Source organism: Myodes glareolus, chromosome X (genome assembly GCF_982192425.1).
Source record: "Myodes glareolus chromosome X, mMyoGla1.1, whole genome shotgun sequence".
NCBI classification, from domain to species: domain Eukaryota; kingdom Metazoa; phylum Chordata; class Mammalia; order Rodentia; family Cricetidae; genus Myodes; species Myodes glareolus.
This window is the reverse complement of record NC_142053.1, coordinates 10,743,256-10,887,434: the sequence shown is the minus strand read 5'-3', so window position 1 is coordinate 10,887,434 and position 144,179 is coordinate 10,743,256.

Sequence of the window (144,179 nt, the reverse complement as noted above, 5' to 3'; positions counted from 1 at the left end):
TCTCCTCTACTGTCAAAGGACCTAGCTGGGGACATCCCCGTGAACACCTGGGATCCCATCTGGAGCCAAGCCTCTTGAAAACCCTTAAATAGCTCCCTTAATTAAGATATCTTCTTCCCTGCTCCTATGTCTGCCCTTCTTCCATCTCAACTATCCCACTCCCCCAAGCTCTCCCAAATCCTTCCCTTCTCTCTTCTCTCTTCCCCTCTCTGTTCCCTCACCCCACCCCCACTACCACCCCATGTTCCCTACTTTTGCCCAGTGATCTTGTCTGCTTCCAATATCCAGGAGAATCTATATATGTTATTCTTTGGATTCACCTTATTATTTGGCTTCTCTAGGCTTGTAAACTATAGGCTCAATGTCCTTTGTGTATGGCTAGAGTTCACTAATGAGTTAGTACATACCATATTCATCTTTTTGGATCTGGGTTATCGCACTCAGGATAGTGTTTTCTATTTCTATCCATTTGCATGCAAAATTCAAGTTGTCATTGTTTTTTACCGCAGAGTAAAACTCTAATGTGTATGTGTTCCACACCTTCTTTAACCATTCTTCTATTGATTAGCATCTAGATTGTTTACAGGTTGTGGCTATTACAAATAATGTTGCTATGAACATAGTTGAACAAATCCTTTTGTACTATGATAGGGTATCTTTTGGGTAGATTCTCAAGAGTGGTATTGATGGATCTGAAGTTAGGTTGACTCCCAATATCCTGAGAAACCAGCACACTGATTTCCTAGGTGGTTGCATAAGTTTGTATTCCCACCAACAATGGATGAGTGTTCCCATTACTCGACATACTCTCCAGCTTAGGCTGTCACTGGTGTTTTTAAGTTTAGCTATTCTGACAAGTGTAAGATGGTATCTCAAAGTTGTTTTGATTTGTATTTCCCTGAACGCTAAGGAAGTTGAACGTGACCTTATGTATCTTTTGGCCATTTGAACGTCTTCTGTTGAGAATTCTCTGTTCAATTCAGTACTCCATTTTTAATTAGGTTATTTAGGAGTTCTTATTATATTTTGTAGATCATACCTTTGTCTGATGCGGGGTTGGTGAAAATCTTCTCCCATTTAATAGGATGCCTTTTTGTCTTAATGACAGTGTCCTTTGCTTTACAATAGCTTCTCAGATTCTGGATGTCCTATTTATTCATTGTTGCTCTTATTTTCTGTGCTACTGGGGTTAAACATAGGAAGTAGTCTCCTGATCCCATGTGTTGCAGTCTACTTACCACTTTTTCTTATATCAGGTTCAGTGTGGTCAGATTAATATTGAGGTCTTTAATCTATATGGACTTTAGATTTGTGCATGGTGATAGCATGGATCTATTTTTATTCTTCTACAGGTTGACATTCAGTTATGCCAGCACCATTTGTTAAAGATGCTTTCTTTCTTCCATTGTATAATTTTAGCATCTTTGTCCAAATTTAGGTGTTCATAGGTTTTTGGGATAATATCCGGGTCTTCGATTTGATTCCATTGATCAACGTCTCTGTTTTTATGCCAATACCAATCTGTTTTCATTACTGTACCTCTGTAGTAGATTTTGAAGTCAGAGATGGTAAGTACTTTTTTTGTATAAGATTGTTTTGGCTCTCCTGGTTTTTTTTGTTTGTTTTTCCATATAAAGTTAATTATTGTTCTCTCAAGGTCTGTGAAGAATTTTGTTGTGATTTTGATGGGGATTGCATTGAATGTATACATTTCCTTTGATAGAATTGCCATTTTTACGATGTTTATCCTACCAATAGAAGAGAATGGGAGATCCTTCCATTTTCTGGTGTCCCCTTTGATTTCTTTCTTCAAAGCCTTAAAGTTTTTTTCAAATAGATCTTTCACTTCCTTGACTTTTGCTACCCCAAGATACTTTATGCTATTAGTGTTTATAGTGAAAGTTGAAGTTTCTCTAATTTCCCTCTCTGCTTCTTTATCCTTTGTGTATAGGAGGGCTACTGATTTTTTTTTTTTTTGATTTGATCTTGTATCCTGCCACATTACTGAAGGTATTTATCAGCTGTTGGAGTTCTTTGTAGAGTTTTTGGGATCTCTGATATACACTATCATATCATTTGAAAATAACAAAAATAAAAAAAATGATATCATATCATTTGAAAATTAACTTCTTTCTTTCCAATTCAAATAAGACTTATGCTGTCTTATTGCTATTGCTAGAACTTCACACACTATGCTGAAGAGATATGGTGAGATTTGACACCCTTGTTTTGGTCCTGATTTTAGTGGAATGGCTTTGAGTTTCTCACCATTTAATTTGATGTTAGTTGTTGACTTACTGTATATTGCTTTTATTATATTTAGGTATGATCCTAATTATATTAGGTATCCCTAATCTCTCCAAGACCTTTATCATAAAGTGGTGTTGAATTTTTTCAAATTATTTTTCAACAACTAATGAAAGGATCATATGTTTATTTTCTTTCTGTATATTTATATGATGGATTACATGGATAGACTTTTGTATGTTGAACCAGCCCTGCCTCTCTGGGATGAAGCCTACTTGACCATAATGGATATTTTTTGATCTGTTCTTGGATTCTTTTTGTCAGAATTTTATTGAGAATTTTGCATCGATGTTCACGAGCAAGATTGGTCTGTAATTCTCTATTTTGGTTGAGTCTTTGTGTGGTTTTGTTATCAGAGTAACTGTACTTCATAAAAAGAGTTTGGCAATGACTCCTCTGTTTCTATTATGTGAAACACCTTAAGGAGTATAGGTATCAGCTCTTCTTGGAAGTTCAGGGAGAATTCTGCATTAAAACCATCTGGTCCTGTGCTTTTTTTGGTTGGGAGGTTTTTTTATGACAGCTTCTATTTCCTCATGACTTATAGGTCTATTTAAATTGTTCACCTGTTCTTTATTTAATTGTGGTATATAGTACCAAAAATTAGTATATAAAAATTATCCATTTCTTTTATATTTTCCAACTTTATGGCATACAGGCCTTTGCATTAAGACCTAATGATTCTCTGTTAACTCAGTGTCTGTTGTTATGTCCCCTTTTAATTTCTGATCTTGTTAATTTGCATGTTCACTCTCTGCCTTTTAATTATTTTGGAGAGGGGTTTGTCAATTTTGTTGCCTTTCTCAAAGAAACAGCTCTTTGTTTCATTGAGTCTTTGAATTGTTTTCTGTGTTTCTATTTTGTTGTTTTCAGCCCTCAGTTTGATTATTCCCAATCTTCTACTCCTGCTGTGTGAGGCTGCTTCTTTTTTTCTAGAGCCTTTATCTGTGCTGTTAAGTCTCTAATGTGAGCTTTCTCCTTTTTTTTCCTAATGTGGGCAGTTAGTTCTATGAACTTTCTTCTTAGCGCAGCTTTCATATTGTCTTCATAGGTTTGGGTATGTTGTGTCTTTATTTTTGTTGAATTCAAGAAAATCTTTAATTTCTTTCTTTATTTGTTCCTTGACAGAGTGGTGGTTCAGTAGTTGACTATTCAGTTTACATGCATTTGTAGGGTTTCTGGGGGTAGAAGTTTTGTTTAATTCAATCTTTCTTCCATGGTAATCCGATAAGACACAGGTGGTTACTAATTTTTTTTGTATCTGTGGAAGTTTGCTTTGTTTTTGAGTATGTGATCAATTTTCAAGAAGGTTCCATGAGATGCTGAGAAGAAGGTATATTCTTTCCTATTTGGGTGGAATGTTCTATATATGTCTGTTGTGTCCATTTTATTTATTACCTTACTTAGTTCCCTTATTTCTCTGTTAAGTTTCTGTCTGGTTGACCTGTCCATTGGTGAGAGAGGAGATTTGAAGTCTCCTACTATTAGTGTGTGGGGTTTGAGGTGTGCTTTGAGTTCTAGTAATGTTTCTTTTACATAAGTGGGTGTTTTTATATTAGGGGCATAGATATTAAGGATTGAGACTTCCTCCTGATGAATTGTTCCTGTTATGAGTATAAAGTGTCCTTCTCCATCTCTTCTGATTGATTTTCATTTGAAGTTAATTTTGTTAGATATTAGCATAGCCACACCTGCTTGTTTCTTAGGTCTGTTTGATTGTAAAACCTTTTCCCAACCCTTTATTCTGAGGTAGTTTCTGTCTTTGTGTTTGAGGTGTGTTTCTTGTAAATAGTAGAATGTTGGAGCCCATTTTCATATCCATTCTCTTAACCTGTGCTTTTTCATAGGTGTATTGAGTCTATTGATATTAAGTGATGTTAATGACCAGTGTTTGTTAACTCTGACTATTTTTTTTTCTTAGTGGTAGAGTTTGTGTGTTTCCCTTCTTTGAGTTGTGCTGGTGGAGGGTTGTTAGATGATTGTGTTATTATGGGTGTTGTTGGATTCCTTGGGTTGTGGTTTTCCTTCAAGTATTTTCTGTATGGCTGAGTTTGTGGCTACATATTGTTTAAATTTTGTTTTACCCTGGAATATCTTGTTTTCTTCACCGATGTTGAAAGAAAGCTTTGCTGGGTCTAGTAGTCTGTGCTTGCATCCATGGTCTCTTAGTGTTTGCAGCACATCTACCCAAGACCTTCTGGCTTTCATGGTGTCTATTGAGAAGTCAGGTACAATCTCATAGGTTTACTTTTATATGTTACTTGACCTTTTTCCTTTGCAGTTCTTAATATTCTTTCTTTATTCTGTATGTTTTGGGTTTTGATTATGATATTGTGAGGGTATTTTTTTAAACCAGTCTATTTCGTGTTCTGTATGCTTCTTGTACCTTCAAAGGAATATCCATCTTTAGGTCAGGAAAGTTTTCTTCTATAATTTTGTTGAAGATAATTTCTGTGCCTTTGAGCTGTAATTCTCCTTCTTCTACCCTTATTATTCTTAGCTTTGGTCTTTTCATGGTGTCCCAGATTTCCTCGAAGTTTCTTGTTAAGAATTTGTTGGATTTGCTGTTTTCTATGATCAATGAGGTTATGTCCTCTATAGTATCTTCAGCATCTAAGATTGTTTCTTCTATTTCTTGTATTCTGTTGGTTATTCCTGTTTCTGTAGTTCCTGTTCATTTACCCAGATTTTCCACATCCTGCTATTTGTTGGTTTGTGTTTTCTTCATTGTTGCAATTTCAGTTTTCAAGTTTCCAAATGTTTCCCTTACCTGTTTGATTGCTTTTTCTTGGTTTTCTTGGGTATCTTTGAGGGATTTATTCATTTCTTCTAACCTTTTTTAGTATTCTTATCCATTTCTTTAAGGGAATTTTTCACATTCTGTTTAAAGGTCTCTATCACTGTCATAATGTTAATTTAAAGTCGATTTCTTCTACTTCATCTTGATTAGGATGTTCAAGTCATCGTATTGCATGTTCACTGGATTCTGGTGTTGTCATGATGCTTTTCAGGTTGTTAGAGGAATTCTTGCATTGGTGCCTGCTCATCTCTTCCTTCAATTGCGATCAGGAGAGTCTTGGTGTCTTGTTCGAATCTTTACTGTGGCTAATTGTGTACTTGGAGGTTTTTCTTGATCTGGCCTCTCTTAGGTCCCCTCAGCACTGGAGTTGGCTCTCAGATCCCCTCCACCCTGAAGTAGGCTGTGGTAGTGGATCTAAGGACCCTGAAGATGGAATAGAGTGTTTGGGGGCAAGCTGGAATGGGGTAACTAGAGAAAGCCAGTAGCCAGGGAGACACCCTGCTGAATGGCCAGAAATGTTTTTAGGAAATTGGAGGGGTCCTGCAATCCATTACACACACTTATCCTTCTGGATGGATCTCCTGTTACAGGAGCAGGGCCTCTTGCTGGTCAAGGACCTTACAGACAAACTATGGGCTTTGTAGGTGCAGAATTGTGTGGAACAAAGAAACATCTGCAGCTGTAACACTCACCACTATGTCCCCAGACACTCAGTCCCAAAGCAGACTGAGTTGGGGGATTCTAGAACCCCGCAGATGCAAAGGGGTGCTTGGGAGCAAGCTGGGATGAGATTAACAGAGAAAGCCAGCAGCAGGGGAGAAGCCCTGCTGAATGTCCTGAAAGTCTAGGGGACTGGAGGGTGCCTGCATTCTGCTCCCAGGGCATTTGTTCGCAGGGTGGCACACACATACCCCTCTGGATGGATCTCCTGGTCTGTTTGGATATCTATTTTTTCCTAGCTGTACTTCTAGGTATAGAATTCCTGTGTTTCCACACCATCTTTATACAAAAGCTTAATAATAGAATTTGAAACAATTTTTACAGAAATGAATTAAATCAGGGAACAATATATTTCAACTAAGGGAGCCATTTTAGGGTTTACAGGAGACTTGATTATATATGGGATCCCAGGTCCAAGGAGAAATCCCCCAGATTGCTCTCTGGACAGAGGAGAGGGTGCCTGAATCGGCCGTGGCCCATGACCATACTGATGTATATTTTGCTTATCACCATAGATCCTTCGTCTGGCGAAGGACGGCTATGCAGTCGGAGGCCCACATTGGAGCACCGGATTGAGCCCCCCGAGGTCCGGAGGGGGAGCGGAAGGAGGAGGAACATGAAAAACGAAATCAGTACTGCGAGGGATGCTATCACCCACTGATACAAGGGAACGGATCTGATGAGAGTTTACCAGGGCCAGCCGGACTGGGACTGAACGAGGACGTGATCTAGCCAGATTCTCGGAATTTGGCCGGATTCTCTGACTGTGGCTGGCTCGGGGTCTTTCTGAAAAGCCATTGACTATGACACTGGGACCTGTTTCCTCTGCATATGCTGGATTTTGGGGATCCAGTCTGTTTGGACGCTCGCCTTCCTGGACCTGGAGGGAGGGGGAGGGAGCTGGAGCTTCCCACAGGGCAGGAAACCCTGACTGCCCTGGGGGACGGAGGGGAAGGAGGGGGGGAGTGGTGGGGGGAGTGGGAGGGTGTTGGGAGGGGGGGCGGAAATGGAAACTTTTATAATTTAATAAAATTTACTAAAAAAAAAAAAAAAGAAATCTTATTAAACTACTGTGGAGAGGTAAGAACTAGAGTTAAAATATTAATTTAAAAGCTAAAAGTAATGAATTATTATTTCTCAAATATATTAATTTGCAATTAAGTTATCAGCCAGAAAGTCTAAAAATTTTCTAATTGTAGCTAGCCATTATAACTTAAATATTTACTGCCTTTTTTAGCACTGCTATTACTTTGCATTAATTTTATTATTGTCGAATTTTAAATTACACTATGAAAGATTATTATGTCAGATCACAAGTTTTAGGCAATTTATATTTGTAAAATGCAAGGCTTAAAATAACTATTGTTTTCTTTGTGAATAATTAAATGATCAGACACTCTGATGGGAAATATAAACACAGACAGACACAAAATGAGCCTGAAATTTCTTTCATCTACTAGAAACAATAAATGCAGCTTTTCTTTAAAAAAATGAACACAAATAACTGCTGGTTTTTCTAATACGTTACTAGTTTCATAGGATGTTCTTAAGTCAAGCACATTAAATGTATATAATTTAAGTGATTCATGTTTTTAAATAACCACTTACCGAAAAGGCCAAGAATAATCAAGAGAAGTTGAAATTCTAGAACCAAAAGCACAGTATGGTAGGCTTCACTCCTACACTCCAGCCCACTTGAGTCAGCAGTCTTCTCACAATGTACCCAGTAGGTTCTCAGGAATGAATTAGGCCTCTAGCTAAATTTTCTAAGTCTAGACTCTTCTTCGTCAAATACTACCAGGAGGAATTTCAGAATAGACCATGTGGTAAAACTCTCAAGAAGATTTTAGTGCTATGATTATATAATAGATTTACAAACATGTTCATTAGAATATCTAACAGATCTTTTTGCTGTTGATGAAATAATCTTCATCCTACAGGAAGCCAGTCATCCCACATGTTCAATAAATCTCCTCCCTTCTTACTTACAAAGGACACTAATGCAGAAGGGCTCCCTTTTCTCTCTTGCATTTTCACCTTCAACTTTACTATTCACATTATTGCAAAGATAGACATCTTACAATCTCTCTGATTTTATAAAATAAAGAACTGGAACTATCTTGGCCCTCAAATATTCTTCCATGTATCTCAAATTCTTCCACTTTTATTTTCAATAAACTTTATTGAAACATTTTTCAATGTCTAGAATTCATGTCTCAATTATTTTTCTTTATTCACCTCAATCAAGCTTTCACTTTTATATATAACCAAGCTTATATTTTAAAGCTCCAAATTGACAGTCATGTTAAGAATACCTGGGTTTATTTCCATCCCTCACTTTATATGGTAACTTGAAGCATTAGCTGGAACATATAACCATTCTTCCTCTTTTAAATATGTTTCACTTCTTTACTTAGGGTCCAATTAAGACACTGAAATCATTTTTTTCTAGTTCACTACTTATTACACATTAACAGTGGTAGCTCCATGTCTTAGTTCTCCATGTTTGCTTTTCCATCTATAGTTTTTCTTTAAATATCTTACCCACTCACTTGACTTTAACACCATTTACAAATTCAAATCCATCTTCTCTGTGCTGACGTCTATACTAGTATGTTTCATTGCTTAGTTGACTCAACTATCTCTTTAACACATATATTGAAATGACTGTGTTAACTTACAAGATCCTATTTTCTTTTAGTAATATTGTTTTTTGGGATTTTTATTTCTTATGTTATTTTTTTATCTTGTTGGTGAAATCACTTTAAATGTTCACTTTAAAGTAGTATACCATGATATTCTCATTCATTTTAAACAAACTTTTTCTCAGTCACAAATAATTTTTTCAGTTATGTCTTTGGTTTTTGATATATATAATCCATAATTGATGACACCTTAAAATTGACATTCTACTACATTGTATTCTATTATTCTGAGTCTTTCTCAATCAATAAACAGAAACACCAACTTTATCATGGCTCAAAAGCTCTTGTCAGCTTTTTTTCTCTTTCCTTCTTTCTTATAAACCACATTTAATTTTTAAATATCTCACAATATTTTTCCAAATCACCACCCTTTCTTTCACAGTTCATACCACTTTTCTTTGCTTTCATCTTTTTCTCCATTTGGTTCTTCACCAAAAAGAACACAGAAATAATCTTGTTATTGAATAAATCAAATCGTGTTATCCTTTTATTCTTTTACTTAATAGTTGCCTCCAAAACTATATCACTAAATAAAATTGAAATTCATTCATAGCTATAACATGCGGGCCAGCTTGCTGGGGTTTCTATCCCGCCCACAGCTGGCATACATATATGATCCAATTCAGTTGAATCTATGACTTTATGCCATAATCCCCTTTTCCTAATGACTTGCTTGAAACAGCATAGCATTTATAATTGTTATTTGTCAACATGACAGAATAAGGAATCAGCCTTTAGTTGTACTATTTGGGATGCCTGTGGAGGATTATCTTTATTGAATTACTTGGTGAAGGAAGATCCATGTTGATTGTTGGTGTGATTATTTCCTGAGCAGGAGATCATGAACTGTATAAAATGGAGAAAGGTTAGCATAATACTAGCAAACATTCATTGTTCTCTGCTTTTTGGATGCTATTGCAAATTGATCATATGATTCAAGTTAAGTAGCCTTAACTTCCTTGCTGTGATAGATTGTACCTTGAAGTATAAGAAACAAGCCCTTTCTACCCTAAATTGTTTCTATGCTGATATTTTATCATAGCAACAGGAAAGGAAACTAATATATCATTACTTCTCAAAGACTAATTAGGTCCTACACAATTTTGTACATGTGTTTGGTGCATTCTGTTTACTCTCTTTATACCAGTCTTTTTATTCCTCTTCTACTTGTATCATACCTCTCTAAAATGTATCTATTATATTTTCATATGCATGCCTTTATATTTTATGCCTCACTGATTTTACCTAAGGTCTTTTTGAGGCCAAGGATTTGGAACTGATGGATTCTTGAGAAGGGATAGGCATTGCCTTCACTTGTGTAGCCATTACCTTTTCTTGTGTATCAAAAAGTGAATCCATTGGGATCTAGTAGATCCAAATATTTTTCAAAATGAGAAATTTTTGGTGTGGCTGACAGTAGACACATTTTTTACCTTAAGCAATTATTTGTTTATAGTTAGTTCCTTGTGATTCTTATTACTCATTGGTTATCTTTTATAATCAGAATTAAGAATTTACAAAAGCAAGGACGTTTCAGTATTGTTTTAATATATACTTCACAAGATTTTTAACTAAAACTTAACTAATTACATTTTTGCTGAATCTTTATATCAACTCACCAAATATCATAGCTATTTTTAAATTAGTTCTTTGAGAATTTCTTTCAATGTGATTTTATTATTTTCATAGACAACCCTATTCTTCCTTTAACAACTTCCCTTCTATAACCATTCAACTTTCTTTTTTTTAAAACTGCCTATGAAATCCAATTTGTACAGGGCCTATATTCTCCCGTGAGGGATCTTCTACTATAGCATGGTCAACTTACCACATAGAATAATCTTTAAAAAAATTGATGTTCTCTCTTGCACCAGTTACTTTCTAATCTTAACTCTTCATCTAGAAATGAGATTTCACTCCCAAGCCCCTGCTACATACTGAGACTTTAATCTGACTTGAGCTTGTACAAATTTTGCTCCAGCTGAAGGAATCATTCTGAATTAACATTAAACTGCCCAGTTGTTCCCAGAAAACTATGCTTCTTTTTAATCACCTACAGCTTCTGTCTGCTATAGATTTTCTACCCTCACACCTCAAATGATATCTGAGACTTGAGAGGAAGTGTAGGATAGAGTTATACCATTTAGGGTTGAGCATTCTTCAGTCTCTTATTCTCTGCACCATGGACGGTAATGAGTTTCTGTGATAATTACCATCTACTGCAAATACAAGCTTCTCTATTGAGAGTTGACAGATGAATTATTCTACAGGTGTATCAGTAACTCATTGGAAGTTGTTTCAATACCTTGTCCTTTTAACAGAGAATAGTGATAATTTTCTCACTTAGGGCCAATGACCTGTCTATCCATTGGTCCTTTAATTGGGAAATGGTGTCAAGTATGGGTTTCATTTGTTAATCTGGTCTTAAATATAGTCAAAAAGTTGTTGGTTACTCTCATGACATCTGTGTGTGATTAAACCAGACGGCAAATCTTCCTTTAAGAAGGATAATATGGTCACTCCTCCAGAAAAACAACTAAGTCCTTCTCAGGTGCTTTCCAAGGGTAGAGGAAGTAGAGAAAGGTAATAGAAGACAATAGTTAAAAATATTATCTAAGAATACATGGCCAGCTCCTAAAAGAAAGATTGAATTGTCATTAATTTTTCTGTGCAACCTTGTTAAGAATGTTTTTACTGACATAAACATATGTTAAATAGATATTTGTAAGAAATTAACTTTTTCCTCTTTAATCAAGTAATAAGTTTTCACAGATAGCTGATAAATTTTACGATGAGAAAGTTAAAAAGAAGCATGTCCTAGTATTTGCTACAGCACAAAACATGTAATGAGAATTCAAAATCATAAGTGGTATTTGGTCCTAAAGAGGATTAATTTTCTCTAAGGTGAATGATTCAATATTAACAAATTTTAAAAGTTTTTTCATAAAATACTTGGGAATGTAACTAAATATGTTAATGTTAATATTTTTCCCAGTTAAATGGTCCAAAATTATCCCATAAGTTTCATTAAGATAATTGATTATAAATGGTTGATAGTTATTAATTTTCAAGACCAAGGGCAATAATAAAGCTTTTCTTTAGCTACCCAAATACATTTTTAATGTTTAAAAATATCCAAGTAAATCAGCATATACAAACTGAGTTTAAAGAGTTTTGAGTTTCATAAGCTTATAAAGACTTACAAGAGAAATATTAATGTGTTGAATAGCACATTGAACTATTTTTTAATTTCTATTTTATAGTGTTATTACTAAAATCTCAATATAAAATACAAAGGTAGAGGCTATGTAACTCATATAGAAAAAAAGTTAGCTTTTTAAATTTTGGTTTTTCCTGATTTTATGAGCATTACATAGGCTTCACTGAGCTCTGTGAACCATGGCTTCCAATTAATAATTTTATTATATGTATAGCTGCTATTTATATCACCAATGATTTCATCTTTTCTTTTCTCTTTCTTCTACTGTTTAGATGGCAGTGACTTTTTACCTATCATTTGTGACCCCTTTGGGGTCTAGTGATCTTATCACAGGGTTTATCCAAGACCATAGAGAAACATAGATATTATATTACTATATTACACTAACAAAATTACAGTTTCAAATTAGAAATGAAAGTAATTTCATGGTTGGTGTCACTGCAACATAAGGAACTGTATTAAATGGATAAAAGGGCACAGAATCTAGATGTTAAGATCTACTAATTTAGACAATATTGGTGATAGTGCAAAACCTTTGTCATTAGTCATGGTGAGTCTTTGCTTTCTGCCAATGCTTTTGTCTGTGTATGCAATTACCCTGAGCATATCAACATTAGTGCGCAAAAGATTATTTATGTCTAGAGAATTCTGTGAGTAAAACAAGAATCCCAAAGTTTCAGTTTCAACTCATTCAGCAGTTTTTTTTTTTATGTTTCAATTTTGGCTATAGGTTTTTCTCATTCTAACTAAAAGAGTAGTTTTATTGTTAATGAAATTTATGAATAGTTGAGTTTGCTTTATAATAATGATGACAATTTTGTTTATAATAGAATACCTAAATCCTCTAGTTGTTTCAGTGGAAGGGGGAGGGGTATTGTTATTTACTCTAGATGGGCTTAAAACTCAGTATGTAACTCAGGCAGACTTTGAAGTCCAGCAATGGAAAAAAAAACAACACTGATACTGTTTTAAGATTTTGTTTATTTCTATGTGAATAGAGATTTTTCATCTCTTTGGTCTCTGTAACCTTAAAAGTGTAGCTCCATATATACACATAACTTTTTTAAAGGCTCCTCTATTATTCTATTTCCTTATCCTTAAACCTTTTGTTGCACAAAATTCCACAAGGATGCATATAATTTTTATAGTATTAACAAAACCATCTACTATAACAGTTTGGCAATTGAGTATAATGTATTGAAAGGATAACTAAGAATTTGACAGTGAATGGAACTCAGAAATGTGGTTCACTCCATCCCTAAATATATCACTTGCTAGGTACCAGTAAAAATATTTTTATGAGGGAAGGGTATTTAATGATGGGAACCATGGCACATTCCCTACTAGGTAAGCGCTTAGTTTGGTAAAGTAGAATGTAAATATGTGGCTATGTCCTCAGGTTATAAGACTCTGACTTGAAAACAACAATAAAAACAACAACAACAAACTAGGAATATTCTATTTGGTTATACCAGTTGTTAATAAATACTTTCCACCATTTTACATTCCTAAAGTATTTCTTTATTTTGTTTTTTTTTTCCCTCTTGCTACTAGGCATACCTACTTCCCACAGTGGTATTTAATTTGTAATTTAATAAATGAAGCTTGCCAGAAGATAAGAGAGTGAAACAACCACACTGATCAGCCTTACAGACCAGGCAGTGGTGACACACACCATTAATCCCAGTAATCAAACTAATTTGACATAGAAACCCTGTGTTAGTGGTGCATAACTTTTATCCCAGCCCTGGAGAGGAATATAAGAAAGGAGGAGACAGCTCTCAGACACATTCTCACTCTGAGATTTCTGGAGGCAAAGGATCAACATTTCAGGCTGAAGCTAAGGTAAGAGCCAGTTGCTGGTTGTTTTGCATTTTAAACCTGTAGTTTGAACCCCAATTTCTGTCTCTGGGTTTTTATTAATCATGCTACAGCCCCCCAGTCCACCCACAAATCTATTTTATTTCCCGTCTCAGGGAGATCTATGTAAACCCCAGACTCCTCCTCTTTTTTTCCTAACCTGTCTGGGTCATTGGATTAAAGCTTGATTATAATTTACTTAACAGCTAATAAATTCTTATAAATCAACACATACTATATTTCTTTTTCTGGATCTGGATTATCTCACTCAGGATGATTTTCTTTAAGTTTTATCAATTTACCTTCAAATATTATTTTATCATTTTTTATCAGCTGAGTAACACTCCATTGTGTAAATGTACCACATTTTCTTTATCTCTTCTTTGGTGAAGGTGCATCTAGGTTGTGAAATACAGATCACTGACAAAGCCTCAAATGAAAGAGAAGGTGGTAAGTTATACTTAAATTGATGGCAATGGAGAGTAGAAGGAAGGAAAACTTTTCCATTTGGGAGACTATTTCTTTATGCATAGTCAAAACACACAAATGTCTGTACTCACAGCCAGTGTAAGTATAGTGTTTTCAAAAAAAATTATTACACTGCTATTTTAAATTAAAATTTAATGTTATATTAAATATCACTTGAAAATATCCATAGATTTAATGAATTATCTAATTAAATATTATACATGTAGCAACATAGAGTAGACTGGAAGCAAATATTTAGTTATTTTTGTGCTTAAATACAATTAGCAAATAATGTTTTAAAGACAAAACCCGTAAGGAATTTTATGAAACTTTCTTGCAAAAACATAAATTACTTTATAAAATATTCATAATTTTTGAATAAATATGATTAGTTTTGTTTACTATGATAGGTAGTCTGTAGAACCACAATTTTATACAAGACACAATGTTCTCAATTTATATTTAGTCAAACTCCATTTTTATAAATAATAACTATATGTATAGTTAAGAGCTTTGTTGTGTAATGACCAAAATATAACTATGTTAGCAAGTATAATTAACAAAGTATGATCATTTTTCATGCATAATTTTTCATCATATGTGTTCTGAAACTGTGTGTTGAACTTACCATTTACTCACTTTGGACAACTATTAATGAGATACAACCTAAAGTAATTTTTCAACAATTTCAAGACCATTATTAACAGGTAATTTGCCATATGAGTTTATGAACAACACATTTGGAAAGTAGAAGTATGAATTGCAATTTTTAGTCCTTTAAAGTACTTAGCCTTTTAGTTATTTTAGATATTTGATAGTCTGTAGAACATTGAATCACCATATTTCCAAATGGAATACGAACCATCATAACACAAAATGTAAGTTTTCTAGACCTCACTGAAAGGGATTATAGATCAAATTTTGAATGTACTTTAGAAAATTGTAAATCATAGAGATGATGAGTTAGAAGATTACATAGTGTGTAATATAATGGCCTGCTTGTTGGGTTTCTATCCTGCGCAGTTCCCACAGTCGTTAGGACCCAATGAAAATTACATAGAGGTCTAATTAAGTTATAAACTGATTGGCACATTAGCTCAGGCTTCTTATTAACTCTTATAACTTATATTAACCCATTATTCTTATCTATGTTAGCCACATGGCTCAGTACCTTTTCCAGCGGGTAGGTCACGTCTTCCTTCTTTGGTGTCTGGACAGGTCTGTGGAAAGAGCTTTCTTCTTCTCACAATACTCCTGTTCTCATTGCTGCACCTCTACTTTCTGTCTGGTTGTCCCACCTACATTTCCTGGCTGGCTACTGGCCAATCAAAGTTTATTTAAACCATAATTAAAAGAATATAGAATTGTTACATACCAATAGCACAATAATGGGTTATTTCTGACAAAGAAGCAAAAAGTATCAAATGGAAAAGAAGAAAGCATACTTAACAAATGGTGCTGGTATAACTGGATATCAACATGTAGAAGAATGAAAACAGACCCATATCTATCACCATGCACAAAACTCAAGTCCAAATGGATAAAAGACCTCAACATAAAGCCAGCCACACTGAACTTTAAAGAAGAGAAAGTGGGAAGTACACTTGAACACAATGGTACAAGGAACCACTTCCTAAATATAATCCCAGCAGCAGAGACGCTGAGAGAAACAATTAATAAATGGGACCTCCTGAAATTGAAAAGCTTCTGTAAAGCAAGGAACATGATCAACAAGACAAAACGACAGCCTACAGAATGGGACAAAGTTTTCAATAACCCCACATCAGACAAAGGTCTGATCTCCAAAATATACAAAGAACTCAAGAAATTGGACACCAAAAATCCACATAATCCTATAAAAAAATTGAGTAAGACCTAAACAAAGAACTCTCAACAGAGGAATCTAAAATAGGTGAAAGACATTTAAGAAATGCAAAGACAGAGAAATGCAAATCAAAACAACTCTGAGATTCCATCTTACACATAGAAGAATGGTCAAGATCAAAAGCACCAATGAAAACTTATGCTAAAGAGATTATGGGGTGAAGGGGACACTCCTGCATTGATGGTGGGAATGCAAGCTGGTGTAGTGTGGTGATTTCTCAGAAAATTAGGACAACCTTCCTCAAATCCCAGTAATATCACTTTTAGGTATATATCCAAAGAATGCTCAATTGTGCCACAAGAACATGTGCTCAATTATGCCCATAAAAGCATTGTTTGTCATAGTCAGAATCTAAAGACAACCTAAATGCCCCTCGACCAAAGAATTGATAAGGAAAATGTGGTATATTTACACAATGGAGTATTACACAGCAGAATAAAATAATGACATCATTAATTTTGCAGGAAAATGGATGGAGCTAGAAAACATTATTTTCAGTGAGGTAACCCAGAAACAGAAAGAAAATTATCACATGTACTCACTCATAGGTGGTTTTTAAACATAAAACAAAGAAAGCCAGCCTGCAAAACACAATCCCACAGAACTTAGAAAGTAATGAGGACACTAAAAGATACTTACATAGATCTAATCTACTTGGAAATAGAAAGTAGAAAAAGACAAGATCTCCTGAGTAAATTGTGAGGATGGGGACCTTGAGGGAGGGTTGAAGGGGGGAAGGGAGAGGCAGGGAAGGTAACAGAGAAAAATATAGAGCTCAATAAATATCAATATTTAAAAAAAGAGCTAGTTCTGGGACAGGCTCCAAAGATACAGAGAAACCTTTTCTCTAAAATAAAATAAAATAAAATAAAATAAAATAAAAATGGGCTATTTCTTCATTAAATTGATGTATGCATACATTATTACTTAACTATTCCTTTCCCACTTGTTATTTATTAGCAGACTTGCCATTTTGATGGTCATCACTTCAATGAATCTGTTTCAAAGGAATAGTTTATAAAAGTATTATATAACTTAGTCTAAGGAATTCAGGTAACCAAAATAGATTGTCTGCATGCTTTTTGTCCAGCATGACTCATTTCCAACATATTATAAAGGACCTACATAACTTTGTTAATGTAACCATAAAGTTTGGTCACTTTTTCCCTATAATACCCTGAGAATATCATTTAACGTTATCCATTATTTACATTTTTATCTCATTTGCCATCTAGACATTAGTAACCATTTACATTTTTTCTAAGTCATTTTTTCTTTAACCCTCTCTACATTCCTCTAAGACCACATATTTGTTTATTTATTTACTTACTTATTTATTGAGGCTGAGTCTCTCTATGTTACCGTGGCTCTCCAGGAACTTGCTATATATACTGTGATTTTAAGTATAAAATAATGGTTCATTTTTAAGAAGAAAATTGATAAAAATTTTCTAAACATGATAAATTCCATTGGAAAATGGGAGTACTGATTGTTAGGAACTGTCATCAACAAAAACCACCTCTTACCAGGGTAGGGGAAAGGGGATTTAGAAATATTAGTATAGAATATGGAGATACATGAGAAAAATAATAGGACAGAAGTCATAGAATAGTACTAAGTGGGCATTACAGTGAATAATAAATATGCCAGCATTTATTCTTTCATATGCTTTTATACATAATATAAAAGGGGGAGAATGAAACAAAATAGCCACCTAAAAATGGAAAATACAAAGAGAGTCTGGATTATGCATATTATTGTGTTATCTTTTAATTTTTTGACTGTAAAGGAGCTAAGTACAGAGAGACAATTCATTGTATGGGCTGCTAAGCTAAGCCAGCATGTATATTATAAAGCTATCATGTTTTACAAATTTGGGTCTAATAATATATTTCTTTGGAAAAGAGATTCTTTTCTTGTTTCCAGAGAGGATGAGGACCTGTGGATTGCTTCCAGACCGGTGTGATTTTATTGAACAAGACTCCCTGAAGGTTGCTGTTCAAACCCCAAAAATTACTATGTCCAACAATCAAAAGTAAGCAGTATTGAGAAAACTGCACCCATATTTCCAAATATTGTCTATAAATGTTTATTTATATTTAAAGGAGGATATGATAAATATATGAATAATTTACATTTGTCTAGATCTTGGTTTATTGATACACATTTAAGGTCAATCTTGGTATACTGTGTATACATGTATTTCTTCTCTTGATTAAAGTATTGGGTTTGTGTTTGTGTTTGGGTTTATACAATGAAAAATATAATGTATAATTAAGAATTATAGGTTAATAGAGAGGCATCTTTAATAGTCAAGCTTGTATTCATGTTAGATTTTCTAGATGTACAGAGATGTATTTGAGATGGATAAGCATTCTTCATAACTTTCAAAGACTACAGAATATGACATTTAAAATTTTTTAATAAATTTGGACTTTACAGGACAGTGAGACACATTTGTTCCTGGCAGCACCAGGCTACTCCAAGAGAAAGATGGGCATCAAAAAAGCTCTTTATGGAGTTTGTTAGCTTTTGGGCGAGAAATTGCTCTTGTCTATACTGCTTCATGGTATGCTGTAAAAACTGGATATACAGAACTCACAGAGAAATGACTGCTGAACTTGCCTAAAGGTAAGACAACCTTTGGGGTTCAGGCTACATGAAAGAGTCTGCCAGATGTTCTACAGGACACATAGAATTGACTGACAAACTGACAATATAGGCAGAACTGTCTGTCAAATATTCTGTTTCATGGAAAAATCTGATTGATACTATGCTGAAGATGGATGCCCCAATGGTACAGAAGAATTTTGTGTGACTGTCCAGGCAGCAAGATATCTCTATCAATTCTAGAGTTTTGAAAGTTATTTACAATGTACTTCCTGTTTACTTAGGTAATATTATATCTTTCTGGAGTCTTTGATGGAGTTGCAGAATTTAAAGTTATAGTTGGAGTTTTCCTTAGTCATGAGAAATGATAAAATATAAATATTGTAACTGTAATTTTTCCTTGATAGCTGGTTTGTTATGTGTAATTTTATTTAATGTTAAGTTTAGTTTAAGTATAAGTTAAAGTTTAGTTGTAGTTAAAGCCTTTATTTTTGTTTAAACAGAAAAGGAGAAATGATGTGGGAAGTCCTTCTGTCTATATCTTGCTTTTATTGATTAATAAATAAACAAATAAATTTGCTTGACCTGATAGGGTAGAACAGATTTAGGCAGGGAGAACTAAACTGAATGCTGGGAGGAAGAAGGAAGGCAAAATTAGGGCGAATCCATGGAGCCATCTGAGTCAGACATGCAGAAATTTTGGCTAGTAAACCACAGTCACATAGTGACATATAGATTGATAGAAATGGGTTTAATTAATATTAGAGTTAGTCAAAAAGAAGATAGAACTAATCTTTGTGATTATTTTCGTTGTGGGCAGGTGAGATGAACAAGTAGCCTCCTTCTACCATACTTTATTAGCATGATACAAAGGACAACTCACATATTTAATTACTTTAACACTTTAAAATATCAAATAATTAGCCTTCTGTTGTTTAGGTAATGAAGCTACCCTAGATTAAGTATTCTAAATGTAGCCACACTCCAGGTAACTTCATAATTTCAGAAGAAGAAGGAAAACTACATTTGTACATCCTGTCCATCTGTCAGGATGGAATGCATCTACTTGTATGACCTATCTTAATGTAAAAAAAAAAATAAATAAACCCGTCCTGACTTGGGACAGGCAGCTATACTTGTCAACCATTTTGAGCAACCTCCTAACTCTCTGATTGTCATAAAAAGTGGAAATGGGCTCACATTTATGGGATTATAGGAAATATCTAAGAATGCAGCATGTATCAAAATGTACTTGTGCACATTGATGGAATATTGATTACAACACAAAAGAATAATAATACTGTATTGCTTCAAATTAATGCCTATTCAGAAATAAGAAGTTAGAAACAGTATTTCCTAGTGGAGTACAGAGGTTATATATGAGAAAATCTCTGAGCAGATAGCTTGCACTATTTAGACATACACATGTATACATAATCAAATGTTTTGTAGTTTGACAATCCAGAGCACAAGTTTCATTTGATAATGGAGATGTCTTTCAAAATTTTTGAACTTTCTTTACGTATATAATTAATATTCTTATGGATAGACTTCTGCAATATTAATTAAGTGCATATTTGTACATACACATATATTTATAGATTTATGTAAAGACACACGCATGTATAATTACATATCTATATCACAACTCTATGGTTTTTCAATGTCCCTACCAGCCAGCAAGCTGCAGTAGTCTACTCACAAACCGTAGTCAAAAGCTCTGACTTTGACTATGTCAAAACCTGCTTGTTAGGTTAGTCAGACCACCTGCTTGAAGTGTCAAGAGTTTTCCCTGGCAGGATGTTCCAGAAAGCCAGCATTTTAAAATGACACGTCTTTTTTGCTGCTATAGCTGAAAATCAAAAATCATGTGGTCGGCTTTTCATCGACACTGTTTAAGTGTTTCTTGGTAGGACCTTTTAAAAGAGCTGCAAGGTTTTACAACTAAAGCTGAGTCAGGAAGTCTCTTTAGATGAGAGTGCTTCCTTGCCTCTAGCAAGCAGAGTAGACCTGAGAAATTGCTACAACCAAGAAACCATGCTTCACTCTTTTCTTTTCTGTCTAGAATTACTTCTCAAGCTCTTTTAGGCTTTATGTGTATGCAGTTTTGCACATATTGGTGACATTCTATAACAGGAGCAGGGGGCTGATTGTTGGGTATTCTGTCCTGCCTAGTTCCCACAGCTGGTAATAGAAGTGGTATGGGACAATTTCCATATTCTGTCAATAATATTTTAAATAAATGCTAATTGGTCAATAGCCAGGCAGGATGTATAAGCAGGACAACCAGACAGGAAGTAGAGGCAAGGCAAGGAGAACAGGAGTATTCTGGGAAGAAGCAAGCTCTTTCCCCAATCTTGTCCAGACACCGAAGAAGCAGGATGTTACTTGTCCCACCGAAAAAAGGTACCGAGTGATGTGGCTAACACATTCTAGAATAATGGGTCAAGCAGTGTTTCAAAGAATGCAGTCTCTGTGTAATTATTTTGGGGCTAAGCTATCTGGGTGGCTGGAACAAACAAGCAGGCCCTCATGTTACATTTATGCATTCTACAATCCAAAGGATGGTGAAACTCATGGTGGAAAAGTCTTACTTCAGTTATCCTAATTAAAATTACTCATCACAGGAATGCTCAGAGGCCCATGTTCCAAATATTATTTTATCTCATCACAACAGGTTAACAAATGACATTTACTACCACTGGCCAAAAACACATATGAAAATTAGCCATACATGACTATGTGCTTTGTAATGCCGGTGCTAGGGAAGAAAAGAAAGACCCATGGGACTCCTTGACCAGACAGTGTAGCCTAGTTGGCAAGATTTAGGCCAGTGATAGGCCCTATCATAAAAAAATGTCCATGGCCTCTAAAGGAGAGTCACCCAGGGTAATTATTACTCTGCTCTTTGTTTGTATATTTATATACACATGAATTGCACAAACACAAGTTTTAATCACAAAGGTTAAATGTTTATTTATAAATCTATTTTCTATATTGAAGCATTATTCAAAGTGTACATGCATCAAATACTATATATCACAACATAAGTCCATGTATTTTTATATTTGTAGTATCAGTTAAAAGTAAGTGAGTTGAAATTGACTAATGTTACAAAATGATATTTCTAATGCAAAAACTCAGGGTTGATAAAATTACTAAGAATAAGAGATAGCTTAGTGCTCAGTATTGAACAAGACATCCGTTTTACTTCTTTTAAAGCTCAGAGAACATTGTAGAAGAGGGGGCAGAAGGAATATAAGAGATGGAGGATAGAGAAAAGTAATATGAAATACTTCCTTCTGGAAATAGCACAGGTACTACATTCATGAACTCATCATGATTGAAGTTATCTGCCATAATCATGTACAATAATGAACCTGTTATGGAGGAGAGAGTGGTTCATATGGTAGATGCTAGAAAAGGCAGCCACTGTATTCAGTTGTCCAGACAGTGAAGAGTCCCTCATGGTCAATTCATGTTCATGCCAACACAAGGTGGAAAAAGGCCAAATAAATTCAGTGGGTCACAAAGCAAATCATCCCCCACCAAATACATGAATATTGTATGAATGCAGACTCTAGTTTGGAGGATATAGGAGGAATAAAAAACAGAAATTAGAGATGAATGTGACCAGAATATATTATATACATTTATAAAATTGTTAATGAATATGTTTAATAAAAATGTATGAGGTCTGATATATTTGCTATATTATTTTTTTTCTGTTCTTTATTTTTTTAGGCAGAGTCTCTCTGTTATGTATCCCTGACTGTTCTGGAAATTGCTATGTAAACCAGACTGACTTTAAACTTACAGTGATCTTTTTGTTTCTGCCTCCTGAGTGCTGTGACTAGAGGTGTGTTCAACACAATACCTGGCTATATAAACTATATTTCAATAAAGTTACTTTTGATAAACCCATAGTACCTAAAATGTTTCATAATGTGTAAGACATAAAAGTTTAAAATAGTAAAGATACACAAAATGCTGTGGGTGTACAATAATATTTACTATATCAACTGAATACTGTATACACAAGTGATCATTGCATGTTACTTCACTAACTTTTTATTTCTAAGCTAATAGTTGTTAATTCATATATAGGTACCCCCACAAAATGTATTCTCACACACAGTCACATACATATCACATATTAATAAATATTAACACATTCATATACATCAATAGATATCCTCACATATATATATATACATACACACACCACACAACTATAAAATATATTCACAGATTAGAATATTAATAAATTTACATTATAATATATATCACATGTGTGATGGTATTGAGGGTATTTATTGAGAGGGTGTTGGATACCCTAGAACTTAAATTTCAGGTAGCCATGAACCTTTTAAAGTGTTTTGTTGGAACTAAACCCTGGTCCTAGGGAAGTATAACCTCACACTTAAACAATATAGTTTCTTAACTCCAGATAATATTATATTAAAGACAAAATGCTCCATATAAATGTATCTGAATACTTGTGGGAAGATTAAAAATGGAAAATTTCTGGCTACTGTTAAACTATGGAGCAAAATAAAAACAAAGCTCACATTGGGACACCTAAATACTCATTTCGGCATATTTTAATGGGATCCTCCAAAAATGATATTCTAATTTTAGGCTTCACAACATTTTAGTGACTTGGCTTTACACAAATGTTTTAGAGATGAGTTCCTTGCATCAAGAAGTGGTTTTTCATATTTATATAGAGTCACATGAAATAGTCAACATGGGAATGACAAAATATTCTATAAAATGACATGCCTTATGTCTTAAGAAAACAGTTGGAACTTAACTGTAAGTGCAATACATACTGGAGTAGTGAGGAATGTTTTTACACCTGGAAAGTCAATACTTGATCCTTTACCTTTAACAGGAAATATCTTAGCTTCACTGTATGCATGTATAAGGAAAATATACCTATGACATAGTATTCTATATTAAAGATGAGCCTTCTTAGAATAGCAAGAGAAGAGAAGAAATGTACATGATAACCTGTGATATGGAATGGGATTAAAGAATTTACTATTCCCCCTTTGGATATCAGTGTGGCAATTTCTCAGAAAATTAGTAAACAACCATCCTCAAGACCCAGGAATACCACTTTTGGGTATACATCCAAAGAATGCTCAATCATGCCACAAGGGCATGTACTCAACTATGTTCATATCAGCTTTGCTTGTCATAGCCAGAACCTGGAAACAGCCTAAATGCCACTTGATTGAAGAATGGATAAGAAAAGTGTGATACATTCAAACAATGGAATATTACACAACAGAAAAAAAATAACGACAGCTTGAAATTTGCAGGAAAATGGATGGAGCTAGAAAACATTATTTTGAGTGAGGTAACACAGACACAAAAAGACAACTATCACATGTACTCACTCATAAGTGGTTTTTAAACATAAAGCAAAGAAAGCCAGCCTTCAAACCACAATTCCAGAGAACTTAGACAACAATGTGGACACTAAGAGAGACTTACATAGATATAATCTACATGAGAAGTAGAAAGTAGAAAAAGACTAGATTTCCTGAGTAAATTGGAAGCATGGGGACCTTGGGGAGGGTTAAAGGGGGGGGAGGGAGAGGCAGAGAGGGGAGTCGAGAAAAATGTAGAGCTCAATAAATATCAATTTAAAAAATGAAAAGAAAAAGAGAATGTACTATTCTTAAATGAGAGGCCAATGGAGGCAAAGTTCAACCTATATGACAAAACTTCATATTCTCAAACTATGTTTTCCTGCCATTTTTCAAATCTGAAACAGCCATACCTTGTTGTGTTGAATAATTTTATATCAACTTGGCATATGTTAAAGTCATCTGAGGGAAGAGAACCTTTATTTAATAAAATGCTACCATATGAACCAACTGTAAACTTTAGGAGATTTTCTTTATTTATGAATGGGGGTGGTACCTGCACATTTTGAATGGTGCCATCCTTGGACTGGTGATCCTGGGTTCTATGAGATAGAAGGATTAGCTAGCTGTTCAGGAGAACGTCAGTAGGTGGCACCCCTCCATAAAATATGCATTAGTTCTTGCCTCTAGTATCCTGTCGTGTTTGAATTCATTTCCTGACTCTCTTTGATAGTGATCTCTTGATGAAAGAGGTTTCTGTCCTACCCAGTCCCACAACCATTCAGTCTCAAAGAAACACACAGAGGTCTACATTAATTATAAATTGGCTGGCCCATTACCTCAGAATTCTTTTAAACTATTTTTTATACTTTACATTAACCCATTATTCTTGTTTATGTTAACCATGTGGCTTGGTACCTTTCATCAGTGAGGCATTCACATCCTGTATTCTTTGTGCCTGGGTGGTGACTGCAGACTAAGTTTTTCTTCTTCCCAGAATTCTCTATCCCTTACCAAATTAAAGACTCATGTGGTCAGAAAAAGAGAGATACAGTATAGATAATTTCAGACAAATATAATCCTCTAAACAATTTACAGTGTGTTTAAAAGTATAAGTAGGCTTGGGAGAGAAAAGAAAAAGGAAAAGTCCTTGAAATAAAAAAAGAAATAAAGAGAGTAGTTGGGTGTGTGGCACACACCTTTATTCCTAACACTTAGGAGGCAGAGGCAGGCTGATCTCTGAGTTCAGGGTATGGTGACATACACCTTTAATACCAACACTTGGGAGGCAGAGGTAGGCAGATCTCTGTGAGTTCAAAAATATCCTCATCTACAGAGTGAGTGTCAAGACAGCCAAAGATAAACAGAGAAATCTAGTCTCAACAAAAAACTAATATTAAACATTAAAATAAAAGAAATAGAGTTTAAAATAAAGCAACATAAAGATGAAAAATACACAAAGAGTCTGGATACTGTATACTATTATCTTGTCTTTGAATTGTTTGATGACTAAGGAAGGAGTAATAACTGCTAAAATACATTTGATTATAAATGCTGCTGGATTAATCCAACATATATATTTTAAAAATGCCTTGACATCAAAATTTAAGTAAAAAGATATGTTACTTTGGAGAAGAGGTTTTGCTTTTGTTTCCACAGGAAATAACAGGCTGTGAATTCATTCTGGGCTAAGAAAAATCAGGTTTGATTAAAGAAAACCCCCTGGGCTCTGATAACTGAATTCTATATCCAGAATAAATTTAAGAAAGCTGCCTGAGATGATCAAGCCTCACAGGATACTCCACTCAAGAATTGATCATAATTCTAAGTTTTCTTTAGGTCCCCATAAAATTATCAGTGCCCCCAATCAGCAGAAAATATCCTGAAAAGTACACTCACATTTCCCAAAAATGGATTACAGATGTTTGCCTTTGTTTAGAATGTTAGTTACAAGTTTTTATGTATAATGATCAGGGGGAAAGCTAAACAAAGGAGATTTGATTCAAAATTCTTGTTTTGAAAAAAAAGTGGGGAGAGTGCTGTAGGACAGTGGTCTCTACCCTGTCACTTCTATTTTAATAAAATGCTGATTGGTCAGAAGCCAGGAAGGGTGTAGGCTAGGTGACCAGGCAGGAATTAGAAGCAGGGTAACAAGAACAGGAGACTTCTGGGAAGAAGAAATCTCATTCTGTAGTCATCATCCAGATACAGAGGAAGCAAGATGAAGATGCCTCACTGAGAAAGGTACCAAGGTACATAGCTAACACAGACAAAAATTAGGGACTAATATAATTTATGAGAGTTAATGAGAAGCCTGAGCTAATAGGCCAAGGAGTTTATAATTAGTGTATATCTCTATGTGTTTCTTTGGGACTGAATGGCTGTGGGACCAGGCAGGACAGAAACCTGCCAACAAACTCTAATGTATAAGTGTGGTTGGGGTGGCATCCAATTTACTGTCATTCTGGAGTGCTCAGGTAGCTGAGATTTGAGGGAGCTGAGAAGGTAGATGTCTAGAAGAAAAAATATTGTTATTATTGGCCCTATAAATGGGGCTAGCCATAGAAGTCATTAACTGCCAGAAAGGATAGAACAGAGAAGTGCCCTGGTTGAACAAGTGAGGCTCAGGTATATAATTGAGACAAAATGGCAGATAAAACCAGACTTTAGTTGGTAAGTATACTTGATCCAGGAAATTTGGTACAATTGTGAAATCCCAATTTCACAGGAGCTGGTGCATGTGTTTGTCATTATCCGGAGAGTGCCTTGTAAGTTGGACTTTGCCCAGATAGCAGGAGTGACCTATAAAATATGTTTGAAAATGGGAGAGGTTAAAGAACACTCTGCAAATTGTTAGTTTTTTAATACTCTGAATTTTTAAGACACATCTGAAACCTGTTAGTCCTGGATTATGTAGCCTTTTAAAGAGGCACACCACTCTATATTTTACATTAAGTCATCAAATGCCATTAGATAGACAATTAAAGTGAGTTGGGAAATCTGGATTTTTAGATACAACTAAAACCTGTTAATCTTGAACTATGAAGCTTATGAAAGAGGCATACGTGTTTGTATTTTTAGCAGAAGCTTAGACAAATAAAGTAATGAGCTACTAGTACCTTAAGTCATCAAATGCCATTAGACAGATCTGGGAGGGAATAAATGACCAGAAATTAGACAGCTTTTTAGCCATGTAGACAATCCCAAATCTCTTCCTAGTCCTTGGAGTACATCAACCTTGAAGCAGTGGTTGCTGTTAGCTGCTGAGTGCAAGAGGACCAAAGATTTTCCTGTGATGGGGGAGAATTTAGTATACATGTCTTGGGAGGATGAGAAGATTGATTCCCTGGGTAGCATCCAGGAAGCTAAAGAGGTGAAAGGTCACTTTTTGCTGTGTGGGTGGCTTTGCCAAACCCAAAAGCAAGTCTCAAGGTAAAAGGTCTTCTGTAACCTTGTGTCTTCTTGGAGGAGCTATAGAATGGTGCAAAAGTTGGGATGTCTCTGTGTTAGAAGATCTTTTGTTAAATGCCATACCCTAAGATCTATAAAAGTACTTGAGAATCAGGGCACTATTACCTGTTATTTTAAACTGTACATATAATCTGAATTTAGACATATATTTTATCTAATTGGTCACACTTTACCAGTGCTAGTAAATTTAAGACAATTAAAAGAGCTATTTTAATAAATCAAAGAATGCTAGCATACATGGATACTCTTACCCAAGATGGGGGGGGTCAAATTGGTGGTTACCTATGTGTTTGTATTTTTTCAGAGCTGTTTTAGTCTGGAGTTATCTTAAAATGAACACACATGCACACAGAAGCATAAATCCAAATACTATGAGAACATATTTACAAAGTTACACAGGCAAACTATGGCCACACTATTTTAACAGACAAATTAAACACTTTTAGAAACTTGTGTCAGCTGACCAACTTAAAGATCCCAGCATAATTAGGCAGCAGAAGACAAAGAAGCACAGCAAAAAGCTAGAGAAGAGGAGGAAGGGGCAAAGAGTAAGACACACAGCAAATAATTAGAGAACAAGGGTGGGGAAGTAGAGGAGCAGAGGAGCAGGACAGGAGCACGTGGCAGAAACCATGGGCTTTTGGAGCCTTGTTTTCTTTACATTAGATGTTAGATAGTCCCAGGTGAATGGGGGAGTGGAAGGGGATTAGGAGGAGGGGAAGAAGTGTAATTTTTTGAATGGAATAATGAAAAAGGGGGGGGATTTAGGCCAAACAAAAACAAAAATTAAAAGGACACACAAGGACATTTGAGTAATTTGCATGGAATTGCAAGGACCCATCTAGAAGCCCATAACTATTGGGACTCAGATCTATCACAGTGAGTTCACTTGGACAACTCTTGAGTCAAAACAGGGTTACATAAAAATGAGTGGCGTATGTCTTCAAACACCCAGATCTCATTTCAGCTAAGTCCGGTCCAGGCTTCTGGCACAGCCACAACATCAACTGAATGTCCAAAAATCAACAAAGTTGTGCAAATGGGTCCCCCAGTAACTCTAGGGACCATGTACTCCAAAAGGGGAACACACCAAGTTAAAGCCAATGTTAGACTGGCAGACAGCACGTGAGAAGGGTGTTTCCCAGCATGTGGTGCTGAACCTGTGGGAAAAACAGATTTATTTGGTGGGGAACCTCCATATATTAGGAATAATGTTAAGACAAGCCTCTCTGCTGGAACAAATAATTCCAATCAGACAAAATTGGACAAAATAAAAGATACCCACATTTATTTCATCATTGTCAGGTGGCTAGGACTGCATGGAGGGTGGGGGGACAATGCAAAACCCAAAGACTCTGTGTTCCATTTTTGAACAGCAGACTAAATAGCCTATGGGAATGGTCCTGATCCTTCCTGGAGAGGGGGGTCAATGCTTGGCAGGCTTTCCCAGAGTTTCAATCCAGACCAAGGAAACTCCCAGGAGGAGGGGCTTCCAAAGATGGATGCTGGGTATTATATAGAGCCTGGGCCAAGTTTAGATATTTGAAGCCTCTTAGTCCACCTCCAGTGATATACTTTCTCCATTAAGGCCATACCTCCTAATCCTTTCAGAAATATTTCCATTAACTTTGAACCAAGGATTGAAAAGCATGCTTTGAAGGCCATTGTAATTCAAAACACCAAAGTGATGAATATGCATTGTCTTAGTTTGCTGTCTATAGCTGTTATAAAATACCATCATAACATAAACAACTCAAAATTGCTTATTTCAGCTTGGAGCTTACAATCCATCATAAAGCTATATTAATGCAGAAACTCAAGTTGGGCAGGTACTCTGTGGTAAGAACTAAAGCAGAGGTCGTGTGGGAAATGCTACTTACTGCTTTCTTTGGATTTGTCAGTTTGCTTTCTTAAACAATCCAGAACCACCTACACAAGCATTGTACCACCTCCAGTGGACTAGGGCTTCCCACTTCAATCATTCTTAAAATGCCCCCATGGACATGCCTACTGTAAGCCAATTTGATGGATTGCATTTTTTTAACTCAGGATCTCCATTTCTAGATGATCCTAGCTTGTGACAAGTTGACAAAAATACCACCTCTCTAAAGTCATGAATTGACCTTTCCACTAGTCACCTTTCACTTTTATCCCTAGATTTTTCTACACAATGACTAGACAGAAACCCCTGAAACTGTTTCTAAAAGTTTATTCCTCATCTATCACTATCAATACCACCAAACACAGCTTATTAATCAATGTAGAATACCAGTTTAGGCACTCTGTTTTTATAGGTCTTAGCAAGGACTTTGTGTAGGTGTCTGTATTTTAGAAACATCACGGATGATTTTTATGTATGACTAAAATATAGTTTGTATACACTATCATTCCTTTTCTCAAAAGTCATTTACTGTTTTCATGTTGTCTTTGTGGGGAAAAAGATACTGCAAAATGTGTTATGGAGACTTTGGTGACAATTCAATTAAGTACTTTCATCACTAATCAGCAGCCATATAAAATCCATGATCTATTATTGTTCAGTACTGGGGCCAAGGAGGTCAACGCATGATTTCTGGCACTCACTGGCCACCTATTCTAGCTGAATCTATTAGTTCCATGTACAATTTCCATCTCAAAAGTCTTAATAGAGGAGCTATTAAAGAAAATATCTGAGTTTGATCTGTTCCTTGCACAAAGAATAACATGTACGCATATATACCAACCCCTCACCTCTACACACATAAACAATTGTGATTTTTTTGATAAAACTTTAGATATCATGTGGAGACAATTTTCCCTCTAAGTAAAAATTTTAAAAAAATCATATGTCTAAGAAATGAATTATTAAAGCATTCAAAATGGTAGCAAGAAAATAAAGTGTGCGGATTTTACAGATACAGAAGTACAAGTTGCAAGTATTTTTCAAAAAAAGCACCTAACAATTGAATTCTCACAATTTAAAAATATAAGTTTGAAACACATATTTTAATAACTTGTGCATGTGGGTATGTATGTGTGTGTGTGTGTGTGTGTGTGTGTGTGTGTGTGTGTATGCACACACGCATGCATGTTGGTTCTAATTTTGAATCAATTAGTATTCTGAAGATCCTAAAGTTAGGTCTGCATTTTCCAATAAGGACCAGTATTATGATATACCTAAGAATTGTTGGAATTTTAAAAGCTGATGAATTTGACTGTGTTGATTTTATAGTTTTCTAAAGTTAGCTCAATTTACAATTTCATTATCTAATAGTATACATCCTGTACATAAAGTCATTAAAGGCATGTATCAGGGAATAACCTAATTATAAAGCATAAATAAATTTTTACGTCAAAAGAATGCCTTGTACTAAAGGTAATAAAAAGTAGTTTTCTCACATGTCTGCCTTCTCTCTCATCTCCTTGGTTTTGATATTTTAAAAAATCCATAAAAACTGAAACATTTCTGAGAAAGTCAAGATTTTCATGATAGTGAGAAATCATAATCATTTCATATAAAATAAATGTCAAGTTTTATAAGGACCCATTTTGTTGGTTTACACCATTTATCGTAATCAATTTAATATCACTTTCAGCAGTGTGGCATAGTGCTGCATAAACAATATGATAATTGGAATTCCTCTGCTCCTTGAATTAGTAAGCAAGTTACAGTGCATATCAATCATGCATAATGAGTCTGAAGCATGACTTGATTACATTTCATTTGCATAAGAATTTTCTCTATTTCTTTAAAAACAGATCATTTTTAATTTAGAATAGATTTAAATGCCACTCCTGAAATGTTAAACAATCTTGTTACATAATACAAAAATGCTAATCAATTTTTTAATGCAGAACCTGGCTTGTTAATGAGTTTTTACCTTTTTACATGTTGTCAAATCTCATTACACCCTCACCTTTCTAAGTGTACAATTGGAGTACACATTTGTATGGTTCAATTCTAATTGCCACATAATTTCATTGCACTTACAAAGAAAACATTTTAAAAATAATCCATAGATTGTCCAATTTGAAAAATAATTTGCTGTCTTTAAATTCTGTAGTGAGTAAAATCCGTACCATTTATTTAGAAAACTATTGATTCAAATATATTTTCTAATAAGTCAAATGCCTGAAGTTTTAAAAAGATAGAAGCAATAGTAGATAAAAGAAAAATAAAACACACTTAGTCTGAAGGGGCGAGGTCGATCGGTAGTTAAAAATTTACCAGACTAGCTTAATATAAAAGATATAGCTTTAATAAACAGAAGAAAAACTTACAAAACCAAGGTTCCAGCGATTCTAGAATGCAGTGGGCAAAGAGGAAGCAGCAAGCACACTTTGATCTTTTATTTGTTTTGTGTGGCTACAGGGGGACACACCCTAAGCAGAATGCTTTTTGTTTTATTTATTTATTTATTTATTTATTTATTTATTCATTCATTCATTCATTTATTTATAAAAATTTCCACTTCCTCCCTTCCTCCCAATTCCCTCCCATTCCCCCCACACCCTCTCCTCCTCCCTCTCCAGTCCTAAGAGCAGTCAGGGTTGCCTGCCCTGTGGGAAGTTCAAGTTCCTCCCCACTCCCTCCAGGTCTAGGAAGGTGAGCATTCAAACAGACTAGGATCCCAAAAAAAACAGAACATGCAGACAGCAGACGAAACAAGACCCAGTGCCATTGTCAATGGCTTCTCAGTCAGTCCCAATGGTCAGCCACATTTAGAGAATCCGGTTTGATCACATGCTCGTTCAGTCCCAGTCCAGCTGGTCTGGGTGAGCTCTCATTAGATCAGTCCCCTTGTATCAGTGGGTGAACGCACCTCTCGCAGTCCTGACTTCCTTTTTCATGTTCTCCCTCCTTCTGCTCCTCATTTGGACATTGGGGGCTCAGTCCAGTGCTCCAATGTGGGTCTCCGTTTCTATCTTCATCCATCGTTGGATGAAGGTTCCCTCTGATCCTGCCTTCCTTGCTCACGTTCTCACTCCATCTGCTTCTCATTTGGTCCTAGGGAGTTAAGTCCAGTGTTCCAATGTGTGTCTCTGTCTCTATCTCCATCCATCAACAGATGAAGGTTCTATGGTGATATACAAAATATATTATCAGTATGGTTATGTGCCAAGGCCAGTTCAGGCACCCTCTCCTCTGCTGCCCAGGGAACAATCTGGGAACCTCTCCTTGGGCCTGGGAACCCCTTCAGAATTCTTTGCCCAAAGGCCAGTTCTGCCAAGAAGAAGACAAGCTCCAAGTAGAGTGTCTTTGGTGCTCAACATTCTCTCAGGAGTAGAGACGTGTTGTCATGAGGGATTGTGTCTCATTAGCACAAAATTCTAGGTTAGATTAAAGGCCATTTTTCACAGCTCTTCGAAGAGGTTAAAGATTATACTATCTATACTAAATATAATCTCTATGTATCTAAAGAACCTGATTAGCCTAAATATAAATATGACAAACATATGTGACTATTGATTTATAATTCTACATATCTATCTAACTTGAAGACTAAGAGAATAAACAGCTGTTCAATAAATGATGACAATGACCTTCAAATGTAAACATGTATATCATTACATAAATAACATACAAGTATCTTAATCCGAGGTAGAAATGTACACTGCAATATGATAAATATATGTATATATATATTAATACATAACAAAGGTTTTAAACGGAGGTAGAAGCATACTCACCTATAATGTTCAAAATATTAATATATCAATATACAAGAGTCAATGCCAATATAATTTTCTGTAAACAATAACTCACAAATACCAATATATTATTATCCCATCACCAATTAATTCCTCTTTATATATATATACATATACACACACATATATATACATATATACACACATATATACATATATATTTTTACACACACATATATATGTGTATATATATAAATATATATAAATATATATTTTTATATATATATATATACATCCCTGAACCTATAAAACACCTCCCCTATCCCCTTAAGCCCTATACCAATTATAACCAACCCCTAAATGATATCCCTAAACCTGAAGGCAAACTCTGTTGGGAGAGGGGATGTGGTTTTTTAAGATTGCTTCAGCTGTCATGGGGGCAACATTCTTCTCAGGGAGTTCCCGTGAAAAAAAATAGTGGTAAAATTCCAAGATCATATTTGGTCTGAGAAAATAGCAAATAGTCTTTGAACATTCTGAGGAGGTCCGGCCAGTTTTTTCTCAAATAATGTGCACCATTTGAAACTGTCTTGTGCAGATGGTAACAAAAAATAGGTCTAATAGTAGTGCTATCAACATCATGACATCATAGTAACCAGGTAGAGTTGATGTTGTGGGGCCCCATCTTCTTCCTGGAAATTTTAAAGATTACTGCAGGAAAATTTATTGTTTGTTACGGGAAAGTTAAACATTATCTACAAAGACATATACAGACATATATATTCAATGAAATATATAATAAAGACAGAAGCAGACATGAGGAAAGACAAAGAAAATTTATCAATTATTATTAATATTATTATTCTTATTCTGACCCATATCCTGGCTCCTGACATGAGACAGAAACTCTGAGATATCTCTTATCAACAGACTTGGAATTGGAGAGGGACTGAGCCAGAGTCCAACTTTAAAACCAGCTCTATTTATTTATAATTAAATGTCTATAAATACATGTTAGAAAAATGTTCATACTTACTGAACCTATTTAGTTTTATTGCTGATCCATATTGGGTTATATCTAGTTTCTGTCCATCAGTATTCAAATATCCATGGTCCCTTAAATTCTTGGAAGGTGAGTGTTTTCCTGTGGAGATAAGAAAAGAACACTGCCACAACCTATATGTTTTTCTTACCTTTGGTGTGATTATTATCCGTGTGAATGAGTTGTTATTTATCTTTTCCAAGAGGCTTCTCCTCTTCAAGCTGAACCTTTATTAATTTTGATGGTATCCACAATTTTTCCTCTCCTGTGGAGACAAGAGCAAAACCCTTTGCCTAACACAGCACATCTACTGGCTTCCAATGTTAGTTAGATTTTCTAGATGTATAAAGGTATATTTCAGTAAGATATGCATTTTTCAAATCTTTCAGAGACCTTCAGAATAAGGCATTTAAAATGTTTTAATAACTTAGGACTTTTCATGACAATGGGACACATCTGCTCCTGGAAGCTTAAGCTACTTGAAGAGGAAGATGGTCATCAAAGAGGTGTTATAAGGAACGGCTTGCCCTCTCCTAGCCTCCTGGTTGCTTAGCCCCAAGATAATCACTCAGAAACTGTATTAATTAAAGCACTGCTTGGCCCATTAGCTCTAGTTTCTTATTTGTGATTCTTACATTTTAATTTAACCCATTTCTATTAATCTGTATATCACCATGAGGTCATGGCCTACCAGCAAAATTCTGGCATGTCTATTTTAGCAGTGGCTCCATAGCATCTTCCTCACTCCACACTTCTACCTCTGAGCATTCATGTTCATCTTCCTCGCCTACCTAAGTTCTGCAACAGACTAAGGCATTTTCTTTATTCATTAACCAAGAAAAGCAACACACTGACACACAACTCCTTATGGAGTTGATTAGCCATTTTGGGCAAGAAACGGCTCTTGCCTGGACTGCTTGATAAACTGGATATTCCGCACCCACAGAGAAAAGACTGCTGAATTTGCCTGAAGGTAATATGTTTCTTCAGGGTTCCTGCTATATGAAAGAGTCTGCCAGATGTTCTGCAGTACACAGAAGAAAGTTACTGACAAACTGTCAACATAGGTGGAATTGTCTTTGAAATTTCCAGTTTCATGGAAATATCTGCTGGATGCTATGGGCCAGTAGGCTGAAGATAGATGCCCCAATGGTACAGAAGAACTTTGAGTGACTGTCCACACATCAAAAAGTGTGTATGACTTATTGTTTACTTAGGTAATATTATATCCTTCTGGAGTCTTTGATGGAATTCAAGAACAGATAGAAAGTACATATAAATATTGTAACTATAATTCTTGCTTGATACCTGTTTTGTTATATGTAATTTTACTATGCTAAAGTTAAAATCTTCCCTTTTATTTAAATAGAAAAAGGGAAATTGTATGGGAGGTCTTTTGGTCTATGTGTTGATTTTATTGGTTAATGAATAAAGAAAATGTCTTGGCTTGTGATAGGACAAAAGAATAGAGTTGGGCAGGGAAAACTAAAATGAATGCAAGGAGAGAGTTGTATCATTTTTACAGCTTGAAATGTAGGAAATGATATGATAAATGTAATATGCTATGGAAATCTTCCACAGCAATTTTTCTTTCCCATTTCTTTTATTTGATCTACATTTTCATATTTTTGTATCCATTTATTTATATAAGTGCCAATAATATTATACTACATTACATACACTCTGCTATAGAACTAAGAGAGAGGGTATATAAAATACCTAATTCAGAAATGTATGAATGTTGCAAAAAGTAACTTCATTTTCTCTTAAGATATTGAAAATTTTCTAGAAATAAAAAATAAAAGGTTCTAAGTAAAAAGGATAAGAGAGAAATGTAAAGAAAAAATAAATTTTTATTTTAAACATAAATGGTATTAGTCCTACTCTGTTTCACATATTTTATATTTAAATCTATAGCTTTAATAATTAAATTAAAAATGCCATATTCCTGGATTCATATTGGAAAAGTAAATGACACAATGTACTTTTAATATAGTTCCCTCTCCTGCAATCACTTCTTAATTTAAAAGATAAAGACAAAAAAAATAAACTATCTTCACTTTGTTGCAGCAGCTTTTTGGTTATTTATATCTAAGGGCATAATATTACTTACTATGAAATTTTATATGTAAATAAGTGAGACATTTAAAATTAACCATGTAACACAGAATATAGGGAGATAAGGAAATATAAATATGTATGCAAAAACGGAGTATTTCGGAGGAGAGTGAACAGGTGAACATCAGAAAAGTACAAGTTAAAAACGCTTTTAAAGCAAAAAAGGGTAAGTACCCGTCTTACTTTTTAATGCATAAAGGAATAGCTTTCATTGTGACAATTAAATTTATATATCATATATAATTATATATCTTTATATATTACTCTTATTCATCTTCTCTTTCCCTTTTCCAGTCCGTATTTCTTCCTGTAGACAAATAATCTTATTTTGGCTCATTTAACATAACTGGATAATAAAACTAAGATCTACCATTATAATAAGAATCTAATGAGATAACGTATCAAAGAGCTTTATAAATAAAAATGAAACATGTAAATTAAAACTCATTCAACTGACCAGCCAGCGGAATATCCCGGAAAGGGAGCACAGACACCCTTCAAACCCTTAAACTTTCTGGTCATTCAGTGGGGGTTTCCCTTCCCAGCTAATGCCTTTCTAGTCCTATCACATCCCATCTTGCTCCCAGGCACCCCTTCCCTTAAGGGGGTCATAGTATCCCCCAACTCAGTCTATTTGAGGCTGAGGGTCTGGGGATAAAGTGGTGAGTGCAACTGCACAAGAGATCCTTTGTTTCACTGAGCCTACACACAGCAAGCCCACCCTTTTGTCTACAAGGTCCCTGGACAGCAAGTAGCCCTAATCCTGTACCAGAAGATTCATTGGAGAGCTTACCCCCAGGCACCCCTTCCCTTCCCTTCTGTGGGGTCATAGGATCCCCCAACTGAGCCTGCTTTGGGGCTGAGGGTCTGGGGACAAACGGATGAGTGCAAATGCACAGGAGTTCCTTTGTTTCACTGAGCCTACACACAGCAAGTCCACCCTTTTTCCTGCAAGGTCCCTGGACAGAAAGTGACCCTGATAACGTACCAGAAGATCCATCAGAGTGCATTTGAAGGAAGAGCTGGGCAGGCGCCAATTCAAGAATTCCTCCAACACTCTAAAAAACAACATGAAAACACCAGAATCCAGTGAAAATCCAACAGGAAGACTTGAACACCATAATCCAGAAGAAGTAGAAGAAATAGACATTATGAAAGTGATAGAGTCCCTTGAACAGGATGTGGAAAACTCCATTAAAGAAATGGATGAGACGAATAATAAAAAGTTTGAAGAAATGAATCAATCCCAAAAAGAAACCCCCAAGAAACCAAGAAAAAATAATCAAACAGGTAACACTTCAAGACTTGAAAACTGAAATGGAGCCAATAAAAAAACAAACAAAAATCAAGAGATGGTTGGGTATGGACAATCTTGGTAAATGAACAGGGACTACAGAGAATAGCATAACCAACAGAATACAAAAGATAAAAGAAAGAATCTCAAATGTTGAAGAGACTATAGAGAAAATAAATGCACTGACCAAAGAAAACAGAAAATCCAACAAATTCTCATCAAAAAGCATCCAGGAAATCTGGGACACCATAAAAAGATCAAACCTAAGAATAATAGGGGTAGAAGAAAAAGAATTACAGCTCAAAGGCCCAGAAAATATATTCAAAAAAAATATAGAAGAAAACTTTTCCAAACTAAAGAAGGATATTCCTATGAAGGTATAAGAAGCATAGAGAACACCGAATAGACCAGCTCAAAAAAAAATAACCTTGGCATATAATAATCAAAATACAAAACTAACAGAATAAATAAAAAATATTAAGAACTGCAAAGGAAAAAGGTCAAGTAACTTATAAAGGTAAGCCTATCAGAATTATACCTAATTTCTCTATGGAAACCATGAAAGCCAAAAAGTATTGAATATATGTGCTGTAGAAACTAAGAGACCATGGAAGCAAGCCAGACTACTGTACCCAGCCAAGCTTTCATACACCATCAATGGAGAAAACAAGACATTCCAGGATAAAAACAAATATAAAGAATACGTAGCCACAAATCCAGCCTGACAGAAAGTAATAGAAGGAAAATCACAACCCAAGGAACACAAAAACGCCCACAATAACTAGACATCTAACAACCCTTCCCCAGCAGAACTCAAAGAAGGGAAACACACAAACTCTACCACCAAACCAAACCAAAACAAAAATAACCAGAGTTAACAACCACTGGTCATTAACATCACTTAATATCAATGGACTCAATTCACCTATAAAAAGGCACAGGTTAAGAGATTGGCTGTCAAAACAGGATCCAACATTCTTCTGTTTACAAGAAACACACATCAACCACAAAGACAGATATCTACTTAGAGTAAAGGGTTAGGAAATGGTTTTTCAATCAAACGGATGGAAGAAACAAGCAGTTATGGCTATACTAATAACTAACAAAATTGACTTCAAATGATAATCAATCAGAAGAGATGGAGATGGACACATCATACTCATAATGGGAACAATTCATCAGGATGAAGTCTCAATCCTGAATATCTATGCCCCTATTATAAAAACACCCATTTATGTAAAAGAAACATTACTAAAACTCAAGGAAAACATCAAATCCCACACACTATAGTAGGAAACTTCAACACTCCTCTCTCACCAATGGACAGGTCAATCAGAGAGAAACATAACAGAGAAATAAGAGAACTAATGGAGGTAATGAGTCAAATGAACTTAACAGACATCTATAGAACATTCCACCCAAATAGGAAAGAATATACTTTCTTAGCATCTCATGGAACCTTCTTGAAAATTGAACATATACTTGGTAACAAAGCAAACTTCCAGAGATATAAAAAAAAAATTAGTAACCACCTGTGTCTTATCAGATCACTATGGAATAAGGTTTGAATTTAATATTAATTCTACTCCCAGAAAGTCTACAAACTCATGGAAACTGAACAGTCAACTACTGAATCACCCCTGGGTCAGGGAATAAAGAAAGAAAGAAATTGAAGTCTACCTTGAATTAAACGAAAATAAAGACACAACATACCAAACCTATGGGACACTTTGAAAACTGTATTAAGAGGAAAGCTCATAGCTCTAACTGCCCACATTAAAAAGAAATGGAGAAAGCTCACATTCGAGACTTAAAAGCAAAGCTGAAAGCTCTGGAAAAAAAAGAAGCAGACTCTTCCAGGCAGAGTAGAAGACTGGAAATAATCAAACTGAGGGCTGAAATCAACAAAATAGAAACACAGAAAACAATCCAAAGAATCAATTAAACAAAGAGCTGGTTCTTTGATAAAGTCAACTAGATTGATATACCTTTATTCAAACTATTCAAAAGGCAGAGAGAGAATATGCAAATTAACAAGATCAGAAATGAAAAGTGGGACATAAAAACAGACACTGAAGAAATTCAGAGAATCATTAGGTCTTACTATAAAAGCTTATGTGCGATAAAGTTGGGAAAGGTAAAAAAATGGACATGTTGTTAGTTAAATAACATTTACCAAAATTAAATCAAGACCAGGTGAACAATTTAAATAGACTTATAAGTCATGAGGAAATGGAAGCTCTCATTAAAAAACTCCCCACCAAAAAAAGCCATGGACCAGATGGTTTTAATGCAGCATTTTATCAGAACTTACAAAAAGAGCTGATACCAATACTCCTTAAGGTGTTTCACATAATAAAATCAGAAGAAACATTGCCAAACTCGTTTTATGAAGCTACAGTCACCCTGATTCTTAAACCACACAGAGAATCAACCAAGATAGATAATTACAGACTAATCTCACTCATGAACATTGATGCAAAAATTCTCAATGAAATTCTGGCAAAACAAATCTAAGAACACATCAAAAATATTATCCATTATGATCAAGTAGGCTTCATCCCAGAGATGCAGGGCTGGTTCAACATATACAAATCTATCAATATAATCCATCATACAAATAAAGTAGAAGAAAAACAACATATGACCATTTCATTAGATGCTGAAAAAAAGCATTTGACAAAATTTATCACCCTTTTATGATAAAGGTCTTGGAGAGGTAAGGGATATAAAGGATCATGCCTAAATATAATAAAAGCAACATATAGCAAGCCAACAGCTAATATCAAATTAAGTGGAGAGAAACTCAAAGCCATTCCACTAAAATCAGGAACAAGACAAGACTGTCCACTCTCACAATAATTCTTCAACAAAGTGCTTGAAGTTCTAGCAATAGGAATAAGACAACATAAGGAGATCAAGAGGATTTGAATCAGAAAAGAAGTAGTCAAACATTTGTTATTTGCAGATGATAAGATAGTGTACATTACTGACCCCAAAAACTCTACCAAAGAACTCCTATAGCTAATAAATACCTTCAGTGATGCGGTTGGTTACAAGATCAACTCAAAAAAATCAGTAGCCCTCCTATACACAAAGGATAGAGATGCAGAGAGCGAAATCAGAGAAACTTTACCTTTTACGATATCCAAAAATAGCATAAAGTATCTTGGAGTAACTCTAACCAAGGAAGTGAAAGATCTATTTGCCAAGAACTTTAAGTCTTTGAAGAAAGAAATTGAGGAGGATACCAGAAAATGTAAGCATATCCCATGCTCCTGGATGGGTGGGATCACCTTAGTAAAAATGGCAATTCTACCAAAGGCAATCTATAATTTCAATGCATTCCCCAGCAATATTCCAAGAAAACTCTTCACAGACGTTGAGAGAACAATAAACAACTTTATATGGAAAAACAAAAAACACAGAATAGGCAAAACAGTCCTATACAATAAAGAAATTTCACAGACCTTGAAAGAACAATAATCAACTTTATATGAAAAAAATCAGGCTAGCCAAAACAATCAAATACAATAAATGAACTTCTGGAGGCATTATCATCCCTTAGTTCAAACTCTATTATTACAGAGGTAATGTATTTAAAACAGTTTGGTATTGGCACAAAATCAGAGAAGTCAACTAACGGATTAGAATAGAAGACATGGATATTAACCCGAAAACCTATGAACACCCTGATTTTCGACAAAGGAGAAAAAAGTATACAATGGAAAAAAAATCTTAAACAAATGGTGCTGGAATAACTGAATGTCAACCTGTAGAAGAATGAAAATAGTTCCATATCTATCACCATGCAAAAAATTCAAGTCCAAATGGATTAAAGACCTCAATATAAATTCGACAACACTGAACCTGATAGATGAGAAAGTGGGAAGTAGACTGCAACAAATGGGCACAGGAGACAATTTCCTAATTATAACCCCAGTAGCACAGACAATAAGGGCAACATTGAATAGATGGGACCTCCTAAAACTGAGAAGCTTCTGTATAGCAAAGGACACTGTCATTAAGACAAAAAGGCATCCTACTGAATGGGAGAAGATCTTCACCAACCCTGCATCAGACAAAGGTCTAGTCTCCAAAATATACAAAGAACTCAGCAAACTAGACTTTAAAATTCTAATAATTCAGTTAAAAAATGGGGCACTGAACTGAACAGAGAATTCTGAACAGAAAAAGTACAAATGACCAAGAGACACTAAGGTCATGTTCCACTTCCTTAGCAATAAGGAAAATGCAAATCAAAACCACTTTTAAATACCATCTTACACCTGTCAGAATGGCTAAAATCAAAAACACCAATGATAGCCTATGTTGGAGAGGATGCGGAGTAAGGGCAACACTCATCCACTGCTGATGGGAATGCAAACTTGTACAACCACTTTGGAAATCAGTGTGGCAGTTTTTTTCTCAGGAAAATCAGAATCAACATACCTCAGAATCCGGCAAAACCTCTCTTGGGAATATACTCAAGAGTTACCCAATCATACTACAAAAGCATTTGTTCAACCATGTTCATAGCAGCATTATTTGTAATAATCAGAACACGAAAACAACCTAGGTGCCCCTCAATGGAAGAATGGATAAAGAAAGTGTTGCTCATATATACATTAGAGTACTACTCAGCGGTATGTAGCATGAAGGCCGGCTTGTTGGGGTATCTGTCCCGCCCGGTACCCCACAGCTGGTGAGTCCCAAAGAAAATCAATCACACAGAAATCTCTATAAGTTATAAAGCTGATTGGACCATTAGGTCAGGCTACTTATTAGTTCTTATGACTTATCTTAACCCATTATTCTGATCTATATTAGCCATATGGCTTGGTACCTTTTTCAGATGTCAGCTCACATGTTGCTTCTTTGGTGACCTGGGCAGGAATGGCAGAGGGAGCTTTCTGCTTCCCAGAATATTCCCAGTCTCTTTGTTCCACCTCTACTTCCTGTCTGGTTTTCACGCCTATACTGCCTGCCTGCCCAATCAGTGTTTTATTAAAATATGATTGACAGAATACAGACAATTCTCCTGCATCAGCGGTAAAAAACAATGACATCTTGAATTTTGCAAGCAAGTGGATGGAAATAGGAAACAGTATCCTGAGTGTGATAATCCAGACCAGAAAACATGAATATGCTATATACTCACTCATTTGTGGACTATAGCAATAAACCAAGGTCATTAAGCCCAGATAAGCCAAATAATAAGGTGAACCCAAAGAAAAATATATAGAGATCCTCCTGGAAATTGGAATCAAATAAAATTGCTGGGCAAACGTTGTGAGCATGGGAGTGGGGGCAGGGGTGTGGGTGTGGTTGGGGGAAGGGGGGAGGTGGTGAGAGAAGGGAGAAGGTAAGGACTGGCAAGAGCTTGGGGAAGTGTGATGGTGAAAATGGAGGAAGGGTGGATATAGGAGCAGTAAGAATATACCTACATTAAGGGATCCATTTAAGGACTGGCAAGTGTCTTGGCTCTAGAGGGGATCCCAGGTGTCCAAGGGGATGTCCCCAGCTAGGTCCTTGGACATCATAGTAGAGGGTGCCTGAACTGGCCTTGCCCCACTATCACACTGATGATTATGTCAAATATCACCATAGAATCTTCGTCCGGAGACGGATGGAGATAGAGACAGAGACTCTCATCAGAGCAATGGACTGAGCTGACTAGGTTCAGTTGAAAGGCAGGAGGGAGAAGACGAGCTAGGAAGTCAGGATGGCGAGGGGTTGTTCCACCAACTGAGGCAGTATGCCTGTTTTAATGGGAGCTCATCAAATCCAGCTGGACCGGGTCTGAATGAGCATGTGACCAAAGCAGACTCTCTGATTGTGGCTGACAATGGGGGCTGACTGAGAAGCCATTGTTTTACAGCGTGTTCTGACTTTTTGGGACCCTAGGCTATATGGATGCACAGCTCCCTATGCCTGGATGTAGGAGGGAGGGTGTTGGACTTACCACAGGGCAGGATTTTCTGCCCTCTCTCAAGCAGGTTGGGAGAGGAAGGAGGGAGTGTGGGGGAACAGGAGGGAATTGGGAGGAAGAAGGGAGTGTAAATATTTGGAAAAATTTTAAAAAAAGAAGTTAGAGCTAATGGACAAACAGTGTTTTAATTAATATAGCATCTGTGTGGTTATTTTGGGTGTAAGCTAGCTGGGTGACCTTGAAGAACCAGCAGCCCCTCTTTATAACAATTGGTGCCAACATGATGAACTATATCCACTTAAAAACCTGAGAGAGCTTAATTTTAAATGAAAAATACAGTTTAACACAGCCTTTTGCTGTTTGTTGGCTTATTTAAGAGAGATTTTCCTGACTCAGAAGCTGTAGCATAAAAAAAAACACATGGTTTTTTAAAATGCATCTTCCTGGACTGTGCTGCCAGTGTGAATACCGTCTATGAAGCATTCCAATGACATTTGTGGGCCTGGGTGCTTCAGTGCCCACTCAGGTCACTAGGAGTGTAGCTGAGACTATGCTCGAGGCTCAGGGCTCCCTGCTTGGGCAGGAGGCAGGATCAGGTCTACTAGGCATACACAAGCAGAATAGCATGACAAATTTCTGCCCCCATACACAGAGATGTTTCCAGGCTGCACTGTGTTCTGTGTGGCAGATTTGACTGTAACTCAGATTAAAAGAGTTTATGTGATGTATCCTCATTCTCAGAGTTAAAGTGCTAAGCACAGCTCCTGCCCAGCAGCCTCAGAGCTAAAAGAAATGGTACGATGACCATTTTGAAATTGGAGAAGGGTGGAGCCTGCATTCAGAGCAGCTGTAACCAAGCTGCTTAGAATTTTAAAAGCTCTTCAAGGCAGTATAGAATCATAGAAATTGTCATAAAGACAGATTCATACATAAAAGACCTATAAATGGGTTACAGTGTTGTATGAATGTACGTAGGCTTGGAATAGAGAAGAAAAAGGGTATAGAGAGTCATCAATAAAGTTAATGTTTTAAAAAAGTCTTTAAAGAGACAGAGTACAGATAATCATTGATTAAAAGAAGTAAACAAAAATAAGCCACGTAAAAATAAAAAATTCACAGAGAATTTGGATTATGTATATTATTGTGTTTTCTTTGAATTTTTTGAATGTGAAAGAGATAAGTACAGAGAGATATTTCATTGCATGGGTTGCTAAGCTAAGCCAACATATATGTTCTAAAGGTATCATGACTTCCAAATTTGAGACAAAGGATAAGCTGCTTTGGAAAAGAGGTTCTTCTTCTGTTTTCACAGAAGATGAGAACCTGTGGATTGCATCTAGACAAATATGGATTCATGGACCAAGGCCTCCTGAAAGGTCATTGTAAATAACCTCAAAAAATTACTTTGCCCCACTGCATACTGAAATGAACCTAACACACAGGATATATCATGAAACACCTGATTAACAGCGCCCCCATACAGCAGGAAGCAGTTTGGAGAGAAAGTACTATGCCCATACACTTAAATATTCTTTATAAATGTTCTCTTACATTTAAGGGGGATATGTTATAGATATGAATAATCTGTATTGGTATGAATCTTGGTTGATTGATGCAAATTTAAGGTCAATTTTGTTATATATAAATATATATATGTATATATATATGTATATATATATATATATATATATATATATATATATACATATTTCTGCTCTTGATTAAGGTATTGTGATTGTGTAGTTCTTTGTAGGTACCCAGGTCTTTTTCCCTTTTCTTCCTTGGCATTTCGCAGGGCTGTTTGACCTCTGGCCCCTGGAGATTCTGCACTAGCACTGGCTTGAGAGTAGCTTAGAAAGAACTTGGCTGTCTTTGTTATGGTAATTCCACCTGTAAACAAGGTTGCAGCTGCAGGCCCTACAGGTCTCCCATGCCTGCCTCCCCCCCCCCAGTAGCTGATTCTGCCTGAGGCACTGGGAATGTATCAATCTATTCTACTGCTCCTGATGGAAGGGGGCCATGCCCTTTTGAACCCTCTTGCCTCCTGGTATAAATACCCGACTTGAGTTTAATAAAGGGCTTTTTTGCTCTTTGGCAAGCGAGCAGGTCTCTTGTGTTTGTCTGTTTAAACCCTTAGGACAATCGTCCATTCTCGTGGCCCTGGTTCAGGAAAGCGCGCTCCTGGATTAGGCCTGGGTATCCACAGAAAGTGCGGAGGCTTACAGTTCTTTTAAAAATGGATTATGCAATTAAGAATATAGGTTAATAGATATTCATCTATAATAATTAAGATTGCTGTCATGTTAGATTTTTTAGATATATAGAGATATATTTCAGTTAGATAAGTATTCTTCAAAACTTTTAGAGAATTTCAGAATATGGCATTTAAAATGTTTAAGAACTTAAGACTTTTCATGACAATGAGATACATTTGCTCCTGGCAGCACCAATCTACTTCAAGAGGATGATGGGCATCGAAGAGACTACGTTTGGAGTTGGTTAGCCATTCGTGCAAGAAACTGCTCATGCTTGTACTGCTTCACTGGACATACAGTACCCACAGAGAGATGACTGCTGAACTTGTCTAAAGGAAAGATGATCCTTCGAACTTTCTGCTTCATAAAAGAATCTATGAGAAATTGTGCAGGATATGGAAGAAAATGACTGTCTTTGAAATTTCCTGCTTCATGAAAACGTCTGCTGGATACTATGGGCCTGTAGGCTAAAGATGGATGCCCCAACTGTATAGAAGAACTTTGGATGATTGTCCAGGCAGCGAGATGTCTCTGTCAATTTTAGAGTTTTGGAAGTTGCTTACAATGCACTTTCTATTTACTTAGGTAATATTATATACTTCTGGAGTCTTTGATGGAGCTGAAGAATTTATTATTATAGTTATAGTTTTCCTTAGTTATGATAAAAGATTGAGTAGATATAAATATTGTAACTGTAACTCATGCTTGCAAACTGTTTTGTTATATGTAATTTTACTATGTTAAAGTTAAGCCTTCCTTTTTGTATGAAAAGAAAAGAGGAAATGGTGTAGGAGTTTCTTCTGTCTATATGTTGCTTTCATTGGTTAATGAATAGAGAAACTTCCTTGGCCTTAAAAGAGCAGAACTTAGGTAGCCAGGTTAAACTAGGCAGAATGCTGGGAAAAGGAAGGCAGAGAGAGAGAGAGAAAAAAAAAACATGGATCCGCTGGAGACAGACGCTGGTTAGAATCTCCAGCAATCCACTGCCACATGGCAATACACAGATTAATGGAGATGGGCTAAGCTAATATGTAAGAGTTAGTCAATAAGACGGTAGAGCTAATGACCAAGCAGTGTTTTGATTAAAAAAGAAAAAATTCATTCAACTTTCATAAGTACTCTTTCCACAATCCCCTCAGTACATTACATAAGTGTGTTTTTCCTAAGTCTATAACAGTAATTCATTTTTTTAATTTCAAGATTCTGAATGATCATACTTTCTTTATCCTTTTAGTGTAAAACACGATGGAGACTAAAATGACTTATTTAATTATGTTGATTCATAGATTAGAATCCCAACTACAGTTCTTAGTGTTATGTAAGTATTAATCAAAGATATTCTACTTTACCTTTCTGAGATATATGTTATCCATTAAAATGGTGATATATACACATGTGTGTGTGTATATATATATATATATATATATATATATATATGTGTGTGTGTGTGTGTGATACAAACATATTTATCATGTGTTTATGTATATACCATATGTACATATATGTCTGTATCCTGTTCCTCAAAGTTGACTGATAATTGCATAGACAATATTTATTAATATCCAGCAAGAATTTCTAGCACATAGTAGATCTTCTAGGTATTTACTTCAGATATATTTTGGGGAGTACTATCACATATATTATGGTTTTTTTTTACAACTCAGAAATAACGTTATAAAACATGTCATACATATTATGCATATAAACAAAACATTGCTTAAATGAAAAATATTTTAAACAATCTTTAACTAGAATTTGTTAAAATATTTTGCATTTAAACAATGTTTTGTTTAACAAATACAGTAAAACCCTCCTTAAACACTAGCTTATTTTTATTAGATAACCAATTATTTTACAGGACTACATATTTTAGTGACTACATATGAATTTGACTGAATTTTAATGCATCCTGTAATTTGTAATAGTGAAATTTTCACTCATAGACTGTCTGTTATCGAAATCATGTTCTTGCTTGAACAACACAAAAACTTAATACAGAACAATTTTCTACGTTCATATTTATTGGGAGTAGTGAAATAGTCGTGAGTTAATTTCTGGACTGTATCTATCCTTTTCTCTTTCTTCTCTCAAATTTGTCCAGGCCTTTAGAATCAAATAACCTAAGATCTTTGATGGAGATATTTATGGCTGAAATAATGCAATTAGCAGAGAAATCCTGTGATTTGAACCAACATTGATGAATAATATGTTTCATTAAAATAAAATGTAACAGAAAATGTAGTTCATGCATGCATTGACAAAATGATTTTAAAATTCATGTTCAGACAAGCTCACAATAACACAGAAATATTTTAAGGGAAACCAGAAGACATTAGGTATTACATACAGATATCTGGGCCTGATGTTGCTCAGAGGTAGTAAGAGTTACAAAAGTGAGAACTATTAAGAAAGAGAAGTATCTCATCTAACCAGTAAATAGGATTTTTTAACATTGTATCTAGGAAGTATTTAATTTAAACTGTGCATAGTATTTTATAACAATTTTTAATTGTTATTATAATTTATAATTATGTCTTCTAATGTGCAAATAAGATTTTATAAAAAATAAGATTAATTAAAAAGGAAAATAAATTCTTTAAAACAAACATACACAAACAATTTAGGAAAAGAAATACTGTGCTCTCCAGTCACAGATACTCCAAGAAAGAGTAACAAAAATTAATCCCATTGATATGCAGATTCAACTTATTGCTATTAAAATTTGTTTAAGCTTCGCTAACAACTAAGTCAGCTTTTATATGTTTTATAGAGTAATTACATTCAACAATCAATACGTGAAAAAATAGATGAAACCCCACACCTAGCTGAGGAATTACTGTTAGTTGATGGCTGATGCAGGTAAAAGAATAACTTTCCTTCAAGGATGTAGCCCCTGAAAGGTTACTCATTTTCTGTGGATGACCCATCACAATTGACATACTGGCATCACTAATTAGACCAAATAAGTTAAATAAAATATTGCAGGAAACTTAGGTTAGAATGTGGAAGTAACCAGGTCTTGTGGGAGTCGGAAAAAAGAGTGTGTAGCTAAAATCAAAATGTATTCTGAATAACATATATAAAATATAATATTTTAAAAGAAGAATAAATAATGGAAAGAACGTTATGAGGCTTGATTTTTCCTATAGAAAATTCTGAGAAAATTTGATCATGAAAATAAAGCTTCAGAATTTTTTTTTTTCTGGTTCACTGGTGATACATGCCTTAAATCCCAGCACTCCAGAAGCAGAGGCAGGTGGATCTCTGTGAGTTCAATACCAGCCTGGTCTATAGATTGACTTTCAGGACAATCAAGACTGTTATACTGGGAAACTCTGCCTCAAGAAACCAAAAATAAAATAAAATAATAAAATAAAATTATGTGTTCCTCTGTAACATTTCTGACTTACTTATTTTTGGTATATCTCATTTCAACTATACTGGCCTCCTTACACTCATATCCTGTTGAAATTTTACACTTTAAATTTCATCTTTTTGGAAGTTATTGTTGTAGAAATCAATAGGACTCATTATGTAATCTTCATCAAATGTCTACTAACAACAGTGAATATTATGTTACCTAACTTATTTAAATAGTAAATGTTCAGTGCCTCAGAAACTCCCTATACTGTTTAGCTGCTTTATTATTTTTCTCTCTTTCTTCACTCATTTGTCTTGTATTTATTATTATTTAATTTATTTTTTAAACTTTTATTGGAAACTGATTCTTCTAATTCAATACATCCAACCAGTTTCCCCTCCTGCCACTCCTCTCAGATTTCTTCCCCTCTCACACCTTCCCTTCTCACCCAGATCCACTTCTCTGTCTCCTTTTCAGAAAAGAGAAGGCCTCCAATAAACAACAGTCAGACATGATAAAACAAGATACAACAAGACAAGGCAAAAGTCCTAATATGGAAGCTGGACAAGGCAACATAAACGGAGAAAGAATGTCCCATAAACAGGCAAAAGAGTCAGAGAAATAGCCACTCCCACAGTTACAAATCCCACAATAACACTAAGGTAACAGGTATAACCTATCCACAGAGGACTTAAGACAGATCCATGTAGGCCCTGTGCTTGCTGCTTCATTCTCTAAGTCCATTTGAGCCTCACTTAGTTGATTTAGTGGGGCTTGTTCTTCTGGTGTCCTCCATATCTTCTGATGCCCAAGTTTTATTTTCATTAGAACTGTCACCATACTTTGCATATTTAAATTATTGTTTTATACAGGTTTTTTATCATTAGGCTTTAAATTGCAGAAAGACAAGTATCTTAATTACTTTATTGATACTGTAAACAGACAATAACTAATAGAAGAAATGATTTATTAGAGATGAAGAGTTTCAGAGGGTAAGTCCAAGACCATCATGGTATGAAATAGGACTGGCAGATATGTTGCTGCTTCAGTAGCTGAGAGCTTACATTTGACACACAAGTACTAAACAGAGGCAGAATGAAATAACTGGGAATGGCATAGGACTTTGAAATCATAAAACTCAACTTAGTGAAAAATTACCCCTAATAAATAACCTCCCTCAAACAGTTCTACCAAAACTGCAGATGAAACATCCAAATATATGAACCTATCATGTGCATTTTCATTCAAACCAACACAGTAAGTATTTTCTTTTTTCCTCTCTTTCTTTTTCATCATCAACAAATTCTAATTATCCAAATGAGTTCTGGTTTGTACTTGAAGCAAATTCAGGCATAAATATTTAAATGATATACAAAGACAAAATTAGACACAGATCCTCAAATGTACAAAAGTTTAATCGATGAAAATGGTAACATTACAGATAATAGAAGAAAGGACAAAAATAAATGTACTATAATAACTTTTGCTGAATCAACTGACTATGCATATGGAAGAATCATAAATCATTCTCTACCTCAAAATACACACAATCCATTTAACATGCATAAAATAACTAAACATAAAATGTGAAGCTTTAAATATCTTTAAATAATATGCATAGAATTCCATATATTAATGAATCAATCCCACACCAGTTATGTTTTAAGGGGTTATTTATTTGGCGGGGGGTAAAACTTACATACACCATAAACTGTCAGGAAGGGAGCCTAGTCGCTGGAGCAGGAGCCGGGAGCAGCAGCCGAGACCGAGCACCGGAACCAAGAGCCGGAACCAAGAGAGACCTTATCCGGAACTGCTTCTCTTTTTAAAAGAGAAATATACCACGCCCCAGTGGGCTGGTATTTCAGCAGCTATTGGCTGACGGAGTGGAAGTCGCTCCCCGCTGCACTGTGGGCTCCTGCTTCAGTGATTATTGGTTGAGGCAGCGGAAGTTACTCCCACAACACCTCCCCCTTTTGTTTAAGTAAGAGAGTTCTAAGCCTACTATGAAATTATATACAGTAAGTACAAACCTACACAATTATATACAATAAATACAAATATCCTATTCTAACTAGCTTAAGTCTTATATAAGAAATAACTTGGCCACGTCATAAAAGGAAAGTAATTACGTTTATATAATCTTCAATCCCATCAAAGATCTGAGAAGGGAAATAATGTTACTTAAGTAATTAGGAAGTGCAATCAAACTTCCAGAACATGTAACAAATCACAGAGACAACTGGCTACCTGGGCAAACACCCAAAATCACGTTTGCAACGTTGAAGCAACCAACTTTGGCTAAGGCCTAACGTAACTGACATACCATTTTCAAAGGCAAGGAACTTTTCAAAACTATCTTATCCTGTCTTGGCAGGATATGATAGTCCTGTTTTATCCATTTACGGATACTCTGTAACTCTGTCAGTAGTTGAGGCATGGGCATTTCTTTACCCAAAGGCCAGTTCTACCAAGAAGAAAGGCTCCAGGTGGAGTGTCTTTGGTGCTCAACATTCTCTCGGGAATAGATCAGTGTTGCCAGGAAGGATTGTGTCTCCCTACCACAGAACTCTGAGTTAGATTAAAGGCCGTTTTCTGCAGCTCTTTGAAGAGGTTGAAGATTATCTATCTATACTGAATATAATCTCTATGTATCTAAAGAACCTGATTAGTCTAATTATAAATGACAAACTTAGATGACTATTGATCTATATTATTCTCAATATCTATCTAACTTAAAGACTGAAATAGTAAACAACTGTGCAATAAATGGGGACAATATGACCTCCAAATATAAACAATGTGCAAGTATACATTGCAATATGGTAAATATATATATCAATACATAAACAATATATAAGTATCTTAATCAAAGGTAGAAGTGTACAATGCAATATGGTAAAATATACATATATCAATACAATATATATATATATGTCAATACATAAAAATGTTTTAAACAGAGGTAGAAGCATGTATGCATAAAATAGTCAACATAATTTAACTTTGTATCAATATATAAGAATCAATACCAATACATTTGCCAAAAACAATAACTCACAAGTACAAAGCTATTATCCCATAATCCAATTATCCCTTTTTTTTTAGATTCCTGCACTTATAAAATTCCTCCCCCAACCCTCAACCCTATACTAATTATAACCAACCCCTAAATGATGTCCCTAAACCCAAGGACAAACTTTACTGGGAGAGGGGACGTCGTTCTCTAGAATTACTTCCAGCTGTCATGGGGGCGACGTTCTTTCTGGGGGATCCTGTGAAAGTAAAATGATGGTTAAATTTCAAGATCAATGTCTTTTAAAATTGCAAATAGTCTCTGAGGATTTTGTGGAGGTCTGGCCAGAATGTTGTACAAGATGTGCATCATTTCAGCTAACCACGTTGGCATCGTCTTGTGCATCTGGTACCCAAAACAGGTCTTGTAGTAGCGCTATCAGTATCATGATGTCATCTCAACCAGGTGGAGTTGTTGTTATGGGGCCCCATCTTCTTCCTGGAAACTTCAAATGTCACTGCAGGAAAAACTTATTGTTCATTGTGGAAAAATTAAACATTAATCATATATATTAATCATATATTAATATCATATATTATATGATTATAATAATATATAATCGTATATTAATCATATAGACATATACAGACATACATATATTCAATGAAAGACATGATAGATATATTCACTGAAAGGTATGATAGATTTGAAGAAAAGTAAAAATGTTTTCTAAACTTATATTTCTTTCTGTCCCATATCATGGCCCTTGACATGAGACAGAAACTCCAGAAATTCTGGGTTTTTCTTTTAACAACAGGCTTGGAATTAGAGAGGGACTGAGCCAGAGTCCAACTCTAAAACCAGCTCTATAAATTTAGAAATATGATTTAGTATATTTTACTTACAGAACCTATTCAGTTTTCTTGATAGTCCTTATTGTGCCATTATTTTCCATCTGTCAGTATTCAGATATCCAGGGTCCCTTGAACTTTTCAAAAATCAGTGTTTTCCTGTGGAGATAAGAACAGAACCCTGCCCCCATTCTATATGTTTTTCTTACCAACTGTATGAATATCATCATTGTGGATGAGCTGTCATTTCTCCTTTCCAAGAGGTTTCTCCTCTTCAAATCGAACCTTTATTAATTTTGATGGTATCCACAATTTTTCTTCTCCTGTGGAAACAAGAACAAAACCCCTTCCCCAACGTAGCACATCTCCTGGCCTCCATTGAGAGGTCAGCACGTCTTTGAAATAAACAGGTTGGTTTAGTTCATAAGTTTTTTCCATTATCCAATGTCTCTCTGCTGCTGTTGTTCCTTTTTCATTAGCATTAAGAAAATTCAAGGTTAATAAAGCATTATGCAATCTATTTCTGGGGGTATCTTTCGTCCCTTTCTGTTTGTTTAGCATATCCTTTATAGTACGATTTGATCTTTCTATAACTGCTTGATCTATAGGATTGTATGGTATACCTGTAACATGCTTAATATTATAATAAGCAAAAAATCGTTTCATTTTCCTAGATACATAAGCTGGACCATTATCTGTTTTTATTTGTGCAGGTATACCCATAATGGCCATAACTTCTAATAAGTGTGTGATTACTGAGTCAGCTTTTTCTGAGCTTAAAGCGGTTGCCCACTGAAAGCCTGAATAAGTGTCAATGGTGTGATGTACATATTTTAACTTGCCAAATTCTGGAAAGTGAAACACATCCATCTGCCAAATTTCATTCCTTTTAATACCCTTTGGATTAGTCCCTGCAGGCAATGGTGTTTGGTTATAAAAAGAGCAAGTAGGGCATTTCTTTACAATCTCCTTAGCTTGTTGCCATGTAATAGAAAACTCTTTTTTCAAGCCTTTGCTATTGACATGATGTTTTTTATGAAATTCAGATGCCTCCAGCACACTACCAATCAATAAGTGATCAATATCTGCATTACCTTGTGCTAGAAGACCTGGCAGACCTGTATGGGATTGGATATGCGTTATATACATAGGGCAGAGCCTGTTTCTGATCATGTCTTGTACCTGGATAAACAATGAGGTCAGTTCTGTATCATCAGGTATAAATTCAGCAGTTTCAATATGAAAAATAACTCTTTCTGCATATTGTGAGTCAGTAATTATATTAAGAGGTTCTTTAAAATCCCTAAGCACCATAAGGATGGCATATAATTCTGCTTTCTGGACAGAATCATAAGGACTTTGTTCCACTTTACTCAATTCTTCTGATTTGTAACCTGCTTTCCCTGATTTATTAGCATCAGTATAAAATGTATGGGCTCCGGTTATTGGAGCATCACGGACAATTCAAGGGAGGATCAAAGAAGTTCTCTTTATAAAGTTAAGTCTCTTGCTTTTTGGGTAATTGTTATTGATTTCTCCCAAAAAATTAGCACAAGCTCTTTGCCATGGTTCATTGTCTTCCCACAACTTTTTTATCTAATCAGCAGTGAAAGGCACTATAATTTCTGATGGGTCTATACCTGCTAATTGACGAAGTCTCAATTTTCCTTTTATAATCAATTCAGAGACTTTTTCCACATAAGTTTTTAATTTTTTACTTGGTTTGTGTGGTAAAAAAATCCATTCTAAAATAGTATCTTCCCTCTGCATTAAAATACCTGTAGGAGAAATTCTGGAAGGCAATATAACTAGAACGCAACTAAAATTTGGATCCACCCTATCTACATGTGCCTCCTGTAATTTTTCCTCAACCATCATCAGTTCCTTTTCTGCTTCAGCTGTTAACTCTCTGGGACTATTCAAATCTTTGTCACCATCTAAGGTTTTGTTTAAATGAATTATTAGATCAGGTGTTATCCCAACAGCTGGTTGTAGACTGGAAATGTCTCCTAATAATCTTTGAAAGTCGTTAAGCGTTCGTAACCGGTCTCTCCTGATTTGTGCCTTTTGAGTCTTAATTCTTTGTAAGCCTATTTTATAACCTAAATAATTAACAGAATCTCCTCTCTGAATTTTTTCAGGAGCAATTTGTAATCCCCATTTAGGTAATACTAGTTTTACTTCTTCAAACAGCCTTTCTAAGGTATCTTTGTTTTGATCAGATATCAGGATATCATCCATATCGTGGTATATTATGGACTTAGGAAATTGCGTATAATTTTCAATGGTTGGCTTACAAATATTGGCACAGGGTGGGAGAGTTCAACATTCCCTGTGGGAGGACGGTCCACTGGTACCTCCTTGCAGGCTGAGAGTTATTATAGGTAGGCACTGTGAAGGCAAACTTTTCTCTATCTTTTTCTTGTAATGGTATAGTGAAGAAACAATCTTTCAGATCAATAACTATAAGAGGCCATCCCTTTGGTAACAGGGAGGGCAGAGGAATTCCAGATTGCAGAGGGCCCATAGGTTGAATAATCTTGTTGATAGCTCTAAGATCTGTCACCATTCTCCATTTACCAGATTTTTTCTTAACAACAAACACAGGAGAGTTCCAAGGGCTGGTAGATTCTTCTATATGTCCAGCATCTAATTGCTCTTGTACCAGCTGTTCTAAAGCCTGTAACTTTTCCTCAGCTAAAGGCCACTGTTTAGTCCATATTGGTTTCTCAGTCAACCATTTTAGAGGCATGGCTGTTGGTACCTCTGAAGAGCCATCAATTGTGTTGTGTTCTTGTATAGCTCTAATGGCTGGTTTCCTGCCATCTGTAATATCTTGTAATATTGTCCTCAGAAATATGGGCTCTGGAAGCAGCAGGAATGTTAATTTGGGTATTCCATTGCTGCAATAGGTCACGGCCCCATAAATTCACTGCAATATTTGCTACATATGGCCTTAGTTTTCCTATTTGTCCATCTGGACCTATACAATTGACCCATCTCGTGCTTTGTCTTACTCGAGATAGGGTTCCAATTCCTAAGAACTGAATATCTACCTCTTGAAGAGGCCAATGCGGATGCCAAGACTCTGGTGTAATGATACTTACATCCGCACCTGTGTCCAGTAAGCCAGTAATAAGTTTGCCATTTACACACACTCTTAGCTGTGGCCTTTGTTCATTTATAGAAGTCTGCCAGAATATTCATTTACTTTGTCCTCTTAGATTTCTTGATTCATTCACCACATTTAACTCATCCTTCAGGCCGTTATTGCTTTTAACAGCAGGCATGGGGCATTCTAATTTCCCTGAAGAGGCATGTTCTCTGCAGTGATCGGAAATGACTGGACCACATTTGCCATGGGGGCCTTCGAGAGACCCCTATTGAGTTTCCCGATGGCAACGGGTTGCCCTGTTTATCTCTTGTTGACCTACACTCATTCGTCCAATGCCTGCCCTTTCCACATCTCCTACATAAACCTGAAGGCTGAGTCCTCCTATTCCTGTTATTCCTAGAAGAGGCATTATTCCTGGACTTCCATTGTCTGCAGTCCCTTTTCATGTGTCCCATTTTGCCACAATGAAAGCATTTTGTAATCTGATGTCTCCTTTTACCTTTGGAAATTGCTTCTTGTACCCATGTTTCATTGCCATAATCAAATGTATCAACATTCATTGTATGTAAAACCCATTCGTCCAAAGGCGCTGATCTGAGCTTTAAAGGCCCCAGGATCCTTTTGCATTCTACATTGGCATTCTCATAAGCCAAAGACTCAATTACTATATTTCTTGCTTCTGGATCAGGTATCCCTATTTGTACAGCCTTAGTTAGTCATTGCAAAAAGTCACTAAAGGGTTCTCTCTGACCCTGTTTGACCCTGACATACGATTCTACTCTCTGACCTGAGTCTTGAACCCTGTCCCAGGCCCTTAGAGCTGCTGTAGCACATATGGATAAAATGTTTTCATCATAAAGAGCTTGTTCCTGAGGATCAGAGTAAGGTCCTTCCCCTAGAATTTGATCTAGAGAAACCTCAATTCCTTTTGCTGATTCTTGTTGTTGTAAAAGTCTGGCCTCTTGTTTGAATAGGCATTTGAAATGCCATAAAGGTCCGTTCTCAAGGACAGCTGATGTGAGCTGGTTCCAATCTTTAGGGGTGGCCCTGTTGCTCAGAGCCCAGGATTTTAACATCTCCCTAACAAAGGATGAATGTAGTCCATAATTCACAATTGCTTGTTTAAATTCTTTCAGATCATTCATACGTATAGGCTCCCATGTATGTTCTTTAACGACCTTAGGGATTTTGGAGCCAGTTATCTTTTCTGATGTTATTACTGGAAAGGCAGGTATAACTCTATGTAGATTGAGAGTTTTTTGAGGTGAAGGTTGCCTTTCTACCTTTTGCTCCTGTTCATCAGAGTCTATGATTTCCTCAATCTTATTAAATCTGCTCACCATTGCCTTCTGTAAGTCCTGAATCTCCTGTCCAGTATTATGCTCCAAAGCCTTCATTAACGATTCTAAGGCATGGAGCTTGTCCGTCAGAGACACGATATCCTCCTTGGACATAATCCTCATGGCATGTACTGTGCCTTCTTGTATGGAAATCCTGTCAATTAATCTATCATACCCTTTTGATAAAGTCCGATTTTCACATTCAATGGTTATAATCCTCTCAGCTAATGTTTCAACACTTACAGTCATGGACTGGAGGTTATGCGTCATTTTGGTTGTCCCCTCCTCCAGGGCAGTGACGCTCCCTTCTAAAGAAGCAATATCAGACTGTACCTTCTTGATATTTTGGCCAGTTGACCGAGTCATATCAAACAAAGATCTATTCTCCTCCTTGAGAACTCCAAACTCTGATCTAGTTTCCTCCTTGAAATCTCCAAACTCTTTTTTGAGGAGGTTGGTATCAGTCTGAATTGTTCTTAAGGTTTTAATCTCTGCCCTCAGCATTGTAGATTCAGTCTGTAAGGACTGTATCTTTCTTATAAAATAGCCAAACACCAGAAAAGCAACAGATCCCAGGAATAACAAAGTAAGAGGAATATCTGAGACATCCTTCAGAATATCCTCCATAGCGCAACTGAAAAAACCATTGAACTTTTGGATAGTAATATTTTCCGACATTTTCAATCAAAGGAAATTGTACTTGTATGTATGTATGTATGTATTTATTTTCAACCGAAAAGAAAAATCTTACCTGTAATGACCGTTGCCTGCCAGTAGGAGGTGGGGTACACCTGAATCCACGTGGCAGTGGTGTTGATTGAGGAAGTAAACTCTAGAATATATACACTCAAATCCAGAGGTTAAATCCACAGATCACAAAAGGTCAGAGAGCTTCTAGTGGCCAATAAACAAGGCAATAAACAAGGCCCTGCTGCTCTGTTCAACCGGATGCAGAGGGTCGTGACACAGCCACTGCTGTTGCTAAAGAGGCCTAGTGCTTTGGGCCCCGTGTCCCTGTGCTGGGATTAAGGGTCAAGCTGCTTTCAGCACTCCTAATCAGTTATGGGTTTCAAACAGCTTGCTGGAACTTCAAAGGGAGCTTGCGCTGTGAGCTCTTTGACTCACGTTGCAAGGAGAAATTTAAAAATCCGTGCCGAACAGGGCAAAGTAAGCCGGCAGAGACTGTCCGGACCTGTGTATCCTGGGAGGCCGAGCTGGGGGTGGGGGGGGTGGGGCGGTTCTTAAACCAAACGCTGGGCGCCAATTATTAACGAATCAATCCCACACCAGTTATGTTTTAAGGGGTTATTTATTTGGCGGGGGGTAAAACTTACATACACCATAAACCGTCAGGAAGGGAGCCTAGTCGCTGGAGCAGGAGCCGGGAGCAGCAGCCGAGACCGAGCACCGGAACCAAGAGCCGGAACCAAGAGAGACCTTATCCGGAACTGCTTCTCTTTTTAAAAGAGAAATATACCATGCCCCAGTGGGCTGGTATTTCAGCAGCTATTGGCTGACGGAGCGGAAGTCGCTTCCCGCTGCACTGTGGGCTCCTGCTTCAGTGATTATTGGTTGAGGCAGCGGAAGTTACTCCCACAACATCCATACATGAGAAGAAAACTTTCTTTAAACCAAAAAATGAATATTCATAAAGGAAACAAATTCTAAATTAAATAATGTTTGAATTTAGAGCTTATGTTTACCAAAAATAAAACCACAATAGACTGGGATATTGCACTTCCAGAATGGAATATTAAATTTACAAGAGATAATTGCTAAAGTGAATTGATGGGGTTTTATTTTTCAGCAAATTTTTCATTTTTAATTGAAAATTTCCACCTCTTCCTATTTCCCTTCTCATGCCCCCATTCCCCCTGCCCCCTCCCTCTTCCCCCTCCCTTTCCAATCCAAAGAGCAGTCAGGGTTCCCTGCCCTGTGGGAAGTTCAAGGTCCTCCCCCTTCATCCAGGTCTAGGAAGGTGAGCTTGAGGGTGGGGGTGGGATGGGGGTAAGGGCAAAGGCAGAGAGAGAAGTGAGAAGGGGAGGATGGGAAGAGCTTGGGGGAATGGGACGGTTGGAATTGAAGGTTTCAAATGACAGATAATATTGAAAAAGACAGCTAAACTGAAAAAGATAAGAAAGATATAACAGACTCCAATAATCTGGGACAGAGCACTCCCTGAATAGAATGTGAAATTTACAACAGGTAATTACCAAAAGATTTTTGAAGGTTTTTAATGACAGATAATTTTGAAAAAGACAGCTAAACTGAAAAACAATAAGAAAGATATAACGGACTTTTATGCTTAATATAATTTAAACTTAAGAACATGAAAATTTTTAACCACAATAAGATACCATTTTATATTCCTTAAATTTACTTAATAATTTGCTTAATAAATTCCTCAAAAGTTTAGAAAGCTTGGCAGTTCAGCATTCTGTAGGGAATTATGAATAAGCTCCTAAACACTGCTTGTACATGAGTTTGACATAACATTACTTTAATAAACTGTATGGATACTCAACAGTCTGTTATCTCTTATAAAAATATTTTACTTGGTCTATGTGTGCTTTTTTAATTTAAAGAATGCTTCCAGTTCTTTAAATTATGGTAACTAACTCATGGCTAATTTTACCTTACTAGGAGCCCAGCCTCAAGTCAATACCGGGGTAGTAAAAAGAAAACCTCAGAGTAGCAAGGGCTTAGGAAAAAAATCTTATCTATTTGTGGGGAAAATAAGAAAACACATGATTTCTGATGGAAACTTTTTCTCTTACTTCATCTTAAATAATCCTCTCTGAAAATCTCTTCATCTCCTCTCAGCTACGTTTTTTACATACAGCTACCTACATATCTCTCTTAGCATACATATATACTTCTCTCTCCTATATTGCCATATATCTCTGCTCACAGTTACATCTATTTTCACATTACTAAACATCTTTCTCTACATTCATTTACCTTCTACATCTCTTTTCTATACAGCTCCATTTTCCTTGCCTCCACAATTATACATTATCACACAGCCACAACTATATATCTCATTTACATAGCTCTCTCACCATACAGCAATTTACAGGTTCATCACACAGTTTCTCTTCATAGCAGCAGCTCATTCACACAGCTCTCTCTCTCTCTCTCTCTCTCTCTCTCTCTCTCTCTCTCTCTTTCTCTCTCTCTGTCACACACACACACACACATACACACACACCAACATACTTCTACATCATTCACTCACTGTTTACTCACTCTCTCACTCTTCCCTTATACTTCTTCTTCATCATCTCTCAAGCTCTCTCTCTTTTCCCACTCAGTTATATCTTTCACTTGGCACACATACACACTCACCTTCTGCATAGCTCTTGATTAAGTGGCAAAAATAGAAATTACAGATAGGAGCAACTGGTCATTTATAGTCAGTAACTCCATGTTTTTTCCAGAGAGTCATTTAACTGCTGGGTAAATGTGCTGAACATTAGTTTTCACCTGCTGTATATTCCCAAGAAAAGTTACACATTAGAGAAAAAACTCATTTTGACTCCCTGCTATTTTTCTTCCATGATATCACTTCAAAATGGAAGTTTCTATCTTAATTAATGCATTTCTACTCTCAGAAACTTTTGTGTGTCTATATATCCAAGGGAATTTCTCTGGGAATCTCTTCTCAACTACCATTCAGGAACAAAGTGATAGAAAAAAAAATTATCTAAAACAAAGTAAATGTGACTCCAACATTCAAGCTTACTCAGTACCCTGCATTGCAAGAGGCATGAATTTAATTTTGCGTAGAGAGGCATGGAGAATATGGCCCTCAAGAACTGTGATATGAAGGTGCTTGTTCTATGGCAATACAAGTATGAAAGACACATGAAGATTTACACCAATGCCAAGAATGAAGATAAATCCCTATTCATTTCCAGATGTTGAGTCCAAATTTCCAGATCATCTCTAAGTACATTCTTTCCCAATGATTCAGTGATTCTTATCATCCATCAGTTTGTAAATATTTTTTTCATTTTGATTTTTATTGACAATTGTTAATGTATTATGAAAGCATATTATTATAATTATTTAATTACTTTCTCAAGGCATATTTGGGGAAGTTTGAACTTGTTGCTGGTTTGAACATGTTGTTGAGGAAATAAGAATAATAGGATACCATAAACAATATTATCATGAATTGTCCTTTATCTCACAAAAAAGGCTTTCTGTATTTGCAACTTGTGTTTGTAAAATTAAATGTGATTAGAAATTTATCTTTATTAAGAAGATATCAACTAAAAACATGGCATACTGAATGGAAAATGAAAGTTATAGTGCATATAATTAGCTGCCGAGAGCTGAGGGTAGCAATGTTCATCAGACACAAAGTTGGTTTTTCATCAGTGCCATAAGTCTATGAGAACTGTGAAACATCTCTTAAATAAGATCACCAGGTTTCATATTCTGAGCTGATAGAATTTGCTGGGACTTTCATTTTTTACCTGTACCATGAAAGACAGACTCCCTCCTAAGCATCTGCCCTGTCACAGGCTGGGGATAGTGGTATATTATTTGTGTTTTAACAAATAAATCTTTTCTGAAGATCAGACAGCAAAGCAGCCATACTAGTCAGTCATAAAGGCCGGGGAGTGGTGACAAACGCCTTTAATCCCAGAAATCTGGATGCAGAGGCGGAAGGAACTCTGTGAGTTGAAGGACATCTTGGGCTATACAAATTTGAATTTGTCTAAAAGATAAACAGCTCACACAAAGGTGATCCCAGCACTTAGGATCACACATTTTTAATCACAGCACTAGGGAATAGGAGACAAGAACCATATTGCTGGGCACAGAGAGGAATATAAAGGGGAAGATACAGGAACTTGATGGAGTGTGGAGTTTGAGGATTTTGGAGACAAGATCTTGCCCCTTTGTTTTGAAGATTTGGTAGAGGTAAAGGATATTTCTAATGGTTGACTGCTTTGTTTTTCTGATCTTCAGGTTGAACTGCAATATTTGTCTCTGAGTATTATTATTTGCACAAAATATCTGCCAGTGAAATTTATGTAGATCTATGCTAACTCCTATACCTTACAAATTTTCAATTTTATTGTTCTTCCTTCCCTCCATAGTGGATGAGGATGAAATCTAGGGAATTTTTATGGCAGAGAAGTCCTATACCACTGATCCACACTTTCAACTTGCTGATAAAAGTGGGAAAATATGAACAGTGAACTCACTGAAATGGGAAACTAATTGTATAATGTGAAGCGTATCAGGAAGATGTAAATCAAACTATTAGCTCAATCCTGAGTTTTATATTTAAAAGACAGGAAAAGATTCCATTTCTGTGCTGGACACTTTTGGGAACTTGAACTATTCCCCAACCCTCAGGATAAGCTGAAGACCTTAGGACCCTACTTTAGGGGGAGTATTAGCTAATGGAGAAACCTAAGTCACATAAAGTTTCTGACTGCACCCCTTTCCTCCATCCAAACTTTCTCTGTCAGCTAGATGACATCAGCTGGGCAATATATCAAGCAGACCCTGTGGTTAGCATAGGGTCAGCAGATGTCTGAAGGATGTAACCATTGGGGCTTTTTCTATTCCTCTTAGATACTAATAGCCAATTGGGAACTAACAACTGAGCTTTATCTCACCTTTACCCAATCATGATACAGGATGTATAATTTTGTATTTTGAGACTGTAACCTTGTGACTTTTTGTGGGTTTTGTCTTTATAAACACTTTAAAGTAGTAAATGGGGTCTTTCTCCTTCCATCTGCTGTGTCAGACTGAGAGACAGAGGACATGTGCCAGCCCACACTTAATAAAAAAACTTTGCCTTTGCATTTGGAAGTATGGCTCTGTGGTGGTCTTCTAGGGGGTTCTTGGACTCAGGCACAAAAATATTTTAGTGAAAAATTTGAACAGCTGATTATATCAAATATTAATGAGTGATATGCCTCTCCTTGTTTGTGGAAGTGTAATTTAGTATAGTTAATTGGAAGATCAGTGTGGAGTATTACATTAAAGTAACTACACACATATCTTACGACATACTGATTTTGAATTAAGTGAATATTATTCTACAACAACGCACACATAAAAATTTAAGACACTATGCAGAAACAAAACATTTATCATATGCTTATTTATTTTACTAAGAAATTCTTTACCATAAGAGGGAAATATAAATAGTATGTGCTGTAACTTACTAAGAAGAAGAAAAAGGAGGAGGAGGAAATAGAGGAGAAAGAAGAAGAAGAAGAAGAAGAAGAAGAAGAAGAAGAAGAAGAAGAAGAAGAAGAAGAAGAAGAAGAAGAAGAAGACGGGAACTTGTAATTGTATAGTTAACTTTCTGAAACACTAATGAGCAGAATTATTGGAAATATATTAATATGTACATCAATTGCTATTATAGTAGGTTTTTAAATTTCACAATTGTTGTTTTCTATAGTGGAATTTCATTTGTATTTCAATAAATAAAATATTCCTGAAGGTCAGAGAGTAAAACAGTCCCACTGGTCAGCCTTACAGATCATTCAGTGGTAACACACACCTTCAATCCCAGTGGTCCACTATTGACTGAGGTTTTCTCTCCTGCCTGATTCCCGCAACCATTAAGTCCCAAAGAAATCACACAGAGGTCTACATTAATTATAAACTTATTGGCCCAACAGCTCAGACTTCTTATTAACTCTTACAACTTATATTAGCCCATTATTCTTGTCTATGTTAATTATATTGTTTGATACCTTATTCAGTGAGGCAGTCACATCTTTTTACTTCTGTGGCTGGGTAACAACTGTCTAAAGAACTGTCCTATTCCTACTTCTGCTTTCATTTCCCTGCCTCTATTTATTGCCTGGTTGTCCTGCCTATACTTTCTGTCTGGCTACTGGTCAATCAGTGTTTATTTAAAATATAATTGACAGGATACAGACCATTGGCCCATAGTAGGGCACCCCTTTAGTCCCAGCCCTAGAGAGGATTATAAGACAGGATGAGACAGTTTTCAGTCACTATCTCATTCTGTGATTCCTGGAGACAGACAGACTGTTTTGGACTGAGGTTGAGGTAAGAAGCAGTGGCTGTCAGCTTTGTTTTTCTGACCTTCAGGTTGAACTCCAATTTCTCTTCCAGAGCTTCTATTAATCGTACTTCAATTTTCTTGTTAAAAACACACAACTATACTTAATTATAAGAGTGAAATTTAATGTTCTCAATATGACAAATGTTATTCTGTTGCTTTTAATTCAGAATTATTTAATTATATTTTGAATTTACTGATGGCCTATTTATGAAATCCATTTTTTATGAGGAATTTAATATTTAACACTATTGACTTAGTCATTAAAAAAGACCTTTAGCTTACTCTAGATATAGCAAAGGAAGAAATAAAGTTGTGTAATTTTTGTGTTGATTCTAATAAAATGAATAGTGAAACATCTTCTTCAAGGAATTAATAATAGTTTTTAAAAGGTATGGTGGATTATTAAAATATTAATAATGCATTATTTTTATGGCAGATCATTTTCTTTTGTAACCTTCTTGATGAGCCAGTTGAAAAAGTCAGTTTAGGAGGATAGATTTATGGGTTTCTGTTTGAGCTTATTAAGGTTTAAAACATTCATATACTCTACATGAAATGATCTACTACCTTAATTAGTCAATATAGTACAAATAATAGTCATTTGTGATATTCACAGAACTTCAAGGATATAGAATTACTTCTTGCCAAAGCTGCTGCCATGGTTTTACACCATGACCAGAATGATTAAAAATAGCATACCTCCAAAATGATAATTTAGAGGCCTGGGTCCCTTCTTTGTTTCTGCTGTCTAAAGAAAACTCCAGGCCTAGATATACAGAAACTGCAGCATCTGTTGTATGATATCTGATCAAAAACCATCAACTTCCTCCTGAATGTTTACATGGGTTGCTTTATATCCATTCTATGAATTCAAGGGGAAAAGAAGTGGCATACTGATTTAAGCAATCTGTGCTGTACTCATAATTTTACTGAAAACAAACCAACATAACCACCTAAAAATAAAGCATAGTACAGTAAACTTCCCCTCTAGAACTCCCTGATGATTGAATTATCTTATTATCTAACTTTCTTCATTAAGGAGTTCACTAGATGTGCACTGATCTCTTTCTCTGTGTGTGTGTGTGTGCCTCTGTGTGTGTGCGTGTGTGTGCGTGTGTGTGTGTGTGTGTGTGTGTGTGTGTGTATGTGTCTGAAAACTCTTATCTGAGTTTTATGGGGCAAAAGAATTCTGGCTCTGGAAACTGCTAAGTCTTGGAAATTGCTGGCTTTAAGAAGATAGATGACTGGGAACATTTCTAATAAGTAGAACAAGAATGAAGAGAGAAAGAGATAAAAAAAGACAAAAAAACATGAATAGGTGGAACCTGTAGTTAATAGATTTGTATCCCTCAGATATTAACTCTCAGATTTTTAGACCTACTTCATCTTATTCTGGTATGTTTAATTGAACCTGAAAATTAGCCTTGAAGGCTAGAACTTTAAGGATCCCATAAATGTTTTATTAATAAAAAATCATTATTATGACCCATAGTACCTAGAAATATTACTCTAGAAAGCTGTGGCAATGAAGTACTGCATAAACTCAATAAGTGATTATTTAACAAGCAAAAAGAGTTGGTACTTATTTGTCTTTAATAATGCTGAGATAGTTAGCTATTAAGAGTCTTTAATAGGTTTATAGAACCATTCCATTATGTAAATCAAAGGTCCTCATTTTAAAATGCTCCTTAAAAATAATCCAAATGACTTCTTGAAATATTTAAATAGATACATTTACAAGAAAATTTATTTTTTACAGGTTTTATCAATTTGAATCGAAAATATTTAGGCAAATAACATATTTTATCAAAGGTGGTCATGATAAAATGTTTTTTAAACTTTATGTTTCCCCTCTTCTGTAAAGATATCTGACATTTTGGAGGATGGAATGAAATATATATGTCCAGTTTAGGGTTGAGCATTCCACAGTCCTTTATTCCTTTCAGTTTGACTAGTTTTCTTGTCTGCATTATACGCACCAACTACAGCACACATAAGCATCTCTGATGAGGGTTGCAAAGTGCATTCATGTATAAGGTCCTAGCCATTGAAAGTTTTTAGGAGCTAGAGAGACAGTTTATTTTACACATTTGATCACTGGTAAATCACTGCAAAGCATGTCTTAACACCTAAAAATATGAGGAGAGCACAAACCAGACATGAAGGCTTTGAAGAAAGAAATTGAAGAGGATACCAGAAAATGGAAGGATTTCCCATGCTCATGGATTGGGAGGATCCAACATAGTAAAAATGGCAATTCTACCAAAAGCAATCTATAGATTCAATGAAATTTCCATAAAAATCACCCAAAAATTTGTCACAGAAATGAGAATAATAATCAACTTTATATGGAAAAACAAAAAACACAGGATAGCCAAAATAATCCTATACAATAAAAGTACTTCCAGAGGCATTACCTTCCCTGACTTAAAGTTCTATTACAGAGCTACAGTAATGAAACCTGTTTGGTATTGGTATTGGTATTGGTATCTGTTTTTAAACAGAGAAGTCAACCAATGGAATTGATTAGAAGACCCAGATATTAACCCACAAACTTATGAATACCTGATTTTCGACAAAGGAGCTAAAAATATACAATGGAATAAAAAAATCATCTTTAACAAATGGTGCTGGCATTACTGGATGTCAGCCAGTAGAAGAATGAGAATGGATCCTTATCTATCACCATGCACAAAACTAAAGTCCAAATGGGTTAAAGACCTCAATGTTAATCTGATCACACTGAACCTGATTGAAGAGAAAGTGGGAAGTAGTTTACAACACATGGGCACAGGAGACCACTTCCTACCTAGAATTTTTTATAAATAAATGAATAAATAAATAATAAAAAAGTAGAAACCCAGTAGCATAGACAATAAGAGTAACAATGAATAAATTGAACCTCCCGAAACTGAGAAGATTCTGTATAGCAAAGGACACTGTCATTAAGACAATAAGACATCCTACTGATTAAAAGAAGACCTTCACCAAGCACACATCAGACAAAGGTCATCTCCAAAATATATAAAGAACTCAAGAAACTACACATTAAAACTCTAATTAACCCAATTTAAAAATGGGGTACTGAACAGAACAGAGAATTCTCAAAAGAAGAAAGAAATGGCCAAAAGATACTTAAGGTCATGCGCAACCTCCTTAGTGATCAGGGAAATGCAAGTCAAAAAGATTTTGAGATAGCATTTTACACCTGTCAGAATAGCTAAAATCAAAAACACCAATGATAGCTTATGCTGGAGTGGATGTGGAGTAAGGGGAAAACTCATCCATTGTTGGTGGGAATGCAAACTTGTGCAGCCACTTTAGAAATCAGTGTAGCGGTTTCTCAGGAAACTGGGAGTCACCCTACCTCAGGACCCAGAAATTATACTCTTGGGAATATACCCAAGAGATGCCCTATTATACTACAAAAGCATTTGTTCAACTATGTTCATAGCAGCACTGTTTGTAATAGCCAGAACCTGGAAACAACCTAGGTGCCCCTCAATAGAAGAATGTATAAAGAAGGTGTGAAACATATATACTTTAGAGTTTTACTCAGAAGTAAAAAACAAGGACATCTTGAACTTTGCATGCAAATGGATGGAAGTAGAAAACAGTATCCTGGGTGTGATAAGCCAGACCCAAAAAGATGAATATGGTAGGTACTCACGCATAAGTGGATTCTAGCCATAAATAAAGAACATTGTGCCTATAATTTGTGATCCTAGAGAAGCTAAGCTCAGGCAGAAGTAGGGTGCATGGGGGCAGGGGTGGAGTGGGTGTAAGGGGAGATGGGGAGAAAGAAGGGAGAAGGGGAGGATTGTGGAGAACTTGGGGTAATGGGAAGGGTGGGATGGAGGAAGGGTAGATACGGGAGCAGGGAAGTAAATATCTTAATTAAGGGAGCCATTTTCAGGTTGTCAAGAGACTTGACTCTAGAGGGCTTCCCAGGTCCAAGGAGATGTCCCCAGCTTGTTTCTTGGGCAGCAGAGGAGAGGGTTCCTGAACTGGCCTTGTCCCATAGCCACACTAATATGGTGATATCTTGCATATCACCATAGAATCTTCACCTGGTGATGGATGGAGATAGAGACAGAGACCCACATTGGAGCACTGAACTGAGCTCCCAAGTGTAAGGCCCCGCCTTTTCTGTGGATACCCAGGCCCAATTCAGGTGCGCTCTTTCCTGAACTTGAGTCCACAAGAACGGACGATTGTCCTGAGGGTTTGAACAGACACACACGAAAGAGACCTTGCTCACTTACCAAAGAGTAAATGGCCACTTTATTAAACTCAAGTCGGGTATTTATACCAGTGGGCAAGGAGGATCAAAAGGACAAGGCCTCCTCCCATCAGGAGCAGGAGAAGGAGATTACAGGTGCCCGGCGCCTCAGGCAGAATCAGCTGGGAGGGGCCAGGCCTGTGGGGCCCACTGCTAGAACCTTGAATACAGGTGGAATCACCATAACAAAGAGAATCAGGTTCTTCCTAAGCTATCCCCTCAAGCCAGTGCTAGTGCAGAATCTCCAGGGAGCCGGAGGTCACACGGCCCTGTGAATCGCCAAGGAAGAAAAGGGGAAAGACCTTGGTACCTACACCCAAGGGCCAAATGAGGAGCAGAAGGAGGGATAACTTGAGCAAGAAAATCAGGACCACGAGGGGTGCGTCCACCAACTAAGTTTGCAGGCCTGATCTAATGGGAGTTCACCAAGGCCAGCTGGACTGGGACTGATGAAGCATGTGATTAAACCAGACTCTCTGAATGTGGCTATCAGTGAGGACTGACTTAGAAACCAAGGACAATGACACTGGGTTTTGATTCTACTGCATGGACTGGTTTTGTGGGAGCCTGATTTGTTTGTATGCTTACCTTCCTAGAACTGGATGGAGGGGGGAGGACCTTGGACTTTCCACTGGGCAGGGAACCCTGACTGCTCTTAGAACTGGAGGGGGAGGCACAGGGGGAGTGGAGGGAGTTGAAAACAAATGAGAGGTGGGGAGGAGGTGGAAATTTTTAATAAATAAAAAGAAATAAATAAGAAGAAAAAACTGACTTAATATATATTTTTTTAAAGAAGGACATTATTAGTGGGTAGAAAAAGGGAACTGGATTTGGAAGGTGTTTAGGGAAAGATTGATATGTACACACATAAATAAAATTTTCAATGAATGAATTGGATTTATAGTGTTCTCTGTGAGCATCGCCTGCGAAGTCTGCATCCCCACCCTCCCGGTATGTACCATAACTCCATACCACCATGTACTTGAGGTAAGGTCCCTAGAGGTTAAACACAAGACATAGACACATAGACATATACACATAGAGAGTTCGGGTCATCCGCCATGAGGTGAATGCCAAATTTATTTAGTATATGTCAGGTTAAATACCCTTTCCCAGAGGAGAGAAGGAGCTCCTCCCAGCCAGGTGTGAGATCATGGTGTTGAGCGCCTGACACCCAGTGGCAGGAGCTTCCAGGCAGGGGGTACCGAGTTTGGAACCCTGAGAGACAAATAGGAGGAGATTCAGGGCGCCTGTGAGAACCCTCCTTAGCAGGTGAAATTACCATACCAAAGACGGAAACAAGGTTCTGCACTAATCCCTTCAGGCTGGCAGAGGAAGCTAGGCTGGTTAGCGTAAACAGTATTCGCATCCTGTGCTTGGCCTCGAGGAACAGGGAAAACAGGGCCTTATAGCTCTCTATTACATATTATATGTTACCATATACAATATACATTTTTAAAATTGAACTCCTACAAAGCTTTGCTATAAGTGATAGGTAAATTGAGGAATTCTGTAAGAATCACTGCAATACTAGGGTATTTTGGAACATGAGGGTCAGCTTGTTGGGGTTTCTGTCTCGCCCAGTACCTCACAGCCAGCAAGCCCCAAAGAAAATCATATACAGGAGGACTCCATAAGATTATAAACTGATTGGCCCATTAGCTCAGTCTTCTTATTAACTAATTCTTGCATTTTATGGTAACCCATAATGGTGCGGGAGAATTATCTGTATTCTGTCAATCATATTTTAATAAAACGCTGATTGGCCAGGCAGGCAGTATAGGTGGGAAAACCAGACAGGAAGTAGAGGTGATGCAATGAGAACAGGAGAATTCTGGGAAGCAGAGAGGTTCCTCAGCCACTCCTGCGCAGACCACCGAAGAGGCAACATGTAAGCTGTCACACTGAGAAAGGTACTGAGCCCATGTGGCTAACATAGATCAGAATAATGGGTTAAGATAAGTTATAAGAGTTAACAAGAAGCCTGACCAAATGGGCCAATCAGTTTATAACCTTATGGAGTCCTGTGTGTAATTTCTCTTTGGGATTTGCGGGCTGTTGGGGTACCGGGCAGGACGGAAACCCCAACAAGCCGGCCCTCATACTACAGATGGCGCCCACGTGGATAACTGAAACCACAGAAAGTCTGAGAAAGCTTGGGAAAGAATAGAGTAAAGCATGTTTTGTTGGTAGCAGCAATTTCTCAGGTCTGCTCTGTTTGCTAGAGCAAGCAAGCACTCTCATCTAAGGGAGGCTTCCTGACTCAGCTTTAGCTGCAAAACTTTGTAGCTCATTAAGAGGTCCTGCCACGAAACACTTAAACGGTGTTGGTGAAAAACTGAATGCATGCTTTTCGGTTTTCAGCCATAGCAAAAAAAAAAAAAAAGCTGCGCTGTTTTAAAATGCCATCTTTCTGGGCTGCCCTGCCAGGGCAAACTCTGACTCTTTCAGGCAGGCAGTCCGACTGAGTGTGGTCTGTGAGCAGAATGCTGCAGCTTGCTTGCTGGCAAGGACTTTGAAACGCCATAGAGTTGTGGCAGTGAACACAGCTCTGGCTGGTACCTCAGCCTTGAGGCTGAAAAGCTAAGGAATGAGCTGGATCTAGCTGTCAAAGCCACAGCTCTCCATATTGCTTAGTAAATTAAAGACTCATATGGTCAGAAAAAGAAAAATATACAGTAAAGAGAGATTCAAAGAGGAAGAAAACCTCTAAATGGTTTACAGTGTGTATATGCAGGCTAAAAGTTAAAGTTCTTAAAGTTAAAAGGAAAGAAAGAGAGTAATTGGGTGTGGTGGTACACACCTTTAATCCCAATGCCTGGGAGGCAGAGGCATATTGACCTCTGTGACTTCAAGGGGTAGCGGTAGATTGACCTCTGTGACCTCAAGGTGTGGTAGTACATGCCTTTAATCCCAATGCCTGGGAGGCAGAGACAGATCTCTGTGAGTTCAAGGTGTGATAGCATACACCTTTAATCCCAGCACTGGGGAGGCAGAGACAGGAGGATCTCTGTGAGTTCAAAGACAGCCTGGTCTACAGTGTTATTCCAGGACGAAGATATACAAAGATCCTGTCTCAAAAAGTAAAAGTAAAAATAAAAGAAATAGAGGTTAAAATAAAGCCACATAAAGATGGAAAATGCACAGAGAATCTTCATACTGTATGCTATTATGCTCTCTTTAAATTGTTTGATTGCTGAGGAAGGAGCAACAACTGCTAAAAGACTTTTGTTTATAAATGCTGCTGAACTAACCCAAGATAGGAATTTTGAAAATACCTTGGCTTCCAAACTGAAGTCAAAAGGTATGTTACTTTGGAGAAGAGATTTTGCTTTTGTTTCCACAGAAAACGAGAGACTCTGGATTTATTCAGAGTTAAGAATAATCACCTTTGACCAAGGGAGGCCACCTGAAAAATCTCCGATAGGAACAGATGGCCCAGATGACAGAGTTCTACATCCAGAACAGATTCAAGACTGCTGCCTGAGATGATCAAGACTCACAGGATACTCCAGTCATGACTTGATTATAACTCTAAATTTTCTTTAGGTCCCCTTAAGACTATCAGCGCCCCCAACCAGCAGGAAGTAGCCTGAAATACTACGCCCACATTCCCAACAAATGGATTATGGGTATTTTCCTTTGTTTAAAAAAAAAGAGAGAGGGAAATGGTGCGGGAGAATTATCTGTATTCTGTCAATCATATTTTAATAAAACGCTGATTGGCCAGGCAGGCAGTATAGGTGGGAAAACCAGACAGGAAGTAGAGGTGATGCAATGAGAACAGGAGAATTCTGGGAAGCAGAGAGGTTCCTCAGCCACTCCTGCGCAGACCACCGAAGAGGCAACATGTAAGCTGTCACACTGAGAAAGGTACTGAGCCCATGTGGCTAACATAGATCAGAATAATGGGTTAAGATAAGTTATAAGAACTAATAAGTAGCCTGACCTAATGGGCCAATCAGTTTATAACCTTATGGAGTCCTGTGTGTAATTTCTCTTTGGGATTTGCGGGCTGTTGGGGTACCGGGCGGGACGGAAACCCCAACAAGCCAGCCCTCATACTACACCATAATTCTTGTCTGTGTTAGCCATGTGACTCAGTACCTTTTCCAGTGGGGCAGGTTGCATCTTGCTTCTCTGTGGTCTGGGCAGAAATGGAGAAATGGGCTTCCTCCTTCCTTCCTTCCTAGCCTTCTCCTGGCCTCATCGCCCCACCTCTACTTCCTGTCTGATTGACTTGCTTATACTTTCTGCCTTGCCAATCAGTGTTTTATTAAAATACATGATTGACAGAATATAAATAATTCTCCCACATCACTTCCCCCTCTGCTTTTTTTAAACAAAGGAAAATATCCATAGTCCATTTTTTTGGGAATGTGGGCGTAGTTTTCCAAACTTCTTCCTGCTGATTGGGGGTGCTGATAATCTTATGCTGACCTAAAGAAAATTTAAAGTTATAATCAAGTCCTGACTGGAGTATTCTGTGAGTCTTGATCATGTCAGACAGCAGTCTTTAATCTGTTCTGGATGTAGGATTCAGACATCCAGGCCAACTGTTCCTACCAGAGATTACTCGGGTGGTCTTCCTTGATCAAACTGGATTTTTCTTATCTCGGAATGAATCTATAGCCTCTCATTTTCTGTGGAAACAAAAGCAAATCCTCTACTCCAAAGTAACATACCATTTGACTTCAATTTTGAAGTCAAGGTATTTTCAAAATACCTATCTTGCATTAATTCAGCAGCATTTATAAGCAAATATCTTTTAGCAGCTGTTGCTCCTTCCTCAGCATTCAAACAATCTAAAGAGAGCATAATAGCATACAGTATCAAGATTCTCTGTATATTTTCCATCTTTATGTGGCTTTACTTTAACTTCTATTTCTTTTATTTTTACTTTTACTTTTAGAGACAGGTTCTCTTTATATCTTTGTTCTGGAATAACTCTGTAGACCAGACTGTCCTTGAACTCACAGAGATCTGTCTGTCTCTGTCTCCCAGGCATTGGGATTAAAGGCGTGTACTACCACACCTTGAACTCACAGAGATCTGTCAGTCTCTGCCTCCCAGGCATAGGGATTATGCTACCACACCTTGAAGGCACAGAGGTCAATTTACCTCTGCCCCTTGAAGTCAAAGTGGTCAATCTACCTCTGCTTCCCAAGTGTTGGGATTAAAGCTGTGTACCACCATATCCAACTATTCTCTTTCTCTCTTTCTTTTTTTTCACTTTAAGAACTTAACTTTTAACCTGTCTATATTTTTAATACACTATAATCCATTTAGAGTTTTTTTTCTTTGAATCTCTCTTTACTATATATCTCTCTTTTCCTGACTACTTGAGTAGATTAAAGAGAGGATTAAAGTCATGATTTTGATGGCTGGATCAGCCCATTCCTTGGCTTTCCAGCCTCATGGCAGAGGTACTGCTGGAGCCATATTTATTGCCATAATTCTGTGGCATTTCAAGGTTCCTGACAGCAACCAAGCTGCAGTATTCTGCTCACAAATCACAGTCAGTTGGACTGCCTGCCTGAAAGAGTCAGAGTTTGCCCTGACAGGATGGCCCAGAATGCTGGCATTTTTAAACAGTGCAGCTTTTTTCCTGCTATGGCTGAAAATTCAAAAAGCATGTGTTCAGCTTTTCATCAACACCGTTTAAGTGTTTCGTGGCAGGACCTCTTAAAGAGCTGTAGGATTTTGCAGCTAAAACTGAGTCAGGAAGCCACTCTTAAATGAGAGTGCTTGCTTGCCTCTAGCAAGCAGAACAGACCTGGGAAATTACTGCAACCAAGAAAACATGCTTTACTCCATTCTTTTCCAAGCTTTCTCAAGCTTTCTGTGGATTCAATTAGCCACATGGGAGCCATCTGTAACATGAAAACCGGCTTGTTGGGGTTTCTGTCCCATTCAGTACCCCACAGCCAGCAAGCCCCAAAGAAAATTACACACCGGACTCCATAAGATTATAAACTGAATGGCCCATTAGCTCAGTCTTTTTATTAACTATTTCTTACATCTTATGGTAACCCATAATTCTTGTCTGTGTTAGCCATGCGGCTCAGTACCTTTTCCAGCAGGACAAGTTACATCTTGCTTCTTTGTGGTCTGGGCAGAAATGGAGAAATGGGCTTCCTCCTTTCATCCTTCCTTCCTATCCTTTTCCTGATCTCATTGCCCCTCCTCTACTTCCTGTCTGGTTGATTCACCTATACTTCCTGCCTGGCCAATAAGCATTTTATTAAAATACATGATTGACAGAATACAGATAGTTCTCCTGCACCAGTATTTTATTTTTCTCTTTTACTTTGTACAAATCAGTCTATTGTATAATTTCACAACAATGAAAATGTCAATTTTTGTAACAATACATGTAGGCTGCTTAATTTCAGAGAAAGTTTCTCTTGCTTCTAGAAATATATCAATGATTCATTTGAATTCATTAACTTTAATTCTACAGTGTTCTGTCATACAATTGATTTGGTCATGTTATTAATTAGAAGGAAGCTTGCACACTGGTTTCAGTTAGGAAATTGAAAGTCATCATTCAAGACTAGCAGGTTTATTTCATAAAAAAATGTACAACATTGAAAAAAGAAGTGATTGTAATTTGGGAAGGTAAAGTATAGCCAGAGAAATATAAATGAGCTTACGAATGAAACTAGTTAACTGAACTCATGGTAATGACCTTTTCATTTGTCATCTTTTGGTTTCTTAGAGTATTATTATCTCCTATGTATAGTGATTATACTTAAATTATTTTATAAGAACATTTGCATACTTATGAATCTTATAAAGTAGTAGATTTCAATATGGCTATTTCAGGCATTCCTTTGTGTTAGATATCTATTTTCTGTAACTTCCCTATACCTCTATCCCTTTCTCCACATACTCTCTAATAATAAAGACTATTTCCAGTGCTGTTGGTTGACTATTAGAATTCAATATTAAGAACTTATTGATAAACAGCTTATACTCTGGCACAAGACAAGGAAAAGCCAAGTTTCTCCCTTGCCAGCTGGCTTTCATTATAATGTAAAATGTTATGTAGGCAGATGGGAAGAAAAGATAATGAATGTACTTACCCATCTATGAATAAAATAAATTAAAATTATGACTGGTATGGCAAGATATGCCCATAGGTGTAATACTGGTATAAATATTATAAGAGCTATCAACATTTTCTGACTGATTATAAATCCTGACCCACAGAGGAAATATATGCCCAATACTATATACCTGCAAAAAAACCTGAGTTTGGGGGAGCTCATAGGCATCAAGAGTTAGTCTATTACAATTATTTTGCTAAATGGACATACTTTATAACTTTCCTATAAAATCATAGTGCTATATCCGTAGATTAATATAGCTCTTATCACTAATTGGAAGAGTTTCTTTGTGAAGTGGATGAGGGCTAAAATAAAAAATTACAATGATCAATGTGTGGAAAATAGCAGTCAGTTGAATGCTCAAGCACAAAAGGGACACATATTTTATTATCTACACATCAGGACTCAGGGATAATCTTGGAAGAGTGGGCAGAAAGATTAGAAAAGACAAAAGTCAGGAAAGAACAGAGGCACACCATGTCATTTGGACATGACAACATCAGTGGACTTATGAATTCACAGAAATTTTAGTTCCCTACACAAGACCTGCATTAGATCAAGACTGTAAAAATTCTAGCATAGACTAGGGCAATATCACCAGTTCCCATCCCTAAGATTCTCATGATGATTTATGCCTTCTGGGCATAGTCAGTCAGTTTTCATAATGTGACTCATTGTAGGTTGACCCAGATACAGCAGATGACCCTATCAATATTTGTGAGTATATGAGATGCACAAACTGAATTTGGTCAGTTTTGTTTCCCCAAAATTTAAGAAGATACCAAGCTAGAAGGAGGTAGGTAGATATGAGGTAAAATGTAGAGGAGTTATGATAAAATATACTGTGTGAATTTCTCTGATAATAAATAAAATATCATCTTAAAACATATTTAATTCAATTTTTCTCTGGTACTTCAGAAATCAACAGAACTACCTGAGACATGTCAGTAATATCTATCCAAATATCTTATTCTTTTTCCGGGCCATAGAGAGTATCTTACATTTCTATTATTGACTCCAAACAGCTCTGTATACTGATATAACTCACTCTTTATCATGTTTTGTACATTGAGCTTCACGGGTTCTTAAAGCCATTATCTCTGTCCTGCTGAGCATGGCAATATTCTAATTATTTTACCTCAAGAATGTGCCAAGTATCCAACCCTCACAAATATCCCAATGTCTTAGAAATTTGATCCATGGAAGGAATGAGAACATGTTCACCATCCTTTTCTAGCATACCATGATATAATGATTAAGAACATGATCAATGATACACATTTTTGTATTTATCCCTACAGTCTTAGTCTCTTTAGAATCATGACATCAACTGAAAGGGAACTAGAACAGAGTAATCACTGCTATTATCACCTTAAATAACTTTATTACTACCTTTCCTAAAGCAAATCCTAAACCCATGGAATCAATCAAGTAACAATTGACTCATTCTTCCACAACCATATGTTTTTGATTTGGGACTTCCTCCATCAAATGAAAAAAAAAAGTAATTTATGTATATGGCTACTACCAGAGCTCATTATCATGCTTAATGAGCATTTAATCTAGGTATGAGTGATGTTTTATGGTATATAGTCTGAGCATTCATACTGTGGTATATAGCATACTTCAGAGTTTTTAATTTTTCTCAAATGCACCATTATTGAACCTTACAGTACCTCAGTGAAGTAGAGCATATTTTCCTGTGAAGAAAACAAAACAGGAAAGAGAAATAGTTCAATTTATAGAACACAATTGCCTATAACATGTGTTAACTTTCTAACCTAACTCAACTGACTTTTGGATTATAGATATGTAGTACAACAATCAAATAAAAGTAGAGGAACATAATTTCTCTAAGAGGGAAAACGGTGATTTAGTTAACTTTGTTCAAATATATGGTATGCTTCTTATTATTATGTAGTTTCCTGAAGGTGAATTTTGCAAGTGTAAGTAAAAGCCTTTTGTTCCTCATCTTATAAGTTTTCCTGAATTTTTAAATTGGCTTTTGCTACCCTGACTACTAATTACTGAAGGACTGTGCACTATATTAATAGTATAACAATGTGGATCTTAGCACAAAGCTAATAAGCTAAAAGATTGATAAAGAAAACAAAAAGAAAGAACTGCATATCACAGACTTATAAAGAATGACAGCTTAGAAGAAAAAAACCTGTTGCAAGTTTAAATTGTACTCTAATTTGTATGCTAAGCATATTCATTCAAAACATATATAAATAATTTTAGTGCCTTAATTTATATCTCTATGTCACACAATGATATAAATAATTTCATATAGTTTTAGGGTATTTTGCAGAGGCTTCATTCCCACTTACTTATTTTTCTTGTTTTTTTTTCTTTCTCTTTTAAAAATTATTTTTTAATTTAATTTTACACCACATCTGCAGTTCTACAGTCCGCCCTTCTCACCTCACAACTTTCCACAGCCCACCATTCACAATGAGTAAGGACTCCCATGGGAATTTAGTTGATTTTAATTGCTGAAATGATAGGTGTTAGAAGGATGTCTCTTAAACAAAAAACAAATTTCTATTAAAAAATCTTCAGATTAATATGGAGAAGATATGACAATGATTTTATTTATTATGTCAAGAAAAGCAATTGAGGATAGGTGATTGAATCATTTATTTTCATTAATTATCATTTATTTATTATTATTGCAGTGAGATTGGATCAAAATTATTTGCAATTAGTAATAACCAGTTTTAAAAACATAATAAATGCTGATAAATTATTTTTCATTCATATTAAGTAATGAAAACATTTCCAAGGATTCCAGAAATATTCTACGAGCAGTCTTCGAAAAGTGTGGGAATGTTGCTGAATAAATTATCAAACATATAATTTCAAGACATGGCACTTTCTGGAATAATACTGTAATACATTTCAGATTACTTCATTCAATGTTATTATAAAAATATTTCAACAATAGCAAAGCAAAATATGGATGAATAATGTATATTCAATGCTTTTATAGTTACCTCAAAGTTTGATTACAAAATTATTCTGCCTTACATTTTTCTCCTTTTCCTTAATTCTATTTTGTTGTCAAATTCAAATAATATTACTTGTTATTATATACACTTAAAAATAAAAGGAGTCCCAAAGTTAATTGAAACAGAGCTCAGAAATTTTATTTTAAAATTTAAAGCAATACTCTCAAGTCAGAGTGTCTCATTTTATTTCTTTGCCTATGCAGCAAAAATACAGTGCTATTTTTCACTGGTCATTAAGAAGACCCATTGAGAAATAAATATTGCAGATTCTCTTTTGCATAAAGATTCTAGCAATTTGTATGTGTATCATTAAAAGCTATCAATCTAGAACAGAAATATGAGAATAAAAAGGATATAATGAGAAAAGATGAAAAGGCAACAGAGCTTATTTAGTATGAAGAAAGGAACAAAAAAATAGAAAGAGGTTACCTGGAATGGACGGGCAAAATGTAAACAAATTGTGCTTGGAAATATCATAATGATATGTACTACCTTGTACATAAGTTTCAAAGCAAATAAATACAAAAGGATGAGAATAACTTCCGTAATCCTTCTGAGTAAAACCAAATATGCCAAGCTTAAGAGATAGCTTAAGAGTGATCAAAAACATGTTCTGCTGAAAAAGAGCAGAGTTTGTGTCTCTGTATCCACTTTGAGTGGCTGACATCCACCTCTAACTTCAACTCCAGGGAAAACCGATGCCTCTGGTCATCGTGGGCATTATATTTACATGAATATGTGCAGACTGAGACCTATACACACAGACATAATTAAAAAATTAAAAAATAAAATGTCAAACCATCACAAATATTCTTTCCTGTTATCATTATAGAAATGTAAATCAAGAAAATAAAAATTATTACTGGAAAAGTTTCTTTTCTTGAAAAAGTAATTCATTTTATTTCTTATACATACATACGTGTGTGTGTGTGTGTGTGTGTGTGTGTGTGCCACATATGCTTAGGGAACTTTGAGGATTGGAGATTTCCTGGAAATTGTTTTCTACAAGAGCAGTGATAACTCGTAACTGCTATATCATCACCCCAAGCATAAATGTCTTATTAAATATATATTTATTTAAGTAAAAATGATATCTTTCTGGTACACTACTTAAAATAGTATTGCAATTCTCTCCACCCAGTCACCTTTAACCTAAATCATTAGAAAATATCACCTCAGTGCATCAATCTATTTGTGCTTACTCACTGTTGACACTGTGAACCTTACAAACAAAGTAATTTGCCAATATGAACTACTTCTACTTAACTATTTCAGTAAGCATTGTGACATCCGAATGCTCAAAACAACATAGAGTTTATCAGGAGATAGTTTTCACTGAATACAGAGATGAAACGAATACACTGAATTTGGTAAGTCATGCAGAGATGTCATTTTTCCTGTTGGGTGATTTAGCTTCATTGAAAGTGACAAAGCTGAAGGGAAATAAAATGAAGCTAAATATACTGAAAAATACAAATCAAGATTTGTGTGTATAGTTTTCATTGAATGTTCAAAATTTAGGGAATGTAATAGTTTCTTTCTTACTGTGACAAAAGATCTAGCAAAATAAAGTTACAAAGTGAAAGGTTTCTTTTCATCCAGAGTTCTAGAGAATAGTCTAGCATGACAGCTGGAGCTTTGATGTGGGAAGTACTTCTGCATATGTGTTGATTTTATTGGTTAGTGAATAAAGAATATACTTTGGCCTGTGATAGTGCAGAGTAGAGCTAGGTAGGAAACCTAAACTGAATGCTGGGAAAAAGACTGCAGAGTCAGTGAGATGCCATGGAGCCTCCACAGGAGACAGATGCACTAGAACCTTTCTGGTAAAGCACAAGCCCTGTCGTAAAATATAAAATAACAAAAATGGGTTAATTTAAGATATAAGAGCTAGCTAGAAAGATGTTAAAGCCATTGATGAAATAGTATTGCAAGTAATATAATTTCTGTGTGATTATTTTGGGTTGTAGTGGTCAGGAAATGAACAAGAAGTTTCCAATTACAGAGCTTGATATTTTGGTTCAGATTGTAGAAAAAGTCTGAAATCAGGAAATGATGTCTGCTGCTATTCAACTAACTTTTTTCTTTTATTTATATAATCTAGGACACTATCACAGGGATTGGTGCTGCTCTCATATAGAACATTTTTAGCCTAATTATTAAAATACAACACAGTCATACCTAAAGGTTAGCTTTATTTTTGTAATCACTCATATTCAGAAGCATATATACATAAGCTTGACACATAGGTGATTCTAGCGTCTTTCAATTTAGAAATCAATTATTAGCCATCACAGGGAGTGTTCACACACATAAACATAAAGAGCTTACAAAATATGAAATAAAACATAATGACTACTACACTATCAAAATTTCAAATATAGACAACACAAAATTGACCTCAAATCACTGCCTCTCACCTCACTCTTGGTACAGCAGTCATATACCTTATAATATGCTGGACCCTGCTAGGATTGAAAAAGAACTAATGTTTCTGGTGTTTGATTCAATTGCTCAAATTATTTCTTGTCATTTGACATAATGCTTAATAGATATAACTAAAATTATTTCTTGTTGAATCTATAGCATTCTTAAAAAGTAAATCAAACCTGTCTTCATCTGAATACATAGTCAATTGTTTTTTAGAGACTTTGTGACATAATTTACTTCCAAACAACTACTGAACTTTCCTAGAGACCATTTTAAACAGAAGTATTATTTCTACATATTTTTATATTTTGGAGTATGATCATGAGCCTGAGAAGAGGAAATGTTTGATGAAGGATGATCAAATACAGTGATGATTATTCTGGCTATTAAAATTTTCTCATGCTTTATTAGTAGAAAAATATGTGAAATATCTATCAAATGGATGCATAATCATGCTGCCTCTAAAAACCATTCCTGACTTATGCATATATTTATTAATTGTCTATGCTTTCGCTTTCTATACAATTATTTGTTGTGAGAATTTCAGTTAGAAAAAAAGTAAAACTAACACTTATTTAACCTGATCTCCATCAATTTATTTACATTAAAATTCTAGAGGTAATAATAGAATACATAATGTACTAGAGTTTCACACTAGATCAGTGATTGAATTCTCTTACAACGGGGAGTAAAAGTCAATGAATGTATAAATGACATTATAAAGAACAAGGTCATTGTATGCATAAAACACTATTGCAGAACAAAAAGTGGGGAACCAGTCAAGGTATTGACAATCTAAACAAACAAGCAAAATAAAACATAGCAAACTAACAAAATAACAAAAACCTATAGTTAATTGACTGCTTAAAAATATGACTCACTCCTGTTGTTAGCTTAGTTAAGGGATCATGGTAGGCAATACAAGGTACAATATGCACAGAGCTACAAGATAGGCAAAATAAAACACAAGGAAAATGGAAGAATTAGAAAATACATCCAGATTGAAACTCATAAAAAATATGAAGAAGAAGTAGGGACCTTATGGAAAGTCTGAGAAATGAAGATGAACATGAAAAGATGCATACTGAGAAAACTGTGGACTACTGTGGCCATAAGTACATAACAGAGTTCAAGAATTGTTCAACTATGGGAAAATAGAAATAAAGGAAGAAATATGCTGTATTCATGGAGCATAAGGCAGAAAGTCTAGATTTCTGTGGTCAGTTGGTAAACAGATCAGAACAAAAATGAATGGCTGTTTTATAACAAATGCACAATATAACTGTGCTTTGGAAGACTTGTATTACATCACTTTTTAAAATACAATTAGGAAAAATGAAGAACAAGGACCAGGAGATAAAGGTATATTAAAATGTTCTATGAGGGATGTTCAACAAGATTCAGAACATGGTCCTCTCAGCAAAACAGAATCTATTTTCAGACAACACTTTATTGCTATATTTATTGGCACTAAAACCTTACTCAGAAGAAATCCAAATCCTTTATTATACCTTCTAGTTGTTCTGAGTTAGTGAAATAGTTCTATGGCTTACTTATTTTGAGTGATAAATTATTATAATTTCAGATGATCAACCACCTTAACCTAAAAATTTAAAAAATAGATCACAATGTTCTAAATCAAAATGGCTTCTTCCTCTGTGTATAACCTTGGAGCTATCTATCCATCAGACTCAAATGTGGGCATTATTTTATTTTTCCATTCATGACAAATTCAGCTCACGAATTCAAATTTATGGATATAAATGTAAGCTGCTATGGTTATTGTCTTCAGGGGACTCTAAACTCAGTCTCCACTATGTTCCTTAACACGATTTCTATACCAGCAATGCCAAGGCAGCAATATTTACATACTCACTGCAAATTCTTTTTTCCCCATGACTCTTTGCTATCTTTACCTGACATGATCTGCTCAAGACCCATTATTTATTTTCCCAGTTGATCATAACACCTGTGGGAATACATTCTCTGGGAAGTCTTTCCCTAAAGTTGCTCGCAGTTTCAGGAAGCAATAGGAATCTCAGGATAAATTGGTACTTGGAGTCTTATAGAAGGACTGTCTTGATGTAATCAAAATAAACTATAAGTTTAGCTTGTGATTATTTAGTAGGAAATGGAAATGAGAAGAAAATCATTAAATTTTTATTTCTCGGACTGTTCTTTTGAGCCATCAAGGATCATGTATAAAGAGCCTCTGTTGCTGACACATGCAGAGAACACTTTGTTTCCCTTTCTACTATACCGGGCAGTCTTAGCTTTTTTATCAAGACTACAGTGAACTTGTATCCTGCCACGTTACTAAAGGTGTTTATCAGCTGTAGGAGTTCTTTGGTAGAGTTTTTGGGGTCACTTATGTAAACTATCATATCTTCAGCAAATAACGAAAGTTTAACTTCATCCTTTCCAATACGAATCCCCTTGATCTCCTTATGTTGTCTTATTGCTATTGCTAGAACTTCAAGCACTATATTGAAGAGGTATGGAGAGAGTGGGCAGCCTTGTCGTGATCCTGATTTTAGTGGAAAGGCTTTGAGTTTCTCTCCATTCAGTTTGATGTTAGCTGTCGGCTTGCTGTATATTGCTTTTATTATATTTAGGTATGATCCTTGTATCCCAAGTCTCTCCAACACCTTTATCATAAATGGGTGTTGAATTTTGTCAAATGCTTTTTCAGCATCTAGTGAGATGATCATATGGTTTTTTTCTTTCAGTTTATTTATATGATGGAATACATTGATAGATTTGCGTATGTTGAACCAGCCCTGCATCTCTGGAATGAAGCTGACTTGACCATAATGGATAATTTTTCTAATGTGCTCTTGGATTCGGTTTACCAGTATTTTATTGAGAATTTTCGCGTCGATGTCCATGAGTGAGATTGGCCTGTAATTCTCTTTCTTGGTTGTGTCTTTGTGTGGTTTTGGTATTAGGGTAACTGTAGCTTCATAAAAGGAGTTAGGCAATGATTCTTCTGTTTCTATATTGTGGAATACGTTAAGAAGTATAGGTATTAGCTCTTCCAGGAAGTTCTGGTAGAATTCTGCATTGAAACCATCTGGTCCTGGGCTTTTTTTGGTAGGGAGATCACTCAAAAAAATCAGTGGCCCTCCTATACACAAAGGATAAAGAAGCAGAGAGGAAAATCAGAGAAACATCACCTTTCATGATAGCCACAAATAGCATAAAATATCTTGGGGTTACTCTAACCAAGGAAGTGAAAGACCTGTTTGACAAGAACTTTAAGTCTTTGAAGAAAGAAATTGAGGAGGATACCAGAAAATGGAAAGATCTCCCCTGCTCTTGGATTGGGAGAATCAACATAGTTAAAATGGCAATTCTACCAAAAGCAATCTATAGATTCAATGCAATCCCCATCAAAATCCCATCAAACTTCTTCACAGACCTTGAGAGAACAATAATCAAGTTGATATGGCAAAACAAAAAACCCAGGATAGCCAAAACAATCTTATACAATAAAAGAACTTCTGGAGGCATTACCATCCCTGACTTCAAACTCTATTATAGAGCTACAGTATTGAAAACAGCTTGGTATTGGCATAAGAACAGAGAAGTCGACCTATGGAATCGAATAGAAGACCCAGATATTAACCCACAAACTTATGAACACCTAATTTTCAACAAGGGAGCTAAAGGTATACAATGGAAGAAGGAAAGCATCTTTAACAAATGGTGCTGGCATAACTGGATGTCAACCAGTAAAAAAATGAAAGTAGATCCATATCTATCACCATGCACAAAAATCAAGTCCAAATGGATTAAAGACATCAACATTAATCTGTCCACTTTGAACCTGATAGAAGAGAAAGTGGGAACTAGTCTACAAGATATAGGCACAGGAGGCCTCTTCCTAAGTAGGACCCCAGTAGCACAGACAATAGGAGAAACAATGAAAAAATGGGATCTACTGAAACTGAGAAGCTTCTGTAAAGCAAAGGACACTGTCAGTAGGACAAAAAGGCTGCCTTCTGACTGGGAGAAGATCTCACCAACCCCTCATCAGACAAAGGTCTGATCTCCAGAATATACAAAGAACTCAAGAAACTAGACACTAAAACTCTAATTAACCCAATTAAAAAATGGGGTACTGAACTGAACAGAGAATTCACAACAGATGAACTTTGAATGGCCAGAAGACATTTAAGGTCATGCTCAACCTCCTTAGCGATCAGGGAAATGCAAATCAAAACCACTTTGAGACACCATCTTACACCTGTCAGAATAGTTAAAATCAAAAACACCAACGATAGCCTATGCTGGAGAGGATGTGGGGTGAGTGGAACACTCATCCATTGTTGATGGGAATGTAAACTCGTGCAGCCACTGTGGAAATCAGTGTGGCGGTTTCTCAGGAAACTGGGAGTCAACCTCCCTCAGGACCCAGCAATTCCACTCTTGGGAATATACCCTAGAGATTCCCTAACATACTACAAAAGCATTTGTTCTACTATGTTCATAGCAGCACTATTTGTAATTGCCAGAACCTGGAAACAGCCTAGGTGCCCCTCAATAGAAGAATGGTTAAAAAAGGTGTGGAACATATACACATTAGAGTTTTACTCAGCGGTAAAAAACAATGACATCTTGAATTTTGCATGCAAATGGATGGAAATAGAAAATGCTTTACTGAGTGAGGTAAGCGAGACCCAAAAAGAGGAACACGGTATGTATTCACTCATAAGTGGATTCTAACCATAATTAAAGGTCTTTGAGCCTATTATTCTTGATCCTAGAGAAGCTAAATAAGAAGATGAACCTGATGAAGATTATTTAGCTATCCACCAGGAGGTAGGAAATAGACAAGAGTCCCAGGTAACCTCGGGTGCATGGGGGGATGGGAGGGTTGATGGAGGGGGAGAGGGTTGGAGAGAGGGGAGTGGGGGAGGAGTGGGGATGGCTCGGTGGCCTGGGGTGGGGGAGAGGGGGGGGAGGAGGCATGAGTGTGGGGTCGGGGAGGAATGTGTTTCAACTGGGGGAGTGATTTTGGGGTTTGCAGGAGGCTTGATTGTGTGTGGGGTCCCAGGTCCAGGGAGAGATAACCCCGGATTGTTCTCTGGACAGAAGAGAGGGTGCCTGAATCGGCCGTGGCCCATAACCATACTGATGTATATTTTGCTTATCACCATAGATCCTTCATCTGGCGAAGGACGGCGATGCAGACGGAGACCCACATTGGAGCACCGGACTGAGCCCCCCGAGGTCCAAATGAGGAGCAGAAGGAGGAAGAACATGAAAAACGAAATCAGTACTGCGAGGGATGCTGTCACCCACTGATACAAGGGAACGGATCTAATGAGAGTTTACCAAGGCCAGTTGGACTGGGACTGAACGAGGACGTGATCTGACCAGATTCTCGGAATTTGGCCGGGTTCTCTGAATGTGGCTGGCCCGAAGTCTTTCTGAAAAGCCATTGACTATGATACTGGGACCTGTTTCCTCTGCATATACTGAATTTTGGGGATCCAGTCTGTTTGGATGCTCACCTTCCTGGACCTGGAGGGAGGGGGGAGGAGCTTGGACTTCCCACGGGGCAGGGGACCCTGGCTGCCCTGGGGGACGAGGTTGGAGGAGGGGAGGGAGTGGGGGGAGTGGGAGGGTGTTGGGAGGAGGGGCGGAAATGGAAACTTTTGTAGTTTAATAAAATTTACTTTAAAAAAAAAGACTACAGTGAAGAATCAAAACAAAATTTTATTTTTTTTATTTTTTAGGCTGCTTGGTTAAATAGACCATTTCAGGATTGTCAGCATTATCTCAATTTAAAAGACAAAGACTGACTCCCCCCCTCTCTTACACACACACACACACACACACACACACACCATACCCACTTTTTTTAAAATACTAAACATTTATTTGAATTTACGTTTACTCATTATCTACATCTGCATTTTTTGAGCATGAGTGAGAAGTCTTTTTTAACTTTGGCATAGATATTTTAAAAAGATTCAAGTTTCAAACATAATGCTATAGCATTATAATTTTGGAGTTTCTGAGTATTGCAAAAGTGTGAAAATATGTATATGAGCTTATATTCACACCAATCTGTTCTTAATGTAACTTATTCTAAATATTTTATTTAACATTTTTAAATTGAAATTTCTATGAGTATTTATATTAATCTCATAAGTATTTGATATTGGACAAGATATATATCCCTTTTCTCCAAGTTCATTATGTTTAAGGATATGTTTAAGGATAAAGATTAGTGATTAATTAATCTATACCCAACTCTGCGTAATATATTTAAATGCAACAAAGATCTTCATTAAAAAAGCCAGTAGCTTTTCATTATGTGCTTCATAATATTGGCAAAATACTTAGTACTTTGACACTCAAATATAACAAAAACAAAGAATGAGTTCCCTTTAACACTAATATGCTATGCTATGTAAATGTTTGGAAAGTCCTTTTACTTGTATGTCTAAACCTTTTTTGTTATTATTCTTTTATTGTTGAGCTATATATTTTTCTCCACTGTTCTCACTTCCTCTTCACTCCCCTTCTATCCGCTCCCATAGACCCCATGTTCCTAATTTACTCAGGAATAGTAAATTAAATAGTCTTCTTCTATTTCTATATAGATTAGATCCATGTTTGTCTCTCTTCGGGTCCTCATTGTTGTTTAGATTCTCTTTGATTGTGAATAGAAGGTTGGTTTTTCTGTGCTTTATGTAGAAAAGTCACTTATGAGTGAATACATACGCTATCTCAGAGTAACTCTAACCAAACAAGTGGAAAACATGTATTACAAAAACTTTAAATCTTAGAAGAAAGAAATTGAAGAAGACACCAGAAAAAGGAAAGATCTCTCACACTCTTGCTTAGGTAGAATTTGTATAGTACAAATGACAATCTTACCAAAAGCAATCTACAGATCAATGGAATGCCCAGCAAAATCCCAGGAAAATTCTTCACAGATCTTGAAAGAACAACACTCAACTTCATACGGAAAAGCAAAAATTTCCCAGGATAGTCAAAACAATTCTATACAATAAAAGAACTTCTGGAGGCATCACAATCCCTGACTTTAAACTCTACTACAGAGTTACAGTATTGAAAACAGCCTTGTATTGGCATTAAAACAGATAGGAGGACAAGTGAAACTGTATTGAAGACCTGGATATCAATTTATTCGTGTGTCTAATCCTTAAATACCTGTCCCAATTGACTCCTTCTAGACGTGGTCCACAGTTTTCTCAGGGATAACTTATACAAACATTTTACAAATTTCTTTCCTTATCTCTAATTCTTCCTTTCTCATCTAGAAATGCTTCACATACAATGTCCATGCTTCATGCACTTCTGTATAAATATGTATTAGGTTCTTTGGCATTTATTTGTTTGTGTGTTTTTTTTTTTGGAGACTGTTAACATTTTACACAAAGTCCATCGGGCTTTTACTCTTATTATTCTGGATATCTAAATTCTGAAATCAAGAACACAGGACAAAGTTAAGGAATAGGTTACAGTCTGTTTTTTTATAGAGATTCTATAAAGGACTTCCTGTATATACCTAGTTTCTTATGATTGCCAGTCTCACTAAATTTGTAGTCATATTACTTTCAGATACATCTTCATAAATTTATTGAATTATCTGTTTTTGTTACTACTTGATTTCCCATATTCTTCATGAGTGAATATAAATAAAATTGTACTTAGGATGAATTATATTGAAGTTATTTACATACTCTTTAATTCTTATAATGTCATGAGATACATAAAAATTCCATGGATTATATGTGTCTATCCTTGAAATATCATTATTATTTAGTCTAATGTAATATCTGTTTGCTATAAAATACTAATATTCACAGCAAAATGAAATCATATTCATATAATTTTGTGACTATTTGTATATATTAAAAGAAAATTCAGATTTCAAACTTTTCAGAATATAAAAGTATATGTAATTGAGATTAATAGTAATCAAAGATTCAGTTAGCAGCTACCTGGAAGATTAGTTTATCTCACAGTTCAAATAAAATTAGTTTGGGATACTATAATATATTAAAATAAATAAAACTTTTACTTGTAATTTTAATGTGTTTTCTAAATATAGAGTGTTAAGATAGAAAGTTAAGATAGAAAGGCAGAAATAATTAAATGCTAAATATTTGTTGGGCCAAACTAGACCTTAAATAATTAACATTGTTATTTCATTAAAATATTTTTGAAAGCTATTCTAAGAGCTTCATAATGCTACATCATATAAATAAATTATACCTTACTATTCTGTTCATGTTATGCACGTACACTTATTATAAATGCCTTTTTATGATACTGAATACAATCAATGCAATGTTAGACACTCATTAATGTTAATTCATTAGTGACAGACAGTAATGAAATTATTCTCAAAGAATAGCAAATATATGGCTCCATAGAGCCACATTTCTTTTCTTCTTTTTTTTGATGAGAAAGTAATTTTATTAAATTACAAAAGTTTCCATTTTTGCCCCTCCTCCCAACACCCGCCCACTCCCCCCACTCCCTCTCCTCCTCCCTCTCCATCCCTAAGAGCAGTCAGGGTTTCCTGCCCTGTGGGAAGTTCAAGTTCCTCCCCCAACCCTCCAGGTCCGGGAAGGTGAGTATCCAAACAGAATGGATCCCCAAAATCCAGTAAATGCAGAGGAAACAAGTCCCAGTGTCATTGTCAATGGCTTTTCAGAAAGACTCCGGGCCAGCCACATTCAGAGAATCTGGTTGGATCACGTGCTCGTTCAGTCCCAGTCCAACTGGCCTTGGTGAATTCTCATTAGATCAGTCCCCTTGTATCAGTGAGTGATCGCACCTCTCGCAGTCCTGTTTTCCTTTATCATTTTCTTTCTCCTTCTGCTCCTCATTTGGACCTTGGGGTGCTCAGTCCAGTGCTCCAATATGGGTCTCTGTCTGGATCGCCATCCATCATCGGATGAAGGTTCCCTGTGGTCTTGCCTTCTTTGCTCACGTTTTCTATCCTTCTGCTTCTTGTTTGGGCCTAGGGAGTTAAGTCCAGAGTTTCAATGTGTGTCTCTGTCTCTATCTCCATCCATCGCCAGAAGAAGGTTCTGGGACACTTGTCTATTTCCAATCTCCAGGAGGATAGCTACATGAATTTCATCAGGTTCACCTTCTTATTTAGCTTCTCTAGGATCACGAATAATAGACTCAAAGACCTTTAATTATGGTTAGAATCTACTTATCAGTGAATACATACCATATTCCTCTTTTTGGGTCTGGCTTACCTCTCTCAGTAAAGCATTTTCTATTTCCATCCATTTGCATGCAAAATTCAAGATGTCATTGTTTTTTACCGCTGAGTAAAACTCTAATGTGTATATGTTCCATACCTTTTTTAACCATTCTTCTATTGAGGGGCACCTAGGTTGTTTCCAGGTTCTCGCAATTACAAATAGTGCTGCTATGAACATAGTTGAACAATGCTTTTGTAGTATGTTAGGGCATCTCTTGGGTATATTCCCAAGAGTGGAATTGCTGGGTCCTGAAGGAGGTTGACTCCCAGTTTCCTGAGAAACTGCCACACTGATTTCCACAATGGCTGCACAAGTTTGCATTCCCACCAACAATGGATGTGTGTTCCCCTCATTACACATCCTCTCCAGCATAGGCTATCATTGGTGTTTATGAGTTTGGCTATTCTGACAGGTGTAAGATGACATCTCAAAGTTGTTTTGATTTGCATTTCCCTGATCGCTAAGGAGGTTGAGCACGACCTTAAGTGCCTTTTGGCCATTCGAAGTTCATCTGTTGTGAATTCTCTGTTCTGTTCAGTACCCCATTTTTTAATGGTGTTAATTAGAGTTTTATTGTCTAGTTTCTTGAGTTCTTTGTATATTTTGGAGATCAGACCTTTGTCTGATGAGGGGTTTGTGAAGATCTTCTCCCAGTCCGAAGGTAGCCTTTTTGTCTTACTGACAGTGTCCTTTGCTTTACAGAAGCTTCTCAGTTTCAGGAGGTCCCATTAATTCATTGATTCTTTTATTGTCTGCGCTCCTGGAGTTCTGCTTAGGAAGTGGTCTCCTGTGCCTATATCTTGTAGACTACTTCCCACTTTCTCTTCTATCAGGTTCAAAGTGGTCAGATTAATGTTGATGTCTTTAATACATTTGGACCTGAGTTTTGTGCATGGTGATAGATATGGATCTATTTTCATTCTTCTACAGGTTGACATTCAATTATGCCAGAACCATTTGTTAAAGATGATATCCTTCTTCCATTGTATACCTTTAGCTCCCTTGTCAAAAATCAGGTGTTCATAAGTTTGTGGGTTAATACCCGGGTCTTCTATTCAATTCCATAGGTTGACTTCTCTATTCTTATGCCAATACCAAGCTGTTTTCAATACTGTTGCTCTGTGATAGAGTTTGAAGTCAGGGATGGTAATGCCTCCAGAAGTTCCTTTATTGTATAAGATTGTTTTGGCTATCCTGGGTTTTTTGTTTTGCCATATAAACTTGATGATTGTTCTCTCAAGGTCTGTGAAGAAGTTTGATGAGATTTTGATGGGGATTGCATTGAATCAATAGATTGCTTTTGGTAGAATTGCCATTTTAACTATGTTGATTCTCCCAATCCAAGAACAGGGGAGGTCTTTCCATTTTCTGCTATCCTCCTCAATTTCTTTCTTCAAAGACTTAAAGTTCTTGTCAAATAGGTTTTTCACTTCCTTGGTTAGAGTAACCCCAAGATATTTTATGCTATTTGTGGCTATCATGAAAGGTGACGTTTCTCTGATTTTCCTTCTCTGCTTCATTATCCTTTGTGTATAGGAAGGCAACAGATTTTTTAGAGTTGATCTTGTATCCTGCCACATTACTAAAGGTTTTTATCAACTGTAGGAGTTCTTTGCTAGAGTCTTTGGGGTCGCTTATGTACACTAACATATTGTCTGCAAATAATGAAAGTTTAACTTCATCCTTTACAATTCGAATCCCCTTGATCCCCATATATTGTCTTATTGCTATTGCTAGAAATTCAAGCACTATATTGAAGAGATATGGAGAGAGTGGACAGCCTTGTCTTGTTCCTGATTTTAGTGGAATGGCTTTGAGTTTATCTCTGTTCAATTTGATGTTAGCTGCCGGCTTGCTATATATTGCTTTTATTATATTTAGGTATGATCCTCGTATACCCAATCTGTCCAACTCCTTTATCATAAAGGGGTGTTGAATTTTGTCAAATGTTTTTTCAGCCTCCAATGAAAATGAATTGATCAGTTTATTTATATTATGGATTACATTGATAGATTTGCGTATGTTGAACTAGCCCTGCCTCTCTTGGATGAAGCCCACTTGATCATAATGGATAATTTTTCTAATGTATTCTTGGATTCGGTTAGCCAGTATTTTATTGAGTATTTTTGCATCAATGTTCATGAAGGATATTGGCCTGTAGTTTTCTTTCTCAGTTGTGTCTTTGTGTGGTTTTGGTATCAGGGTAACTGTAGCTTCATAAAAAGAGTTCGGCAATGATTCTTCTGTTTCTAGTGTGTGAAATACAATAAGGAGTATAGGTATTAGCTCTTCCTGGAAGTTCTGTTAGAATTCTGCATTGAAACAATCTGGTCCTGGGCGTTTTTTGGTACGGAGATTTTTGATAAGAGCTTCTAATTCTTCATGGCTGACAGGTCTATTTCGATTGTTCACCTGGTCTTGGTTCAACTTTGGTATATGGTACTTACCTAAAAATTGTCCATTTCTTTTACATTTTCCAACTTTGTGGCATATGAACTTTCGTAGTAAGATGTAATGATTCCCTGAATTTCCTCTGTGTCTGTGGTTATGTCCCCCTTTTCATTTCTGATCTTATTAATTTGCATGTTCTCTCTCTGTCATTTGATTAATTTGGATAGGGGTTTGTTAATCTTGTTGATTTTCTACAAGAAACATCTTTTTGTTTCATTGATTCTTTGGATTGTTTTCTGTGTTTCTATTTTGTTGACTTCAGCCCTCAGTTTGATTATTTCCAGTCTTCTAGACCTCCTGGGTGACTCAGCTTCTTTTTTTTCTAGAGCTTTCAAGTATGCTGTTAAGTCTCCAATGTGCGCTTTCTCCGTTTTCTTTAATTGGGCACTTAGTGCTATGAATTTTCCTCTTAGCACTGCTTTCATAGTGTCCCATAGCTTTGAATATGTTGTGTCTTTATTTTTATTAAATTCAAGGAAGATTTTAATTTCTTTCTTTATTTCTTCCTTGACCCAGGGGTGATTCAATAGTTGACTGTTCTACTTCCATGAGTTTGTTGGCTTCCTGGGGGTAGCACTGTTGTTGAATTCTAACTTTAATCCATGGTGGTCTGACAAGACACAGGTGGTTACTAATATTTTTTAAATCTGTGGAAGTTCGCTTTGTTACCCAGTATGTGGTCAATTTTCGAGAAGGTTCCATGAGCTGCAGAGAAGAATATTCTTTCCTATTTGGGTGAAATGTTCTATAGATGTCTCTTAAGTCCATTTGATTCAATACCTCCAATAATTCTCTTAATTTTCTGTTAGGTTTCTGTCTGATTGACCTGTCCATTGGTGAGAGAGGAGTGTTGAAGTCTCCTACTATTAGTGTGTGTGGTTTGATGACTGCCTTGAGTTCTAGAAGTGTTTCTTTTACATAAGCAGGAGGCTTTATATTAGGGGCATAGATATTCAGGATTGAGACTTCCTCCTGTTGAATTGTTCCTGTTATGAGTATAAAATGTCCATCTCCATCTCTTTTGATTGATTTTTGTTTGAAGCCAGTTTTGTTAGATATCAGAATGGCCGCACCCGCTTGTTTCTTAGGTCCATTCGCATGAAAAACCTTTTCCCAACCCTTTACTCTGAATAGATATCTGTCTTTGTGGTTGACGTGTGTTTCTTGTAAACAGCAGAATGTTGGATCCTGTTTTTGTATCCAATCTCTTAGTCTGTGCCTTTTTATAGGTGAATTGAGTCCATTAATATTAAGTGATATTAATGACCAGTGGTTGTTGACTCGGTTATTATTATTTTTTGTTTGTTTGTTTAATAGAGTTTGTATGTGTCCCTTCTTTGAGTTAAGCTCGTGAAGGGTCGCTAGATGTTTGAGTTATTGTAGGCAGTGTTGGCAATGTTGGATTCTTTGGGTTGCGATTTTCCTTCTATAACTTTCTGTAAGGCTAGGTTTGTGGCTATGAATTGCTTAAATTTGTTCTTATCCTGGAATATTTTGTTTTCTCCATTGATAGTGAATGATATCTTGGTTGGCTATGGTAGTCTGGGTTTGTATCCATGGTCTCTTAGTTTCTGCAGTACCTCTATCCAGGATCTTCTGGCATTCATGGTTTCCATAGAGAAGTCCGGTGTATGTCTGATAGGTTTACCTTGATAAGTTACTTGACCTTTTTCTTTTGCAGCTCTTAGTATTCTTTCTTTAATATGTATGTTTTGTGTTTTGATTATTATATGGCAAGGGGATGTTTTTTTTTTGATCAAGTCTATTCCTTGTTCTGTATGCTTCTTGAACTTTCATAGGAATATCATTCTTTAGGTTGGGAAAGTTTTCTTCTGTAATTTTGTTGAATATATTTTCTGGGCCTTTTATCTGCAATTCTTCTCCTTCTTCAATCCCTATTATTCTTAGATTTGGTTTTTTTATTGTGTCCCAGATTTCTTGAATGTTTTGTGATGATAATTTGTTGGCTTTGCTGTTTTCTTTGATCAGAGCATTTATTTTCTTTATGGTATCTTCAGAGTCTGAGGTTCATTCTTCCATTTCTTGTATCCTATTGGTTATGCTTGATTCTGTAGTCTCTGTTCGTTTACCTAGATTTTCCATATCCAGCCGGCCCTCGTTTTGTGTTTTCTTCATTGCCTCCATTTCAGTTTTCAATTCGCGAACTGTTTCCATTACCTGTTTGATTGTTTTTTCTTGGTTTCCCAGTTTATCATTCACGGATTTACTCATTTCTTCGAACTTTTTGTTATACTTCTCATCCATTTCTTTACTCATTTCTTCAATCTTTTTGTTGTAATTCTCATCCAGTTCTTCAAGGGAGTTATTCATATACTGTTTAAGGGACTCTATTGCTTTCATAATGGCACTTTTTCCACTTCTTCTGAATTAAGAGTTTCAAGTCCTCCTATTGTAAGGTCGTTGGGATCTGGTGTTTTCATGTTGTTTTTTAGATTGTTGAGGAGTTCTTGCCTTGGCGTCTGTCCATCTCTTCCTTCAAATACTCTCTATTGGATCTTCTGGTACCGGGTCAGGTTCCCTTGTAGGGCAGGGACTTCACCGACAGAAGGCCTACTTTCCTCAGGCAGTCTATTGAAACACAGGCACTCCCTCCTGCCAAGTTGCACTCACAGCCAAGGCCCAGCGCGCAAGGGAGCTGCTCTGTGGAGGTCTTATGGCCCCAGGGGGAAGGGAGGAAGAGAGGAAGGTGTACCTGGATGAAGGCTGGGATGGGATTTGGGAGAGCTCCGCAGGGTGTAGCCACCACTGCAGGGTGACCAGGAAGTTGAAGGGGGTGGGGAAAGTCAGAATTCCTCCTAGCTGAAGCCCTCAGGAGCAAGCTCACCCATCCTCCAATGGATGTCTGCTAGAAGTTCACTGCCTCTTGCTGGCCTGAATGTGGCTGAGCTGACACAGGGCCCGCCTGTCCTCAGGCAGGCTATCAAAGCAGAGGAACTGCCCCTGCTGTGCTGTGCCCACAGCCCAGGTCCAGCATGCAAGGGAGATGCTCTGGGGAGATCTTGTGGCCCCAGGGGGAAGGGGGGAAGAGATTCCACAGAGCCACTTTTAACAGATTATTTAATTATCAATAATTCGAGTATATATGGAAATAGCTTGGACAAGAATTACATATGTTATATCATTTAAAATAATTCCCTTTATATAACTTCCATAACCATAAATATATCAGGAGATAAACACTGTGCAATACAGAAATATGTAACAAGCAAGAAAGATTTTAGACAGGGGCTCTCTAAAATATATACCATGGAAATTCTCTATTTTTGCCATGAGAAAAAAGTCTGAAAGATTTCCTGACATGATCAAGACATGTTATGAAATATAATATGTGTATATAATATGGCTCTGTCATTGAGTCACTCATTAGCTTCATAATCCTCTAAAGATATAATAATTTTGGAGGTGAAGTGATAGAACATAGGGCGATTGAAAACAATGACTTATACTAGAAAACCACAGATATTCTATCTGATAAAAAGGTATTTTTATTTTATTAACTTTAGTCCTTTAATGTATGACTGGCTGTACTCCTCTATAATTAATTTACTGTCTCTTTACTCTTGTTCTTCTCTCTCCCAAGCTTACATACATTTTTTGAACACACTGTGTCTCATTTAGTGGTCTTTTATATCTGAATCTGTCCTATTGTGTATCAGAAACTATTTTCTGACCATAAGCACTTCTTAAAATTCTAAATACTTTTTAAAAAGCTAAGAGGTCATGTGACTAGGAACAAGGATGCTTTTCCTATTTGCTCTACCCATTTAAAGTAGTGGTGCATGTTCACTGTCTCTGCAAGCCTTGTACACTGCCCCAGTTCCAATTATGCAGCAGTTGTATGTCAAGCTATTACCCAGTTTGTAGATCAGATTGGCACATACATTTCTCCTTAGGTTGAATGTACAGTATCTTCTAAAACTATGAGTACTGCAAGTCCAGATTGTTGAAAGGTTTGGGTAAGCATAATCTCAAATTCTTTGTGTTCAATGAGTTATGTAGGTATCATCTTCATCAATAGGGTTTTGTCATCAGATTGTGAAGAGCCACCAATAACCTTAGATAGCATCAGTTGTTTATGTGTTTTCATTGGTCCCATTTTGCCAACAATTCAGATGTAACCTTTCATAGTGCTATAATTTGTGACAACAGAAGTTCAGCTTGATCTCTGTGTCCCAAAATTTTGGTGCTTTCATTTAGAATGCCTTAATTTATGGATTTATTTTAGAAAATTTCTAGTATAGTAAATTTTCTAAAGACCATACAAAGGACCCTTAACTTCAGCTATCCCACCCCAATATTCCCTCTTTTGCTCCAGTCTGGCAACTCCTTATTTGGTCCTACAATTCCAGTTATCCTATAATTCATCATTAATTATCTGCTATACTTCTCTATTCAAGAGAAATCCATTCCCCCATTCCCTAACTCTCTACCTAACACCTGTCATTATACAGACTTTAGCTTTGGCATCAATGACTTAGCAGCTAATATAAATATATAAGAGAATACATACCATATTTTTCCTTTTGCATCTGAGTTATTTCACTGTGGATGATTTTCTTCAGCTCCATCCATTTACTTGTGAATTTCCTGATTTCATTACTTTTTACAGCTGAATAATATTCCAGTATGTAAATGAAGCACATTTATTATCCATTCATCCATTGACTGAAACCTAGGCTGTTTCCAATTTATAGCTAGTATAAATGAAGCAGAAGTGAACATGTTTGAGCAAGTGTCTCTGAAGTAGGATAAAGCATCTTTTGGAGTATACCCAAGACTTGTGTACCTAAGCTTTCTGAGAAATAAGTACACTGATTTCAATTGTGCCTGTAAAAGTTTGGACTCTCAGCAGCAATGAATGTTTTTTTATAACTTTATAGTCTTGATATCATGAATTGTCATATGTTTCAATGATCTTGGTCTTTCTAAGTGGTCTAAGGTAAGGAGTGAATCTGGGGTGGGGGGATAGGGCAAGTATGGCTCTAACTGGGAAGGTTGGAGGAAGAAGAAACTATGATATGGATGTAAAGTATGAGAGAAGGATAAATAAACAAATCTCATAGTATATTTTTAAACTAAAAACTAAAGATGTTGAAATTTTAAGTACCTCTGAAAAATTTCTGTTTCTCCTTTTTAGAATTTTCCATTTATATGTTTTCCCATATTTTAATTGGGTTATTTGTTTTCTTGATGACCAGTTTTTTTTAACTATTCTGTATTTGAGATGTTAACCCTCTATGAAATTTGCAGATGAAAAAATAATTTGTCATTATGTAACCTGACAAATTTTCCTAAATGATGGTACATTTTTCTGTCCAGAAGCTTTTTAGTTTCATGAGATTCCATTTATTAATTGTTGATAGTAATACTTGTGCTAACAGTATTCTATTCATAAAGTCCTTTCTTCTGTCAGTGTGTTCAAGGTTATTCCACACTTTCTCTTCTATCAAGTCTAGTGTATCTGCTTTTATATTGAGGATTTTTATCCACTTGTACTTGAGTTTTGTGCAGGGTGATATATATGTATCTATTTATATTATTTCCCATGTAGTCATCCTATTTTAATAGTGTCATTTGCTGGAAATGTTATCTTGTATTCAGTGTGCATTTCTGGTTGCCTTGCCTATACTTTCTGCCAATCAGTATTTTATTAAACCAGCATGAATGACAAGCTTTTAAAGTGTACAAGAGCATTAACCCACAGCTTTTCCCCTTTATTCTTTTCAAAACAAAAACCATGAATCTAATCTCCTTTGTTTAGTTTTTTTCCTGACCATTATACAAAACAACTTGTAACCACCACTCTAAACAAAGACAAACATCCATAATCCATTTGTTGGAAATATGTGCATAGTTTCCTAAGAGACTTCCTGCTAATTGGGAGTGCTAGTAATCTCATGGGGACCCAAAAGAAAATTTAGGATTATAGTCAGGTCCTCAATGCCATATTCTTTGAGTTTTGATCATCTCAACCAGCAGTCTTAAGGCTGCTGTCGATGTAGTACTAAAAGAAAATTGCATCAGAGGTGTTCTGAAACATTGGATCATCTGGGTCCTTTATTCCCATTGGAGAATTTTTCAGGGGATCTTCCTTGATCAAACCTTATTTTTCTTAACCCTGAATGAATCCACAGACTCTCATTTCTTGTGGAAACAAGAGAAAAACCTCTTCTCCAAAGTGACACTTCATTTTACTTAAGTTTGAAATCAAGGCTTTTTCAAAATACATAGGTTGAATTAATCCAGCAGCATTCATAGTCAAATATCTCTTAGCAGCTGTTGCTCCTTCCTCAGCAGTCAAATAATTCAAAGACAACACAATAACATACAGTATTTAGATTCTCTGTGTTCTTTTTATCTTTATGTGATTTTATAAAAACTTTATTTCTTTTATTTTTATTTTCTTTTATTTTTTGAGTCACAGTTTCTCTGTGTATCTTTGGCTCTCCTGTAACTCACTCTGTATACCATATTGGCCTCAAACTCACAAGATCCACCAGTGTCTGCCTTCCTAATGCTGAGATTAAAGGTGTGTGACACCACACCTGAGTACTCTATTTCTTTTTATCGGACTTTTTCTATCCATTTTCATTTATCTCCTAAGCCTACATATATTTAAAAAAAACACTGTAAAGCATTTAGATGGTTCTTTTTAGTCTGAATTTGTCTTTATAACTCTATCTTTCTCTAACCACACGAGTCTTTAATCTTCCAAGCAATATGGCTAAGATTAAATTGGTGGCTTTGGCAGCTGACTCTGCCTCATTCCTTGGCTTCCTGAGAGTCTTAATTTATAATAGAGGTACTGGAGGGAGGCATATTTTCCCCACAATTCTGTAGAGTTTCTAAGTCCATGCTACCACCATAGAGCTTGACTCTGGATGTTCATAAACAACTTTTAAGTGTTTAGTTGCAGTCCCTCTTTAAAGAGCCAGAATGTAGTTTTGGTTACAAATGCTTAGTCAGGAAGCCTTTGTTAAAGAAATCACACCTCTGCTTGACACCAGCAAACAGAGCCTACCAGAGAAAATATGGTTATTAAGAAGCTGTACTTGCCTCTGTTTTTGTTTGTCTATAATATTTTTTAAGCTTTCTCAGGCTTTATGTGGAAAGTCTTGCTGAATGTTTGGACAATATTTGTAGATGTACGTTTCTCTCCCTACTGGTCCTACAGCCATTCAGTTCCGAAGAAGCAGACAGAGGCCTCTATTAATTATAAAATGTTCAGTTTATGAATGCTGAGTTATGATTGACTAACTCTTACAACTTAAATTAACCTACAATTCTTGTCTATTTTTAGCGATGTAGCATGATATCATTTATCAAAGCATTCTCATCTTGTTTCTCCTATGTTAGGCTGGTGACTCTTCCTTTCCTCTTCCCAGAATTCTCCAATTCTGGCTGTTCTGCCTATAATTCATCCCTGGCTACTGGCCAATCAGCACTTTATTAAACCTATATGCGTGACAAATCTTTACAGTACATAGGAGCATTATCTCAGAGCATGATGTAAATATAATATACATGAAGGAAAATGAAAAGCATAAAATATGGCAAGAACTAAGAAAGTATTTAAACAAAGTGGTAGTGTCTGCTAAAAATTAAATATATTTTCATAATGCACTCTATAGCATGTATTACATGTTAATGAGATCTCTTACACTCCTTTGTGTATTTCTAGTATAAATAATATAAAAACAGATAAGAGGGAATGTAGGTCAGAGAGGGAAACTGCTATAAGCTCTTTCTAAACTTTTCAAAATTTCATTAATTGGTATTACCCTACTGCTAAAACTTTCTAAACCACAAGTAGCATGTTTCTTTCCTTTATTTTTCATCATCCTTGGTCAATTTTGACCCTTAGTTACTGGTATATAGTTCCTCAGTAAAGGTCATTGCAAAGAGTAGTTTCAAACATAATCCTTCAATTTTCTGATAAATGTTCTTTCTTCTTACTGGTTTTAATTAAGAATATCAGCAAAATTTTCAAACTATAAAATAGAAGCAGATGAAAGATCTATGAAAAATATATAGATGTTAATGTGAAAATATTTTTTTAATATAGAATGTGACAATACCCAACTCCCTCAGGTAAGATGCATAGCTGTTCTGGGAATCAATTCGGTAATCTTCTGGACTCTTAGCTCTTAATTGACACAGGTACTTATATATAATTAACATTAATTTCTTAGATACCATTAGGCTTATTTGTATTTTTATGAAAATACATGTATGAGGAAAAGCATCAAGAATAATGCAGCAAGATATCAAGAAATTACATTAATGTCTATTACATATATATATATGTATATATAATATGGAGTCACTCTATATTTATATTAGGAATCCATATGTATATTATTAGAATTACTGTAATAAACATATATTTTTTATCTACATGAATATATTATAGATTGATCAATCAAACCTAAAGTGTCATTCTTTCTTGTCAGAGGTATAGATAGAGAGAAAAACTGACTTGAATAAAGTTAGTTAGCAACAGACTAATGAGAAACTTGATGTAGTTCAGATTCTTTTTTTCTGGAATTCAGTCCCCAGTGGTCAAAGAAAATGAACATTTTCTATGATACAGAACTCTGTGATGTCACTGTTGTTCTATATCTTCACTCTGCAATAGGATATTCCCTAGTAATCTGTTGTTATTGGGCATTTCAAATATGTGCCTTTACCAATTTACAATTTGCTTGAATTTTTATCAATTTTATTAGTTAAATTTATTTATTTATTTAACTTTATGACCACAGTTTTACCACTTTCCTCCCATTTTCCTCCTCCACCAACTGCCATTTCTCCTTCCCCTGTAATCCATCCTCCTCTGTTTTAATTAAGAAAGTAGAAGCCCACCCATGGTTATTAAAAAAAGAATGGCATATCAAGTTGATATAAGACTAAGCTTCTACCCTTGTATTAAGGATGTATGAGGCAATGCAGTATGAGCAGTAGATTCCCAGGGGTCACCCTAAGATTTAGGAACATCCTTTGTTGCCACTGCTAGTAGTCATACAAGTATACCAACTACTTAACTATCATACAATCAAAAACATGTAGAGGGCCTGTGTTGGTCTCATGCAGGCTCCCTAGCTGTTGGTCCAGACTCTGTGAGCTTCTATGAGCCAAGGTTAGCTGTTTCTATGAGTTGTTATGTGATATCTTTGACATCCTCCCCCTCAGCTCATATAATTCTTTTTATCGTTCTTCAGTACGGTTCCCTGAGTTCAGTTCAATGCTTGACTGTGGGTCTCTGCATTTGTTTCCATCAGTTACTGAAAGAAGGCTCTCTGAATAATAACCAATATATCAGTATAGTATTATTAGACTTTATACATAATCATGTTGATTTTTTTCCAATTGTCTTTGATTCTATCCTAGGTCTCTGGGGCATCCAATCTCTTGGTTCTGTTACTCCAGATTGTAAGGGGTAGACTTCTTCTCATGCCATGGGTCTGAGACTATAGAAGTCATTGGTTGGCCACTGTCACAGTCTGTGGACCACCTTTACACTCCCTCACTGCATATTCCATAGGCAAAACAGACAGGTCAAAAATTTTGTTGCTGTGCTTGAGTCTTATCCCATTCACTGAAAGTACAATCTGGTTATTAGAGATGGTTTGTTCCGGTTAAACACCCATCATTGCTAGGAGTCTTAGCTTAGATTATCCTTATAGATCCCTGGCAGTTTGCCCTATACTTGGTTTCTTATCTTATCCCCCAAGTGCCTGCCCCCATATATCAAGACATCTCTTTTCATACTAACCCCCTCCATCTACCCTCAATCAGATCCCTCATGTTTCCATCTCCATCTGCTCAAAGTCCACCTATGAGAAATCTTCTAATTTTGACATTTTTAATGTTTATCAGTCTCCTACAGTTCTATTTTGAAGTTTGCTATTAAATAAATATAGTGTCAAAAATAAAACCAGGCCAGAAAACTAATGCCTCAATTTCCAGAATCTAAGGAAGTAGTATTTTATCTTAAGCCTGGAGATACTCTGTGAGTGACAAGGATAAAGAGGAGAGACACTCCCATAAGGGAGTAAAAGATAGGACTGAGCAAGGTATTACAGATATAGAGTCCAAAGGCTTGTACACAAGTCTCATTCCTGCCAATGGCAAAGCACCATAAGTTTGACAACTTCTTTTTCATTGCTATTTTGCTTCTTTTGTAGAAGAACAAGCATGGGTTTTAACGGTATACTCATATATGATTTGCTTTAACAACCATTATGTCAAAGTCTTAAGAATTTATTTGGAAGAGTGGTTAAAAAGCTGTATGAAGGAGGATTCTTAAAAAAAACCACACTAGCTCAAAATTGAGAAATAGATGGTTATTTATTTAGGGTTAAACTCACAAATCAGAATCCTCTGCTGGAATGGAGATCAGAAACCAAAATCTGCAACCAGAACAGAGAGGCCAGAAAAGAGGCCAGATGCAGGCTCTGCATCAACATATATAGTATAAAAGGTGATAGCCCAATAGGCAGGTAACCACTAGCTGTAAGACTTCCTTCTTCCCCCTTTTCTTTAAATAAGAGAGTTCTAAGCCTAATACAAAATTATATACAATAAGAACAAATATATTCAATAATTATTCTTTCTTTAATAGTTTAAGTCTTGTATAATAAATAAGTTGGCCAAGTCATGAGAGAAAAGTAATTACAACTATATAGTTTTCAACCCCATCGAAAATTAAAGAATGAAAATAATATTATTCGAGTAAGCAGGAAGTGCAATCAGGCAATTTTCAAAATGTGAAACAAATGACAATCACCCAAAGACTCATTTGCAATGCTGAAGCAACCAGCTTTGGCTAAGGCCTAGAATAACTGACAGACCATTTTCAGAGGCAGGAAAATTTTCAAAACTGTCTTACTCTGTCTTGGCAAGATTTGACAATCCTGTTTATCCATTTCTGGATACAATGTATCTTGGCTGTGGTTGAAGAATGGACATTTCTTTGCCAAAAGGCCAATTTTGCCAAGAAAAAAACAAGCTCCAAGTGGAGTGACTTCAGTGTTCAACATTCTCTTGGGAATAGATTATTGCAGCCAGGAGCAATTTTGTCTCACTTCAACAGAGTACTAAGTTATTTAAATGCCGTATTCTACAGCCCTTTGAAGTAGTTGAAGATTACCTATCTATGCAGAATAAAATCTCTATGTATTGAAAGAACCTGATTAATCTAATTATAAGTATGACAAACATAGATGACTATTGATCTGTAATTCTTAATACCTATTAACTTGAAGACTAAGTCTCCATATTAGAATATTATACAGTAAACAACTGTGCAACAATGGGGACAATGACTTCAAAATATAAAGAATGTACAAGTATCTTGATCAGAGGTAGGAATGTACACTACAATATGATAAATATATATCAGTACACAAAATTGTTTTAAGTAGAGGTAGAAGTATGTATGCATACAATATTCAATATAATTTAAATTTGTATCAATATACAAGAATATATACCCAAGTAATTGCCTATAAATAATAACGCACAAGTATTCACTCTATTACTCACTATCATTATTAGTGTGAGTAAGCTCACACTTATCTATTATCTCATCCAATTTATATTTTTTGAAAGAGATCTCTGAGCATATAAAATTTCCCCCAACTCCCAAACCTATACCAATTATATTCAACCCCTAAATGATGTCCCTAACCCTGATGACAAACTTTGTTGGGGGAGGAGACATTGTCTTCTAGAATTATGTCCAGCTGTCTTGGGGGCAATGTTTTTTTCTATGGGATCCAGTGAAAGTAAAATGATGGTTAAGCTCTAAGATTAATGTCCTGTATAATTGCAAAGAGCCTCTGAGTATTTTGTACGATTTTTCTGAGGTTCTTTTTTATTATTATTATTTATTTATTCATTTATTTATAAAAATTTCCACTTCCTCACCTCCTTCCAATACTCTGCCATTCCCCCAAACTCCCTCTCCTCATCACTCTCCAGTCCTAAGAACAGTCAGGGTTGCCTGCCCTGTGGGAAGTTCAAGTTCCTCACCCCTCCCTCCAGGTCTAGGAAGGTGAGCATCCAAACAGACAAGGATCCCAAAAAGCCAGTACATGCAGATGAAACAAGACCCAGTGCCATTGTCAATGGCGTCTCAGTCAGCCCCCATGTAAGCCACATTCAGAGAATCCGGTTTGACACATGCTCGTTCAGTCCCAGTCCAGCTGGCCTGAGTGAGCTCTCATTAGATCAGTCCCCTTGTATCAGTGGGTGAACGCACCCCTCGAGGTCCTGACTTCCTTGTTCATGTTCTCCCTCCTTCTGCTCCTCATTTGTAAATTGGGGGCTCAGTTCAGTGCTCCAATGTGGGTCTCCATCTCTATCTCCATCCATTGTCAGATGAAGATTCCCTCTGATCCTGCCTTCCTTGCTCACATTCTCCCTCCATCTGCTTCTCATTTGGCCCTAGGGAGTTAAGTCCAGTGTTCCAATGTGTGTCTCTGTCTCTATCTCCATCCATCGCCAGATGAAGGTTCTATGGTGATATGCAAAATATTCATCAGTATGGTTATGGGCCAAGGCCAGTTCAGGCACCCTCTCCTTTGCTGCCCAGGGAAAAATCTGGGAACCTCTCCTTAGGCTTGGGAACCCCTACAGAATCAATTCTCTTGCAAACCCTAAAATGGCTCCCTAAGTTGAGATATATACTTCCCTGCTCCCATATCCATCCTTCTACTCTTCCCCCAACCCATTCCCCAAGCCATCACCAATCCTCCCCCTCTCCCTTCTCTCTAACCATGTCCCCTTACTTCTACTCCACATCCCCGTGCACCCAAGTTTGTCTGGCAATCTTGTCTACTTCCAATATCCAAAAGCATAACTATATGATTTTCTTCAGGTACACCTTCTAATTTACCATCTATAGGATTACGAATTATAGGCTCAAAGACCTTAATTACGGCTAGAATTCACTTATGATTGAGTACATACCATATTCATCTTTTTGGGTCTGGGTTACCTCACTCAGTAAAGCGTTTTCTTTTTAAATCCATTTGTATGAAAAATTCAAGATGTCATTGTTTCTTTTTCTGCTGAGTAAAACTCTAATGTGTATATGTTCCACACCTTCTTAAACCATTCTTATATTGAGGGGTACCTAGGTTGTTTCCAGGTTCTGGCTACTACAAATAGTGCAGTTATGAACATATATGAATAAATGCTTTTGTAGTATGATAGGGCCTCTCTTGGGTATATTTCCAAGAGTGAAATTGCTGGGTCCTTTGGTCGGTTGACTCTCAGTTTTCTGAGAAACTGCCACACTGATTTCCAAAGTGGTTCCACAAGTTTGCATTCCCACCAACAATGGATGAGTGTTCCCCTCACTCCACATCTTCTCCAGCATAGACTACCATTGGTGTTTTTGAGTTTATCTATTCAGACAGGTATAAGATGGTATCTCATAGTTGTTTTGATTTGGATTTCCTTGATCGCTAAGGAGGTTGAGCATGACCTTAAGTGTCTTTTGGCCATTCGAAGTTCATCTGTTGTGAATTCTCTGTTCACTTCAGTACCCCAAATTTTAATTGGGTTAATTAGTGTTTTAGTGTCTAGTTTCTTGAGTTCTTTGTATATTTTGGAGATCAGACCTTTGTCTGATGAGGGGTTGGTGAAGATCTTCCCACAATCAGAAGGTAGCCTTTTTGTCTTACTGACAGTGTCCTTTGCTTTACAGAAGATTCTCAGTTTCAGTAGATCCCATTTATTCATTGTTTCTCTTATTGTCTGTGCTACTGTGGTCCTACTTAGGAAGTGGTCTCCTGTGCCTATGTCTTGTAGACTACTTCCCACTTTCTGTTCTCTCAGGTTCAAAGTGGTCAGATTAATGTTGAGGTCTTTAATCCATTTGGACTTGAGTTTTGTGCATGATGATAGATATGGATCTACATTCATTCTTCTACAGGTTGATATCCAGTTATACAAGCACCATTTGTTAAAGATGTTATCCTTCTTCCATTGAATACCTTTAGCTCCCTTGTTGAAAATCAGGTGTTCATAGGTTTGTGGGTTAATATCCAGGTCTTCTATTCGATTCCATAGGTCGACTTCTCTCTTCTTATGCCAAATACCAAGCTGTTTTCAATGTTGTTGCTCTGTAATAGAGTTTGAAGTCAGGGATGGTAATGCCTCCAGAATTTTCTTTAGTGTATAAGATTGTTTGGGCCATCCTGGGTTTTTTGTTTTGCCATATATTCTTTATTATTGTTCTCTCAAGGTCTGTGACAAAGTTTGATGGGATTTTGATGGGGATTGCATTGAATCAATAGATTGCTTTTGGTAGAATTGCCATTTTTACTATGTTGATCCTCCCAATCCAAGAGCAAGGAAAATCTTTCCATTTTCTGGTATCCTCCTCAATTTCTTTCTTCAAATACTTAAAGTTCTTGTCAAACAGGTCTTTCAATTCCTTGGTTAGAGTTACCCCAAGATATTTTATGCTATTTGCGGCTATCGTGAAAGGTGAAGTTTCTCTGATTTCCCTCTCTGCTTCTTTATCCTTTGTGTATAGGAGTGCCACTGATTTTTTGGAGTTGATCTTGTGTCCTGCCACATTACTAAAGGAGTTTATCAGCTGTAAGAGTTCTTTGGTAGAGTTATTGGGATCGCTTGTGTACATTATCATATCATCTGCCAATAAAGAAAATTTAACTTCATTCTTTCCAATTCAAATCCCGTTGATCCCCTTATGTTTTGTTAATGCTATTGCAAGAAATTCAAGCACTATATTGAAGAGGTATGGAGAGAGTGGACAGCCTTGTTGTGTTCCTGACTTTAGTGGAATGGCTTTGAGTTTCTCTCCATTCAATTTGATGTTAGCTGTTGACTTGCTGTAAATAGCTTTTATTATATTTAGGTGTGATTCTTGTATCCCCAATCACTCCAACACCTTTATCATAAAGGGGAGTTGAATGTTGTCAAATGATTTTTCAGCATTCAATGAAATGATTATATGCTTTTTTTCTTTCAGTTTATTTATATGACGGATTACATTGACAGATTTGTGTATCTTGTACCAGTCTTGCATCTCTGGTATGAGGCCTACTTGATCATAATGGATAATTTTTCTAATGTGTTCTTGTATTCGGTTTGCCAGTATTTTATTGAGAATTTTCATGTCAATGTTCATGAGTGAGATTGGCCTGTAATTCTCTTTCTTGTTTGTGTCTTTGTGTGGTCTTGGTATCAGAGTAACTGTAGCTTCATAAAAGGAGTTTGGCAATGAATCTTCTGTTTCTGTATTATGAAATACATTAAGGAGTATAGGTATTAGCTCTTCCTGGCAGTTCTTGTCCTGGGCTTTTTTTTGGTATGGAGATTTTTGATAATAGCTTCTAATTCCTCGTGACTAATAGGTTTATTTAGATTGTTCACCTGTTTTTGGTTCAACTTTGGTATATGGTACTTATCTAAAAAATTGTTCATTTCTTTCACATTTTCCAATTTTGTGGCATACAAGCTTTTGTAGTAAGATCTAATGATACTCTGAATTTCCTCTGTATCTGTGGTTATGTCCCCCTTTTCATTTCTGATCTTATTAATTTGCATGTTCTCTCTCTGCCGTTTGATTTGTTTTGTTAGGGGTTTGTCGATCTTGTTGATTTTCTACAAGAACAGCTTTTTGTTTCATTTCTTCTTTGGATTGTTTTCTGTGTTTCTATTTTGTTGATTTCAGTCCTCAGTCTGATTATTTCCAGTCTTCTACTCCTCCTGGGTGAATCTGCTTCTTTATTATCTAGAGTTTTTGGGTGTGCTGTAAGTCTTCAATGTGTGCTTTCTTCATTTTCTTTAATTGAGCACTTAGTGCTATGAACTTTCCTCTTAGCACTGCTTTTATAGTGTCCCATAGGTTTGAGTATGTTGTGTCTTTATTTTAATTAAATTCAAGGAAGACTTTAATTTCTTTTTTTTGTTTCTTCCTTGACCCAGCGGTGATTCAGTAGTTGACTGTTCAGCTTCCATTAGTTTGTTGGCTTCCTGGGGGTAGCATTGTTGTTGAATTCTAACTTTAATCCATGGTGGTCTGACAAGACACAGGTGGTTACTAATTTTTTTGTATCTGTGGAAGTTTGCTTTATTACCGAGTATGTGGTCAATTTTCGAGAAGGTTCCATGAGCTGCAGAGAAGAAGGAATATTCTTTCCTATTTGGGTGGAATGTTCTATAGATGTCTGTTAAGTCCTTTTGATTCAATACCTCAAAGAATTCTCTTATTTTTCTGTTAGGTTTCTGTCTGATTGATCTGTCCATTGGTGATAGAGGTGTGTTGAAGTCTCCTACTATTAGTGTGTATGGTTTGATGACTGCCTTGAGTTCTAGAAGTGTTTCTTTCACATAAGTAGGAGGCTTTATATTAGGGGCATAGATATTCAGGATTGAGACTTCCTCCTGTAGAATTGTTCCTGTTATGAGTATGAAATGTCCATCTCCATCTCTTTTGATTGATTTTAGTTTGAAGTCAATTTTGCTAGATATTAGAATGGCCACACCCGATTGTTTCTTAGGTCCATTTGCTTGGAAAACCTTTTTCAAACCCTTTACTGTGAGTACGTTGTTAGACCCCGCCTCTCAGTGGATATCCACACCCGACCCAGGCGAGCTCCTTCCTGAACTCGGGCCCACGAGAATGGACGATTGTCCTGAGGGTTTAAAACAGACACACACAAAAAAGAGACCTTCGCTCATTTACCAAGAGTAAATGGAAACTTTATTAAACTCAAGTCGGGTATTTATACCAGTGGGCAACCGGGATCTAAAGGGCAAGGCCTCCTCCCATCCAGGAGCAGGAGGAGAAGATTAAAGCCCCCCCATAAAGGAAAACTCCTCCCACCCAGAAGGGGCTGGGAAAACTGGCCTCTGTGGGAGTTTTTCCCCAGGCAGGTGGTCGAGGGTTCAAGGCAATGTCAGACAGGTTAGATGGGCCTTGGCGCCTGAGCTTCTTTGAGGCAGGTTGAGAAATTACCATTTTAAAGTAAAATAGATCCCTCAGGCTAATGTACCAAGCTGTAGCAGAACCAAGGACGGAACTAGCAGGAAGCTTAGCTGGTTAGCGTAAACATTTGCATCCAGTATTTTGGTCTCAAGGATCAGGGAGGACAGGGTCCCACAGTACGTGTCTGTCTTTGTGCTTGAGGTGAGTTTCTTGTAAACAGCGAATGTTGGATCTTGTTTTTGTATCCAATCTCTAAGTCTGTGCCTTTTTATAGGTGAATTGAGTCCATTGATATTAAGTGATACTAATGACCATTGGTTGTTGACTCCAGATATTTTTCTTTTTTGGGGGGGGTGTAGTAGAGTGTGTGTTTCCCTTCTTTGAGATGGGCTTGTGAAGGGTTGCTAAATGTCTGAGTTATTGTAGGCAGTATTGGCAATGTTGGATTCCTTGGGTTGTGATTTTCCTTCTAATACTTTCTGTAAGGCTGGATTAATGGCTATGTATTGTTTAAATTTGTTTTTATCCTGGAATATTTTGTTTTTTCCATTGATAGTGAATGATAGCTTGGCTGGGTATAGTAGTCTGGGCTTGCATCTATGGTCTTTTAGTTTCTGCAGTACTTCTATCCAGTACCTTCTGGCTTTCATGGTTTCCATAGAGAAGTCTGGTGTAAGTCTGATAGGTTTACCTTTAAAAGATACTTGACCTTTTTTCTTTGCAGCTCTTGCTATTCTTTCTTTAATCTGAATGTTTTTTGTTTTGATTAATATATGGTGAGGGGATTTTTTTTTTGATCCAGTCTATTCGTTGTTCTGTATGCTTCTTGAACCTTCATAGGGGTATTGTTCTTTAGGTTGGAAAAGTTTTCTTTTATAATTTTGTTCAATATATTTTCTGGGCCTTTGATCTGCAATTCTTCTCCTTCTTATACCCCTAATATTCCTTGATTTTTTTTTATTGTGTCCCACATTTCCTGAATGTTTTTTTATGAGAATTTCTTCAATTTGCTGTTTTCTTTGGTCAGAGCATTTGTTTTCTCTATGCTGTCTTCAGAGTCTGAGATTCGTTCTTCTCTTTCTTGTATTCTGTTGGTTATGCTTGTTTCTGAAGTCTCTGTTCATTTACCAAGATTTTCCATAGCCAGCCGGCCCTCGGTTTGTGTTTTCTTTATTGCCTCTATTTCAGTTTTCAAATCTTGAACTGTTTCCATTACCTGTTTGGTTGTTTTTTTCTTGGTTTCCCAGGGTTTCATTTACGGATTTACTTCTTTCTTCATTCTTTTTGTTATACTTCTCTTCCATTTCTTTACTCATTTTTTCAATCTTTTTGTTATACTTCTCTTCCATTTCTTTATGGCAGATTTTCACCGCCTGTTTAAGTTCCTCTATTATTTTCATAAAGTTCCACTTAGAGTTGTTTTCTTCTATTTCTTCTGGAGTAGGGTGTTCAATTCTTCTAGTTTTGTGATCTCTGGATTCTGATGATGTCATGGTGCCTTTCAGGTTGTTGGAGGAATTCTTGCTTTGGTGCCTCCCCATCTCCTCCTCTCTGGATGGAGCTCCTCAGCACTGAAGCAGGGACAACTGGTACTCCAAGGACACAGGAGACAGAATGGCGACCCTCTCTGGATAGAACTCCTCAACACTGAAATAGGGACAGCAGGTATTCCAAGGACACAGGAGACCAAAGGGACACAGTGGGTGCAGGGAAGCGTCCCGTGGAACACCAAAGACCCTGCCACAGAAGCTGAGGGTTGGTTGTGCTCTCTTTGAGGATAGTCTTCCCAGGCCAGCACCCACTCACCTCTCTGGATAGAACTCCTCAGCACTGAAACAGGGAGAGCTGGTATTCCAAGGACACAGGAGACAAAAAGGTGACAGTGGGGGCAGGGAGGAGTCCCGTGGAACACCGAAGACCCTGACACAGAAGCTGTGGGGTGGGGCTGTGCTCTCTTCTGGGACAGTCTGCCCCAGCAAGCACCCACTCACCTCTATCGATAGAACTCTTCAGCACTGAAATAGGGACATCTGGTATTCCAAGGACACAGGAGACCCTGAGGTTCACTTTTAATTAATTAATTTATTTATTAAAAATTTACACCTCCTTCCCACCTCCTTTTTCCCTCTCCCTCCCACCTCCCCCTCCCTCTCTAGTCCTAAGAACAATCATGGTTCCCTGCCCCATGGGAAGTCCAAGGTCCTCCCGCCTCTATCCAGGTCTATAAAGTTGAGCATCCAAACAAACCAGGCTCCCACAAAGTCAATCAATGTAGTAGAATCAAAACCCAGTGCTTTGTCCTTGACTTCTCATTCAGCCTTCATTGCCAGCCACATTCAGCGTGTCCAGTTTGATCACATGCTCCATCACTCCCAGTCTAACTGGCCTTGGTGAGCTCCCATTAAATCATTCCCACTGTCTCAGTAGGTGGACGCACCACTCGTGGTCCTGACTTCCTATTTGGTGGTTTGTCCAGAACATTGTAAAAAAGTTCACCATTTCATCTAAACAAGTTGGACCACTTTTGAGAAGCTGGTACTTAAAACAGGTCTTGAAGTAGCCCTATCACCATCATAATGTCATGTCAACCAGGAGAAATTATTGTTGTGGGGCACGATCTTCTTCCTGGAATTTCAAAGATGAGTGCTGGCAAATTCATTGCTCATTGTGGAAAACTTAAACATTATTTATATAGACATATACAGACATATATATTCAATGAAAGGTACAATAGAGACAAAAATAAAAATGACAAAATGTATTTTTATTTCTAATTTCTTTTTTCTTTGTCTCCCATAGCATGACTCCTAGCATGAGAAAGAAACTCTGAAGTTTTATTTTAACAACATACTTGTAACATGACAGGGCCTGCTTGTTTCGTTTTCTGTTCTGCCCAGTTCCCCACTGCTGTTTAGCCCCAAAGAAAATCACACAGAGATCTCTATAAGTTATAAAGCTGTTTGATCCATTAGCTCAGGTTTCTTATTAGCTCTTATGACATATATTAACCCATTATGCTTATTTATGTTAGCCATGTAGCTCAGTACCTTTTTTAGAGGGGCAGAACACATGCTGCTGCTTTGGTGGTCTGGGCAGGAGTTGGAGGAATCAACTTCCTCCTTCCCAGAATTCTCCTGTTCTCATTGAATCACCTCTATTTCCTGTCTGTTTCTCCCCCCTATACTTCCTGTCTGGCCAATCAGCATTTATTTAAAACATGACTGACAGAATATAGACAATTCTCCAACACCACATACTTAGTGAGGGACAGAACCAGTGTCCAACTCCAAAGCCAGCTCTATATATTCATACATTTATACATATATAGATACATACATACTCTATAATACATACATATGTTTAAATGTATTTGTGTCAGTTACCTAATCTCTTAACTCAGATTCATTTTATTGATGATCCTTAATGGATAATTAATTTGCTTCTGTCAGCATCCAAACATCCAGGGTTCCTTGAATTTTTGAATATGAATATTTTCCTGTAAATACAAGAACAGAACACTGCCCAAACCCGCATGAGGTTTTCTTACGCATGCCTGGCTGTCACCATTGAGGATGAGCTGTCATTTTCCTTTTTCAAGAGGTTTCTCATTTTTCAAACAGAATTTTTATTAATTTTGATAGTATCCATAGTTTTTCTTCTCTTGTGGAAGCAAGAGCAAATCTCATTCCTCAGTGAAGCACATTTCCTGGCTTCCATTGTGAGGTCAGCACATCTTTGAAATAAACTGATTGATTTAATTCAGAAGACTTTTCTATTAACCAATGTCTCTCTGCTGCTGTTGTCCCTTTCTTATTAGCATTAAGAAAATTCAAGGTTAATTAAGCATTATGAAATCTTTTTCTGGAGGCATTTTCCATGTCTTTCTGTTTGTTTAAAATATCCTTTATACTTCATTTGATTTTTTCTATAACTGCTTGCCCTGTGGGAATGTGTGTTTACCTGTAATATGCTTAATATCATAATAAGCAAAAAAACTGTTTCATTTTCCTAGAGACATATGCTGGAACATTTTCTATTTTTTTTGTGCATGTATACACATGATGGTCATAACTTCTAACAAATTTGTGATTACTGAATCAGCCTTTTCTGAGCTTAAAGAGTTGCCCACTGCAAACCTGAATAAGTGTCAATGGTGTGGTGCAAATATTTTAATTTGCCAAATTCTGGAAAGTGAAACACATCCATGTGCCAGATTTCTTTCTTTTGAGTACCCTTTGGGTTAGTCCCTACAGGTAGCAGTGTTTGATTATGAAAAGAACAAGTAGGGTATCACTTTATAATTCCCTTAGCTTGTTGTCATGTAATAGAAAACTCTTGGAACCTTTGATATTGATATGTATTTTTATGAAATTCGAACACCTGCAACATGCTTCCAATCAATAATTGTTCAATTTCTGCATTACCTTGTGCTAGACGACCTGGTTAACCTGTATGGGATTAGATGTGTGTTATGCATTTAGGACAAAGCCTATTCCTGCTCATGTCTTGCAGCTGGAGGGCCTCAACAATTGTCACTTTCTTTTCTGCTTAAGCTGTTAATTCTCTGGGACTATTCAAGTTTTTATCACCATTAAGGTTTTCTTTACATGAATTATTAGACCAGGTGTTATCCCAACAGCTGGTTGTAGATTGGTAATATCTCCTAACAATCTTTGAAAGTCGTTAAGAGTCTTCAACTGGTCTCTCCTAATTTGTTCCTTTTTTTGTCCTCATTTTATGCAAACCTATTTTATAACCCAGGTAACTGACAAAATTTCCTCTCTGCATTTTTTCAGGAGAAATTTGTAATCCCCATCTTGGCAAAATTTTATTTTCTTTTTCAAACATTCTTTCTAAAGTTTTCAAGTTTGAATCAGATAACAAAATGTCATCCATGCAATGATAAATTATAGACTTAGGAAATTGCTTACATATTATCTCTAATGAATGACTTACAAAGTATTGGCACAATGTGAGGCTACTGTGCAAATCTTGTTGGAGGATAGTCCATTGATATCTCCTAGTAGGCTGAGAAATATTATAAGTAGGCACTGTGAAGGCAATCTATTCTGTATTCTTTTCTTGTAAAGGTATAATGAAGAAACATTCTTTCAAATCAATAACTATAAGTGGTCATCCTTTTGGAAATAGAAAGGCTGAGGAACTCCAGACTGTAGATGGCCCATAGATTGAATAACCTTATTGAAAGCTCTTAGATCTGTCACCATTCTTCATTTACCAGATTTCTTTTTTATGAAAAATACAGGAGAATTCCAAGGGCTGGTTGATTCATCAATATAGTGAGCATCTAGTTGCTCTTGTACCAGTTGCTCCAAAGCCTGTAACTTATCTTCAACTAGTGGCCACTGCTTAACCCTTATAGGCTTCTCAGTTAACCATTTTAAAGGTAAGCCTGTTGGTACCTCTAAAGATTTGCTAGTTGCCTTATGGTCTTGTTCAGTCTGAATGGCTGTTGACCTTTGTGTATAGTATCTTATAATATCCTTCTCCTATGTATGTGTTCCTGGAATTACAGGAATGTTAATCTGGGTATTCCATTGCTGCAGCAGGTCCTGACCCCATAAATTTACTGCAATATTAGCCAAGTATGACCTCAGTTTCCCTCTTTGACCTTCTGGGCCAATAAGGTAAACTGTTATTGTGCCTTGTTTAACTTGAGATATGGTTCCAATTTCTAGTAATTGAACATCTGTCTCTTGAAGAGGCCAATTTAGATGCCAGGATTTTGGAGTAATGATGTTCACATCTGCACCTGTGTCTATGAAACAAGCAATTAAAATGCCATTAATACACACTCTTAGCTTTGGTCTTTGCATCAGTATAAAATGTGCAGGCTCCATTTATTGGAGTATCACACACAGTTCAGGGAAGAATCCTAAAATTATCTTTATAAAGGTAATTTATCACTTTCCTATTAATTTCTCCCAAAAAATTGCACAATCTCTTTGCCAGATAATTTATAGAAGTTTGCCAGAATACATATTTTTTATTTCCTATTGGAATATTTTACTTATCCTCCATGTTTATGCCATTATCTTGAAGAGTATGGTATTTTACAGAAGACTCTAGATTTTTTAATTTTCCAGTAGAGCCATATCCTCTATAGTTACTGGAAATTACTGGGCCACTTTTGGCTTGGTGGCCTCCAAGAGGTCCCTCAAGGAGTTTTCTGATGGTATCAGGTTGCCTTGTCTGTCTGTTGTTGATCTGCATTCATTGGTTCAATGTCAGCCTTTGCCACACCATCTGCTTCTTTGTGGCATAGGGACAAGGTTTCTTTGCAAAGAGCTTGAACCATAAGGGCCTTCACCAAGAATTTGATCTTGGGAAGTTTGCAGGCCTTTTGCTTTTCCTTGTTACAAAATTTTGGCTTCTCTGAAATAAATTTTAAACATTAATTAAATTAAATTAAATTGAACATTAATTGAGGTCCATCATTCAGGACTGCTGAAATTAACTGAAAGAAACCATGTGGTGTTGCTTTAATGCTAGAAGCCCAAGTCTTTATCATCTTCTTAACAAATACGGAATGCAAGCTATAATTTACAATGTCTTACTTAATTTCTTTTAGATTATTCATTCCTAGAGGTATCTATCCTCCTTCTTTGGATCCATTTGGGCCTTTAGATCTTGATGCTTTGTCAGAGTAGATTACAGGGTAAAAAGATAAAACCTTGTGTAAGTCATCTCTGACAGCTATAGGAGATATTGAATCCTGTCCTTGTGCTTTCTCTCCATGGTCATCAGTTTCAATAATTTCCTCAATTATTTTAAATATTTTAATTATTGTCTTTTGTAAAGCCTTAATCCTCTGGCCTGTATATATTTCTAGTGCTTTCATTGAGGTACCTAGTCTCTGTTTCTCATTCTGCACATGTGATGACAAGGTCTAAAGTTTTTTCTTTAGAAACAACATCTCATCCATTGACATTACTTGAACAGAGTGCAGATTGCCATCCTGGAGAGACAGTCTTTCTGATAACTTATCATGACTTTTTAAAAAATTTTGATTGTCAAATTCAACAGTATTATTTCTCTCATAACTTCTTAGTACCCTTAGATATGGATTCAATTCTGTCTATGAAATTAATGCTATCCTTTTTAATAATATTTTTTCAGGCACCTTTTGATTTTCAATGATATTAATTCTGTCAACTAGCTGTTTATTATTAGTCTGTAAAGATTGTATCATCCTAAAAGTACCATATTCTTTCTTAATGAAAGATCATGGAGAAGAAACTGAAACCCAATATCCAATAAATTGAAATATCACCATTGCCATATAAGACTCACATAATACAATTAATAGTATTATCAAAAAACGTACTAAAAGTTGCAATATTAATGAACTCTGCCAAATGATTTATTAATTACCTTTTATGTGATCCAATAAACTTCAGTCTTTATGGTCCAGCAGCTGTTGTGGTTGCAGAGTTGTGACTAGAAGCAATGCAACTGGTGGTGGCATGAATTGTCCTGGACTGCTTTAGTTTCTGCCTTGGTACTGGTTAAATACTGAGAAATATGTTTTCATTGACAAATTAAAAGCAATTAAATCAATTCACAATATACAGAGCAGAAAACCCAGAACTCGTGGACAGGGAGCAAAAATCGAAAGCTTCACAATTCACCACACAGCAAGGAACCACCCCAAGGAATGCAGCAGTTTTGCAAGTGCTTGGTAAATTTCCAAGTAGCCATACACAGTAAACTCTGCTGTGGTGGGGGTTCTTAAAAAAAAACAAAAAAACAAACAAAAAAAAAACCGCTTAGGTAAAAGCAAGCCAAGCAGGCAGGGTTGGGAGACTGTATGAGCCATAGAATGGCAGGCCATTAGGTCATCCTCCAGGTAGGCATAGAGTCCAACTCCATGTGGGCACAAATGAATATGGATGCTTAAAAGAAATCCCACACTAACACAGAATTGAGAAATAGATGGTTATTTATTTAGGTGTAAGCTCACAAATCAAAATTCTCTGCCGGAATGGATATAAGAAACCTAAATCTGCAGCTGGAACAGAGAGGCCGAAAAAGAGGCTGGATGCACTCTCTGCATCAGCATATATAGTATAAGAGGCCTTGCCCCATAGGCAGGTAATCATTAGCTGTAAGACTTCTTACAACCGCTGTATGATAGAGCCAGTCTATAGATAGCTAGTCAAAATTATTGTAACCAAGATGTATATGTGTTTCCATATAATATTGATTTTGAATGTAACTTGACAAGTACCTTCACATGATGGAAATATAATGTGTGTTAAGTTGTATGCCAGGAAGTAAATCTACTCTGATGTGATTTAATTGTTATAGCAAATATATAATCTACGATAAAATCACTACATTCATTTTTTAGAAGAGAAAAGTGAGTCTTGGATAGATTTTGGAAGAAAGCCTAAGTCCATAGTGTTAGGAAGTGGTAGAAGTACCATATTACTTTGATTGTGAACTAATCTCTAACAGATGATCAGTGGAACAATAAGAAACTCCATCCTTACTTGTGTGAAATTGTCACAGAGAACACTGAATCTTTACACTGAAGGAGAAAGATAAAGCAAAGCCTGAACTGCTCAAAAGCAGTGACAAAGATGGCAAGGGCTGTACTGTAATTTCTCTAAATTGCTTTTCTTTCACTAAAATTCTTATTATAGTGACAAAAAGAACACAGACACTTCGGATTCAGTGACTATTGCATTTACTCTTAGAGCACATGGATTGAAAATTCATTGTTGTTTCTGTCCTTGTCTAGTTTGTTTTCTGTATTTGCATTTTATTCTATATCTTGGTCTCTCCTTGACTTTTTTTCTCTCTTACACACTTTCTCCTTATATGTTAATGTTTCTCTCTAAGATAGAATAGTTATAATATCCAGAAAAAAGCTATATGTCCATTTTTTTTAAAACAAAACATTTATTAACCTTCTCCCCAAATGGAAGGTGATTCTCAAACAGCTAACTAATAATGGGCAAATGATTTCCAAATCCCCTGAACAAGATGTGTGAAATAAAATAGTCATAGTTTTATAAATATTTAGCAGCTAATTCCAATAATAATTTTGTCAATTTCAATCTTAGTTTTGAAAGCATGTACAGAAGTTGACATTGTGATTTTCTCTAAGAAAGGTAACAATTTTTGGTCTATGTACTGCTACACACTACAAATATTACTCTTTTTAACTTTGTCTATGTTTGAATGAAGAAATGGGCTTGGAAATCTGAGATGAAAAAATACCTTGTGTAGATAGAAAGAAAATAAGCACACTAAAATAGAAAAACAGCTTAGTTTTCCAACTCTACTAATTCTATGCTCCTTTGAGACAATAATTTTATATGAATTTCAGAACAGTAGTGAAGAGGTCATACTGAAATGTTTTTTTTTTTCCTAAAGGGCATTGCATATGACATTAGTAACCAAGACAATGTGATTACACTGTTTCATTTAAAGAGAAAACACAATTCAGTCATAAAATGATTATAGAAAATTACTTTCTGAAAATTTTTATAAAAGCCCTATTCTGGAGAAAACATCCTTCTTAAGTATTCTAATGAATAGAAGAAAAAGGCATTATGAATTATTCTGTGTCATGTGGCATTTGCTCAGAAGTCATCAAAAAGTTTGGAAAAAATATACCAACTAATTGAAAAGTCATGAAAAGACCATTATGTGTAAATGTACATTGGGTAAAATGTCTACTGAATGATACATTAAACATAAAATAAGCAGAAAAATAAGTGTCATAACCAACTTTTTTATTGAGAAGAAATTTTTCCAAAATTATATATTTAAAAAAGGAAATAGTCACACTCATATAGTACACACCTCCTGCCTGTACCATTCTCATAGAATTTGCTTCTTTCCATTTTATTTTATTTAACTTTGTATTGCTTTTAGGAAATATGTGACAAAACAACTTAAATTAGAAAGAATTTATTTTGCTCATAATTTTTCGAGTTTTATTCTATTATGGCAGAGGAAGTAGTATCTATACAGACACAGTCCTCTGTGAATATTACTAACTATATATTTCTAGTTTCCTATAATATGTTTCAAATCTTGAAACTATTCTTTGAGTCATATAAAGCTAGAACTTCAATTTACCTGTTCTCTTTTGCTTCTGATAGAAAATATTACTGGTAATGAATTTCTGGTATTACAGAGTCTATGTCTCCCAGCCTCAAAATCTAGCTCAAATATAGCTTATTCTTTCATAACAAATGCCCTAATTACCCATGTTTAGTGAATTCTCACTCTTTTAATTGTCCATGACATCTCATCTTTACCTTTCTGTTTCATTTACCTTGGAATTTTCTCAAAAGGAGTACCAATTATCCTAGCAACTCCTCTGTAAGAACTTGGCAGTCTCCTGCTGAAATCCTTATTGGAGCTTCAATCTCATTGAACAAATGATGAGTCCCCCAAAAATCTGTGTTTTAGTGTTTCTAAATCAATCTTAGTAAAGGTCATGTCCATATTTCATGTTAGAGAGAGCAAATAAACTTGCCAAAAGCAGTACTGTGGTGGCTAACTTTAAATTGCTAACAATACACAACCACTATTAAGAAGAGAGTTTCTATTAAGGAATTGCCTAGGTCAGATTTGTCTGGAGTACATTACTGTGGAGAATTCTCTGAATCATTGATTGAGAAAAAAAAGAACTATAAGGATTCACCATTTTGAAGACTGGTCCTCAAACTATCTAAGAGTAGAGAAAAGTAGCTGAGAGGAAGAAAACAAGGACTCATTCATTTCTCTGTCTTGACTGTGGGTATGATGTGACTAGATGCTTGAGCTTCTACTTTGACTTCTCCACAATTATGGACCATAACCTGCAATTGAAAGCCAAGGAAACATTTTCCTTCACCATTGTTGTAATAGATCAAGTTATTTTATCAAGGCAAAAGAATTTAAACTAGCACAATTGTTATATGTTTACAATTTATATGTTAGAAGCTGCATATATGCCAAGATAGCTGTGAAAGTATTCCCTAATATTTCTAGAGAACAATGCCATGTCATAATGTAGGAAATTTAGAGAACCCTTTAAATTGATTCCAAAGTAAATTTAAAAAAGATAGTGAGCCACAGTGCAACTGTGAGCTGAAACTGCAAGGTAATGTTCCTTACTTCTTTTTTTAATATTTTCAATGACTTTTCAATATTTTATTTATTATTATTATTATCTTTTCTTTTTATTGTTTTGATTGTGCTATATATTTTTCTCTGCTCCCCTTGCTTTCCTCCCCTCTCCCATTCTAAACTCTCCCATAACCCACCACTCTCCCAATTTTCTCAGAAGATCTTGTCTTTTTCTCTTTCCTATATAGATCCACACATGTTTCTCTTAGAGTCCTCTTTGTTGTCTAGGAGACATATATAAACCTATATCCCTTCTTTTTTAGTTGTGAATGAGGGACTCATTTTGGATTTATGGTAGCTTACTTGTCATCACCATCCTTTTAAAAATATATTTTCATTTATTTTTGAGAAATTCATGCACAAATACATTGTGTCTTTATCAAATTCACCTTCCATTCCCTTCCTTTACAATGGTTGCATGCAAAATATCAGCATTAGATTAAGTCAGTCAAAACTCCAAGACAGATCTGGGAGTTGCCCATGAAACCTTACAGGTAGTTGAAAACCTATTGACAGTTGGTAGCTACTGGGGAAGTGAGTATCAGCTTTCTTTAGGTATGTAACATGAGATTTGCTGCCCAAACCCTAGTGGGCCCATGCACACACAAGCTTCAAAAATTAGAAACAGTAGTTTGAAAAAGGAGTACATTATAATCTTTATCCAATATATGGACTTTTGACTAAATCTACAACTTCCCAGGACAAGTATGCTAATACACTAGGGACTACTTATACCATAACTATTATGTGACCAGTTTCCATGATTTATAAATATAAATTACTCATAAGAAAATGATATAATTTACTTTACCAGAACCATAATAAACTAATTTGAATAAATGTTTTATTCATATTCAGTATATCAATATATGACAAAGCAGTTGCTAGGAAGGGCTGTCAGTATAATACTCAAGAAAGTTTCAGAATTCAAGAAACTTTGACAAAACAAAAGGGTAGAATGAATGCAATGAAATACAGTGCAATTAGGAAAATGTAAGTCAAATATATACTGGGTATAGGAGGTATGGTATATGTCTTAGGGTTTCTATTGCTCTGAAGAGACACCATGCCCACAGAAGCCCTTATAAAAGAAAATATTTAATTGGGTCAGGCTTACAGTTTCAAGGCTTAGTCTATTATCATCATAGTGAGAAGCATGATGGCATGAAGGCAAACATGGTGCTGGAAAAGGAGCTGAAAATTCTGCCCTTTTATCTCTGCGAAAGAGAAAAAAAATTGAAAGACTCTGAGCCTGGATTTGAATAAGTGAACCCTAAAGCCCACACTCAAAGTGATAAACTTCATCCAACATGGCCACACTTACTTCAACAAGGCCACCTCTTAAAATTACCACTCTGTATGGGCCAAGCATTAAAACCATGAGTCATTTCAAACTACCACACCATACAAACACTAAACAAAGGAGGTCTTTAAGAGTTCACTATCAACATATCATATAGAAGTTGCATAAATTGAGTTTGAACCAGAGGTTCTTACTGAAATATTTCTGTGAGCTTTACACACAGAATTTTTTATTTACTACATCTCTTATCCTGTAGGATTGTTTTCATTTTTGACAAGTTCATAGGTTATATTAATGGTAAGGTAATACTCTATTAGAGAGCAACTACATTGTCCATTGATATGTTACGATTATTAGGAGAAAAGTTATTGGAAATTTAAGATAAAAACTGAAGCTGAGGGATAAAGTTAGGACAAGAATTCTCCAATAGTGACAAACTATTTCACTCTGGTTTAATGTTTATAACCCATGCCATGATCCCAGAAAAGAGGGAAGGACTTTCCAAATATGCCATTTGAAAGGAAGACCGTGAAATAAAGGTCTTGTGAACGAAAGTACCCTGAAATAAAGAAGAGATATTTGATAATATTTGAGTAATATGAAATATCAATGTCTTCTAAATAGTTCTTTCTTAGAAAAGACATAAGTTTTAATTTGGTAACATCAAAGTGTTGAGCCAAAATCCAAGGTCAGAAATAAGTCACCTGTTTCTAACAGTTTTAATGACTTACATAACAGTACTATATTTCTCAAGGGTTTAAGTTAAAGCAGAGATTTAAGGAGAGTTATACATCATGCTTAAAATAAAAAATGAATGACTTTTGAAATATTTTGAGGTCTTGAAGATGCAATAAGTATATGAATATTATTTTTAATACATAGCATTAGCACTAACAAAAATTATTTATTTCTAAATACAAGGAAAAAATAGAGGATGCTTTCAAATATAAAATCTTATATTTCTCAATTATTATTGATATTATCATTTGAAATAAGATCAGAAAAGACTAGTCTCAATGCAATGTGTGACAACAGAGAAAATAGTAGACTTAATAAGGAATAGTGAATCAAACACAAGTGTACTGCAATAGTAGAAGGAAGGTAAAAGTGAATAGAACACAGAGCATGTAAAATTGAGCCAAATAACAGAATACAAGCAAAGCAGGCAATGATTTTCTCAAAAGAGATTTATTGTATATAATATATATTAATTTATTTTCTGATATGCAATATAAAAATAAGTATGCATGAGCGCAAATTAGATTGGAGCTATGGAAATTGATTTGCATTAGGAGAACTTATGAGAATTGTGGTTTAGATAAATGTCTATATCATATGTGTTGAAGTAACAAATAAGTCTGAGGGGAAGATTAAAAAAAGAAAAGAAAGAGCAGAATATAAAGAAAAAGTTTGAGAAAGAAGGATTTGTGTAATAAAAATATTGGCCATGCTTATCAAATGATAAATGACAAATATTAAATTAAAGTAAAAAGAGGTAATATCCTACCCAAATTATAATCCAGTGTATCTCATCTGGGTGTTTCAAATAGTAAAACCTAGGTAATTTGAAAGATTGAAAGAATTCCTAGACTTGTGTGAACATTGAAATAAGATAAAAAGAAAATACTTAAGCACATGATACATAAGAGGCCAAGTATGGTTATTCACAAAAATGACTCTAGGTCAGACAGATTTCAAACAATTGATATAAGCTAGAGTCATCAGAGAAGAAGAGAACTCAGGTGAGGAAATCCCGCTATAAGGTACAGCTTTTAGACGTTTTCTCAATTAGTGATTAATGTGATTAAATTGAACCCAGGACAACTAATCCAAGAATACTACCATTTGTCCTAGTTTGTACACTAATGCAGACCGAGCAAGCTAGGAAGAGGCACCTTTCTATGGCCTCTGCATCATGTCCTGCCTCAAGGATCCTGTTCTGTTTGAGTTTCTGTCCTAAGTTTCATCAGAGATGAACAACAGTAATGGAAATGTAAGATGAATAAACCTTTTCCTTAACATCAAAAAAAAAAAAGAAAGAAAGAAAGAAAGAAAAAAAGAGCAAAAGATAAAGAAAAAGTTTGAGAAAGAAGGATTCAAGTTATAAAAATATTATTTGACTAATATAGGCACTAATGTCTGAAAGAGTGCAAAAGATCTCAGTAAAAGTAGTCTAAAATGATACCTTGAGGAAAATGGTGATATAACGCTTATAACATTGTGCTATTCAAAGATAAACTTTATTTTTCTACTTTACCCATTCTCATCCTTTTAGTCTTTCTTCATTTTCTTCTATTTCTTTATTCCTTATGATAAGTAAAACTGTATTGTAAGGTTCATTCAGTCTGTGTGATGAAATGGGAATGATATATCATATTAACGGTTTATTTCCAAAGTATGCTCTAGGCATTATTAAGAGATCTTAAGGTACCATGGTGAAATCTAGAAACAATCCAAGGAAGATAGTGGCCTACCCCAAGTCTACTAAAATAACAGATTACTCTTCAATTTCCTGGTGATTTTAAAAGCAGCAAGTATAGGTGGAAAGAATTTAGGGAATTTATTAGAGTCTATTTCAAAATGAATCATGCTGATTTGGAAAATGCTACAAATATTTGAAAGACAATCTTCTTTAATGAAAGTAAAATCCATTATAGGTGTCATTTATAATGGTAAATGTGGTTTACATGTTAGGATTACGTTGATTAGCTAGATTAGTTAATGTTGAGGTCAGTGTGGAAATGGTAATGATAAGCTCAACTCTACATATAACAATAAAAATCACAGACTCTTAGAACTAGAAGTACCATCAGGAAGCAGTTAATTCCGATAATTATGTTTTACATGCTAGACCTTGGCATATACAGTTTTGTAGAATGCTGAGAGGGAAAAAGTATGAGTAAAGGGGATAGAGTATGAATCATATTGTGATCAGTCATATTTTACATCTCTAGATGTTACACAATATTTTCAGCAAAGCTTCATCATGCTTATAGTTTGTCTTTATATTTTTGGTTAGACAATGAAAATATTTACCTTGAGAAAAATCTCAGTTCCAGGAACACTGAGATTGTTGCTGATCCAGAAACACATGTATGTAGACCAAACTAGATGAGCAAGGGCACAGATTTCTACTACAATGTTTTACTGGAATAAAAGTCATAAATTAATCTTTTTTGACTTTACTTTTTTAAATTCTGTGGCTTTAATAACCAAATACAAGAAATAAAGTATTTGTCGCATATGTAGTGTATCATTCTAAATCTTTGGGATTAAGCAGTAGAGACAAAAGAAAAAATCCTTGACTTCATTGAATTTCTATTCTGTATAAGAGATCACCAAAATAATGATAATGTTGATGTTTATAATGATAATGAAATATAAGTAACTTAGTGAGCTAGATGTCAGATGCTGATGTGATATGTCTATAAATGAAGCAACAATGGAGTGGAAAATAGTAATGTTGAAATTTTTTTACGGGATATTGTTGTTAATGAAAGTCTCTCTAATGAGGTATGGTTTTTTACTTTACAAAGTCCATTCCAAAATTTTGCTTAAATTATAAAGGAATTTTCCAATGACATTAATATTAGATTAAACCTCATCTTATATAATAATTTGCTTCACTAGAATCATGCACTACAGGGACCAAATATTTCAATTTATCCCTAGTGCCTATAATTGCTATTCCAAAAGTAGCACTTGATCTGTTGACATCAGAAAGGTTAATTAGATCCCAAAATGACTGTGGCAGTTACAATACAGTATTATCAGAAAGGCACTTTAAAATATAGTATGTGAATTGCTTATACTTCTAGATGCTATATTTTCTCTAAAAAAGGTAAAATTACTCTGATGAATAACAATACCTAACAAATTATCTGAAGTCAAATTGAACATTAGAAATGGGTTGAATATATTCATAGAGAATAATAGTTTACTTTAATTTCTAAAGTTATTATCTGTCTATATAATTTTCATGGGAATATGTACATATGTGTTTCTGTATGTACCTGTCTGTGTGTGTGTCTGCATGCACACACATACATGTGTGTATGACATATGTGTGCTTGGGCATATATGCACAGAGTGCATCTGTAGGTAAGAGAAAACATCATAGAGTGAGCTCTCTCACTTTTAAGTGAATTCTAGAAATTGTGTTCAGGCATCAGTTTTTAGAGGCAAGACTTTTACACTCTTAGCCATCCAGGTAGTATAAAATTTTTCTTTTGAATTCTAATATCATTTTACCACCCATGCTCTCTGTGACCTCCATATTTACAGCTGCAATCTCTCTCACCCAAACCCCTATCTTCTTTTCTGACTGCATTTTCTTCATATTAATGTCTTTCCCTTTATTTAAATCAATGAAGATGCAACATATTCACCATCTACCATAGATTGTTATGATAGTTTCTGAATAGTTATTTATTACACATTTTCAAAAGAATTGTTTGACAAAAACAATTTTTTGATCGAAAATATATTGTATAAAAATTAGATAAAAAGAAAATTCAGAATAATCCATCTTAAATGAAGAAATATTGCATCAGTCTATGATTTTAAAATCATTGTGGAAAAGACAAAAATGTGTTTCCTTAAATTATAAGATCTTATAAGATACTTTTTTTCTGTTTTCTTATAAACATTTGACTCAGTCGTTCACATACTGACATAGTCCATTATTAAATTATGTTGTATTTACATTAAACAAACATAGTCGCAGGCTGATTGTTCATTTTCCAGCTGCCTAGACCTGAAATAATCACAGGGAAACTATATTTTTGCAATAATATTTCACCAATAGCATAGACAGAAGGACTTCCCACACCAAACACCCCGCAATGTATCTACGTCACAACTATTTTTACATTTATTTATTTGTGTGTGCACATGTGCATACTTGTATACATGAATGTATGAATGTATGTTTAATGTGTGTGTGTGTGTGTGTGTGTGTGTGTGTGTGTGTGTGCATGAATTTGATCTGATGTATGAGGAGCCTAAAATAGAGGTATCAAAATCTCCTAGAGCTGGGTTACAGCAGACTCATCCTCCTGAATTTGTTTCTGGAAACTATAGTACAATCCTGCAGAAAAGCAGTAAGTATATGTAAACACTGAACCACTTCCCCAAACCCCATAACCTCTTTAGGCAATATCATAACAAGTATACATTGATTATGCAATTTCAATTCTTTTCAAACTGACATTTTTGTTTCTACTCTTGCCTTCTACAGTCTACTCTCTAGAAAGCAACAGAAACATTCTTTCACAATGTAATTAGACAGTGGCATTGTATCCACCCTTGCTCTGAACTATTGTTGTAGGAGGAGAGGGCTGTGCCCCACTGCCCAGCTAGCTTAACCGCTAAAATAACCACTCAGAAAATGTATTAATTAAATTACTGCCTGACCCATTATATTTAGCCTCATGGCCAACTCTTACATCTTGATTTAACCCATTTCTAATGAGTCTGTGTATCACCATGTGACTGTGACTTAATGACAAGATTCTAACATAAGTCTGTCTCAGGCCATAGATTCATGGCATCTCTCACACTTCCCTTCAGCCCAGCATTCTGTCTACTCTGCCCAACTAAGGCAGAGTAGTTTCTTTATTCAACCAATGAAAACAATGCAAATACAGAAGGACTTCCTACACCAAACTATTAACATTAACTATTCTTAAATTACAATCCAAAATTCTCACTTACCTGTTTCACCTACCATACTTCCCATCTGTATTCTTTTTGTCTTTGTTTCTAAAATCATGCCTAATAGTCATCATATTTTTCTATAGTTTAAGTGCTGATATAACCTTAGGACCTTGAACTTGCTCTTCTTTATACATCACATACTCTCTGCATTCATATCTTTAATGAAATGTCAAACTCAAAATCCTGATTTTAAAATATCACTTTCCATTTTCTTTTGCTGCTTTGTAATACAGTTCTACTTGGGATGCTGCATGCTAAGTTCATTTACTCATTTGGTTTCTGTATGGATATGTTTCTATGATAGGTACTGAACATGGTGTTAGAAGACACAATAAGGCTAGGGACAAACCTTCATATCTAGGCTGGACGAGGCAACGCAAAAGGAGGAAAAGGTTCCCAATAGCAGATAGAAAGTCAGAGATAACCCCACTCTTACTGTTAGGAGTCCCACATGGACACTATGCTAATGGCTGTAATATATACACAGAAGACCTAACACAGACCCATCCAGGCTCTACAGGCTGCTCTTTTCTGAAGGCAATCAGATGAGCAGTGAATCTGGTGGACATCAACCTGAGGTAGAGGGGAGATAGGAGGAATTGGGATGACTGGAGGGAGGGAAGGTGGCAGTCAGGATATAATATATTAGAGAACAATAAATAAAAAAATAACAAAATAAAGCTTCCTCCATAAAATGCAAGCTCCATCAGAGGGTTGCTTTATCTCATGCTGAGAATAGTGTCTGGAATTTAAAACAACAAATATTTGTTTAGTAAATAAATAGCTTCATTTTTTTTCAAATAACATTTTTCCCCAAACTTAAATGCCTCCTTTAATCTTTGCTAGAATATAAGAAACATTTCCAAGGCACAAATCCACTGTTAAAACTTGAGGATAAGCTACATCTTCTTTCTTTCACTTGTTTTAATAACTTTGACTTACCTTTGTAGCCCTAAATTTATTGTGTGACCTTGTTTTCTTTCTTTAAAAAGGTGCAGTTACATCTTCCATTGATTTTCTTGATAGCTCTTTAAGGAAACCAAGTATATAAATATATTAATAGGCCTTTTACATCTGTGTAGACCTGACTACATAATTTTCAAGAGTCTATGAGAAATGAACATGGCAACATGTGGCATACCTTAATGATAAGGGATTCCCCTTTGTATGCTATGAATATGTTTTATTACCACTGGTTAATAAAAAAATCTGATTGGGGTTATAGTAGGGCAGAAAATAACTAGACTAGAAGAGATATAGAGAATAGACAGAGGCAGAGAGATGTCACGTAGCTTCCAAAGGACAAAGAAACTGGAATAAAACCTTACCTGGTAAGTAACGCCCTCGTGGTGATCACAGACTAATAGAAATGGGGTATTTAAGATGGCAGAGTTAGTTAATAAGAAGCCTGAGCTAATAGGCCAAAGATTTTAGTAATTAATATAGTTTCTGTGTGATTATTCAAGTCTTGATTGCCAGAAAATAAATAGCAATCTTCTACAAAATCGCATGAATACGTTAGGGACTAAAACACGTGGCCAGCTAATCACTTTGTGTATGGTTACTTATATGCATGCTTGGAGTTAATAGGAAAGTAGCTGAAAGCATGCCTGCTGCTCAACACCCCCACCTAGAAAAGCAGCTGGATCACATTTGCTAGGTTTCCTTAGGCAGGAAAGGATGGCAGATTCCCACCACCATGCTCTGAGACATTTGTGGGTCATGTAGCACACTCCATGGCAGATTTAGCTTTGACTCAGACAAAAAAAACTTTATGTGCTGCACAGTGCTTCCCAGATTTGAGCTGTTGAGCAAGGCTCCCATCCAACAGTACTAGAGGTGGGGGTAAATGTATCTCTACCATATTGAAAAGCCAAAAGAGGTGGAACCAGTATCCAGGGCTGCTGCAACCACACTGCTTACTATTTTAAAATGCTTCTTGTCATAAAAGCATTTCAGATACACGATAGGACACATTTAGACATAAAATATGAAGCCACAGGGTGATTGGTAATGAAAAGTCCCCAGACTATCTTGATAAAAAATATACAGTTTTAATAAACAGAAGTAAGACTTACAACAGCTTACACCAGAATCCAAACGATCCGTCCTGACACAGGAGCCAAGTGAAAAGAGAGCTAGTGGAGCGTGCTTGCTAGGTTTATAGGCAGGCTTTAGCCTGAGGGCGGCATGCCCCCAAAACAGAATGTGATTGGCCGAACTCGCCTATCATCTCCCACTTTTTTTTCAAAAATAATACAGAACCACACCAAATACAACTATATACAATAGAAGCAAATAATAAATACAAAGTTACAAACAAGCAACAATGTTAAGCAAGATATATATAATAAAAGTTCTGCTAAACATTCTATCTCAGGGAGTCTAAATAATGTAGATGGTAACTACAACTATCTAATCTTCAACTCCATCAAAGATTTGAGAAGGAAAATAATTTTACTCAAGCAGCCCGGAAGTACAAGTGGGAAACTTCCGAAATGTGCAACGAATGGAAGAGACAACTGAATACCTGGGCAATCACACAAAGTCTCATGTGCAATGTTGAGTCAACCAACTTTGGCTAAGGCCTGATGTAACTGACATGCCATTTTTCAATGGAAAGAAACATTTTAGGACTCTCTCACCCTGTCTTGGCAAGATAAGACAATCCTGATTTTATCCATTTAGGATATTCTGTAATTCTGTCAGTGGTCGAGGTATGGGCTTTTTCTTTGCCCAAAGGCCAGTTCTGCCAGGAAGAAGACAAGTTCCATGTGGAGTGTCTTTGGTGCTCAACGTTCTCTCGGGAGTAGAGCGGCGATGCCAGGAGCAATTGTGTCTCACTACTATAGAACTATGAGTTAGATTAAAGGCCATTTTTCACAGTTCTTCGAAGAGGTTGAAGATTATACTATCTATACTAAGTATGATCTCTATGCACCTAAATAACCTGATTAGCCTAAATATAAATATAATAAACATATATGACTATTGATTTCTATCTAACTTGAAGACTAAGAGAATGAACAACTGTGCAATGAGTGAAGACAAAGACCTCCAAATGTAAACAATATATATCATTACATAAATATCTTAATCAGAGGTAGAAATGTAAATATATGCATATATATATTAATACAAATAGAGGTAGAAGCATGCTCACATACAATATTCAATATATCAATGTACAAAAATCAACACTAATACAATTTTCTAAAAACAATAACTCACAAATACCAATGTATTATTATCCCAATCTATTCCCTCTTCTTTTTTTTTTTTGATAAACACCCCTGAGCTTACAAAATACCTCCCCATTCCCTCATCCCTATATCAACTATTAACAACCCCTAAATGGTGTCCCTAAACCTGAGGGCAAATTCTACTGGGAGAGGGGACGTCGTCCTCTAAAATTGTTTCCAGCTATCACAGGGGCGACGTTTCTCTTAGGGGGTCCTGTGAAAATAATTGATGGAAAAATTCCCATATAAACATTTGGTGTGAGAGAGTTGTAAATAGTCTCTGAATAAGTTGAGGAGGTCTGGCCAGAGTGTTGTCAAATATTGTGCATCATCCAGAACTGTTTTGTGTAGCTGGAACCAAAAAAAACAGGTCTGAAAAAATAGCACTATCAACATTAAGACGTCATAGTAACCAGCTGGAGTTGGTGTTGTGGGGCCCCATCTTCATCCTAGAAGCTTTAAAGATTACTGCAGGAAAATTTATTGTTTGTCATGGGAAAGTTAAACATTATCTACGAAGACATATACAGATATATATATATATATAAATAAAGGTATATATTAATATATATATATAATATATAAAAATATATAATATATATCAATAAAGATAGAAACAGATGTGGGGAAAGGCAAAGAAAGTTTATCAATTATAGTTATTCTATCCCGTATCTCGGCTCTTGACATGAGACAGAAACTCTGGGATATCTCTTATCAACAGACTTGGAAATGAAGAGGGACTGAGCCATTGTCCAACTCCAAAACGAGCTCTACATATTTATAAATAAATCCACATTAGTACATATTAAAAAAATAGTAATACTTACCTAAGCTATTTGGATTCATTGTTGATCCTCTTTTGGTCGTAGGCAGTTTCTATATTCAATTATCCTGGGTCCCTTGGATCCTTTGAAAATGAGCCTTCTCCTGTGGAGACAAGAAGAGAACCCTGCCCCCAACCTATATGTTTCTCTTACCTTTGGTGTGATTATTATCCTTGTAAGTGAGTTATCATTTATCTCTTTCAAGAGGCTTCTCCTCTTCAAACCGAACCTTTATTAATTTTGATGGTATCCACTATTTTTCCTCTCCTGTGGAAACAAGAGCAAAACCCCTTTCCCAATGCAGCACATCTCCTGGCTTCCACTGTGAGGTCAGCACATTCTTGAAATAAATTGGTTGATTTAATTCAGCAGACTTTTCCAATATCCAATGTCTTTCTGCAGCCGTTGTCCCCTTCTCATTAACATTGAGAAAATTCAAGGTTAATAAAGCATTATGTAACCTATTCCTGGGGGTATTTTCCACCGCTTTCTGTTTGTTCAACATATCTTTTATAGTTTGATTTGATATTTCTATAACTACTTGACCTGTAGGATTGTATGGTATACCTGTAATGTGCTTAATATTATAATAAGCAAAAAATCGTTTCATTTTCCTAGAAACATAAGCTGGACCATTATCCGTCTTTATCTGTGTAGGTATACCCATGATGGCCATAACTTCTAATAAATGAGTGATTACTGAATCAGCTTTTTCTGAGCTTAAAGCAGTTGCTCATTGGAAACCTGAGTACATGTCAATGGTGTGATGTACATATTTAAGTTTACCAAATTCTGGAAAGTGAAACACATCCATCTGCCATATTTCATTCCTTTTAATACCCTTTGGATTAGTCCCTGCAGGCAATGGTGTTTGGTTATAAAAAGAGCAAGTAGGGCATTTCTTTACAATCTCCTTAGCTTGTTGCCATTTAATAGAAAACTCTTTTTTCAAGCCTTTGCTATTGACATGATGTTTTTTTTTATGAAATTCAGATGCCTGCAGCACACTACCAATCAATAAGTGATCAATATCTGCATTACCTTGTGCTAGAAGACCTGGCAGACCCGTATTGGATCGGAGCTGTGTTATATACATAGGGCAAATCCTGTTCCTGATCATGTCTTGTACCTGGATAAACAATGAGGTCAGTTCTGTATCATCAGGTATAAATTCAGCAGTTTCAATATGAAAAATAACTCTTTCTGCATATTGTGAGTCAGTAATTATATTAAGAGGTTCTTTAAAATCCCTAAGCACCATAAGGATGGCATATAATTCTGCCTTCTGGACAGAATCATAAGGACTTTGTTCCACTTTACTCAATTCTTCTGATTTGTAACCTGCTTTCCCTGATTTATTAGCATCAGTATAAAATGTACTGGCTCTGGTTATTGGAACATCATGGACAATTCGAGGAAAGATCCAAGAAGTTCTCTTTATAAAGTTAAGCCTCTTGCTTTTTGGGTAATTGTAATTTATTTCTCCCAAAAAATTAGCACAGGCTCTTTGCCATGATCCATTGTCTTCCCACAACTTTTTTATCTCATCAGCAGTGAAAGGCACTATAATTTCTGCTGGGTCTATACCTGCTAATTGACGAAATCTCAATTTTCCTTTTATAATCAATTCAGAGACTTTTTTTACATAAGTTTTTAATTTTTTACTTGGTTTGTGTGTCAAAAAGATCCATTCCAAGATAATATCATCTCTTTGCATCAAAATTCCTGTAGGAGAAATTCTGGAAGGCAATATAACAAGAACACGACTAAGTTTTGGATTTATCCTGTCCACATGAGCCTCCTGTAAATTTTCTTCAACCATCATCAGTTCTTTTTCTGCTTCAGCTGTTAATTCTCTGGGACTGTTTAAGTCTTTATCACCATCCAAGGTTTTGTTTAAATGAATTATTAGATCAGGTGTTATTTCAACAGCCGGTCATAGACTGGAGATTTCTCCTAATAATCATTGAAAGTCATTAAGAGTTCTTAACCAATCTTTCCTGATTTGTGCCTTTTGTGTCTTAATTCTTTGTAAACCTATTTTATAACCTAAATTATTAACAGAATCTCCTCTCTAAATTTTTTCAGGAGCAATTTGCAATCCCCATTTAGTTAACACTATTTTTACTTCTTCAAAAAGCCTTTCTAAGGTATCTTTGTTTTGATCAGAGATCAGGATATCATCCATATAGTGGAATATTATGGACTTAGGAAATTGTTTGCATATAATTTTTAATGGTTGGCTTACAAAATATTGGCACAGGGTGGGAGAGTTTAACATTCCCTGTGGGAGGATGGCCCACTGGTACCTCCTTGCAGGCTGAGAGTTATTATAAGTAGGCACTGTGAAGGCAAACTTTCTCTATCTTTTTCTTGTAAAGGTATAGTGAAGAAACAATCTTTCAGATCAATAACTATAAGAGGCCATCCCTTTGGTAACAGGGAGGGCAGAGGAATTCCAGATTGCAGAGGGCCCATTGGTTGACTAACCTTGTTGATAGCTCTAAGATCTGTCACCATTCTCCATCTACCAGATTTTTTCTTAACAAAAAATACAGGAGAGTTCCAAGGGCTGGTAGATTCTTCTATATGTCCAGCATCTAATTGCTCTTGTACCAGCTGTTCTAAAGCCTGTAACTTTTCCTCAGCTAAAGGCCATTGTTTAGTCCATATTGGTTTCTCAGTCAACCATTTTAGAGGCATGGCTGTTGGTACCTCTGAAGGGCCATCAATTGTGTTGTGTTCTTGTATAGTTCTAATGGCTAGTTTCCACCATCTGTAATATCTGGTAATATTTTCCTCAGGAATATAGGCTCTAGAAGCAGCAGGAATGTTAATTTGGGTATTCCATTGCTGCAATAGGTCACGGCCCCATAAATTCACTGCAATATTGGCTACATATGGCCTTTGTTTTCCTATTTGTATATCTGGACCTATACAATTGACCCATCTCGTGCTTTGTCTTACTCGAGATGGAGATCCAATTCCTAGGAACTGAATATCTACCTCCTGAAGAGGCCAATGCGGATGCCAAGATTCTGGAGTAATGATACTTACATCTGCACCTGTGTCCAGTAAACCAGTAATAAATTTGCCATTTACAGACACTCTTAGCTTTGGTCTTTGTTCATTTATAGAAGTCTGCCAGATTATGCATTTACTTTGTCCTTTTAGATTTTTTTGATTTATTAACCACATTTAACACATCCTTCAGGCCGTTATTCCTTTTAACAGCAGGCATGGAGCATTCTAATTTCCCTGCAGAGGCATGTTCTCTGCAGTGATCCGAAATGACTGGACCACATTTGCCACGGGGGCCTTCAAGAGGCCCCCTATTGAGTTTCCCGATGACAACAGGTTGCCCTGTTTATCTCTTGTTGACCTACACTCATTCGTCCAATGCCTGCCCTTTCCACATCTCCTACATAAACCTGAAGGCTGAGTCCTTCTATTCCAGTTATTCTTAGAAGAGGCATTATTCCTGGAATTCCATTGTCTGCAGTCTCTTTTCATGTGTCCCAATGAAAGCACTTTGCTGTTTTTTTTTTTTTTTTCGAGACAGTGTTTCTCTGTAGTTTTTTGGTGCCTGTCCTGGAACTAGCTCTTGTAGACCAGGCTGGCCCCGAACTCACAGGGATTCACTTGCCTCTGCCTCCCGAGTGCTGGGATTAAAGGCGTGCGCCACCACCGCCCAGCAGCACTTTGTAATCTGATGTCTCCTTTTACCTTTGGAAATTGCTTCTTGCACCCATGTTTCATTGCCATAATCAAATGTATCAACATTCATTGTATGTAAAACCCATTCATCCAAAGGCACTGATCTGATCATTAAAGGCCCCAGGATCCTTTTGCATTCTACATTGGCATTCTCATAAGCCAAAGACTCAATTACTATATTTCTTGCTTATGGATCAGGTATCCCTATTTGTACAGCCTTAGTTAGTCTTTGTAAAAAAGTCACTAAAGGGTTCTCTCTGACCCTGTTTTACCCTGAGATATGATTCTACTCTCTGACCTGAGTCTTGAACCCTGTCCCAGGCCCTCAGAGCTGCTGTGCACATATGAATAAAATGTTTTCATCATAAAGAACTTGTTCCTGAGGATCAGAGTAAAGTCTTTCACCTAGAATTTGATCTAGAGAAACCTCAATTCCTTTTGCTGATTCTTGTTGTTGTATAATCTGTCCTCTTGCTTGAATAGGCATTTGAAATGCCATAAAGGTCCGTTCTCAAGGACAGCTGACGTGAGCTGGTTCCAATCTTGCGAGGTGGCCCTGCTGCTGAGAGCCCAGGATTTTAACATCTCTCTAACAAAGGATGAATGTAGTCCATAATTCACAATTGCTTGTTTAAATTCTTTCAGATCATTCATACGTATAGGCTCCCATGTATGTTCTTTAATGATATTAGAATTTTTGGAGCCAGTTATTTTTTCTGATGTTATTACTGGAAAGGCAGGTATAACTCTGTGTAGACTCAGAGTTTTCGGAGGTAAATGTTGCCTTTCTACCTTTTGCTCCTGTTCATCAGAGTCTATGATTTCCTCAATCTTATTATATCTGATCCCCATTGCCTTCTGTAAGTCCTGAATCTCCTGTCCAGTATTATGCTCCAAAGCCTTCATTAACGATTCTAAGGCATGGAGCTTGTCCGTCAGAGACACTATTTCCTCCCTGGACACTATCGCCTTCATTGATAATTCTAAGGCGTGGAGCTTGTCCGTTAAAGATACCATATCCTCCTTGGACATAATCCTCATGGCATGTACTGTGCCTTCTTGTATGGAAATCCTGTCAATTAATCTATCATACCCTTTGATAAAGTCCAATTTTCACATTCAATGGTTTTAATCCTCTCAGCTAATGTTTCAACACTTACAGTCATGAACTGGAGGTTACGAGTCATTTTTGTTGTCCCCTCTTTGAGAACTCCAAACTCTGATCTAGTCTCCTCTTTGAAAACTCAAACTCTTTTTTGAGGAGGTTGGTGTCAGTCTGAATTGTCCTTAAGGTTTTAATCTCTGCCCTCAGCATTGTATATTCAATCTGTAAGTACTGAATCATCCTTATAAAATATCCAAACACCAGAAAAGCAACAAGTCCCAGAAATAGCCAAGTAAGAGGAATATCAGAAACCTCATGGAGGATATCCTCCATGGTGCAATTAAAAATGTCATTGAATTTTTGGATAGTAATATTTTCTGACATGTTCAATCAAAAGAAATTGTATTTATTTATTTGTTTTCAACTGAAAAGAAAAATCTTATCTGTAATGACCTTTGTCTGCCAGTAAGCAGTGGGGGCACACCTGAATCCACGTGGCAATGACGCCGACCTGAAAAGCAAATTCTAAAATATATACTCTCAAATCCAGAGGTTAAATTCACAGATTGAGTGCCAGGGGAAAACAGTGTCCAATGGGGGTAGCAAAAGCCAAGGAAGTTAGTTGTGTGGCCCCACGAATGTGGCTAGGAACTAGCTAGACCCCAGGTGCGATGTGTGCTCAGGCCGCTAGGCCCGCACCATGAAGGGGAAAAAGGCCCACATTCGGGTGCCAGATGAAGCTGCAGGGCGATTGGTAATGAAAAGTCCTCAGACTATCTTGATACAAAATATACAGCTTTAATAAACAGACATAAGACTTACAACAGCTTACACCAGAATCCAAATGATCCGTCCAGACACAGGAGCCAGGTGAAAAGAGAACTAGTGGAGCGTGCTTGCTAGGTTTATAGGCAGGCTTTAGCCTGAGGGCGGCACGCCCCAAAAACAAAATGTGATTGGCTGAACTCCCCTATCAAAAATACATCTAAATAATACAAAGTATGCTTAAAAATGTACCAAGGCTTGGGAGAGAGAGGTAAAAGAATATAAACAGATATAAAAAGAGTAAAGTCTTTAAAGAGACATTAAATGTAGTATAAAAGATTGCATACAGTTATAGATTAAAGGAGTGAAGAAAAGACAGCCACATAAATGGAAAAGACACAAAGAGTCTGGATAATGCATGTTATTGTATTTTCTTTGAATTTTTTGACTACAGAGAGACATTTGTTTCTGCGAACTGTTAAATAAAACAAGCATAAAGGTATCTTCCTGTTCATTCCTTCCAGGCTAATGTGATTTGATGAAATAAGACCCTGTGAGAGTAAAAATATTTTGCTCACCAAAAAGTAGAAAGCACTTTGGAGAAAACTTCACCCAAATTTACAAAATGATTGGTTATAAATGCTTGCTTTCATTTAAAAGGCTTGGGTATAAATCATTAATGTTAATACTCAATCTCTTTTTTTTTTAAAGAAACAATGAAGATATGGTATAGAGATGACTATTTTGCACTGGCATAGATCTTGATCAATTGATAAAATTGTAAGGTCAATACTAATATATGTATTTCTGTTCTTGTTAAAGGTATTATGTTTAGACAGCTTGTTTAAAAATTTAACATATAATTAAAATTGCCAATTAATATGTAGGCATTTATAATACTCAAACTTCTAATCATGTTAGTTGGGCTTTATATATAGAGATATGTTTTGGTTAGAGAGATAATCTACAACACTTGAAAGACATAGAATATTGCATTTAAGGTATTATTAAGAACTTAGTCTTTTGTCAACAGTGAGACATAACTGCTTCTAGTACCAAAAATTACTTCAAAGAGGTTGATGGACATTGAAGAAACTCACTATGGAATTTGTCTTCAATGTGACAAGGCAAGGAACTGCTCTTGACTGGAGTACTCGATGTAATACTGTATGAACTGGACATTCAGGACCCAAAGAAAAGTGACTGCTGAACATTTCAAAAGATGGGATGCTCCTTTAGAGTTCATGAATCACAGAAGAAACTGTCAGACATTAGTGCAGGACAATTGTCTATATTCTGTCACTTAGGTTTTAAATAAAGGCTGATTGGTCAGTAGCCAGGCGGGAAGCATAGGCAGAACAACCAGACAGGAAGTAAAGGCGGGTCAATGAAAATAGGAGAATTCTGGGAAGGAGGAACCCCATTCATCCCCTGTCCTGCCCAGACACAGAAGGAAGATGTGACCTGCCCCACTGATAAAGGTACTAAGCCATGTGACTAACACAGAAAAGAATAATGGGATAATGTAAGTTACAAGAGTTAATAAGTAGCCTGAATGGGCCAATCAGTTTATAGCTAATGTAGACTTCTGTGTGATTCTTTTGGGACCTAAGGACTGTGGGAACCAGGCAGGACAGAAAATCAGTCAACAAGACATTCTAGAGGATACAGAAGAAAGTGACTGACAAGCTGCCAAAATAGGCAAAACAGTCTTTCAAATTTCCTGCTTCATGAAAAAGTCTAACAAATATTATGGGCCTGTAGAATGAAGATAGTTACCCCAGTATTACAGAAGAATTTTTGGTGACTGCCCTGGCAGCAAGATATCTTTGTCAATTCTAAAGATCTGGAAGTTACTTACAATGTACTTCTTGTTAACTTAGATAATAATATATCCTTCTGAGGTCTGTGAAGAATTGTAGACAGATAGCTATAATTTTTCTTAGCTATGATAAAAGGCAAATTAGATATAAAATTTTAGACTTACAAAGATAAAATAGATGGTAGCATATTTTTTTTAACTTTTTCTAGATGCAAATAGACTATTTACTATTACTCCAATTCTTGCTTTATCCTGTCTTGTTATATGTAGTTATATTATATTAAAGTTAAATCCTTTTTTTATTTACACATAAAAGGAAATAAGATGTGCAATTTCCCCCTTCATGCTCTAAATATGTTGTATTACCATTGGTTAATAAAGAAGATGCTTTGGCCATTAGCAAGGCAGAATATGGTCATGCTGGAAGAGATATAGTGAGTAGATGGAGGCAGAAGATGCCATATACCTGTCAAAGGAAAAAGATGCCAGAACAGAACCTTACCTGGTAAACCACAGCTTTGTGGAGATACACAGATTAAGAGAAATGTGTTAATTTAAGATCTAAGAGTTAAAAGGAAGTCTGAGATAAGAGTCTAGTGTTATTATAGTTTTGGAGTGATTATTTGAGTCTGGGTGGCCAGAAAATAAAATGGCGTTCTTCTACAGCTTAATAATTTCATGATGGCAATTTTCACTAAACAAGGGTCCCTAACAAGCAAAGGGCCCCATATGATTACATATACTTACAAAGAGATCTATAGCAAATATTTAAATATCCAAGAGCTTCCTTTAATATCTTATGAATAAACCATTACCTCTCTAAAATTTCCATGTCCTTTATCTCAGTCATGAGTAGAAAGAGTTAGCTGAATCTTCATCAATATTTTATGACTCTCAAGATTTATTTTTCTTCAGGACATTTTAAATTATTGTCAGGTTTCATTTTTTTATTTATTTTTATTTTTTTATTTATTTTTTTTATTTTCGAAACAGGGTTTCTCTGTAGTTTTTGGTGCCTGTCCTGGAACTAGCTCTTGTAGACCTGGCTGGCCTCGAACTCACAGGGATCCGCCTGCCTCTGCCTCCCAAGTGCTGGGATTAAAGGCGTGAGCCACCACCGCCCGGCTGTCAGGTTTCATTTTATAGACTACTTTTTATTTTCAAATAAAGTAAGTGAGAACTATTCATTAAAAATATGGAACATATTAGGTATACAGTAAATGTTTCTGTGCTAAATGAACATCTATTATGATATGCTCTCTCATTGTTAGCTACATAAAATGCAAAAATGACTTTTAATGCAATGTAAGCAAATGTCACAGAGCAGCTTTTCAAGTATTTCTGAACCAATGGTGTTTTTTGAAAACGGCTATATTTTCAAAAGGTATTTTTTCCTGCTCTATTTATGGCAGTTTTTTAAATATGATAAAATCAAAGCTTTGAACTTTGTACAAGGCAGATGAACTGGATCTTTGCCATATGAAAGTTCTTTGATGAATTTTAAAATGGTACAAGCTAGAATATTGACATGCAACATTTGGGATAGGAATTGGAAAGTAATTTAGGCAGAAAGCAAGTCAAGTGTATTCCCCATTGATATTTGATGATGTTTTCATTCCCTTGGAAGCCCCTTATACATTAACACATTCTATCTTCTTTCATGTTCCCCATAGTGTATGCTCTCATCCTTGTTTTTTTTGAATTACAAGACAGAATTTTCAAGTCTCCTATAGTACTATTGTCTAGGAAAATAACTGTTCTAAGCATAATTGTGTTATTTTCCTAAAGGTAAACAGTTGTTAAAATTCAGAATTTAATTGGATAATTAAAATTTTAAGGACACATAGCAGCAATTTCCTTAGTATAAACTGTTCTTAAAATTATACTCCCCAATCTTATTTTTTACTATTCATGACATTTAATTCCTGACAGAGCCATTATTATGAGTTGTTAGTTTACAAAGAAGTGTGATGAAAGGCTTGATCATCAAAGAATCTTACTAATTCATAATGCAGTACTTCTGAGTATCTACTAGTGTATTCTCACACCCCAGCACCACACAATAGCCTTACTGAGATGTGAAATGTTCTTGGAACTTTCTGTAGCCTTCCGCAACTAACCCCGTTTACAAAATTGGAAGGGTTTCTGCCATGTTTTTGTTGTGTTTGAAACATCAAGGAATAAATGGCTACTATATTACCTAGATTAGTGTTTCAGAACTAGTTCAAACTGATCACTAGGGTTCAAAAAGAAACTGAATTAGAGCTTAGTAGTAGACTGATTCTTTTCACTCAAAATTTCAATACATAGGAATGGTTGTTTGTATAGCATTGTACATGTTAAAGAGAACTTCTTTAGCTTTAAGAAATAACTTATTAAAAATAAATATCTAATGTCCTTTTTAATGGTGCACCATTTAAAACATATTCTATATAATCTAGGAAGAAACACTCACCATCACTACTTTGTAAGTTTCTATGACAGGACATAGGAAGCAAAGTTAAACAAACAAAATCAATGTGTCAGAAGAAGATAAAGGAAACTTCCATTATTTGCAGATGACTTAGCTTATTTCTTAGAAATCAAATTAATGTAGTTGGCCTTTCCTTTGGGCCTCTCACTCCCAAATGACAACACAGAGACTTATTATTAACTATAAAAGCTTTACCTTTTCTTAGCTCTATCTTCTTATTGGCTAACTCTTGCATATTAATTTAACTCTTCACTAATCTGTGTATCACACATGGCTGTGGCTTACCAGGTAAAAGTCCGACCTATATTTGTCTCCTGCAGCTCCATTGTGTCTCTCTGGTTCCACCCTTTTTTCTTCCAGCATTCAGCCTAGCTTTCCATGCCTATCTAAGTTCTACTTGCTATAGTTTCTTCATTCATTAACAATAATCGGAACGCACAGAGGGGACACCCACATGACTTTAATCTATGTTCTGCCCCATGTCTCAGTTACCTCTCTTCTATACTGTATGCCCCACTTCTTCAGTTTCTTGCTGGTGTCTCTCATGCACCTAGATTTTTCCCAAATTTCTCTGTCTGCCAGAAAATCCCACTCCCACATATTCTCTTTTGCCTAGATATTGGTCACTTAGCTTTTTACTAAACCAATTACATTGAAACATATTCACATTCTATGAACAAATATTTTTCAGTAAATGAAAACTGTGGATCTTTTCTACAGCACTGCATATTCCTGGTCTGGAGTCATGGAAATATAACACCGGTACTACCAAGGTAAAAAAAGTAAAGCAAGAACTTTCAAGTCATTTTCTAATATGTACCTACTTTAAAATTTGCCCACTACCCCTGAAATTTTGGAACTGGTAGAAGAGACTTGTCATAAAAGAGGAATAGTAGGAATAGTTGTATCCCTAACTCTTTTGCCAGTCCTTGAAATTCTTCTTCTATTCAGTTTCCTTGTCCAGGTTTGATATGAATGTTTTGACCTTGTTATTTTGAATCTTATTTTATACTGTTTGGCTGTCATACTTTGGAGGCATGTTCTTTTCTGAAAAAGAAATAGAGGCAGAATGGATCTAGGAGAGTGGAGAGTTGGGAAGAGATGGGATGAGTGTAGAGAGGGTTAAACTGAGTCAATGAACTACATGATAGAATAATCTTTTCAACAAAAATAAAATTTTAAAATTGAGTACAGAACTTTTCAATCCAAGAAATATGTCTGATGCTAAATGGAATTTCAAAGGAAGATCAAAATATTATAATGATAGAATGCACTTATATAATGAAATTACAAAGAACTTCCATTGTGAAAGAAGTTCAAGCTGTCAAAATACTTATTTTATACTAAACACACTCTCCTTGATAGTAACATCAACATGTCACATAAAATAATGAAACCTCAATTGAGAAGATGCCACCATAAGATCCAGTTTTTTAATTTAGTTACTGATGTGGGAGGATTCAACTTGTTGTCTTTTGTGCCATCTCTGGTCTGGTGGTCCTGGGTTCTATAAGAAAGACGCCTGAGAAAGCCAGGAGAAATAAGTCACTAAGTAACACCCTTCCATGACCTCTGCATCAGCTCCTGCCTCCAGGTTCCCATCCTGTTTAAGTTCCTGTACTGACTTCCTTTCGTAACGAACTGTTGCAGTAGGAGGAGTGGGGCCCCTTGTTTGTCCCGGCTGCTCTGCTAACTTATACCAAAAATAATCACACAGAAATTGTATTAATTAAATTACTGCATGGTCCATTAGCTCTAGCCCCTTATTGGCTAACTCTCACATCTTGATTAACCCATTTCTATTAAATCTGTGTATCACCACATGCCTGTGGTTTAGTGTCAAGATTCTAACCTACGTCCTTCTCAGGCCAGAGATTCATGTCATCTGCCACTCTCGGCATTCTTTCTCCCAGAATTCTGTACTGTCTTCCCACCTATCTCAGCTCTGCCTATCAAAAGGCCAAGGCAGTTTCTTTATTCAACAAATGAAAGCAACACAAATACAGAAAAACCTCCTACATCAAACTGCAATATGGAAGCATAAA